Here is a 102,726-nt window from a genome sequence, read left to right on the forward strand (position 1 = left end):
GTGCCGCCCGCTCTGTCCCCCGGGCCCCTCCTCGGGCTGGGCCCAGGTCTGCCGCCCTGTCATTATCCTGGAGCTCTAATTAACTGCACACCTGTCACCACAAAACAGGGTCAGAGCAGGGACATTGGGGAATTCCCTCCAAACACTGAGCACCAGCCTTTTGCACCCAAGTGCATGGGGTAATGTATTACAGTAAGAGTCTTGTAACTTATCTCACTTGGTCCTATGCATAACACAATTTAAATTGTATATAATGATATCACACAAAGCCCAAAGTCCTAACATTCTCTCGGTTTTCAAAGCGCTGGGTACCTTTCAAAACTTTTTTGGGTTCGATCCTTGGGTCGGATGGAGACTTTCTGTGAGGAGTTTGCATGTTCTCCCCGTGTCTGCATAGGTTTCCACACGAGGCTCCCGTTTCCCCCCTCCATTAAGAACATGGACATGAGGCTAATGGTGTGTATGTGATTGGTGGAGGTCGTATGGACCAATGGCGCAGACTGGCAGCCTTGCTTTCGTTAGCCAATCCCAGCGCAGCTTACCACCACCGAGTGAGGAACAAATGTAGTTGTCCAATGTAAAGCACTTTGTCAGTGAAAGGAGCTAAACATATGAAGTCTTTAAAGGTCCTTTAAGGAAATTTCCACTAAATCAATCTGGCTTTTGCTCAGATACTTCGACTGTTCTTTGTTTACAGTACAATGCTTTTTGGGCAAATATTACTTTACTTCAGAATACAATACTTCATTTTAACATTTAGGTGCTTCATCTAGACAATTTACACATCTGCTCGAATGAACCCTCCGACCACCACCATCTACTCACTCACACATCCTTCATCCTAACCTATTGTACATGTTTTAGGCAAGGAAACTGTTATATCCCGAGGAAGCCTATACAGGCACAAGGAGAACCTACAAACTCCTCATTACCAAAACGTCCCGTCCAGCTCAGGGCTTGAACCGGAGACCGTCTGGCATTAGCAATAAAACTAAGTACAACTTATTCAAAGAGTATCTCGAGTAAACATTACTTACAACTCTCTGCGTCTGCGCAGGTGGCCTTTGATGTTGAAGGTGTGAGGTCAGCTGTGTTTTTTCTCAGTCCAGGTGTTGTCAGAGCTGTATGTTTGTGTACACTGAGCAGGTACAAGGTTAGAGAGTGTTTTGGGTGGATCAATGGGGATTTGCGGTGGTAGACACTTTAAAACATCTGCAACCAAAAAACATCCACCTATGAGACACAGCTCTTCACAAGTGTATGTAATTGATGGAGCATGTTTTTTGCTTTCAAATAACATAAAACATTTAGGTAAAGTCAACATTAAGTGCATTCACACACGGCGGACAGAATACACTCAGCTACTACAATATTCCCATAAGTACAGGCTCTTGTTTTCTCAATTTGCTGATGCTGTATCTATTTGCATTGCACTCAGAGTTTTAAATGAGAAGTGTGTTGGCTAAACAGGGAGAACAAGGTCCGCTGGTTGTCCGCCATGATTACACAGGCGGGTTAAAAGCCCGGAGTGACAGCCCTATTAGGCACTAATGGAGGCATAGACAGCTGGGACTCTAAAAGACACGCACACATTGTAAAAAGGACCACGCCCCTGAAGTGAGCCGGTCCCCTGAGCCTTAGCACCGCTGTCCCTGTAGTTAAAGATCTTTATGGGGGGAAAAGGGGGAGTGGTTGGGACAGGGGTGATTGGATGGGCTCCCTGGCTATCAGTCGTCCCAGGAGGTATTGGCAAAGGTCAAGGACTGCCATTCTTCATCCAGGACAATTACCCTTGCATTCTGAGCGGGACGTTTAGCATATCTGTTTATTCTTTATCTCTATCGAATCAATCCTCTCGATTGAAATGGAGAAGAGAGAGATGGTAGGGCTATACATCGCCAAATGATGGCTACAGCAATATAATAGGTGATACAATATCCATAATGCATGAAGCCACAAAATTTAGCAAAAAGAGATTTACACTTTTTCGCAATTATAGTGCGCAACAAAATGCAATGGTTATTTATGGCTGTGGAAAAGTTCATTTTAGTCATGATATTGCTAATTCAGTTCCATTTTATCTTTGTTTTTGGCCCTGCTTTTTTGTTTTCTGTTGACACAAATTGAAGAAAAAGATAGACGTTCTAATGGTTAAAGGGACCCCTACATGTTCCAGCAATGTCTGAATATGTAGAATGAGCCCAGACCACCACAACTGCCTCTGAAATCATGGACTGTCACTCAAAAAGTTGTTAATTCGGGTCCGAAGTGCTTAGTGTAGAAACTGCTGTTACGCGTAAGACCTGAGGTGGCAGTAGTGAGTATAAAAATGTGTTTGATTTCTGCCATTTGGAGCAAATAAACAGATTGCAAACTTTAAAAACTGCAATGAGGTCTAAAGATACAGAGGAGAATATACAACACCTATGAGCTGCAATATAAAAACTAAAACATACATATTTCATGGATAAACTGACCACTATATTGTCGCACATGGGCTTTCAAACCAAATTACAATTGAACCCAAACATCCATGAAAATTAACATTCCTCTTTCTGCAGCGATTTCCTCAAATAGTTCCCTTTATTTCTCGCTCAACCAGACAGACTTGCTCCCAGTCTGAGATTTGGCATTTCAATGGTGCAGTCCAGTGTAAAGTCCCTACAAGGGTTAGATAGCTTGAATACTGTCTGACCTTGTGGTGCTTTCTGGCATGTTAAATATGTAGCGGGACACCAGCTAAAATGTCCACATAAAAGGGGGGACTGTTCGCACCCCAGGCCAGGATATGAGCGGGACACTAAGGAGGACTGTATGTGTGTGTGAGTGTTTACTACGGGGCACAAAAGTGGGACGGGGGGGCAGTGTTATAGGCGTGGGTGATTTTGGCGATTAGTTCTAAGAGGGGCTACAATTAACCCTTAGCTTCGCCGCGACCCTCTCATTCCCATACTTAACCCCTCTGGAGGTCAGGGGTCAACAGCATCTAAGTGGCCTGTGGGTCGCTAACGGGGCAATTTGCAAATGATTCTGTAACAGTGAGAGGAAAACACAGGCTGCAATGGATACACTGAGATCCATAGAGGCTGTGTTATGCTTGGGCCTGTAGCAGAATAAAATCAATTGAATAAAATGTGGGGTCTTCCTCTGCGACCCTACCCAGAATGAGAGAGTCATTGCTACATAACGCACTCCCCCCCAACCCAACCCTGTTTCTTAAAATATTACAGATTATACAATGACTGCATGTGACTTTATTGACAAGGTAACGTCAGTGTTGATGATTAATTTCTTGTCAATAAACTGACTCTCTTGAGAGGCTTGGAGGCTTCTTGTTCCCGACAGTACTTAGTGTTCTTTCCACACATATTTTAGCCAACATGTTGGGTTTATTGTGATTCATTAGGCATAATTCAGAGTCCATGACCCTCACACCCATCTGCCATTCCTCAGAGTTGAGTATGAGTGGAGACCTGGGCTGGTCTGGTACTGCCCTCAGCAGAGCCGGAGTGATTCAAGTGGCCCCTTGGAGAGACCACGGGGGGTGCTTAGACCCCGGATTTATTTTAGGGAGAGATGTGTCAGAGAAAAGAGACAGCAGCAGATTATTCATGTGTGTTGATTGTCCACTCAGTGTGCTCTGCTTTTACAGTTTAATTCACTGGCTAGAACTTTCGCCTCAGAGCAAGGAAGTCCCAGGTTAGAAACCCTGGTGCAAGGTGGAGTTTACATGTTCTACTTTACATGTTCGTGTCTGGGCACTGTGTATGTTTTGGGCTGATGAGAGAAAGCTCTTGCTTCATCAACCCAAAACATGCACAGTACAGCAAGGAGCTCGTGACCAAGATCCAGCTCAAGATCAGGAGATGGGACTCTGAGTGCTGCTCCTGCTCCCGCTAGTTTGCCCTGAGGCACTGGCTCAAATTTAGAATTTCCAGTAATACTAATATTGAAAGAACAAAACTGGATAAACAGTCTGCCCTGAATAATTCAAGATACAAAATGTAAACACTTACACATAACAATCTACAGAAAAATATTCTTATCGACTATATTCTTGGAGTTATTAAGGCACAGCCAAAAACCAACAAAAACAATATTCCTACTCAACTGCTTTTAAAATATATCTATGGAAATGAAATAATCCAGCAATTATGGGATGTGGTATTGTATTGGGTTTGCACCCTGGACAATGCCTGACAAAAACGGCAACACCGGCTGTTACCCCTTCACCAGTTGTATTTCTACCTTAATTTTGGTAAATTGGTCACAAGCCAATGTTTACACGATGCGCTCTCAACTCTGTAATCACTGCACAGAGACGTAACCAGAGTTAGTGTTGCATTGTCTGCTAAAAGGGTTTTGCAGGCCACCTCAAAGTGAAACAATGCTCAAAGTCTCCCACTAAAGACAAGGGACTGCACTGTTTGAAAGTTTCTGTCAGCACCTTTTCTGAAATAAAACGAAAGGCTGCAACACGAGGCAAAAACAACAAAAACACAGCTGGACGAGTGGGAGCAAAGACACTGGAGACGTCAAAGCGAGCACAGGCCTCTACCAAGGCACTGGTCCAGTCTCGCAATGGTATCAATAGAACGGTATTGACTCCAGAACTTGACCTGGAAATCTTCTATTTCAGGGGGAAAAAAATAGAAATGTTTTGGATGAATGGTGTTGAGTTTAGTGAAAATGCTGCAGAATAAATGTAATCTCGGCTCATGCTTTCTCTCCAGATTTTTCAAAACTGTAAAAATATTCAAAACTGTACATTTCTTTTCGTTGACACCATTGAACCCGGTAGTCTAGTAATGCATGTGTGTCTTCACGTGTACGCGGTTGTGCTCTTTGTAATGAGCCTCTTCTAAAGCTGCACGTGCAGTAAATGAAAGGCCTGCCGGGTAAAGACTGCTCTTATGGGCGTGACATTCAAACAATAATCAGCTGTGGACTCGCTGATGCAGCCAAAAACAGGGATCATCTCTGTAATCACAACCTGCAGAGCAATAATTCAGGACAATACCAGGACCCGACTGTAAGAGGTATTTAAGGAGAGGCCACAGGCATCAAAAGAGATTCTCAGGAGCATGAAATAGAAAGCTTTTGGCACGATGTTTGAAACATGTTTTAAACCCTGATCCTGTTGACTAACTGCTACAGGATTAGCCTGACTGCTCTGATGACTCCTGTAAGGTGGACAATGTAACAAAGCCACAGACAGAGGCAAAATCCTCCCTTATCGGGACACAGATCCAGCACAATGTGTACAGCACTTCTTTATTCTTTGATGCTACACTCCACCTTCTGTATGGAAGATCATTTGTGTTATCAGGTTTAGAATTTTAAATACATACATTACACACAGCTGTATCACAGAGGCAGCAGCATGTCAATGATCCTGAACGTTTCGCTGAACCTAAGCGCTCAAAGGCGGTGTCATTGACTGGACATCCACAGTCTCGGTCCTCTCTCCTCGTCTGAAAGAGAGGTGGACAGCGGGAAAAGGGTGCAAACAATGTTGATGTTGCATGAATTTAGCAGACTTATCTACAGTATGTCAACGAAAAAAGCAAAGAACAAACCATGTGGAGCTTCTTCTTCTTCATATCGAGTAATTTTGTGATCTATTAGTATAATTTAAACCCATGATCATTTTGTATCACATTACGTGATGTCATTCTAGAAAGGTTTTGTATCATGTGAAAGTCCGTCCATCCATTTTCTTCCACTTTATCTGGGTCGGGGCCGGGATGCAGAGATGCCCAGACTTCCTGATCCACGCACACCTCCTCCAGCTGTTCTGGGGAGACCCAAGGCGAGACCAGGCCAGCTCAGAGACATAGTCCCTCCAGTGTGTCCGAGGCCTCCTCCCAATAGGAACCTCCCAAGGGGAGGCAAACAGGAGGCATCCAAAACAGATACCTGAGCCACCTCAGCTGGCTCCTTTCAACGTGAAGGAGCAGCGACTCTATACTGAGCTCCTCCCAGGTCTCGAAGGCCATCCTGCAAAGGAAACTAATTTTGGCCGCTTGTATCCCAGATCTCATGACTATAGGTGTGGGTGGGAATGTAGATCGATCGTTAAATCGAGAGCTTTGTCCCCTGACTCAGCGCCCTCTTCACCACAACAGTCTGATACAGCGACCACATCACTGCTGACACTGCACCGATCCATCAATCTATCGATCTCACGCTCCATCCGTCCCTCACTCGTGAACAGGACCCCGAGATACTCAAACTCCTCCACTTAAGGCAATGACTCCCCACCGACCATGTGAAAGTATGAAATGTATCTTATTATAATATCTTGTAAAAGTACGACAGCATCCCGTGACAAGGCTTTGTTAAAATGTGATTCAGCAAAAACAAAAATACAGCATGAGCTATTGATACGTCTGAGCTTCCTTACTGTCTTGTTTTTTTTATATTCAAGTAAAACGTTGCAGTGAATTGAGTTGCTTTGAAATTCTGTGGCCAGATGTGGAATCTCTCCCGCCTGCGACCCCAGCATCAGTAACAGTCCAGGAAACACTCGCTCTGACCACAGCCTGTTATGATATAAATTGGCACATAATCCCACGGAAAACAGTTTGTAGTAAGATATAAAGCTGTTATGCAAGGACTCAATTTTGAACAGTGGAAAAACAAAGGAAAAGGTCAGTGGTGGAGAGATGTGAAGCAAAGCCAAATCTCCCCCTGAAAAAAAAAATATCCTCAACTGAGTCCAGTTAATATCCGTGAAAGCGCAGTTGTCTCTGAACCAAGTCTGTTCCTCTGAAGTCCTACCATCTGCTCCGTGCAGTCAAACGTGTGTGGTCCTCCCAACTCAAACCAAAATGTGCACTTACCATCACAGCCATTATGCCAACGTTTTACCATGTCAGCCTCTGCACACGCCTCCGTAATCCAAGTGATTTAGTACCGTTTTTGAAATACTGGCCAGAGACACTGACTTCACTAAAGTTTACAAAAGTGCATGTTGTCCCCATGTCTATTAGCAAGGAATTCTTGACCAATATCCTGGCTCAGGGGGTACAGATTTTTGGCTAAAGTTAATATATACTTTATCGTTATCTTCTGTATTAAAACTACATGTCGACAGCGCTCCTTTCCTCGTCCTTTATATTTGTTAAGACAGTGAATAAAAGCAATATACAGTGTGCAAAGTCTTCCTGCAGTGTCTCTTTTATCCTGCTCTGAGAGCGGCCGGGCCCATCTCTGGTTTCATCGCTTTAAATTAAATCAAGAAAATCAACTCGCTCCTCATCGTTAACAAAGGGATTTCCAAAGTGCTCGCTTTGCCCTGTTTTCTTTAAAAGGTCTCGCTGTTCTGGGAAGGAAGCCTGGAGAAGTGGATTATCCAAAAGCCCTAAGGAAGGAAGAAACAGATATGTATTGGAAGAGGGGCACATACACGTAAAAAAGGCTGGATATGGAGGTGTTATAAGATCTCTGCGGAGAGAGTGCAAATCAGAGAGAAGCGGATTTAAATCTAAACCACATTTTCACCCTTTGGCCCGACATGTGGAACTTGTCCCGTGCCTGTTTTCTTTTCATCTGCCTCAAAATGGAGCTCAGGGACTTAAACCCACATCCAAGGAGGTCCCATCGCTGACCCAATTATCCACAATCTCATCCAAATCAGCGTGAATTTATTATTGTTATTAACACACCACGCCATATTGTTGCCGTTGGTTCATTTGCCTCATTCAAACGCCATTATGCCCTGTTCAAATGCATCAGTGCTACACCCTTCATCTATGGTTTCTGCGGGGCAACAGAGACATGTTAGGCCTCCTCCAGCTACAGTTAGATGTGATCATTGTGATGAATACAAAAGCCTGTTCATATATTCCTTGCCTAATCAAAAATAGTCTGCTATAGTTGATTTCCCCACAGATTTAGTCTCAAACTTTGCTGCAAGGGACGTGAAGCTGCACTACCCAAATGAACTTTTTCATATAGGGAGAATTTAACCAGGTGTGAGTAACCAGGATAAATTATTCTGATTCTGAAACATGTCTCATTACCTCTACATATCTCCCTTAAGTAACTCAAGGCTTGGACAGCAGTAAATTTATTTACACTTTCAAAAAAAAAAAAACCTCTTCCTCACCCTCCGCGGGCGGTCTCTTTCTCCTCCTGCTCGGGTCCTCTACCAGAGGCCTGGGAGCTTGAGGGTTCTGCGCAGTATCTTTGCTGTTCCTAGAACTGCACTTTTCTGGACCGAGATGTCTGATGTATTTCCTGGGATCTGCTGGAGCCACTCCTCCAGTTTGGGGGTCACTGCCCCGAGTGCCCCAACGACCACGGGCACCACTGATGCCTTCACCCTCCAGGTTTTCTCCAGCTCTTCTCTGAGCCCCTGGTATTTCTCTAGTTTCTCGTGTTCCTTTTTCCTGATGTTGAAGTCGCTTGGTATTGCTATGTCGATCACAACGGCTTTCCTCTGCTCTTTGTCCACCACCACAATGTCCGGTTGGTTCGCCATTACCATTTTGTCCGTCTGTATCTGGAAGTCCCACAGGATCTTGGCTCGGTCATTCTCGACCACCTTTGGAGGTGTTTCCCACTTAGACCTTGGGGTTTCCAGCCCATACTCTGCACAGATGTTCCTGTACACTATACCAGCCATATATATATATATATATATATATATATATATATATATATATATATATATATATATATATATATATATATATATATATATATATAAAAAAACACCTACAACATACAAGAAACTTAGGCAAGATTCACGATCTGGTCTTACCATACTCTCATACTCATTTCGTACGGAGGGTCTGGATCTTCACAACTGAGCTCCACTTTCAGGTGGGAGAACCCTTTTAAAGTTTGAAAGGCTTGGATCTGATTTTTGCTGGCGTTTGGTTGTGACGTATGTAATGCGCCCGAGTGAGTGAGTGAAGCAAGCTATCATAACTCTTGGGGGCAGCCAAGGCTTCAATTTCAATCCCTGGATATTTGGGAACCGAGCTAGAACGGACTGAAGAGTTCGTATCCTCTGCCATTGCCAAACTACAACCAGCAAATGCGGCGCAAATGCTTGACGTCACCTACAAAACCCGCCTCGCCCGCTCGCTGAAAGGTAGGTTGAAATTCACTTCTACGTTCAAAAATGTAATTGTATTTTATTTTTTAGAGCTGATTCAAAATGATTTAATTGCAATCCTGCATTGTAAAATGATGTCACTTTGAGTTGGAGGGGTAAGTGTACGAGTGGTAGGAGTATAGAGGAATGATCAAACCATTATCAGAACTGCATTGTCCATCGGAAAAAAAGTTATATGTGGTTTACAATAAAATATTTACATATAGTGCGCAAGGGCATATGTGTGAGACTGTATGTAGGTGCATCCGAGCCTGTGACTCAGTAGTTAATGCAAAGTGCCACAGCTGCCAGCTAAACTACATGCACTTTGCACAATAGGCTTTCTCGTTCCCCCCCGTAATTTCACACAGTCCCCCAGTGAGGTTAAGGTGTCAAACCAATGCTCACGAGAGATGCAGGCATGATGCTTGCTGCTAGTAGGGTCAAAAAAGAAATCACCCACTGCTGCTATGCACACAAAGGAGGAGATATTTTGCCCTTTGAGTTAATTATGAGTAGGCAGAAATGGACACAAATGTGAGTACGTTTATTGGCAGACTGCTTTCATTACAACATAGTTTACAATAGAGTGTAATGAAGCGGAAAATTGTCATAAACACTATGATTATAGCAAGGTGATGCCTTCAGGCAGGAGGTGGAACGGTTTTACCTTCATCTAAAACTGTAAGCTGAAATACAGTGCCTCTCGAAAGTATTAATACACCTTGAACTTTTGCACATTTTGTCATGTTTACAACCATAAACATAAAGATTTTATTTGGAATTTTTTACTGAAAGTTCACACACAAGTAACAGACAATGGTGAAGTGAAAGCAAAATGATAAATGATTCTGTCATTTAAAAAAAAAAAAAGAAAACCAAAAAGTTGGGCGTGCACATTCATACAGCATAAATTAATACTGTGTGAAACCCCCTTTTGCTGCAATAACAGCAGCAAGTCCTTTGGGGTTTGACTCTACAGGATTTGCATAAGCTAGAGACTGACATTTTAGCCCATTGTAGATTTAGCTTTGTGTTTAGATTTTCCTCCAAAATGTCCCTGTATTTGGCTCCATCCATCTTCCCAACTATTCTTACAATCTCCCCAGTCCCCGCTGAGGAAAAGCAGCCCCACAGCATGATGCCCCCCCCCACTGTAATTGACACTGGGGATGGTGCACTCAGGACGATGAGCAGTGTCAGGTTTGCTCCATACATAACATTTTGCATTTCGGCCAAAAAGTTAAATTTTTGTCTCATCTGACCAAAGCTCCTTCTTCCACATGGAGCTGTGTCCTCCATATGACTTCTAGCAAACTTCAAACAGGATTTCTTATGGCCTCCTTTCAATAATGGCTTTCTTCTTCCCTCGTCCATGAAGGCCAGATTTGTGTCGATACAACTTATAATTGTCCCGTACAGATTACCCCAGCTCAGCGGCAGGACTTCACAGCTCCTCCAGAGTTATCTTGGGGCACTTGGTTGCATTTCTTACCAGTGCTCTCCTTGTTGGGTCTGTTAGTTTAGGTGGACGGCCGTGTCTTGGTAAGTTCGCATTGGTGCTAGACTCTTTCCATTTCCGAATGATGGATTGAACAGTGCTCCGTGAGATATTCAAATCTTGGGACATCTTTGTATAACTTAACGCTGCTTTAAACCTCTCTGGTGCTCCTTGACCTTCATGATGTTGTTTAGTGACCAATACACTCCGACCATAGCTCTGAGGCCCTCACAGAACAGCTGAAATTATACTGAGAGTAGATTACACACAGGTGGCCTCTATTTAGTGGTTAGGGCAAGGTGTGAACATTCTGCAGTCATTAGGAATGTTATAAAGGCAATTTAATGCACTCAGAAAAATGCTGTATGAATACTTATGCATGCCCACTTTTCACTTTTCAATTAAAAAAAAAAAAAATAACAGAATCATGTATCCTTTTGCTTTCACTTCACAGTTGTCTGTTACTTGTGTGTGAACTTTCAGTAACCATAGACCATAGACAAGATAGACATGTCATTACATTTTGATAAACTGTACCCCCCAAGGTGAACCGGTGACAGTTGATACACATGTAGAGCAATCCAGGCTTCATTTATTGGATACACCACTACAAGTAACACAATCCTGACCAGAAACCTTTTGTCAATTTTCAAAACCGCACATCAACTTCCCGTTCTTCAACTTTTTGCCTCGCAAAATGTCAAATGCAAAAAGCGAACAGCTCTTCAGACCTAGTTTCACTTCTGCACAATCTGGCAGAGGTGTGTGTGTGTGTGTGTGTACGTTACAATAGCCTTTTGTGGTTTGGATTGGAGCACGGGCGGGGGGCTCCGTTCTCATGGGGGATATAACCACAGCTCATCTGAACTAAAGTACGGCGACGTGACTCACTGCTTTGACAGGTTTACCAGTGTGTAGGCAGAAGGCACCGCAGGCAGGGCGACCGTGAAATGGCTGGGAATCCCTCTCAAGGCCTGATCAGAAGTGAAGTGTGGAGACCCCGGGGAGACGGAGGCAGCGAGAAGGGGATGGGACTCCAACACAGCTGCAGCAGAGGTGGCCAGAAAGAGCACAGGGAAAGGTCAAAGGTGACAGTAAAGGTTTACACTTGTGATCTTGTAAAAACTACAGCAAAAATCCCTCACACTGACTGGTGGATGTGAAAAGCATGAACTGGGAAGGACAAAACGACTTCTCAGATTTCTGGTAAGCAGACCTGGTTATCATAACTAGTACTGGGAGTTTTATTGCTATCGACAGTTGCTTGAAAAACCACAATGACTGGAGTGTTTGGGGGTACTCCTGAAGATGCAAAACATTGTTTCAGTTTATACTTCCAAGTAGTACATATTCAACTTTCTTAAATTAGATGTATCAAGCATAATTGAGGTTTAAACACTGTCATTTTATAATGTCTATGTCACGAAAAGCAGTGAGAAGTAAAAGACTGGGTACGGCAGGATTGGAAATGCGATGGAGCGCCATCAGCAGGCAGTAGTGGGAATGACACAAGATAAAATAATGAAAACTTTCACTTTCAGCTCTAGATATGTTCCTGATCCTTTAAGATTATTTTCTGTCATAAATCCAATGCTGAGACATATGTAGGTGAAAGCAGAAAATGCAGTTGCTGATGTAAAGGTTGTGTAGGAAGTCTAATCAATGTTGCAGTTATGATGCAAATTATGAATACAAATGAATTCTATGAATGAGAATGAAAAATATGATGATATGATGTAACCTTACTGGTAAGTGAAGTCAGGTTGTGTATGTGTGTATGTGGCACTGACCACAGGCAACAAACAAATATAAATGAACCTGGAAAGTCCCCGTAACATGCACAGCATTAATAATAATAATAATAATTTCCTTCGGGACATTAATAAAGTTGAACCTTGAACCTTGAACCTTATGAAGGTGAACAACAAAGCTACTCTAGTTTAGTCTAGTTTATTGTATTTATTTGACAGGCACATGTACATGAGCATTATGAAAACATGCTTTGTACCAGACTTCCCATGTGAGACATACAATTACAAAACACTGTACAAAAAGCATTAAACAATGCAGTTCATAATGTTTACAGACAGTATTTACATTTTATTTAAATTTTTTAAAATACATCTTGGAATAAACACTGTTGGCCCAAAAATGGTGTATGTTTTAACCTTTTGGATTCAGAACTCAATAAGAAAGCTGCATATTATCAGCTAACAACATTGCAAGAAAGTTCAGTTCATTGATAGAGATAGAGTTTCAATATGAGGATTCAAACACCCAACTTTCAGGAATACGCTTAGCCCACTTGGCAACTCTTCCGCCATCTAGAAATGTTTACTGCATTTGTCTTCTGGGAAACTACAGTGAAGTATGCGTGGGCATCAATCTTTGGGCGCATATTGAAAAGAATAGTAGTAGCTTACGCCATAAATCTCTGTATAAACCTACACATAAGCCACAATGTTTTTAGCACATGTTGACGAGCGTTGCCTGTAGACTTTGCAGTGCAGGGTGACGGGCAGGTTGCTGGTGTTGGATGTCCCGATGGTATGACCCGCAGTGACTCTGAAATGAGGTGAAATGAGTTTGAGGCATTTGTGGGGGGAGACTACTGCAAAGGTGAGGGGGGTTGACCCGTGGCAGGGCTTTCAGTGCAAAGGTGTTTGGGCAGACCGGCACACAGACTGGTAGTTATCTGAAACCCAGTTTTTGCAAACAGACTTCCCCAGCCGGCACGTGAAACCAGTTTGGGTTTGTCAAGTCAGTCCATAACCACATAGATTCAAGAAATGCATATGCTATTAGTTGTACGACTGAGAGTGTATGTGAACAGCTAGGCCTATCTCGTCGTAGATTAGTCAATATTAATCCATTTCCCTCCATAGTCACACGCAGGGGTGCTCAGATACTTTTGCAAATGACTCAGGCATAGTTCTAGATCTAGATCCCATCAAATGTTTTGGTAACACTTTACAGAGATACAACCCATGTTTCAGCCACAAAAGTCAGGTTTGACCATAAACTGTTGCCCCAACTCCATGTTATCCAATCTTACCCGCCACAGCCTCTTACCCAAACACTCCTCAAAACATTCAAGTATCATGCCACTGTGTAAAAAAGTACCTAAACAGCAGTATCATTTTGAAGATGTACATTTTCTTTTGACCAATCTAAGGGCACAAATATTAAGGGAAATGCATCTTACAAACTCACCAATTGCACAGTGTTGTTGATCATTACTTTTGGCTGTGAGCGAATCCGAAACCCACTTCACCGTCTAAGCTGAAATACTTATGCCGCCTTCATGAGCTCTGGTAAAGATGATTCTTTCCAGTTGTGAAGTGGAAATTACGAGTGCATTGTGTTCGAGTGCTTTTGTGTCGTAGGAAAGTGAAACATTAAAAAACACGCACACGCACACGCACACACACGCACACGCACACAACACACACACACACACACACACACACACACACACACACACACACACACACACACACACACACACACACACACACACACACACACACACACACACCAATGCATAATAAACAAATAAATTCACGTGAGAAAGTTATCTATAAGCTGCTCTACTGCTTTGGATCTGCGTTGAATGAAGTTTTTTTTTTTTTTTTTACAAGACGATAAGCGTGGAAAAAGAGATGATATTAAAATTAAGCAGCAAAATACACAGTAACAATCAGCTATTACACATACAAATGTATCATTACTGCTCTCTGTTGTTTTGAAAGGTCAAAGGTGACCTCAAATCAGGAACTTGGGCATCAGAAGGAATAATGCCTTCATGTGGTTTCGTAATTATGGTAAGTACCACTTGCCGAGAAGAAAATTACACATGAACACCTCCTCATCCTGTATTTTCCACTGGGAAACTTGGAGATAATTTTGATGCCCGAGTTCCCGAGATGAGATAACCTTTGACCTTTCAACACAGCAGCGATAATACGTTTTTATGTGATTTAGCTGATTGTTATGAAGCTGACACTATGCATTTAGCTGTATAGCTGAGCAATTTTAATATGGTCTTTTTCTCCATACTAATCGTCTTGTGAAAAAAAGCCAATCTTTATAGGTGTGTGTGTGTGTGTTTTTTTTTTTTTATAAAAGCAGATACAAAGTAGCAGTAGTTCAGTGCTTTGTAGACGACTTCATGATAATTTATTTGTTTATAGTGTATTGTTTTTTTTTATATGTTTCATTTTGCTAAAACACAAACACTTCACAACTGGAAAAAGATCATTTTTACCAGAGCACATGAAGGCAGCATATCTCCCAGTGGAAAATACGAGATGAGGTGGCGTTCATGTGCAATTTTCTGCTCGGTGGTATTTATCATAATTACGAGAGCACATGAAGGCAGCACAAAATCAAACTCTGAAATCTATACACATGAAGATGGTCATATTTGTTGACAACTGACTAAAAAAGCTTTGTAATTAGGAATGTAAAATTGGCTATGTAATACACTGCCTGACCCAAAGGAAGAAGCTCGCACACTTGAATAATTTGTTGTTGCTTTAAAGTGGATGTCGCATTGTTTCAGTAAGCTTCAGCATTGTCAAAAGTTAAATCCAGGTGGCGACTTTTTTCTTTTGGCCAGGCAGTGCAGTTTGACAGCACAACTTTCCATGCAGCTAAAGCAGTTGCAAAGTGCATGTATCAAACCCCTTCCTGATAGAGCTTGCTCAGACGTCTGGGATTGCTGCTCTGATGGAAAACTCCTGAGGTCCATACTACCACCACAGTCAACCTTTCTTTCTGAATCGGGCCTCGCGCTCCTCCCTGACGCGCTCCACCTGACGACTTTTCCTAATCCCTCAGCCCCAGACCTATGCGCAAACACGGGCCGTAAAACTGGCAGGTGTATAGAGGCGAGCGTCTAGAGACCGGGGGGGGAAAAAAGTTTGGAGCGAGAAGAGAAAGAGAAGTTTAGTGCAGAAAATATAGCTGCTGTTGTGGCTTGGGAGGGAAAATGGAGTGAGAGAAACCCAGACACAAACATAAACACTGGTCCGGACTTCAATGGGTGCTCTCTGTGCTTCTCCCATTACCCCCATCCCAAACCAGGCCCCCCCCCCGCTCCATACCAGACACCCCCTCACAGCCTCTGCACAAACAAATACGGCGTGGAAAACATCAGGCATCCATACATCTTAGGCAAATGAAGGAAAATCTGCATGGTGGCTCACGGCCCGAGACAAACTGGATTAAGTGTATCTTCTAAATGCAATATTTCTAAGGTTTCCATATAAGTAGTGTAAATATACAAAGTTAAATATATGTGCGCGACATTGATGGCTGTTGTATTAAACTGAACGGTAAATCTGTGTTCGAGACATATGGACATGTTTTTATTTATTCAAACATGGCAATTTAGTTTTTCCAACATTAATTCATTGGTGAGCAGATATTTCAGAACCACCTCCTGTCCAGAACCACAATTTAGCATCTTTGAAGCTATTTACAATAATCGAGTCAACAAGGAAACAATTTCTTATAGCAGAACTAAAGAGGCCCTACTACGCTAACAGAAAAGACAAAGGGAGAGAGGGATATTGTACTTCCAATTATACAATGGAGATATTTTTTTCACTCAAACTTGGCTGTAAATACTGTTTAAAGTGACGTTAGCCCACAGTTAGCTTTGCCTGTTAGCCTGTTAGCTTCTTCTTTGTGATTCCATTAGTGTGTATTGGTGCTCCAGGTCGGAGAAGGGAAAGCTGCAATTGTGGTTTTCTGGCCAGAGACACCAGGGGAAGATGAAAGACCCCCCAATCACCCCATTAACACTTGTAGAACCCCCAGAGGAACTACAAAGAGGATTTACTAAGGTAAACAAGTTACTTAGTGCTGCTTTAATTAGTGGGTTAGTGGGTTGTGAGTCTGCCTAAAATCTCTGTAAATAATTTGTTTTGATTGTCAGCCTTTTGATCAAAGCATGAATCAACAGAACTCTCGAATATTATGATATTAATATTCTTATTTAGGTAGCAACTTGAAGGTGAGTCCTGAATCTACAGCTAGAAATTACGTACCGTTTTTAGGGTTGGAGACTGCTCCTGCTTTTGTGTTAGATTTGGAAGATACTGCATCATCTCACAACCATTCAGTATTCTAGTATTTACATGTGCATGTGTTTTGGAGCATGAGGAGGACTTTCAAGCAGAGCCAAGGGCAGTCTGAAGAAGTCACGCAGACTGCAGTCCAAAAGGCCAGTGACTTTCTCCTGACTCGTGTTGCTTCAAAATAGCCAAAACAGTCTGCCATTGCCTCTCTTCAGTGTCCAGACACATTCACATCATATCAGCAGTTAAAGTGAAGTGGCCACTCAGAAATGTCATCCAGTCTGCTCCCCAGACCGCCCTCTCCTCTCCCTCAGACTGTCTCTGTGTTTAAAGTCATATTCCTGAAATAGAAAGAAAAAAGAGACCGACACTCTCATCTTTCACTTTTAAAACCAAGAATAGATTTACAAATGTTCCCAGACTTGGCTATAAAAGATAGAAATTGACTGGGTTACGACTACATTTTAACAACTTCAGTCTAAATTCTCTTAAATTGGTGAAAACTAGGCCAATTTTTGAATATACTGGATTATGATAAAAACCTGCTGTGCCGATATCACCAAAGACGAACCAACAAGTGCTGAAATAGCTACTTTAGTTATAATTTGCATTTAATTTGACTAACCACTGAGAAGGTCAAAAGTCCTCAAATGGCATTCATGACAGGAACAAGTTATATGTGAGTGAAACCCATGAATGCAGTAATCCACCTATATTTCTCACGTATCACCGCTGCTTTTAACACAAACTGCTTCCTCCAATTGCCATTACTATTATTTCTACTCGCTTTTCAGTTTGAGATTTAATGGGCTCTGCAGCAAGTGCCTGACTCACAGTTTCATGACAAGGGGAAATTGTAAGTACATGAGAGAAATGGCTGCAGTAGCTTACAGCATGACAACACACAGGCTCTTAAGAGTAATGTTGGAGCCCACACAGTTCTCCTTGTAAGACACGACGAGAGCGGAGCCTGCGGTCCGTGGTCTCACTGTGATGACATCATCCATGGGTCGGGTCCAGAGAGAGTCAGACTTACAACTCTACACACCACAATTTACAATGGACACAATGTTTACACGCAGAGAATTGATTTTTAAACAATAATAAGAATTTAATTTAAGTTCTTTAGATCAGTTGAAGATTGACATTTATAATACTGTAAATGTCAATGCATTATAAATAAATAAATGAATATAGTCGTTAAGTAACTTGTTTACCTTAATAAATCGTAGCTCCTCTGGGGGTAGTACAAGTGTTAATGGGGGGTCTTTCATCTCCCCCTGGCTGGTGTCTCTGGCCAGAAAACCACACTTGCAACTTTCCATGCACCGGGTCGGAGGTGCAATACACACTAATAACAAAGAAGAAGCTAACAGGCCAAGTTTGAGTGAAAAAAAATTCCATTATGTAATTGGGTTGTGGCACAATGTACAATATCCCTTTGTCTTTTCTGTCAGCGTAGTATTTACTCTCACGGACGATTAATGTGAAAAAACTGCAACATGCTACAACACTTGCAGTGGCGCTTATGGCCTCAAGGGGCATGAGTTACTTAGTTTTCCTTTGAGAGACAAAAAGCCAGTCAATCTACTACCAAGCCAGACATTAGAGTTGTTATTACAGTTATTTAGAATATTAACATAATTGTAGCTGCAGTCAAGGCAGATTTAAATATTTTATTTCATAATTTTATTGTTAATTAAAAAAGACAAATAATTCATATAGGACAATACAGTTCATAATTCATATTTATATTTCATTGGTTTTTCATTTCTTGTAAAATAGGGGAGAATGTATTTTTTGGTTCCGCTTTAATTTGAGTTGCTACGGGGACAGCATAGGCGTGGCACAGAGCAACATGAGGCCACCGGCACCCACATGAAGCAGAGTCCGAGAGAGAAGCCAATTAAGATTTTAACTTTATTTCCTTGGAGTTTAAGTGGCCAATGAGGTATTTTATTTAAGCTTTGTGATATTGTGTGATTATCTGTGACATTATTTTAAGTTTTATTGTCTTTACTTTTTAGTTCTGACGGCATTGTACTGGCATTGTGACGGCATGTGAAGACATGATAGCCAAATAAATGTCTGTGGAAACCAAAGGATGACTTGAGCCTTGATTAACTCTGAGAGAATAACAATAATATTAGAGTCATGTTTAAATAAATATATGTATGAAAACAAACAAATTACAGGTAAAAAAAAAAAGAGAAAACAATACTCAAAAGGAAAAGGCCAGTTCAGAAACTACTGTCGCCAGTATTCAACACAATTTTCAACACAGGTCCTGTTTCAGACTTCCGACCTCTAGTATCTCACAGCATACAAAACATTCATCAATACAGACATCCATCTCAACCTTCAGCAGGCTCCGATCACCAAGACTCCCCCAATTACTTCTCATCCATATATGAACTCTGTGGCATACTGTACATATTTTCATAGGTACTTGAGTCATGCAATTAATCCCTTCACAACTAACTGATCAATATCCCATCTTCTTCTGTCTCTTACTTCTGCTCTTACCAGATGAATAGGGAAACAAAGCCTGTGATTGATACCTTTAACATACCGCGAGGGCCACGTGCATCTCTTGTACACTCTTGAGTCCATTAACTTTTTGGACTCAACTTATTTCTTCCCAGTTTGTATGACTCACAAGATATTTCAAATCCCCCATTTGTCAGTCACTTAAAACGCTTTTTTTGTGCCAATACTTTACCAAAACCCTATGTAATATCAGGAGGAGCAAAACATATCTGCTCTGTTGTTTTGCTCAGTGATGTAATGGCTTCACACACACACAAAATATTTAAAAATCCCTTAAATGGTAAAAAAAAATCATAATATCAGGCCAAAGTGTTGTTATGGGCCGTCGTCAGGACAAACTCTCGCCGGTTACTATAGACCTTCACGTGTTTCTGTTTTGCTGCCTGGGTGTTGGTTTACGCACGGGGCCAGAGTCCTCAAAAGCACCACGGAGTCTTAAAGCCAAGTCAATCCAGGGGGTTATGATGTGAATGCGGGCTCCCTCCAAATGTGTGCCGTCTGTGCCAGCTTTAAGTGCTGCCTCACAGTAACGTGCCCGCCATAATGAGCTGTAATCCCGGAGACGTGCAACAAAGCCAGAGCTGAAAATATATGGTACAGAAAAGCTGCGGGGTAATACAGGGGAGGCCAACAAGCTCTGTGTACCTGTTCTTTGTCATGTCCCAGGCTCTTCCTAAACTTATATATAGACACAACACATTACTTTACAGCACTGCGTGATGGGTGAATGGAAATTGCAGTGTAATAACATGGTAGTTATGGTAAGTACATGGAAACAGGACACACTCCTAATTTATTTAATGATAATACAATTAATCAAAAATAACCCAACATAAAGACTATAATTTACTAGGAAACATGACATTTTCTTCGTGATAACAGGGAAATGCTGCAAAAAGCGTTAGCTCTTGTTATCGTCAGCTACAATGCTGTTAAAGGGATATTTCAAGGTTTTTGACATAGGGTCATTTCCTGGTTATCCAGAGTGTTGTTGACTTCTGGGTTTTTATTTTTATTTATCTTTTATTCATGCAGTCAGTTATAAGTTATATTAGTAGAGTTTAGTGGCACTAGGCTAGTGCTAGGCTAGCGCATGTCTATGGTAACTGGTAGCCTGCATTGAAAACCTCTTCAAAATCATGGGGTAGTCCTCCAAACGCTGTCATAACTGATTTGTAGAAGCTCTTTTGTGAATTCCATGTGTAGTAACATCGGCCGCAGAAAAACAAACTACTGTAGATCCGGTAACCGAGCAGATCACTCCGCCACAGTGTAGCTTACAACCAGGAAGCTGATGCTGGTCAAATATAAGTTAAATTAATTGCAAAATGGTTATATTTCAAAAGGTATTCAGTCGACACAGACATTTATATCGGTAGTCTGGTGTTATAAGTGAGGTGCACTGTGCTTGGGTCAGACTGTTTTTAATGCAGGCTACTAGTTACCATAGACATGCACTAGCCTAGCACCATTTAACTCTTCAAATACAAGGACTGCATGAATTTAAAAAATATATATCTCCAGAAAGAAAGAAATGAGGCCCTATGTCAAAAATCCTGAAATATCCCTTTAAGGTGTTACTGTGTCGTAAAACAAAGTGCAACAGAAGTTCCATACAATGCTTGGAAATGAGCAATTATTCGTGAATTACTTTGAATATTTTAAGGTTGTTAACAAATGGGAATGTAATCTGGATTCAACATTACTTTTAAAAAAAAAATATATCCCTGGAAAAACATACAAACACTTAAATCTTTGGCAGTGTGGAAGTGGAGCAGATGATCTGAATCAGACCAAACATTTCTGTTCTATTTTTATCAAATATCAGTCACAATCTTTACCTTATTCAGGCACAAGTCCATTCAGTCCCAGTGTCTAGACATGTGTTATTGATTCGTCTGTGTTTTCTATGTTATTTTAAACTCTTGCAATCAAATCAATGTGCTTTCTTAGCTCATGCTTCAGTGCCACCAGTCACCCGCACTAATGCCCGGCTACTGTGACGTTGGACAGAAATGTGCTTGTATTATCCGGGTACATTTTGTGGAAAAGAGGAAAAGAAAAGAAAAACGTGTTTGCTGGCTGCTGTTCCTGCACACAGCGTATTTTATTTGTACGCATGTAATTTGCATAGAAAATATTGAAACACCTGAATGTGGGTTTTGGTTAGCACTCAAATCATTGTGCCGTGCCCGTGCTCGAGTGCCACCAGTCAGCACCGTTCACAACATTAATGCAGGTTGCTGTGACACGGGACAAGAGGGCCTTTCATTGCAGCAAAAACTTACAGCGCAGAGCAGAGCGTTCCTGTTCAACTTGGCAAGAACACGATCGCTGGCAACAGCAAATGACGTGTCCGGGTTTACTTTGTACTCGCTGCAGTCAGAGGGCAGTTTAATGGATGCGCACGTGTGGTACGGTGCTGTTGCCAGTTGGTCCATACCAGTGAGGTCGCCCCGGGCCAGCTGCTGTGGGCTCCGCTGTGACCTTAAGAGGGACGTCGACACAGGACAGACAGGAGGAAAACAAGACTTAACCTTTACAGTCCAGCAAAGGTCAATTCAATCTGAGGCTGGAGAGGAACATATTCCTCTATAGATGTCAAAGTCTGCAGGATTCGATTTTAGATTAGTGCCTCAAATTTGTTGTAGCAAACCATATGAAAAAAAAAAACTATAATTATTTATATGAAGCTAAAAATAATCCTTCAAAGACAGTTTAAAGAAGAACCTTTAACCCCTTAACCCCCACCTAAACTGAGCACATTTAGCATAGGAGGACTTGAGGAGGAAAATACAACATTTTTTTTTTTTTTTAAAGGAATAGGCCACCGTTTTTACATACTGAGATATGTTCTTACCTACACTTTAGTCGAGTTAATATATCCCCGTCTGGTCTTTGTCCGTGCGCTCTGTCACGCAAATGGAGCACATACGCAGCCTCTCCCACATGTCATATAGCTCCAAAAAAGCTCACGATAGAAGCTACCAAGCTCTTCCACGTGTTCCCTATTTAAATGCGAGGAGCAAAACGCAGTAACTCCTAAAGGTTATTGACGGAAGTGAGCGGGGGAAGTCTTTAGGAGTTACTGCGCGGACGTTTTGCTCCTCGTATCATTACGCCTCACAATATAGTCCCCCTTTTTATCTGCTTATAAAATCGACATGCTACATTTCTGTGTAAATATACTTCGCATGAAAACACTTCACGTAACTTTATTTAAATAGGGAACACGTGGAAGAGCTTGGTAGCTTCTATCGTGAGCTTTTTTGGAGCTATATGACATGTGGGAGAGGCTGCGTATGTGCTCCTTTTGCGTGACAGAGCGCACGGACAAAGACCAGACGGGGATATATTAACTCGACTAAAGTGAGGTAAGAACATATCTCAGTATGTAAAAACGGTGGCCTATTCCTTTAAGTAATAAAAAGTGATGAAAAGGCACAAAAAAAGAGCAACAAAACGTGCTGGAAAAGCAACAATAACACAATAGAAAACATGACTAGAAAGTGATGAAAAAATGACTAGAGAGCATCAAAAAGCAAGGAAAAAAAGTGATGAAGAAAATGACAAAAAGAACAAAAACAAAAACACGATGATAACAGAACAAAAAAGTCACGATCTGTTTTGTAGGCCTTTGCTTTCAAATGAGGTGTTACTCTGGCCTATAGGCTGTGACCTTTTAGATTTGGGTAAAGCCGAACTGGAGAAAACGCACTCGGTTAAGAGGTAAGAATAGTAGGTCTTACATCTGCTTAGACTCCAAATGAAAAACGTTAAGGGAGGGCAGGCAAATGTGGTAAAAGCATGCGCACCATTTTGAGGGGAAAAAGGGCCCTGTTTTCTGCTGTTGGCCACAATGCATTCAACTAATTACCTTCCATAACATTAGCTGTTTATTTTCATGACTATTTGTGTTACAGACCAAATGACTTAGGTGGGAAGCAGCCCAGTCAATGTATAGCTCCCTGATGCGTCCTATTTTTACATGCGGTTGTTTCGCTCCTAAAGCCCTTTAAAGCCCTCACACGGAGTGCAGAACTGTCCCACCACCGCACGCTGTTTGTTTAATATGGCATTTCACCCTGAGTACAGTATATCCACGTCCCGGCTTTATAAGGGCAATTCAAAGAGACTACACCCCTTCCCCCCCTCCATTCATTTCAATTACACTTATACACACTCTTGTCCCGCGCCAGCAGCTCTTGGCAAGACCCACAAAATACATCTGCTTCATCTTTTTGCGCCCAAGCAATTCTCTTCCCCTCACTCCCGCTCGCTCCACCTTTGAGTCTCGTCCAAAATGTCGCCACGCAGATGAATGCAGACGGGGCTGGCTCCGGGACGGGAATCCGGTCTGTCTGTCGGTGAAGGAGAGACCACAGAGAAGGGCTGAAAGAGCACATTGGGTGTTTTTTGGTAGAAGTGGGGCAGGTTTTTCAAACACTGCTAAATAGTGGCTTTGATGGTAATAAAAAAAAAGTGCTTATTTCAGAGGAAGCGAAAGAAGCAAAACATCCCCAATTCAACCAACCCAGTCCAGTCAATGATATTTGAAAATCTGTACTACTCGACAGGTATTATTGGTGAAACTAAAGTTACAGTGGGAGGAAAATGTATGTGAACGTTTTGGAATTTCTCACATTTCTGCCTAAATCGGTCATAAAATGTGGTCTGATCTTCATCAACATCCGAATAATGAATAAACATATACATTTTATCATATTTCTATTGGCCATTACGTGTAAACATTCACAGGCCAGCGTGGAATAAGTAAGTACACCACCGGAATCTCGCTGAACTGCAGCAGTTTTGTAAAGAGCAAAGGTCCAAGATTCATCCTGATCATTGTGAGCATCTAATCTGCAACTACTAATGTCTGGATGAAGTTATTGCTGCCATAAACAGTTAATAATACAAGGGTTCACTTACTTATTCCACGCTGTTGTGCATATACAATTCAACTTTGGGTTAATCAGTCTACAGTACACAGGTGCTCGTTGTATAATTAGAATATCATGAAAAAGCGCATTCACTTCTGTTATTCAACTTAAACTGTGAAACTACTATATGATAGACTCATTACATGCAAAGTGAGATATGTATAGCCTTTAAGTAAGTAATAAGTAAGTGATCCCCTGTATTAAATAGCTGTTTTTTGGCAGCAATAACTTCATCCAGACGTTTCCTGTAGTTGCAGATTAGACGCTCACAACGATCAGGGTGAATCTTGGATCATTGCTCTTTACAAAACTGCTGCAGTTCAGTGAGATTCATACGGTGTACTTACTTATTCCTCGCTGTCCTGCGAATGTTTACATGTTATGGTCATTAAAAATATGATCGAATGTAAATGTTTGGGTGGTATTAAGTAAGTGGATTTGATCTAGATTTATGAAAATGAATGAAAGTTGAATTGCACTAAAATATATGTAATTGAAAAAAAAAAACACACAAATGTTTTCTCTTTATACTCTTTATACGTACATTACTTCTACCGGCTTCATATTAAGCAAAGGTCGATTTGACATAAAACACACTTGATGTTTACAACAGAGAAACAGTATGTATATGACGCTCTAAAAATGCAGTAAAGTATAAGCATATTCCTCCCCGGGCCATTTATCACCCACTTGATCCTCATGAAGCCAGTTTGTCGCTGCTTTAAGTCCACAGATCATTTTTCACAGACACTCCTGAGCTACTTTTATACATTTACTTCCAAAATAAAGCCGATATTGATATTACTACTATATTAAACATGAAGCTGGCAGCAGAAGTGACAGCAGTTATTTCTGGATGTCACGAGTTTGTCTAACTTTGACAAACACGTCGTTAAAAGTAACTCAATCTGAAGCGTGTTGCTCTTGTGGGGCCGTGATGGGGCGAAACAGACAGTTTTACCGAGACTGCAGATGCCACATTTGGGGCCACAGGAATAACATTAGACACTTTTAATGATGGATCTGGATTTTGTGTTTTTTTTTTTTCAAATGCTCCGTTTTTAGACAGACAATAAAGCTTTGGTTATTCTTTGTATTCCATTGTGTTGCTGCTGGGAAAGGATTTTCATTTTAGTACTTTCTACGGTTAGTATCAAATGTTCCTTTTAGTAAAAATGAGTGGTGGGAAATTTTAATCGAGTTAATTATGGCCTTTGTAATTAATGAATCGCAAGTAACCGCATTTAAGCATCATTTATTTAAGGGTTATATTTATTTTTAGAGGTATATTTTCAAAGCTTCTTTGTATTTTCCTATTTTAACTTATTTGAAGTGGAGACGTGAGGCCTGTGTGATCATTTCAAACACTTCAAAGACAATAGCAGAGAGAGAATTATCTTTTTAGATAAGTTAGCGTTGGCTCAAGTGTGAATAAACAAGTTTGACAGTAAAATTGTTTTTGGCTTTACGCCGTGTTCGTCCCTAAGTAACGTCTTGTAGAAAAAAGGAAACTGAAAAAGTGTCTGAGCCGCTAAAGTAAAGTGGGATTTATTTCGATTCATATTTTTAATTGCAGTAAAGTTCAGGCAATTAATAAATCGGAATGAATCGGAAAAAAAAAAAAAGTCCCTCAGCCAGTCTCTCAGCCAACCAGAAGTTTTCCATTGTAGTTCCTTTGTTTTTCATCAAAGTTGGACTGGTAAACTCTAACAACCCAGTCCATTTGACAAGTTTTAAAACCTCTACTTTGTCACATTTTAAAAAATGCCTCCGTTTGACCTCAAGCACTCTACCATCGTTCCTTACATCATTCACACGAGTCAGATCAATTCAGATTTGCAAAAAAAAAAGTCATGCTTTATGGGATGGATAGCGTGAACTGCAGTAGTTTATCATTTAACCTCTTTGCATTTTTTGTTGCCTGTTTTGATGCTTTTTCATCACTTTTTTCTGTTTTTTGTCAATAACTTCATCCAGACGTTTCCTGTAATTGCAGACACAACGAGCAGGATGAATCTTGGACCATTCCTCTTACAAAACTGCTGCAGTTCAGTGAGATTCAGGCGGTGTACTTACTTATTCCTTGCTGTCATTAAAAATATAATAAATGTAAATGTTTGGGTGGTATTAAGTAAGTGGATTTGATCTCGATTAAGAATGAAAGTTTGAGTGCTCTAAAATATTTGGTCATTGAAAAAAAAATGCAGCCTATAGGCCAGTGTAACGCCTCATCTGAAAGCTAAGACCAACAAAACTGATCTAAGCTTTTCCCTTGTGTTGTCAGCACTTTTTTGGCATATGCTTTTTCATCACTTTTTTGTCATCTTTTTGGTTGCATTTTTGTCATCTGTTTTGATGCTTTTTTGGCGCGTTTTCATCCTCATTTACGTCTCGTTTTTGTCGCTGTTTTGACTTTTTTTTCAAGAAGCTTTTTAAATTTGCTTAAAGCCAAACTGAAGAAAACGTGCTCAGTTAAGGCACATTTAAAGAGGTTAAAAAAAGACCAATGAAGCCTGTCCCACAGTTTGAGAAACACTTTTTATTCTACCCCATAAAACAGAAGTGATGATGAAGCGAAAGCGAATGACGGACCAGACAGAGACTCAGTACTCAGTGAAGCGTATGGTGTGAAGAAACCTCTCTCTGCCACTGGGAACGCACCCACAACTTAATAAGCCTGTCCTATACAAGTAATGGGACTCCTGTTTAGTTCATTAGATGGTAAATATAGGCAGGCCAGACATACACAGTTGGAGATAACTGCTGCTTAATGACACTAAATCCATTTCTTAGATTACGGCTGGAGCCCGAGGGAACTGCAAACACTTCATTTTAAAAAGAGCACACACCATTATGAGCTAATTTCAGCAACAATTGTGGCTTATTGTACCACATCTTAATCCTTGTGAAAGGCCAAAAGAAAAGGGCACCGTGGCAGTTTAAAGATTATCATAAACAAACTAGGCTTAGCGCTAACTATGCTAATGCTTCTTCTGTATAATGTAACAATTATCTCCTATACGTAAAGCCACTTGTCTAATCCAAGCGTCAGTGAAAATATCATGCTAATTTCTTGTAGCTGTGTGTGTCTCCAGAAACTATTTTCACCAGCGCTGATCGTTGTTTTCGTCACACACTGAATAAATCCCCCTTCCCTCCTCCAGGGGACTTTCTTGTGGCTAAACCTCTTTGGTCTAAAATGGTAAGCCTCCCATTCAGACAACTGGAACTGATCTCACAAACAGCCACATCAAAATCTATTTACTTCACATGATTCTCATTTTGAAGCAAATCAGTCAGTGCCCCAACAATCAGTTTGTACGAAAAAGATGAAAATAGACGGGATTTGACCTAAATAGACATAGATTATAGAAACGCGATCAAACACAATAAAAACGACTGGAGATGCACAACGTATGAAGCAACTGACGGATTGAAATGGATGAGGATTTATTGCTACCCAACCAGGGGTACGGGGACAGCACTTACATAGCAGGGGGTCTTGGATTGATTTTAGATTTAAAAAGAAGAAAAGTAGGATTTGTATATTGCTTTTAAAGGAAGTCATGAACATAACACATTGTCTTTTTTTAGTTGACAGCTTTCGATATAAATGGTGACGTAGGGGGTCCTTAACCTCTTAACCCTCACCATAATCAAACACACTTTCTCCAGATTTTCGCACCATATGTTGATACTTTTTTCGGTGCTTTTTTGTTGTGTGTTCATCATTGTTTGCGTCTCCTTTTTGTTGCTTGTTTTGCACCTTTTGTTGTGTTTTTTGTTTTTCGTTTTTGTCTCTTTTTTTTGTTGCCTGTTCATCATTGTTTACGTCGTTGTTTTATGTTGCTTGTGTGGCGCTTTTTCTGCACTTTTTGGAGAAAAAGTGCTTGGTTCACCTCTGGCCCCTGCCTTAACCGAGCGCATTTTCTTCAGTTCGGCTTTACTCAAATCTAAAAGCTTCTTGTCTGGAGCCTACAGCCTATAGGCCAGAGTAACGCCTCATTTGAAAGCTAAGGCCTATAAAACTAACTTTTTTGTTGCAATTTTGAAGCGTTTTTGCAGGTTTTTTTGTCGCTCATTTGCCACTTTATAGTCACATTTTGGAAGTATCTTTTTTGTCTTGTTTTTGTCACTTTTTTCTTGTGATTTCATCTCTTGTTTGTGTGTTTTTTTTGGGGGTTTTTTGTCGTGTTTTTGCCATTTCTTTGGCACTTTTTTGTTGTGTTTTCATCCTCGTTTTTGTTGTTATTTTGACGCTTAAGCTTTAAGATTTGGCCAATGCCAAACTGGTTAAGGTGGGTGGTAAGGGGTTAAGAGGTTAAAGTATACATGAAAGCATACATGAAAGGTCCAAGGGGTACGCGAGGCAATAAAGGTCTGTAACCACTGGCCTACAGTGTTAACAATATGTGTTGCGGCTCTTGGGGTACACTGACAGAAGCGCTGCTGCACAAGCTACATAATATCATTCCCTCACGGTCTCCCATCCAGGTGCAAACCAGGCCAAACACGAACCCTGTGAACCTTTTAAGATCTGATGAGATGGAGAATTCATGATGCTTTCTTTCAGTCTTGCAACAAACTTTATACAAACAGATCAGGTTATAATTAAAAAGAGAGAGACAGGAACTTTAACTGCAAAACCATAAGCTTCTTAAAGCTACGGTACCTAATTTTTCCTGTTCAAACTTTTGCCCCAAACTAATTTCTAGCTCTCACAGTCCCTCCTGCATAACCAAATTGTTCAAGCAAATTAATTATATGCACATGCACAGCTTTGAGCGGTGGAAAAGTGAAGCGGGGGACGACCCCCATAATAAACTGCACTAATTTAGATTCATCTTTTATCTTCCATCACTCGATAAACATTTAGGTGAAGACTTAGCACCATGGTCTGTTTTTTGCTGTGTTTACAATGTACTCTTAGGTGACAAAAATACATTTACTCTACAAAAACAAAAAGTTAGATACTTCAGCTTTAATGTATTTGATCATTTTTCTTACAGCACATTACGTTATCACATGTGAGCGTGTGGTAATGAACTTGAGACACATCTCCGACATGGATTAGCTGTTGCATTTACAGTATGTGATAATCCTATGGACCATTTCCAGCCCTGTGCAGCTCACATTATAGGTCAAACATCTTTCCCTTGCACCACCTCTTCACCTCAGCATGTAAACGACATACCTGACTCTTTAAGCCTCTTTCTGTGTGTAATAATCCATGTTTTCGGCGCAGAGTCGCAGTGTGGATTTCTGACTTTGGGGCGAAATGCAGTAATGTGTTTAGTTTTAATAAAGCCGTGTTATTCTTGGGTCGCTTTGTCGAGGAGCAAATTGCTTTCTGACCACATCACACATGGAAAGTCCAGCTGTATCTGTCACAGCTGACCAGGTTTTCAAACATGCGGTCCCCGGTCCCCGCTCGCGGGCCCCCGTCGGAGAGTGTTAACACAGCTATGTTTTCATTGTAAAGCAAAACATGTCACTTCATTTGGACCAGTTCAGCCCTAATCACAGTGAACTGGCTGTGAGACTGTGGGCTCTATAGGCAGAAATCAGCTGGTGCAAATCCAACACTCACACATTAGAACGGCGCAGTGTAAGAAAGTATGTAATGTTAAGGGATTAGCCGGTGCGTACAGTAACAGAGGAAGGATTTTGGGTAGACTGACGTATTGTGGTTGGTGGAAAAGTGACCAAAAGCAGTAAATATCAAATGTCCTTGTTTGCTTATTGATTTGTCAGAAAGATCACACATGAATAATGATAGGAGTTGGCGATGTGAAGACAAGGAGCAACCTCCCTCTCTCTTGGTACAGCTGCATTTTTGTATTTTGTGAACTGGGTTTGTGGTTTCTGTGCTCCATGTTGTTTTACTGGATACTTTTGTACATCTTTGCCACGTTTTTGTGAGAAGCAGTGGATTTTTTTTTCACTGCAAAGAGTCCATAATGTTCCTGAAGAAAGCAGCTTTTTAAAAGTAAACAAACAGCTAGCGTATGAGCAAAAGACATTTGAGAGCCCCCACACCTGCAGTACAGTGGAGGCGTTAAAGAGGAGCTACAGGAAACAAAAAAGGTACAAACGAGGAGGTATCCGGGCAAGACACAGCTAAAACACACATGCCTTCTATTTCGACTAATGGCTAATGGAAGTTCTCTGGAGAATAAAACAGATTAACTGCTAGGCTCTTCCCAGAAGATGATGAAAGACTGTTGTGGAGCGGAGGGAGCTGCGCAGGAGGAAGGAGGAGGTGGAGGAGCTGATCAGTGCAGGGCACCACGCTCTGAAACAGAGGCTCAGGACAAATAAAACACTTACTTACTTATTCTGTTGTAAGATTGATGGGAAAATTCTTTCTTGGTATCCATGAGTGTTAAGTGATTGGAAAAATAAATATCATTGGCATTTAATGATGATCAAAACAATGATTGCTCAAAAGCCCGCTAAGAAGGCAGGAAAGTAAGTAAGTAAGTAAGTAAGTAAGTAAGTAAGTCAGTAAGTCAGTAAGTAAGTAAGTAAGTCAGTAAGTCAGTAAGTAAGTAAGTAAGTAAGTCAATAAGTCAGTAAGTCAGTAATTCAGTAAAAGTAAGTGCCAATGCTATAGCAACACAGTCAAAGATAACAAATCTATAACAATAAACCTTAAGTGGAATACACAGCGTGCTCTAGAATTGGCAGGGTTCGATATAAAAAGGTTGCTGAGGCGGTGCGCAGCTGTGCCTCTGTACAAGGTTACTCAATAAAGTTTACTGTGTCCATTTGATAAAACAATGCTCAAAAAGCTGCTCAGGAAAGCAGCAGAAGTTGAAGGGGCCTTTGTGGCCATTCAAACGTGTGGCTTTGGGCCCAGAACTGCAGCACATTTTCATAACAGGAAAGGTCAGTACTAAAGGTCACTGGAGACTCAACGCGATGCTATACCAGCTAAATGGACCCATTATAGCTGCACTTAGTCTTATAGGATGGTGTTACCCTCAGAATTAGATATCAAAGCTATAGCAGACTGCAGAAGCTATAGCACTGCACTGGGGGTTTCTCTTTTCAAAACTATTATGTCCAGAGTTATTTATAGTGCCTGGTGGCTGAGCTGGTAAAGCATGTAGAAGCTTGAGTCTGAAAACAAGCTTCTTCGGTGTAATGTTATGACTAAAAATAAACTTGACATTTGGCTGAGGTGCGTGTTGGTAGAGTGGTTAACTTATCACACCAAAGCCTTGGAATGGGAGGCCACTGTTTTGATCCCTGCACGTCATCCCGGGGTTACACTGGCTTCTCTCCCGCATCCTCCCGCTGTCGAAAAGACACGAAGCAAGTGGTGAACCTCAAATGCCCTATAGCGCAGGTTCTCAAACTACTCAAACCAAACACCAGCCAAGAAAAACTTACACCAGATGTAACCCGGTCCAAAACAGGACTCAACAAAGTCCAACATAACAGTCCAAAAGAAGACGAAAACACACATCTCAAAATCAGAGAAAGAGTAGAACTGCAGAATCACAATGGGCACCAGATACCAACACCTTAAAGGATTTTCAACGGCTATAAAATGACACAAATTTGGTAGTTGTCATATATTTCAACCTCTTAATCCCCACTGAAACTGAGCAGATTTTCTCCGGTTTGACTTCACCCAAAATCTGAAAGCTTTTGGAAAGAAGTGTCAAAATAGCGACTAAAGTTTAACTAAATGTGGATGAAAATGCAACAAAAGAGCGATGGAAACGTGAGGTGAAAAAAAGGAAAAAATGACAAAGAAGCGTTGAAAATGCAACAAAAGAGCGTGAGGAAAAAAACACTGAAGAAGTGGGGGGAAAAAGTGTTGAAATTGCAGCAAAAAAACAAAACAAAATAGTGACGAAAAGCATTGAAAAAGTGTAAAAAAAAGGAGCAAAAAAGGAATAAAAACAAATAAAAAGTGACTAAAAATCGGGAAAAAAATGCAACAAAAAACGTACAAATGAGCAACACAAAAAGCCACAAAGGAGTAACTGAAAACGGACAAAAATGTGTGACGAAAACAACAAAGAACAAAAAAAACTATGAAAAGAATCTCAAAAAACGTGACGACAATGCGGCAACAACGCAAGGACAAAGATTCGATTAGATGAGTTTTTGAGACATGACACTGGGCTATCGGCTAAAACCTCCCGTCTCAAAGCTTTTAGATTTGGGTAAAGCTGAACTGGAGAAAATGTACTCAGGTTTGACCTTTATTTAACCAGGAAAGTCCCACTGAGATTAAGGATCTCTTCTTCTGGGGAGTCCTGGCCCCACAGGGGAATCTATTGTACATGTTTTTAGTGGTAGTGGAAACCAGAGTAGGAAACTGACACAGACACGAAGATAACATGCCAACTCCACACAGACGTTTGGAGTCGTAATCGAACCCTGAAGCACAAGCGCTAACTGCTGTGCTGTTAAAGGAATAGACCACCGTTTTTACATACTGAGATATGTTCTTACCTTAGTTTAGACGAGTTCATTTGTACCTGTCTGGTCTTCACGTGCGCCCTCAGACACAAACGATGTTAGCATTTAGCCTCTCCTCCTCTCCTCTATAGCTCCAAACGTGGTGAAGATAGAAGCTACCAAGCTGTCAATGAACTCGTCTAAGCTAAGGTAAGAACATATCTCAGCATGTAAAACGGTGGCCTATCCCTTTAAGAGGTTTTAATGCTGGGCTCACAAACTAGACATACTGTATACATAAGGAAGGCCTGTATACTTCAAGCCTGCAACAGCTATTAGTTTTCTGTCACCCAAACACACGAGCCACCACACAGTTGTTCATATTTCAAACATTTCAGCAGAAAATGAGACATGTTTTAATATGTTAGGGGTGCCGTGCCAATTTCAAAAGAAAACGACATCAACAAGCCTTTTTGCCCACACTAATCTCTCCCCATTTTTAACAGGGGTTTTACACAACGGCTATAAACTTAATGCAAATATGTATGCTTATTTATACGTCTGCTTTGACTTGCAAACTGCTTGTCTAAACATAGTGAGAGTTTTCTTTACACTCCCGTGCACCTGTGGAGCCTATAGCCGGTGCAGTATTTTCCCATGGGGCCATCGCTCTCCCAGCTCCGATGCCGGAATAATATTGACACTAGAGCGGCAGAAAGACACAACACGGCTAATAGTTATAATTATCTGCCATAATGATCTGCAGTAATAACAGCGATAATTCCCATGTGTTTGTCGTCCCGTCTGAGGATCCTCCCTGGAAAGACGGGCCGGGCCAGACCTCACCTTCAGTGGGCGTGAGAGTCAGGTTGCACCCTTAGCTCTGAGGTAAACCCACAAAAAAAAAAAAAAGCATGGAAAATGTAAGCCTTTTCCGCACAATAAGCCCTCACAGCAGAAACCAAACACAAAACAGCAACGGTACAAAGTGTGCACAAGCGATTCCACAAAATATAGTTCAATGAGTTGGAGGCATTAATTTAAGCTGCAGTTATGCCAGTGCTGAGTGATTTCTCTGTCTCGCGCCGCAGACCGGAGTCCATTTAGCTAATTGAGAAAACAAACCAGCCCCGTGTCCCGCTCTGCGACTGTTTACTGCGGGACGCCGAGGGCAGAAAGTGTAGTGGAGAAGATGCAAATCCAGCTCAGGGTGACACTGGGGAAAGTGCAGTGAAAGACGAGAGAGTAAAGGACGAGATCTGACTCACTGTTAGCTGAATTAATGGGGGAGGAATCATAAAGAGAGAGATGTGAGTTTAAACATCTGCAGCTGGTCAGGTTTAGGTTATGACAATATATGACCAAACAATGTCACAGCCGTAATCAGATCTAAAGGTGGTCCAACAACATCTTATGAGAGCAATGAGGGGCACTGTAGTTCAGTGGCTCATCAAGCAGATAAAGGATTTGGCTGCCAGATGAGAAGACAAAAAGCACCACCATGTTTCAAAATTAACTTTAAGTGTAACAGGGGCATGACTGGACCAATCTAGGCTAGGAAAAAATCGAAGTATCACAAGCAGGTACCGATAAGAAATATAAAATCTTAATATTCAAGTTTTGATGCTTATATACACTCAATACATCTGTCAGATCATGCTGCAGTGACACTTACAGTAAAATTAGATATAAGCCCAAAACAGAAAAACATCTGGAGACTAAATAACTCCCTGCTCCAAGACAAACATTTTGTTAATCGACTACAGACTGTATTGGTGGATTATATAGAAATAAATAATATAAATGACATAAATCCAGTGTTATTATGGGAAGGCGCTAAAGCAGTTTTGAGGGGACATATAATTTCATTAGCATCAAGTAAAAACAGATTAAGAGAATATCAACGTAAAAGACTTACTGAAGAAATAAAACTATTAGAAGTTAAAGTTAGAGAGACAAATAGTGTTACAGACAACATTCAGCTGAAGAAGAAGAGATCTACTCTCAAAACGCTTTATAATCAAGAAGTGGAGAAAATGTTAAGATTTACAAAGCAAGAGAGTTATGATTGTGGGCCAAACTCTTTAAAGAGACTAGCTTACAAAGTGAAAAATCAAACAAAGAAAGCCTACATTACAAAAATCAATGATGGAAAAAATGAGACAAAAATTAAGCATGAGGAAATAGCAGAGGAATTTGCAAATTACTATGAATTACTATACAAGAAGGAAGAGGCACAAATTAAACAAATTCAAATGTATTTAAATAATATTAATTTACCAAAAATAACACCTGAACAAAAAATAATGTTGAAAAAACCCATTACATGTGTGGAAATACATGAACAAATAAAGAAACTAAAAACAGGAACCTCTCCGGGAGATGATGGCTATACAAATGAATTTTACAAAAAATTCTCAATCCAAATAACCCCATTACTTATGGGAGCATACAATCATGCGCTAAAAACAGGAATTTGGGGACAAACATGGCAATCAGCCTTAATAACTCTAATTTATAAAGAAGGGAAAGACGCAACGAAATGTGCCTCCTATCGGCCTATCTCCCTCTTAAATACAGATCATAAGATAGTTACAGGTATTATCGCCAATAGGTTGAAGAATTGTATTGTAAATATAATTGACCCAGATCAGTGTGGATTTATAACAGGGAGATTACTATCAGATAATATAAGACGAACAGTTAATGTAATAGATTACGCACAAAAAAATCAACTGGATTTGACATTATTGACAATAGATGCCGAGAAGGCCTTTGATTTAGTGAGTTGGCCTTTCTTGTTTGAAATGTTAGAGTATTATGATTTGGGGACGGAGTTCAAGTCATGGATACAAGCCCTTTACAGTAATCCGACCTCCAGAGTGAAAACAAATGGGACGCTATCCAGATGTTTCACAATCCAAAGGGGAATACGCCAGGGCGATCCTCTCTCATCGTTATTATTTGTAATGTATATAGAAGTGCTGGCAGCAGCAATTAGACAAAATGAAAGTGTAACGGGGATACAGATTGGGAATGAGGTACATAAATTAGCGTTATATGCTGACGATCTCATAATGTATCTCACGAAACCTGAAGATTCGCTTCCAAAATTAATGGACATGATTAAAGAATTTAGTACACAATCTGGATTTAAACTCAATGAAAGTAAATGTGAAGCGTTGACAATAGGTAATCCCATTTGTCAAACTCTGAAAGACAACTATAAATTCCACTGGGATGTTTCAAAACTGAAATATTTAGGGGTGTATATCGCCAATAATTTAGGGGACCTTTTTGAGTTGAATTATGGTATACTGGAAAAAAAGTTAAGAATGGATATGAATAGATGGAAATTGTTTTCACTGGGATTACTAAGCAGAATCGAAATTATTAAAATGATGGTCCTACCTCAGTACCTATTTTTATTTCAAGCAATTCCAATATCATTGTCGAAAACAAATTTTTACTCTTGGAATAGGATGATTGCAGACTTTATTTGGAACAACAGAAAACATAGAATTAAATTTAAACTCCTGTTAAAATCCAAAGAGGAGGGTGGACTAGGATTACCAAATTTACAAAATTATTTCTACGCAACCCAATTACTTATAATAATGAAATGGAGGAATGTAAAAAGTGAATCAAAATGGATTATTACCGAAAGGGCAATGGTAGATATACCTTTAGCAACACTCCCCTTTCTGGAAAAAAATCAATGGAAAAGATATCAAGGACAGAGCTTTTGTGTTTTAAATACATTAAAAATCTGGAAAGACATCTGTAGAGTAGCACAAATTGACAATGGATTGTCTCTGCTTAGAGAAATGAGAAATGATCCTGATTTTACTGCAAATAAGATGGACAGAATCCTTGAGGATTGGGCAGATAAAGGGCTGACAACATACACCCAGATGATAACAAAAAATACCATAGACTCTTTTGAAATGGTTGTATCTAAATTTAAAATTGACAAGAAGCATTTCTTTAAATATTTGCAAATAAGAAGCTACTTAATGAAACATTTGAAACACAACAAGAATAGATTAACAAAATATCTTGTCAATAAAAATAAAGGGAAATTATGTGAAATGTATAAACTATTACAAGAATATATGATAGTGGAAAATAAAACTAAGTGTAAATGGGAGAAAGAATTGAACACCACAATAGAACAAGAAGATTGGGATAAATCGGTAAAAGAAAACTTAGGAGTAACTCACTCAAAATTTTGGCGCGAATTTGCCTGGAAAGTGTGTGTGAGGTATTTTATCAGCCCAGCACAGAGCGGAAAATATCTACCCAAAGGAGAGACAAAATGCTGGAGAGGGTGTGGGGAACAAGAGGCACATCTTACTCATATGTTATTTACCTGTCCAGTAGTTTCACCTTTTTGGGAACAAGTAAAACATATGATAAAAAGACTACTGTGTATAAGAGGAAATTTGGAGACCAAAAATCTACTGGGGCTAGACATTATGGATAAAATCGGAAGATTAGACACCCCAGTTTTCAACATTATGAGAATAGTTGCTATTAAACAAATTACCAAAATATGGAAAGGAAATGTAACCCCAACCTTGCAATCTTGGAAAATAGCTCTCCAAAATGTATTGGAGATGGAGAAAGTGATGTACACCATTCGAGACAAAAATGAAATTTTCAAAAAATTATATAATCACACTCTTTGCATATTAAATAATATCGACGAATAGAAGAGAAATAAATAGTAAAAATAAAGGAAACGAAGAAACTTAGTGGATACTCGCTTATTCAATCTAATTTTTAATTTGTATTATTAGTTTTTCATCCTTGTTATTAATTATTTTTTTTTTTTTTTTTTTTTAATATATATATTTTTTTCTCATGGGGAAGGTGGTATGTCTGTACGTAGAGTTGTATATATATTTGTTGTAGCAGCATGAAAAGACATAAGTACATGGCAGGTGAAGGAATTTATATGGTAAGTATATACACTTGGTATGTATATGTGTACATGTATTGTATAAATGTAGACCGTCGGCTACCACTTTATATGTGTATGAATGTTTGCTGTTGCTTGACTATGTACACATAGGTAGTCCTACAAAAAGAGAGGGAAGAGAGAAAAGAAAAAGATATATGCATGTGTGTATGTTTGTGTGAGTGTTTATATATATATATGTGTACATGGGTGTGCGTATGTGCATATGTACATGTATACAATAAAAATTAGGCTGACAGTGATGTGGTGGTGTGACGGTGGTGACGGCTCACTGGCGTAGTCTGAGTGTATTGCGTGTGGGTGAGTGTGGGTGTGGGTGTGTGGGCGTATATGGGTACGCTTAAAGTACGGGTAAATTAAAAACAAATAAATAAAAACAAACTTTCAGCGTAGGGTAAGCGGGTGCGGGGTGGCTCTGGGAGACCACGCTTCTCTCAACAGTTACCCCCGGATACCTTGCTTTTTTAATGCACCATACAGCACAGGGCCCAGCACAAACATACATACACATCAGTACAGGGTGAGCAGGAGTGGCTGAATGTCAGGGGTGTAGCACCCCTGGACCTCTGCTAACGCCTGTTGTTTTAAACACACCACCTACCTTAGGGCATAACACGATCAAACATTAAGGAAGGGTAAGCGGGTGCCGGGCAGCTGGGAGAGGTCACACCTTTCGACAGCTGCCCGCTCAAACCTTGCTTTACTTTTAATGCAACACAAAGCATAGGGTCCATCACAAATGCCCCCACACTACTCTTCCCCTTTGTGTATACGCTGTGGGTGTACCTGTGTACGCCTTGTACGCGCATGTTTGTAGGTATATGTGAATGGTGGGTGTTCCGATGGCATCACCGGTGCCTCTGTCGACGCGGTTGTCACCACTACATCACTGTAACCCATGTAGAATTAACAAATAGTACTGATAATGAAAGAATTTCTTTGGATTTAAAAAGGGAAAGAAAAGGGAAGAGAGAGAAAGGGAAAAGGAAGGGAATGGCTGAGATGTATGTGGATAAGTATGTGGGGGTGTACGTGCGTATGTGTGCATGTGTGTACATGTGCACGGGTAGACTTATATATGTGTCTATATGTGCTTGTATGCCTTAGCTATTATTAATATTGGTACTATTATTGTTTTATGTTTATTTTTTTTATAATTATTATAATTGTTACCATTTATTTGCTGTTTCTGCACTGGGTGTAAAAAACAAAACAAAAAACATTTGTGTTAATTCTGACACGCTAACTGTGTAAATTGTAAAAATGAAACTTATGGCACAATAAAGTAATAAAAAAAAAAAAAAAAGTTTTGATGCTTGAGGAAATTTGGGGGGAAAAATGGAAAAAAAACAATTGGTGGAAAATATTTACAGAAATTTTGACATAATAATTTATGTCTTTTAAACAATAAAAGACATACAAGAATTCGGAACAATTCAGAACACACTTCAGACCTGAAGTAACGAGTTTTTGAGTGACACTGCAGGATTTTAGAGGCAGTTGTGGTGAACAGGTCTGGGCTCATTCTACACATTAGGACATTGCTGGAACACGTAGGGGGATGAAAATACTTCGTTTTACATTTTTAAACTCTGTATAGTCCCTTTAATGGAAGTTTCTTGGTTGTTTCACCTCAAACAACTGATACAAATGCTGAAGAAATTAAATGGAAGGAAACGGGATAAATCAACATTATTAATCTGTTTTCTGGTTCTGTATGACAAATATTTTAGTATCAAAAAAAGTATTGTTCAGGTATTGGTATCGAAAACCAAGTATCGTTGAAGTACCGGTATCGAAAAAATGTTTTACGGTATCAGCCCTATGTAGGACTTAACTTTAGCAGGACAAAACTAAGTCTTAAATTATTACTTAGGACACAGGTAACACAAGCAAAACTAGCTCTAAACAACAATCAAAGCTATAAAAAAGAGCTGCAATTGTAGGTATTATGTGCTAGGATTAGTAACAGTTCAGTGGTAAATCCAGTGCGGGTGAAGACTAAATCTATAGAGGTCAAAGAGTGGCTAATCCAGCATTTACAAAGTCTGCTTTCTGAGAAACAGTGAGCGCTTATTATGGGTTCACCTTTGTATGAGGACAGATGGAAACCCAGGTGTGGCAGGTGAGTTCAGGGCGGAGCAGTTGGCACAATTCTAACACAGACGCTGAAATTTGGGCGTTGAGCGCGTGCACTCACTGTTTCAAAATAGCACAACAAAAATAAACGGAAACTTGGAGAGGAGAGGAAACGCTTATTATTGCTTTATTGTGTTGAAATCATCATCCTGGCGACAAACTCTTCAGGCAACCTCCCAAGTCACATAGTTACCAAAGAGTCCATGAACATACACATCTCTCGACATTTTGGTCATTTTGTAGCTCTCTCTAACTCTATTATACTGCTTGTTTGAGGGAATGAAAAAAAAGCAGCTAATATTTGACCTTTTTTCAGGTCACCGAATCTGAATCATGAGACCAAGACAGACTGATTGTGAAAATACTGATCTCTATTTGTTTTTTTCTGACTTTACGAGCTCACGAGGCTGCAGTTCTCCGTCCCGATCAAACGTTATTTCGAAGAATCACTTTGAACCAAGAGTTGTATAATAACCGTCGTGTGAAAGAACGCCGCTCTGTCTGGAATACTTACAATGAAGAGAGCGAGGGAAGGTGCCGACATTGGCTTCTTTGCTTGCGTGGATGGCAGTGAGAGGAAAGGCACAATTTGGCCAGATCACCATGCGACTTTTTCCACTGGATCTACGTCTGCCAAATACATGGGCGCTTAACTGAATATATAAACCTTCAACAAATCATCCAGGACAGAGAGTTGGTCAGAGGAAGAAAGGGATGATGTGAGCATGTTACGGTAAAAGCGATCAGAATCACTGATGACTCACCTGCTGTAGTATGAGATCACCACTAAAGGCCTTTACATCCCACTGACACTGCACTATACTGTACAGAGCGCATTATCACTGGCATCGCCTTCAGCTGCAAGATCCATAAAACAGAGGATCCGGGAGTTCAACAACAGAAACATTTAACAACTAATCAGTATCTTACTATGAAATGCTTATGTAGAGAAGTTGAAGTTAAATTCGCCATGAGTGAATGTGGCCTCTCCTCAAATGAAACACTATAAATCTGTCTGTCTGGTTGGCCTCAGAGCGATGGGTCGTTGTGACCAAATGAAAAAGGGTCATGAGTCCAAAGAGTAGATGTTTAAAAAGGATTAGCCACCGCAAAGCTGCATTTAAAGGCAATACCCTGAATAATTTATACCACTATTGTCCACGGCTTTCAGTACAGCATGAGTTAGACCACAGAGCTGCTCGAATGACAAAAAGACACAAAAGAGGATGACCTTTAGGGAGACGTGTGTGGGGCTGCAGATGCTTTGAACTGCCCAGCCATCACAATACTTATGAATCTGCTTAAACCCTAGTTAAAAGATAAAAGTTTGTTAGTTTCTTGATATTTGGTCTCATTTTGGAGCCCATCAGGCATAGTGCTGATGAAGCTAAGTGGTTCAGAGACGGCTGTTTGGATTTCTGATGCTGTGACGCAGGAGTGGGTGGTCTGGACCAGCTAAAGCTACACGTAAAGTCGTAAACATATCAGCGTCGCAGCGTCTTCGTTGGACACAGCGGTGATTTGAATAACACGGGTCATAAAAGCTGTCGACTAATGGGACTCTGTTGTTGTAGTCAAGACCACACAAACCAAGACCAGTTCCTGACCGAGATCAAGGACCCGGCCGAGGCTCAGACCTGACTGAGAGACTTTAAAGGAACTGAAACTCAGCCATTTCTCCACAGTTTTCACCGTCTTTGTGAGCTGAATGTTCTTCAAATGCAAATGAACCAAATGTTAGACCTACTGAAGCAGCCGATATTGGTTCACCCATCACAGTTTAAGAACCGATAGGAAGTTGATCACAAAATATGACTAATTGTTCACTAAACCTATAACCAAACCTACATACTTATTTGACTCAGTAACAACACTTCGACAGGAAAACTGTTTAACACATCAAGTAAAGAGGTTTGTGGCAGGATGGGGTAAAACCTTTGCAAACTAATATTTGAAAAACTGCACACAAGAGGCAGGAGATTTATTATGACGACCAAGAAGAAACACCCACGATAGAAGCTACAAAAAGATTGTTCTGACCATTTTTAGTATTTGTTAAATATGATTGACATGAGACTTTTGTGGCTAAAAAAGACAGACCACAAACCACAGATCCCAGCATGCAGCTCACCCAGAACCAAAGCAAACACACAGAGGACGGCGAACCTCACACGCGCTCGTTCTCCCGGGAAACAAACCACGGATCGAGCATGGAAACGATGTCACGTCTTTACACGCCTCTGCAGGTTTCACCTCTCTGCACGACACGTGAACTGGACAGGGTCATAAAGTCCATCACTGATGTCTGCAAAGAGTGTGTTTAGTCACACTCCCACAATGCATCAGGTCATCAGTGATGCTGCAGCAGGAACTGAAATTGAGAAGGAAGCACTTCCACATTCAAGTGTTTCTGATGTTCGACTTGTTCTGCATGACCACATTTGTCACTTTTGTGGACCCCACAAAAACTAAAGATGATCTAAACATAGTGTTAAAACTTTGAAACAAATAAATGTGTTTAGGAAGAGACAATCGGAGGGTAGTATGGTATAGTTATAGAGTTTTAGGAAGAGTTCTTCGGGACAACAGGGCGAAAAGTCCAACACAGGCAGATTGAAAGTTTCTGGTTCAGTCAGTGAGTTCACTTTGAAATACCTTTGGGTTGAACAATAAACATTTAACAAATGAATTCATATCCTTTATTTTATCTTGCAAAACATTAAGAATACTATCAACAAATTCTTATTTACAATGTTGGCCAGAAAGTTCTTAGTGTGCGTTTAAAGGGAAGGGGATACAAAACAAATAGCTACAGTGTGTACAGAGAAATAACAATAACAATAATGACATTGGTATTTCAATCAGTCATACAAGTTCTGTTAATTATGAAATTAGGGGATGTATTATTCATCTACAGAACTCACACTGTTAACTTTTTATACCATTGATCATAATAATTTTAATCAAATTAGATAATACTCATATTTGACATAAATATAAACCATTAAAGGCTCAGTATCAGAGTAATGGTTTACAAAGATGGGAAGCAGTAATGCACTCCCATCACATTATCGCCCCATAAGCACTTCCCGCTCCCCGCTGCTGTATCATTGGTTTTAGGAAGTAGGGAGCAGCCACGGCAACAGCAACGTCATTTCTGGGAAGTGTTGTCAGGGGCGACGAGCTGCATTTCCAGTCAGTCATGTGACCGGCTCAGGGATCTCCCGATGGCCATGTGATTCTGCGCACGCTGCATCCCTCCTCCTTCTCTCTCCCTTTCAATAGCATCTGCTCACTCATAAATAGTAAGCCTGAGTTTTCACCACTGCCCACCTCTCCAGAAACCCCCCTGTATCTGGGGTAAAGTCTCTGCCCTACCGTGTACAAGGTTTACACCGACAGCTTATTTCCTATAATGTTCAGGGTGTTTGGGATCTTTTACTGCTTACACAGAATGATGGTCACAGATGTCGCCATGGGGGAGCGTCCCTACAGGCAACCCCACACTCTTGTCTCATAACCCACAGTCCAGCCCTCAGTCAGTCACATAACCAGGCTATAACTAGCTGTCAGAGCAGGTCAACTGGAAATAGACGGGATTCTCCACAGTGGGACGGACGGACCCCATACAGAGGGGGAGAGGAGTGGATCAAATATCCCGGAAAGCGGCAGCGTGACAAGGCAAATCTCCCTCTCGCTCAAACCTCAGTGTGACCTGGAGCTTACTGGAAACACCTCATATGTAAAAATCAATACATTTACTGTAAGATCAGCGAAGAAAGACAGGCATATGGTACAGGACTGATGAAGTGGTAATAAAAGTAGTCTGCTTATATGGTACACAACAAACCAACCCTAATATCTTATTGACTGACCAACTAGAGTGAACTCAAGTCAGCTACTAGCATAAAACTAATGTTGGGGTCAAATTCAATATAGGAATTATAGCAACACTATTAGGTTCAGCAACACTATGTGCCCAAAGAATGAGATCAGCTGGATTTCTTCTTCCCTGATGGCACGGGCATATTCCAAGATGACAATGCCAGGATTCATCGGGCAACATTGTGAAGCAGGGAGCATGAGACATTATTTTCACACATGGATTGGCCACCACATTGAGAATCTTTGGAATGTGCTGGAGAAGGCTTTGCACAGTGGTCACACTCTCCCATCATCATCAAGACAAGATTTTGAAGAAAACATATTGCAACACTGGATTTTTTTTACTTTGCAGAAGCTTAATGCCACAGTGAAAGGCGCTCCAACAAAATATTAGAGCGTGTGACCCAATGGCCGCCGGTTGCACTGCTTTAAGACCGCGATGCTAAGAGGCCGCCATTGCTGTAGTACCTCCGTATAAGGGCGGCAAAACAAGCTAGTTTTGCATTAGAAAGCCTGGTGCCTAATTTCTTAAAACTTTCTACAGCTAGATATTCCTCTTGTGAAAACGCTGGGTTAGTTACAATTAAAGGGACCAAGCGGGTTTTCGTAGGAAACATTTTAGGAATCTCGTATACTAATGAAGGCTGGACTTTGATGGACAGAACGTTAGCATGAGAGCTAATGGCGCGGGCGCAGCTACAGCCGAACTACGCGCCCCAACGAGGGCCGAGTCTGCAGTGAAGATTCCACTCTTATGCCCTTTTTAGGAACATGCTCCGTCAGAGCTGGGTAGGTGGAGTCTGCAAATCCGCCATGACTTCCCTTTTGAACATGGTCATTATGGTAAACGGGGAAGAGTGAGCAGAAGCTGTCTATTAATTCTACAGTCTATGGCGTGACCTTTGTTTTGTGTACATTTTCACACATATGGAAGAGCACTGTTCTGTCCCAGCGTTGTGGGTGCAAGTCTCTGCTCTGACAATCTGCTCAATGTCTCTCCCCGCGTTTCAGCCTCTTTCATCCTGGACTGATAAATGGAGCCTATGGGCCAAATTATATAAAAACACAAAACATAAAAATACATTTTAAAAAATGCTGTATAATTTAGGTGGAGTAGTTTGGTGCTCTGGGCGGAAACCAGAAAGAGAAAAACCCAGATAAAAATATTTATTTCAGGTGTTGATTTGTTTTGTTTTGTACTTTCCAAGCAGATGACATGACAATACAAATTATACCATTACCCTTAGCTCCCGTGTTTTCTGACTGAATCACTAATCAGCTCTGTCCCCTCTGATCATTTCAAGGAAAGATGTAGGTAATTTTTTAAGCGCCAAAAGCGGCAGCAGATCTCCACGTGTGACTTTCAGTTTGAAGTATCACATTACTCTGGTGGGTCAACTGCAGCCCATATGCTACAAATAGGACTTTCACTTTTGCTTTTCTTTTCATAACAGGCACCATAAAACAAATGTATAGATATATTTTACAAGAGCACAAGGCTGTGTGGAATGAATGTAATAGTGAATTTCAAAACATATTTTTCATTTCTACCGTATGTTTATACCACAACGCGCAATTGGCTTCCATATTGAACCATAACACCTGATTATAGTAACAAAGTTCATGTTTTGATTTGGGTCAATAGAGGGGATTTACCAAAAGTCTTGATTCATGATGACATAAACAGCAAGCATGTTAATTTCACACAGTGCATTCAATGATGTCCACATATGTCTGTGTTATATGCTATAGTGGGGAAACCCGAAGAAGAGAACAATGCAAAGGTGACAGAGAGTGAGAAGAAAACCCCTGTGTATGAGCTTCAATCAAGAGTGGGAAACCGTGTGAGGAACTGTCTTTGAGGAAGTCCTGACCTTTCCCCTGTCTTTGCGTGTCTCTCAGTCCTGTGATACATGTTACAAGATCCCAGCAAAGATTTAACTAAAGGAAAAGGGAAACTAAAAACAATGTAATGAAGAGAGAGAGAGAGTTGTGACAAGACACTTCACTCAACTGATTGACTTTGATTTGTCGCCTCATAAGAAGTTTCGATTGTATGCTGTCTTACCTTGTGCACACTAAATTCCCAGTACTTTTTGCTCCAATATTATGATTGTTGAGTCAACGTTTAGTGCTGAATTGTGTAGCTTTGTGAACTGTAACACAGCTGATCTTATCTGATATCACAGTGTTATTTGTGTGAACGTACTTTTATCCGCCTGTACTTCTGTATAAATCAAATATAGCCAGTGTGGAGTCAGTCAGTCTGTCTGTCAGAGGCTGTTTAGTCCTTCTTACTTCGTGTTTATGAAAACTCTCAGTCACTCAAAATTCCCTCTGTCTCTGTGTTAAGGACCAGCTGTACATATCAGGTCAGGGGTATGGGACACTTATAGCACTGTCAGTCACACACCAGTTTTGGCTGCTTTGGATTCCTCTAGACGCCAGATTAAAGCTCATTCTAATGCAAGTGTCGGATTTTATTTGGGTTGCTGTTAAACTATAGAACCTCGCAGGACATGCTCAGGAGTTAGGCGTTTCAACTAAGTGCACTTTCATTGTGGCTCTACATTTCAAAGCAAGCATTTGGTTTTAAAAGCACGATTGGTCTAAATAAAGCAATGCTACGACCAATTACTAACATGGATCCCAACACGTCTAGAAGACATCAACAGTTAACAGTAAAAAGTGTTTGATGTGTCCAAACTCATTACTAACACATTTATAACTCTTCAAAGGGAAGAGTTTAGAAGCACGTTTCACATTTTTCAATACTGTCACGCAAATGTAATGACAACGAGCCTGTAGATCACAATCAAAAATTGAAAAACAAAATATATCTTTTTCAAATTCTGCTTTTACAATATTTAAGGATAAAAATGATAATACTTCCCTCAAACCTGCCAACCTTGCAAAAAGAGTTTATTCGGTCAATGTTTCGGTCCTGAGACCTTCATCAGGCAAATTGCTCAAAAACTCATTTAATTACATAACAAACCATTAGGTGTATAGCCTTACGGGATCGACCTAAAGATCTTAAATCAAACTCTAGGACATGGCAGCCATCTTGTGATTGGTCGTTGAGGCTAATGCTAATGTAAAGTCATATGAAAAACACAATTTTCATTTGATAATAATGATAATGGCTTACACTTCTATTGCTGTGTTACCAAGTTACACTGTAGTCATTATTCAGTCACTCCATACTCAGTGGTGGTACTGTTGTAGCCACAGCTGCCCTGGGGTAGACTGACGGAAGCAAGGCAACCACTCTGCGCCATCGACCCTCCGACCACCACCAACCACTCACTCACTACATTCTGACCTATTGTGCATGTTGTAGTGATAGGGGAAACCAGAGGAGAACTGGAAAACTCCACACAGAAAGGTCCCGTCCGGCCGGGGATCGAACCCGGGACCTTCTAGCTGTGAAGCATGAGCGCCGCAGTGATAAAACATCATAATGTGAGATACGGTAATTGTTTATGATTTGTTGTGTCGTCCAATGTCCGCTGGCTGCTCTGCTTTTTGGCCACAACACTAGGGGCCGTCATTGCTCCGCCATTGCTGTAGTACCTCCAGATCGCCGCAGAGCTAGACATTCCTCCTGTGATAACTCTGGGTTAGTTACAATTAAGGGGACCAGGCTGGTTTTCGTAAGAAGAATTTTAGAAATCTCGTACTTAATGAGGATCGGACTGTTAGCATTGGAGCAGCGCGAGCTACACGTCACGCAAGGGCTGAGTCTGCAGTGAAGATCCCGCCCGTATGCCCTTTTTAGGAACATGCTTCGTCAGAGCTGGGGAGGGGGAGTCTGTAAATCCGCCATGATTTCGGCCATGAGCGTGGTCATTATGGAAACGGGGAGGAGTGAGGAGAAGCTGTCCGTTTATATATACAGTCTATGGTGTCGTCCGAGCACTTTTTCACCATTCGTTCTACAGTTAGTGTATTCAGTGTCTCAAGCTCACAAGCTACATATTGGTCAAATTCTGTCCATTTTCTTGTCTCAGCAGTTTGTGCTCACACAAACAAAATCATTGTTTGGGAAGGAGCCATTTCTATCTACCATTTTCTTACTTTGGTAGCTTAAGAATAGATAAACTTTTCTTAATGTTATGTAATACAATTATAAAAAGGTCAAATGTATGCACCTATATGATGTAAATATATACAGTCCTGTAATATAGTATTAAATAGTATGAAACAATGTAAATATACATGTTAAATTTAGGTTAAATGATGACAAAAAGTCTGTGCAACAATAAAAAAAAGTAAGCAAAACTTAATTTTCTTGCTACAGTAGAGACACAAGCAGTCATGAGGCCAATCACAATATGGCCGCCAGAGTTGCTGTTCGTTCCAATGTATTACTATGGCCATGTTCTATCTAGACTTCTATTAAAGATCTTTGTGTTGAACCAGTGCAGCTGTCTTTCTTTCATCTGCTCACCATCAGAAACAGAAGTATTCAGTTCATCGCAGTACGTGCAGAAACACAAAATGCAGATGTCTAACTGTTGACGAACTACACTCAATCACACCCAACCCCACTTCTGCTATCACACATTTACACCTTTTTTTTTTAACTAGAAATACTGTATGTACTTCCCTCCATCTATCTTCTAGTAAATTTAACCTTGCAAAACCTTCCGCACACCGTGACAACCGAAAGCTCAGAAACAGAGCGACCTCCGGGGACCTGCTCGGAGCTCTGAGGTCGAAGGTTAGCATGCTACCTCTGCTCTTCACAACCTAACACGTCGCCGACATGACAGGCCCGCGGAGGATGTGTACATACGCTGCAATCTGACACTTGGACAAATAAACCGCAGCATGCTCTGGTTCGGAGATATTTATTTAAACATTGTGCTGCAAAAAAAAAAAACGCATGTGAAAACAGTGTGCGCTTTTCACATTTACGTGTTGGGGGAAGCTGAGAGCGAGGATGTGAACGTGTGAAAAGATGGTCGTAGATTGTAAATAGTTTGTCACATGTGCGCTTTCTTTGAAATTCTCCAACAGATTTGTTTTTCTCACACAAAGACGCCGCGCACCATCGGGAGAACACAGATGAGCTTTTCTCATGGCTGGAGTCCTGAAGCCGGAGCGTAGAGGCTGCTGCAGGGAGAGCGCTGTGTGTCACACGCTATAGACACAGGCCGCTCTCTGTCGCTGTCAAAGAGCTCAGTATCTGTTACAGGGCCATTGTGAAGGCTCCGACTGCTGAAGGCGCCGTGTAAACTAGCACACAGACGCTGAAACACGCCAGCGATCCAACTGTCAGTCAAGCCTGTGTTTACCCTAGACTTTTAACATTGAACAAGTATCTGTCATATCGTCTGAATTCACATGCTTCGGCCACTCTAGTAAACAAGATTGTGACTGGGTAAATGAGAATCTTTACACATCAATCCTTCTGTACTGCTCTCAATAATAGAGGTCTGTAGAGGCAAACCGGCCCTATGCTGGTCGCCTCCTGGCTGCTGATTTTTTAGGGGTTCCCAACGCGTGTCTCCACAAAATCACTCCAATGTTGTGCTTTATTGGCCCCTATGACCAATTCCTTTATTTTTGTACACAACATAAGATGTCCACATGACACGGTAAGAAACAGTTTACCTCAAAACCAGCCGGACCTGGGTCACTGATTAGGCCCCTTTTGTAGGGAAATCTAACAGTCAATAAAGTTCACCAGCGCCCCCTACCGGCTGGGAGAAAGGTGCATTTTGGCTCCTACAAGGTCTCAATACTCTGCCTAGACCCCAGAGGGAATGAAATCTTAGAAGATCACTGCATGTTTTACCATGAATCCGAGCCAAAAGTGAGGAAAGAAAAGAAATATTGGCTGGCAGTGGCTCAGTGATAATGAGTGTGGAGCAATAATGGATGCAATTGTTTACTGGCTTTGAGCATCTAACACTGGAGGAGTCTGAAAAGAGCATTGTAAAGACAATGACTGACCCTGAGGTTGTGTCATTTTACCGCTGCTCTGATATTATCCTATTTTTATGTCCTAATAGCCAATTATCTTTATTACCATTTACCTATATGGGTCATTGTGTCAGAATCAAATACTGAATTATGTTTTCTTTCGTAAATAATGAATAGTTCACTCTTTACTCTCCCGACGTGCTCTTGTTCCCCGATGAACTGTCCATATAATGTGCGTCAGCTGTGGTCATGATCCGAGTCCAGCAGACGTTACTTCATATTCAAAAATACATGTCTGGACAGAGACAGACAGTGGTACAGGCCAGACTGAATTATTAAGACTGACAGATGTAATATTTTTATAGTGATGGTGCATAATGTTTAAAATTTGGTGGGAGACAAAAAAGTTTGGGGCCAAAAAAGAAGCACAGAAGAGACTGCTTGTTTAAAAAGCAATTTCCATATGGTGCAGTTATAAAGAAGAACAAACTCATTTGAAGTCATGGCCAAACAAACTGGGAGGAAAAATCCGATGGACTATGGTTGTGCTGACTCAAAGCCCAAATTAGTGTTCATGATTTTTACTTGCAATATTCTATAATAACAAGAAAGTCCAGTGATTGTTACAAATTCCCATATAGTGGCAGAACTAGAGTGAAGGATCATGAGAGACTCAAGTGTAACGTATTAGCTATGGAGTAAAGTAAATTTCCCATTCATTGTTTCCATTGGGACTTTAACCTCTAATGCGATACCTCTAGTTCGGCTTTACCCAAATCTAAACGCTTCTCAACTGGAGAGTCAGTGTAACGCCTCATTTAAAAGTTCCGCGTTGTAGTCACTCTTGACATTGGTTTTGATTGCTTTTTGTTGCTTTTCTGTTGCTTCTTTGTCACTTTTTGTCACTCTTTTGTTGCGTTTTTATCCTCGTTTTTATCGCTATTTAGACGCTTTTTTCAAGAAGCTTTTGGATTTTGGTAATACCAAACTGGAGAAAGTATGCTCAAGCTTAAGGCCTCTAGGGGCATTAGTTACTTAGTTCTGCTTTAAGAGGTAAAAAATCTATGTTTTTCTATCCTTGACAGAATTTGATGTATGTAACTTTGATTTTCTGGATTTTTACCACGTTGGCATCATCGGACACTCCTCCCTAAAATGACCTCATAACACTCCATAGCCAATTTCCTGATGAAGGTCTGGCTTCCAAAAAGTTGCACTTACAAATAAATTCTCACCATTTGCAGTTTGACAGTGGCTACCCAATAGTTTAAACTCTTTCCATTATTCCTTTGTTTCAAAACCCCAAAAAACGGATTCCACAAAAATGAATGGGAAATTTCTGGTAACCAGTGATGGCCAGACAGTCGAGCTTCCACCACTGCCCGTGTACATACAAGCAGTCGGACTGAAATCACACTGGACTGTGATTTTTTTCAGCATTATTACACTGTCTTCAAATAGCTATAAAAACATGTGAAAACTGTGTTCACAACTATGACTCATTTTGCACGACTCCTTTCTATTACATAACAAATCCAACATACAAAAGCCCTCTGTCTTATCAGTCACCTTTCCGAGCATGGTTGTCTTGTAAAAAGGAAACTGCTGCGGTCGGTCAGGCTGCCACTGACCTTCAAGTCCAGTCTTCAATTGGCACTAAGTCCATAATGAGGCGTTTCCTTCTCCTCCCATCACACCACAGGAAATGGAACTTTCTGAAAGGATCAAAACAAGCCCAGAGTTGTAAATGGTTTGAGTTTCCGACAAAGACAATGTGCCAGATTCCAGCGCCTTGAGGGACACCAACCAATCACAATGAGCCTACTGTCTGCAAGTGCTACTACATGTGCCTATTCGCCCACCACAGGCCTCTTGCTGAGCCCCACACAACCGGCCCTGTGTGTATTAATAGCTGGGAGATCCTGGGAAAGTTTGGAAGTGTCGAAGCGGCTCTTTTGCAGAGGAATCCGTTTCATACCTGGCTGTCAGGGCTTTGCGGCGGAGCATGCCTCTGCAGATCCACGACAGGAGACGATCAGGCCGACGGGCACAGGAGGAGGCAGAGCACTGTAAAAATACAGACAAGGAAACTCTACTCAAACGCTACATCAAACTAGCTTTAAGCAACATGTGGATGAGTTCAGAATAGCAGAAATACTTTTATTTCACTTATGCTATTAAGACTCAGCTTGTTACGTTTATTTAAATTTGGGAAACCTTTGTAAAAAACATCTAGTGCTTCCCTTATTTTTACCTTTCTTGGTAAAAATCTAGTTGCATTTTGCATTTCTACTTGTATTTGTCGAGAAATGTGTCCCCGTCATCTACATCCTTGCAGAGAGTCTATCCACACAGCCATTCCGCCATCTTGGATTTATTGTGCAAAAAATGTGTTGCAAACTATGATATACTGTATAAATATATTGGGTTTTGAACTAACTATTAGCTACACTGCTATTGCACTGCTATTATTGTACAGTGTAAGAAGGGTTCATGAGGGTAAAGTAAGATTTCAGGTTTGTTTAAAAGAGTGTGTGCATGTATGGGTGCGTGTGGAGTCAGGAGACCATTAGTGAGACATGTCCTGCTCTAATTGGTCCTTCCAGCAGCAGGTCTGACAGTTCTGTAATCTACAGCTCCTCTGCTCGCAGCCCGGTGGGTCTGTTTGCTCACGGCACTGATGGTATCTCCAAAAACTAAGGCGGATGCAAGGAAAACCCCTGTTCCTTCATGTATAAAACTATTGTGTGATTTATGATCAAATGTTGTAACAAAATAAATGTTTACAAAGGACTCCCTACTTTGGTCAGAGCAATATTTTAATAGTCTGCATGTCCAACCCGTGTCTGGGTAGGTTTCTACTCTGCACTCCCCCCGTCAACCCAAATCATGCACAATAAGTCAAAACCTTCAGCAAGATAATCCTAACTGTGGCTCATGATGTGGAGAAGGGTGTCTGTGCTGTGGTTGCCCACTGCTCCTGACAAGCTACAATGATCACATTACTTCTAATAGGATTTGAACTGGTCATACAACAATCATTTTTAGTGTTAGATTCCATGAGGAGCATCTGACTTCCAATCAGCAAATCAATGCATAAACAGACTTTTTCATTCACTATAACAATTTGATGTTGGCACTGATACGTTTTTGATGTGAGTAACACATAAGCATCACTCTAATCTATGATTCCAGAGGTTCCAAAAATGAATGTAAGAAAATGTAAGTTTCTCTTGTGTGTGAACGTGGAGGTCTTTGGTCAACCACCAAGCTTCCTCTGAAACATACTTGACATTTCTCTGCAGCCATAAAGGGCGTGAGCTGGGGGCCAATAAACGCTGGGATCGCTTAATCTAAACTTTCTGTTTTTCCTCTGTCACAATAAAGGCCATCCTGGTTCCCATCCAAAAGATGCACAAATCTTTGCAAAGCCCTGTGGCAGTTGAACGACCACCACTTTTATTACAATAGCGAAAAACATTCACCTTAGTTCATTTGTGCTGACAAGAAAGACGACTTTGTGCCAGTTTCCTGGAGATGGTGCTGGTCAGATAATTGAAAATGTTAACATAATTTTATCTACTACAGTTTGTACATCAGCTATGTTCTTGTCTGTAGTTTGCCACATTACGTTACATCAAAGCCTGGATAAAAGTCATTACTCTATGGCGCAGCAGGACTCTGCTCATGAAACACTGTTCCAAATGAGTGTTGTGGTTTCAGCAAGGTTTTATTAAAAATCTTTTGATTAAAAAGCTTTAATTATTTGCACTGTTCAAAATACTGAAGATGAAAACAGTTTCAAAGTGTATTCGGTTTCTAGACTTTTTTCAACCATCCCTCGTGTGTTTCCATTGCAATATTGTCAAAGTTGATGGAAACCAAGCTACCTGTTGCTATTTGACCTCCAACGCCAGTCACAGTTGAAGCTCTGAGTGGTATGAAAGCAAATATGGAAAACATGATGATGTCCAGATGCACAACTTCAACCTGTCACCAAGAAAAGGTCTAAAAATATTCAGCCCCAGCACCTATGTCCACAGGTTTTCATCGACCTACATGGTTGGTTTATGTATTTAATCTGCAGAAGTTTGTCCCACACAAGTGTTAATATGCCTGTAGAGAGCGGGGCGCATTTGACGAACATGCTGAGTGCAACACAAGTGTCTCTGTCACCACGGCAACATTCATTTAGGACAGGTTTCACCTCATCTCACTGAGGGACGCTTTGGACCTGGGATCACTTTCGGCACGTTGGCCCTCATGGTTCCGACTTCCCCTCACCCCAGACACTTCCCTGCAGTAAAAAATTTTACAATATGACCAAATTCACATATAATTTGAGAAGAGACAATCAATAGATGTACACATTACAGGAGAATAGAGGAGGGCACATGTGTGAATTTGGCTTAAGCAAACTGAATTGCACTATATAAATGGGCAATGTTGACTTGAAATGCAAGACTATACTTTCCTTTAGGAATTTTCACTCATCTGCATCTCCACATGTTCTGTATGATTATTAGGCTGATGGGGAAACAAACTCTATTATTACTGCAATGTATAAAAAGCAGGTAAGTCTGTGATAAGACACTTTTCGTCCATTAGCAGCTGTGCCTCTTCCAGTCGGGAAATTCCAAATCTTCAGCATAAAAGCCCCAATTCAGGGAATCAATACGTTCACGAAAAATCATATCTGTATCACCAAATGCACTCAACAAGATTCATAAATTAATAAACAATATAAAAACAGCTTTCAAAAGCAACTGCAGCTTGGAAAACCAATGTCCACAATGATCCTGTAGAATTGCTCTTGTTAATATTACACATATAAATCTAAATGGGAGTGAGTGGTGGTGGTCATGTGTTGGCGCAGATGTGTCAGTCTAGTCCAGGGCAGCTGTGTCCTTGGTGTAGCTTACCACAACTGAGTGAGCAGCAAATGCTAAAAAAAAAAAAAAAAAAATGTCCCCTGGAAAGTCCTTTGAGTCTGTTCCAGGTGAAGAAGCGCTGTGCAAATAAGTTTACTTTAACTTCCCCTACAGTGGTGATCATTTGTAGGGCAAAAGCTCAAAGCGTTACTCTTATGTTGCACTTTACCAGGCATAGGAGCTCTGCACTAAAGGAATGCTTTCATGTCTCTCCCAGGCTGCACAGATTGCCGTTATCTTCAGTCCTGGCTCAGTTATCTCGAGTGAACCACGGCGGCGTCTGCGCTCGGAGCATAAATGGATGGTGTGGTGCGGCTCTTTTCTGTTAAACATTAGGCCCAGGAATCCCCCCCCTCCCACCACCACCACCACCCCCCGCCTTGGCTTTGGGCTGCGACGTGTGTTAATGTTTACAGCCATCCAGAGATTTCCAAGAAGATAGCACCTGTTCTGTAGAACGACTGGGAAAATAGGAAATGGACATTCCTGCAGACCTTGAGCCTGGGAAGAATGAAGATGCACAATTCACAGAGGAATACGGTAATGTATGTGTTTTACAAGTGCTAAGCCGTAACTTAAAGCACATATGGGGCTTTCTGTATAAGTTTGTGTAAAAACAAAAAGATTTACTTTTAAGCGCAGTAAATCTAGTAGGTTATTTTATATATTGTACACAAGCAATAAGTCATTTTGTTTTTTGATCATGACTGGACTATAAGGGCTCCACAATATGAGAAAAAAATGCAATATTCAGGGACAGTATTGACTATTGCTGTAACAGTTCTTTCTTTTTTTTACAAAATCATTTTAACATTATATGAATTCAAATTTCAAAGCTTTTTTTTCAAAAATTAGTCAAAACACGACTTACAAAACTACAAATTCAGGACTAAAAGGAACAAAAATGAAAAGTCATGACTAAAACTGAATTTAACCTGGATAGACTCAAACAGACAAAGGCAACGATTAGAAAGATTAATTGACATTATATGTTTTTTGGCGATCAAAACCTGGCAGTAGATGTCAGATATATGAATTGAATTTAGTGTGGATAGGCAGGTTAGAGTTGGAGTGCCCGGACACTGGTGGTGGTGTGGGAGGCCTGAGAAGGATGCAGTAGGAAGAGCCATGGAAGAGGCGGAGACGGGGTGGAGGCGGGTCACAGCACAGCGGGGAAGCGAACGAACCATGAATGTCAGAGGCTTTAAAGCAGAACCGAGGGCAATGATTGGCTGCTACGAAGGCGTGGCTCTGTGCCGATAGGCTGAGAAGGAGAGGGTCACGGTCACAGTACGAAGTTTGTCTCCCGGGTTGAATTTACACCTAGGCTTCAGCTTTTGCACATTTTTAAATTACTATTATGTGTTGTTTTAGGCCAGAGTAGGCAAGTTAGATTGGTGGAGGAACAATGCAGTGAATTTGAACAAAATTTACAGTATTTTTCACAAATTTGACAGTACGTTAGCACATAATTTGGTTGTTCATTTGTGCAATACTATTCAAAATCTCAGGTCTCATTCAGATGAACGGTATGGTCCCCTAATTTTAGACTGGATAAAATGTACTATCTTAAAAACCACATGCTGGACAGAAAAAATGTGTTGACCTTTTTATTTAACCAACTTTGCATCATTAACCAAAATCTAAAAGGTGACAGCCTACAGGTCAGTGTAACGCCTCATTTGAAAGCTAAGACCGACAAAACTCATCTAAATGGACCTTTATCCTTGTGTTGTTGGCACATTGTCTTTTATTTCTCTTGTCCCTTTTTTTTTGCCATTTTTCTGTTGCTCTTTAGTTGCGTTTTGTCACATTTTTGTCACTTTTTCATCACTTTTTTGTCACATTTTTGTCGCTCTTTTGTTGCATTTTCATGGTCCTTTTCATCTTATTTTTGTCGCTATTTTGACACATTTTTCAAGAAGCTTTTACATGTGGGTAAAGCCCAACTGGAGAAAATGTGCTCCGTTCAGGTAGGGGTTAAGCGGTTAAGAATCTATTTATTTGGAGGGTCCTGGCCTCACAGAGGAACCCATTGTACATCTTTTTTGTGGTAGAGGAAAGCGAAGTACCCGCAGGAAACCTACGCAGACACGGGGAAAACAAGCAAAATCCACACAGAAAGACCCCGTCCAGGTGGAATCAAAGATATGAAATATAACAACTATTGCAAATCTCAACAGATCAGTAACATATGAATGAACGATGAGCAAAAACAAATCATGTTGAACACAGAGTTGTCAGCAATAACTCAATGCTCCTCTCTCTCTCACACACAAGCGTCTCTCCAGTTTTCTTGAATTGGAAAGAAGATTGTGTGCCTCTAGCGCTGATAGACGCTCAAGAAAACAGTCCAATCAGAAGAAAAAATGTCCTCGACACACTGCACCTGCAAGTAACAACAGGCCTGAACTCCTGACCCTCACAGTAGTGTTTGCATACAGTATGTAAATATTGTCAATATGAATGTTTGGAAAGCCACAACAAGAGAGTGAATAATGTTTCCAGGGAGCGCCGAGAGCAAACGCCTGTCAGCTGTGCACGTGTAAGAAACGCTGCGTGTGCTGAAAGTGCTGGAACTTGCAACCTTGTTTACACGTAACATCTAGATCCTCACAATATGCAAATTCAATACAATTCAATTCAACACAAATAGACAGGAAGACTTTTGGTCTGGACAACCTTGCTGGAGAATTTAACCTCTTGTGTAGGGTTTAGATTGATGGGGAAACCAGAGTATATCGTAGCAACATTAATATTACAGCCACCCATTACACTGTTGCCATAGTTACAGCCAATACACCATGCGTAAGCTTCCTTAAAAGACAACTTTGTTAATTCCAGTGAACAAAATACTAATACATTTTTATAGAGGAGTAACAGTTCCGACTCCGCAAACCAGCTCACTATGTTACATCAGAGCGTTTTAGTGAAAATCAACTTCCCGATCTCTGACTTTTTATACCCTAAATGTGAACTTGAAGGGGGAGAGTGGGAGATCTGACGGAGCAATGTTTACCAAAGTTCAAACTGTCGACTTTCCCATGGCGCTCTCAAAATATTGTTTTCCAATCTCCTACAGTTAGAGTTTGTGTGTGAGACAAACCGTCTGTTTCGGCTCGAGACTCCATGCGCCGCTCTGACTGTTTTATTTTGACTGTGTCCCAGCAACCAAGCTGTTTCTGCTTACCTCGCCCTCCCCCCGCCCATGGCCCCAAGCGCTCCGGGCTGCTCCTCCACGTGTGCCTGTATTTGTGTATGTGTGTAAAACTCACATCTGCTTTACATTGGGGAGGCGCTCGCTGAGCTGCTGATTCTGTTACAGCAAAGAAGATGAAGAATTAGAGGTAAAGAGTGAAATTGGCTAAAAAGGGCTGCATTTATTTAAAAACATCTGGAGGATAATGATGTATTGGTCCCATAGATGACAGAAGGAATCCATTTCCAATGCTGTGCAAAAGTTAATGAGAGGAGAAAGGTGATGCACCTTCTCTGCTCACATTAAACAATAGTAAATTAATAATAATTAAAAAATATATATATTCAACACAAAAAGTACCTTCATAGGATTCCAAAGTGTTAAAAGTCTAAAACCCATTATTTTTTATTATTTTTATTGTAGTGGAATACAATTTTAAACCAATCATAAAGCCTTTTTATCTATTGTGAGCGAGCAGTTGTGATAATGTTAAAGGAACAGGCCAAGGTTTTTCCATACTGAGATATGTTCTTACCTGAGCTTAGACGAGTTGATACGTACCTGTCTGGTCCTTGTGCGTGCCTTCAGTCACGCAAAATGATCAAAGATGTTGTTAGCATTTGGCCTCTCCCAATGTATTCCTATAGCTCCAAAGGGGGGTGAAGTTGGAAGCGACCACGCTCTTCCACGGGCACACACAGAGACCAGACAGGTACGTATCAACTCGTCTAACCTCAGGTAAGAACATATCTCAGAATGGAAAAACAGTGGCCTGTTCCTTTAAGGTTAGTGTGTACTTTATTGATCCCTGAAGGGAAATTTGTTCTCTGCATTTGACCCATCCTCAGTGCCGCTGGGGGGACTCATCTCCTGGGTGGGGGATTAACCTATTGTACATGTTTTTAGTGGTAGGGGAAACCGGAGTACTCGGAGGAAACCTACAAAGACACAGGGAGAACATGCAAACTCCACACAGAAAGACCCCACCATGTTTACTTTTGACAGGACAATATTGCCCTGAAAGTGCCTTTAAATTCATCCCTGTGAAGAATTTTGATGTTACTAATGTGTTGGACAATTAGGACCACAACTAACAGTTTAAACATTTGACTTTCATTGCTGCTCATTACTTTACTGACACAGCCAATAACAATTAAATAAAACACTGTCTTGATGGGTTCATAACTGAATGGCCTAACCTAGAGGTAATAGGCATTGCAAACACACCTAACATTTTTCAAAATAAAATCTTTTAGCATTTTTACTATATCATGTATTTGCGTCTTGTTTGTTTTGAGACTTGGCTGAATTGATTCCTGCAATGAGCTAAAATGACTTGATCCAATTAGTAGCAACTGCTGCACCAAAAGTCAAAAGCCTGGATAAATATCATTACTGAATGATATTTTCAGATTTTCTATTGATAAAAAATAGCCTGTAAAAATAGCAAAATTGGACTGCTTTTTGTGTATGGGGTCAGACATCTAGTAGCCTCTCAACATCCTCTTTTAATATATTAGTGATGGACATAATAGTTGTGGACTGTAGAAGCTAGAACATAGACACTTTCAGATGACTTTTTCTTACCACGATCGCCTGCATTTTAAGTGTTTAATTTGACCATTTTGTTAATTTTTATCCATTTTGTGACATTTTGAGCTGGTACAGGGTTAGGCTTAAATGGGGCGGGGCTGGCACCCTCTCCTCTGTTGGACCGGACCAACAATTTGTGCAGTAGGTGAGGCTCCAAAAGGACACTGCGTGAATGGAAGACAGCATTGAGACGTCTCCCTTGTGCCAGTGAGAGGTCAGTGAGTTTCTCTGGCTAGCATCTCCCTACAAGTCCATCATATTTTACTCAACTCCTCACGATAGGCCATTCTCGTGCCTATGCCAGCTAATTACCGAGCTTCACTTCTGGGTTATTTATTGCCGGCGAGAGGGTGAGAAATAAAAATGAAAGCGCTTATACATGAGAAACGGCTGCTGTCAGTTCTCCATCGCAGTGAAACATTTGGCAAAGGCAACGCAAACTATCAAATGCTTTGGAGAGGAGCGACTGAGCTTGGCGTGGTCCCAGCATATCAAGCAGAAGAGAGGGTTGAACCTTTTCGCGAGGCGAGACGCACTGCCAAAAGACCATTGTGTGCTCATAAAAACGATTATACAACAGCTGTAGTGAGTTTGTATGTTATTTTATATGTGTGTTTTGGTATGGGGTTGTTTGAAACCCGAGACACTTTTCAATCAAAGGAAGAAAAAAAATACAAAAACTGAGAACGCGCCAAGACAGCACTTTAGGCTTCAGATACGGATGATGAGAATAGCGCCGTAATCACGACTGAATGCCCTTGGACCGTGAAGCTTCAGGACCAAAACAAAGAGCGGCCATGTTTTCTCTCTCACTGGTGCTGAGTCATTTCAAGCCCATACACTGCAGATGTGAGAAAACGCGTCAAAAAACGGAAGGCGGATTCAACGAGATGGCTTATCAAACGCGATTTATTCAGACGTGCTAACTGTGAACGGAAAACGTCACATCGCAGACACTTGACAAAGACGTCAAAGTGACTGATATAGTATACAGTATAGGCAACAGCAAAACACTGCAAAACATACCATTTCCCAATTTCCACCCGAACATTTTGAAGACTAAACCTGTGTTAAATCAACAGTAAGTCTAAACGAGTAACGGCCCCAGTTTGGATCATCCAACCAGGACTAAACCAAGACATTATATTATGGCTAATGGCTAAAGGAAGTGTCTAGAAACCAAACAGGAAAAAAGTGGGTGAAAGTTCAAAGTGAGGTTTAAATCAGCAGAAAAGAAATGATAAAAATCCCAAATAAAACGTGTGATTTGTTCAAAGCGGCTGCACGGACTGACACTGTTCCTTAGACAAAGAGATTCCTGGGATTCCTGTGCGCTCGTCTCCCTTTACTCTCTGGCCCTGACTTTATGGAGCTGCACTTGGGTCATCCATAACATTTCTGGAAAGTCTTGCCTGCATTCCCCATCTGCGCCGCCATCAAACCGTCTTCTCCCACACGTACGAGTTTACCCATAACTCACGTTAATAGATATAACATCCTCCGAGCTTTATTGTAACGAATTGTAATATAGAAAGTTTTTAACATGGCAGATTTTTTTGGGGAGGGGACTTTTACAACCTAGTAAAGAGACACAAGGGTTGGGGGGTTACATTCCAGGTGGGCCAAGTGTTGATATGGTCTAGTTCAAGGCAAAAATCTGCTCCATGTCCCTTTTTGACCCCTCTGTGCACACACAATGGACAAGGCCTGTGGGCAGTAATATCAGAGACAGTTGGTGTTTTTGTAGCACTTCGTTCGAGCCCTATCGTGTTACCGCGACAACATCCAATCACCTGCCAGCTCGGGACCTCTGACCCTCCGCAGAGAGGAGAGAGAGATGCGAGTGCATACCAGCGCCGCGCCGGATCGGGTGGTCCCCAAACTTAAAAGAGCCTCAAGAACCTAAGAGTTGGCTTTGCTTTGAGGTGGACAGGGTTACATTTGTATCATTGTATTATTGAAGTAATTGCAAGTTGTACACATTTTATTTTATATAGAATCATGGTCTACACCTAGCGGTCGCAAGACTATTTAAAAAAAATATCCCCCACCCCTAACCCTAATACAGGGACACAGGAAAACCTCTGGAAAAACAATGGAGAAGCCGCTAGCTGTTCATCGATACACTGCATTAGTCGTCTTACACGGATGACTATCTTTTCATTACATCTGTAGACAGACTAACCTCCCTCTGGGACGTCCCACCACTGCTCCCTCCCCCCACGCTCCTCTCCTCTCTCAGCGATCTCAAACGCGGCACACGTCCCCTGCTCATCTATCATCCCTCCTTCTTTCAGATACGCGGAGCCTCACTAAATCACTGCTGCCCCGTCCAGGCGTGCCCTGCTTCAAGGACTTTACAAGCTCCACACAAAACCTCGTCCAAAAGTCACTACATCTAAACTTTATGTCGTGATCTTGTTAGCCTAGACTGTAACTTACAAGATTGTTTTATAATGGCTTGTTTTCATTCAAAGTTATTCAGCTAAATCAGATATTTTTTAGAACAAATTGAAGATTGAAAACTGAGCAAGAATGAAACCACAGACCTTTGGGTTAATGAGTGACTGATCTACTACCGCACAGAAAAGCATTCAATATTTGCCTCACCCATGCCCAGTCACTGTAGAAACACAAGTTCTACAAGTAAACATTAATATGTAAATAGGTGCTTTCTGCTGGGAACTAAACACGGATTGACTTAAAACCTCTCTGTGACTAAGCACTTCTTCTCTAACCCACAAAACGCCGTGAATAATGGCAGTGTGTTCAGTGTTTTTAATTGAGCACACGGCACAATGCAGTTTACAAGCACTGCTGCAGCCTGTGTAAAATTCTTCCAATAAGTAGTTAAGAGTTGTGCCATTTCCGGTCCTTATATGGGCCAAGAGTATAGTCTACATTTGCCAACAGCTCCATTGTAAACTCAAGGAGGAGGAAAGCCACCATTGAATGTTTCCAGTCACTCAGCAGAAAGTGGAGAGAGTAGGCCGCAGATACTTGATGATCACGAGGAAAACACAGACAAACACTATTATTAGTCATCATCGGACAGAGATTAAGTGGTTCAGAGTCTCGACATTAGCTGTGCACACAAGTTGTGCTGAACTTGACTCCATTCTTTGTACTACTTTGTTTTGAAATCTACTATGGTCTATGTTCACTGCCTGATGAAAAAAAAAAGGGTCACACGCTCTAATATTTTACTGGACCTCTTCGGATAGGCCTCTTCTTTCTTCAGGGTTCTATAGTAAATGTCCAATGGGAGGACTTCATCCATCAAGTAAAGCTCCTCTGGTGTTTTGACTGTTTGTGGTGCATGCCTTAGGGGGAGAGTTCACGGTGGTGGTCTGAAGTCAGTCTAAAGCCACAGCTGTCAGTCTGTCTGCATTTGGCTCCATGTCCCGGCTCTGCTCTATGTCACAGGGCTAACGGGGCTAACGCGAAGCTAACGGGATAAGAGTAGGATTAGGCACCTGGACTGGGAGCCAAGCGGGCTAAACGTGACCTCCTCCATTTTACTAAACAGTAGGTTTCATTCAATTTAAAAACCAAGACTAAACCTGAACTTTTGAACTTTTTAAAGTTTAAAAAACATGTGTACATTTATTGCAAAGACATGTTTCATGTTTGCACCATGCCACCAAAGAAATGTCCAGGACTGTGGACCGTTTAAGCAAGAACTAAGTAACTTGTTTACCTTAATAAATCATTTTCGTAGTCCCTCTGGGGGTAATACAAATGTTAATGGGATCTGGCCAGAAAACCACAATTGCAACTTCGATGCCTCCGGGTCGGAGGCACTATACACACTAATGGAATCACAAAGAAGAAGTAAACAGGCTAACAGGCACCACTTAAACAGTTCGAGTTAGAAAAAGTTATCTCCGTAATTGGATGTACAATGTCCCTCTCACGGACAGTTAATGAGTAAAAAAACGCAACATGCTACGACACCTGCAGTGGCGCTTATGGCCTCTAGGGGCATGAGTTACTTAGTTCCTCTTTAACGCACAATGACAATAAAAACTACTTTGCCATAACTTTAGGGAGTGTAACTCTCACATTTTGACCTTGTCCATTTTCGAATGTTATGGACGTTGCATCACCTCATGTTACGATTATGTGGTGATTGTACAGATATAAAGAGACAATCTTAAAGCTAATATATATATATATATATATATAAGTATATGTAAGTATATGTAAAGGCATTTAAGTGGCACATTAAGTGAACTTAAAACCCTAATTACTGCCCTCCTCTGACCTGGACAGAGAGGCTGTCAGTGTGATAAATATGATCTGAAATGCCCCGTCAGTCAGTGGGATATTAAACAGAAGCGCTGAGGCATGTTGATAGCAATTCTCAAACGGGACAGCAGTGACAGCTGAGGGTACAGGCCGGGCAGAAGGGGAGGGTATTGGAATCCCCTCATTGGCAGCGGGGTGCGAACTCATCCCGCTGACACTCACAGCTCAGTGCCACAGTCTGGACCCGCGGTCAAGTTCAGCACCCTCTAGTTCATTTGTCACTCAGCGGCTCGGTCTGTTTACTGCCCTGCGTAAGACAAACATGTTTGCATAATACAGACCCTGACCCACAGTTTCCCATTTCAACTCTTTCCATATTAGAGCCTGTCATGCAGCTCTGGACTCAAGCCGTCGTGATGATAATGAGTGGTTGACGTTGCCGTAGTCTAGTTAGGGAAATATTCAACTTAAATGTACCTGTGTGCATATTACAGTCATTGTTGGTTGTCAGAGTAACCAGTAGTGTTGTGGCTGTATGAAAGGAGCATGTGACTGCATGGAGTGGGACTGGGCCGTTTAAGAGCAGGTATTGTGTTTTTTGTAGGTATTTGGTAATAATGTCAAACACATCTTTATCACAATCTTACACTTGGTTAGAAAATGCAATATTGATCTAAAACAGAAACAAAAACTATTCAGTAGTTTCACTTCCTGATCCTCCTGGTGAGCAGCCATAAGCCCCTCCCACCCGCCTCCTTTGAGGTGCAGAAAAGTGAAAAAATACACCGCTTGGCTCATGTGGCTGGCGTGAAGCTATGGCACGTGTTTTCACTTCACGATGAGAGTATTAAGCTTAGCATGAGACTGAGAGGTGAAGAACGCATTTCTTGGATATATAGGACCTCAGGGGGAGCTTTTTGGGAGCTGTCGCCGTGATGCTAAGATTAGTCACTGGTGAATGTGTGGGTGGCTCAAAACACAACTCCACGTATGCTTTTGATGAGAGAACAACATTGTAACAACGTAAAAAGCTCTTAAAAGTTGCATAAAACCTCCGCTTTACATGTATTAATGTGGTGTTGAAAAAAGGCTATGGTGCTACTGATGGGTTGACTCATTTGTGCGTATTTTACCGTTCAGTGACCCAGTGGCTGTATGTAAGATGCTTCAGTATCAATTTTCTTTCAGGTTTTTTAGGACTCCTCCTTTGTGGAATGAAATGTACAGTGGGGAAAAAAAAGTATTTGGTCAGTTTCCCATAGACTTTCTATTGGAGTTTGGCTAAATACTTTTTTTCCCCACTGTATATGTAACCATGGATACGGTTCAATCAGCAGGGAAACCCCCCAAAAACGATTGATCCCGGAGCTATGTTAACTACCCAAGCATCCGCTGGGTCACAGAAAGGCCAAATATGCAAACTAACTTTTTCTTTTTTTTTTACATAAAAAGTAGCATAGTGCACCTTAAACATTTATTCTCCACAATAATAAATAATGAATCCAAATACATAAAACTTTCTTTATAATCCACTCTTATCCTGACCACCTGATGATGTCATGAGGTGCTGCTTCTCTTTTTTTTTTAGTCCAGACAGTTACACTGGACTTCTTTTGGGCATTTCAGAGCTCAAAATGCCCCCGCTACCGATCATTTCTTGCAAACAGCTATGGCTTTAATTGTTTTAGCTTAATTCATAAACAGCTTCAGTTCACTGGTGTTTTGTTTACTCATACATAAATCATTTTACACATTCACTAGTTATGAAATACCAACGTTAAGGTGTAGAGGAGAAGTTTAAAAAGACTGAGTAAAGTATAATACGGTTAAAACCCAAGGTAAAGCAACACTGCCTTTGTTCCCACAGGTTTGGATTGTCAGATAGTAGAACAGAATGGCCCCACTTTATCAGATCATCTGGTTTCTCAAAAGTGCAAGACGCAACAGCCCATGATAAACAATAGAAGTGTAAAAACAAACCTTCTGATAGCGTGAGATACTGAGGACAATAATGCATCTTGTCAGTAATGTTTCGTAATAAGCTGCTATTGTAAAACGAGTGGGCACATCTGATTGTTGATAATTCTTTGTAGAAAGATACATAATGTTATCTCCCCGGGGCGGTTATCAGCATGTTTATGTACTGCTTTGCACTCACTGTCTTTCCTGCCAAAGTCGAGCCAAGCCACAACAGGTAGAAAGACGCGCAGAAAGAATTATTTATGTTTCTGTGGAGGATTGAGTCGAGTTGCTCAACTTTAATAGCTGATTCTTTTCACGGTTGTGTGCCCGTGAGAACTCACTTAAGGCAGAAATTCCACGTCTCGAATGGACGTAAAACAGGACTCGATAAACTTGGCGTGACTTGCGTTTACGACAGCGAAGGGGAACAAAATGCAAAGAGCGAGGCAAGGCGCAACAAATAGCAAGTATGCATGCTATGAGAGATTTCAAAACAAGTGACACGCAAAACAATCCGAAACACTTCCTATAAAGAGGCACACGACCATTCGCACGATCGCTAACAAGCAGGAAACTGAAAAGATGTGCAAGTACTGAAACTATGAAGTGAATGCATTTGGTTTCCTGTGGTCATGCAGTGCAAGGTCTCAACAGAGATAGCATGAGAGGGTTGTTTCAGGTAGAGCATGTGAGATGAAACTTACAATCTAAATCCCCTTAAATTAGTAACGCTCAGACTTTTTCGATTGCACACATTGGTTTGGTCTTAATTTGGATCTGTGTTAGGCCCTGGAAGAGGTTTAGCCCTGGTTAGACCTGGCTTAGACTTGTCTTACATCTTGTAGTTTTGTTCTCATTAGTGCTTTGGATTGAAAAGTTCATGAATCACCAATATGCTACATGTTGTTGTTTTTTTGAGGAAAGGGGAGACGCCTCTTTAAATGTTTGTAAATGTGTATCTTGCGACATGAAACATCTGGACTTCACTTGGCTCTCACGTCTGGCTCCTTTGGGGAGGGAGTGTGAGCAGGCCCGGCCCAAATAGGAGAGAAGAAAACGTGGATAAATAGATAAGAGGGACTTTAGCAGAGGAACACTGATTTACAAGTAATCCCCCTGAAATGAGATTAATGCTATTTTAAGTCAATGCTAAAAGGCTGCAGAAATCATCTCTCTTCACTTCCTTGATCCTGCGGGTTTTGCAGGTTCAATAGCAGAGTTCAGCAGCACATTTAAAGGCCGGGCAAAACAAAAGCAATGAGGAGCAGATGTTCTCAGCACAAGTCCATACAGATAGGAGAGGTAATTACCTCTTCACTTTAGTCAATACATGTAAATTATAGCGACTCTCAAGAGACATTATTATATAGGGTAATTATGTAGTAGGGATGTTGAGAGAAGACAGTACAATGGCATCGGGGCCTGTAAGGTTATTGCTCCAACGGATTTGAGCAAAAACTCCAAAGAAAACAAGACATGCCTAAAGAAGAACAGAGAGTAAAGAGGCATCATTCAATAAACAGACCACAAAACGGTTGTAAAACAGCATTACAATAAATGCCATTTTATTGTAATTTCCAGAACATTTTAGATAATCCGTACTTTTCATCAAATGATGAAATGTAAAGTCTGGTAAGAACTGTTTGAAGTTTTTGGATAAAACACACAATTTAATAATATTGTGTAATAATACACAGGAAATACACAGGAAAGCTATTTTGGCAAAGTCTGGCAATCGACAAGTGTAAGTTTGATTAAAGGACTAGGGTTAGCTGCATTTAGTATTCAAGTTAGTGCATTATCGATACTACAGAGTACTACAGACTACTCTGTATTTCACCTTTCAGTGACCCACGGATTGGTTGTTAGCCTTTACGTACTTAGACAAGGCAACTTTATTTGTTGAGCACAATTCATACACAAGGCAATTCAAAGTGCTTCACAGTTGCATAAAAGTACAAGAAAGCAGATCAAATCAATCCATAAAACATCATCCTCACGGCCTGTAGGACGCTCCAGGATCAGTTGTTTTTTAGGTTTTCACTGCTAATAGGTGGCGTTCACGATTTAGAATGAGAAGATGGCAGGGCCAATACAACTCTATGGGAGAAATGCAGTTTTTGTAAGAAATCTCCAAAACGAAAAATGACAAATGTTTTTCCTCATCAGTGTTTGATCGTGATTGGATTCACAAACCTGTGATATTATTTTTATGTGTGAAAGTCCTTTCTATTGGACAACATCACACTCATGTTTTCGCACATTAAGCTAACCACCCATATGGCGGCTGGGTCACACGCCACACTTTTTTTTACATAAAAATTTGCATAGGGCATCTTTAATGTCCACTGAAAATGTGTAATAATTTACTATAAACTGGCTAATTATGTAGCTTAAACCTCTATGTTTTCTGAGTTTCTCATATTAGTTTTCACGATAAACTGAATCTTGACTGGGAAACATGAATTACAAATCTTAAAACGTTAAAACAAAAAATTACAAATCATTCGTAGATTTTTCTGCAAACAAGAGCAAAAAGTAATTTAAAACTTAATTTACTACTTATTAAAATTTTGCAATTCATGCCACATCTGAAAATCCATGTTAAAGCTGGGGCAAAGGTGATAGAGTTCTACCAAGGGTGTAGCTTTCACAACATCAAGAAATCCAAGCTGACTTCTTAATGGGCTGATTTGTGGTAGCTACTTTCTTTCAGTGGTTTACAGTGAACTTCCTGAAATCCCAGGATATGTGTGTTTGAGATCAGATCCAGGAGCAGCCGAGGAAGCAGCTGCCCTCGGCCCTGTGCGAGTGTGTTTATGTGACTGTGTAGACGTGTACATGTGTGATTGTGTGTGGCCCGAGAGCTATGGGCGCTGCAGATAACCCTTGACTTCTCCGACAGGAAACCGGGACAGAGCCTGCAGGAAGTTGCTCTCGGGACGGCCCATAGAAAACCTGCGAACGTTTGGTGGCAGTGAAAATAAATACAGCTTTCAGGTGCGACACACAATGACTGGAGTGTTCTATGTATCAGGGCCTTTCCTCCCAACACACGCAGACCGCTCAACAAGCCTGTACACAGAGCCTTTTAGTGTTTGTCAATAGGGCGAAATACTTTGAGTAACTACAGACATTCACGGCCGAGAAGTACAAATTATGAATAAACTCAAGAGTGCGAATGACAACCAACACAACTCTATGTCTGTATGTCAGAAAATATAAAAACGGCAAATGATTGTGTAGCATGATAGGCAGTAGCACATAGACAGCACAGGAAAGAAGAACTCAACAGTTGGTATCTTTGAATAACATTTAAGCTGAGGGCCGTGTAGCAGATTTTGTCATTTAATTATGGCGTTGAAGAATATGGGTTGTTATTGCAATGGTGACAATATCTGTGTGGCACCAAACCACAAAACATCGGAAAGGTCTTACACGTTTTATACAACAGCAGTCTCTGTGTCTCTAATTTTGTGCAATTTTAGCCTTTGTTTTACATTTAATAGAATGTCCTGTGTTGTAGAGGGTGAGTGAAACATTGCAAAAGTATTGTTGCTGTGATATTCAAGACAGTTATTGACGAAGTAAGTAAATAAGTAAGTAAGTGCTTCATTTGTCATTGTACAAGCGTACAACAAAATTGTGTTCAGGTGAAGTGAGCTGCGCCGTCACCTTGGGCCAACCTGACCAGCGTGTTTTTGGAGGTCGGGGAAACCGTAGCACCTGGAAGAAACCTAGCTGGTTGCCTTTAGTGCTCCTCTGAAACAGTGCAACGCCTCCTGGGTTTGTCCCTGTTACAGAGCGTGGTGTCCTGGACTGGTCCTCCAGCTCCTCCTTCCTCTTCCTCCTTTAACCGGAACAGAAGGCATGTGTGGCTTAGCTGTGAGTCTTGTCCAGATACCTCCTCGTTTGTCCCTTTTTTGTTGCAGATGTGGGGGGCTCTTGGTGCCTCTTTTGTGTTTCAGGAGAAGAAATGTGTCTCAAATGTCTTCAGCTCTTAAAGGGACTATACAGATTTTCCTCCCCCTACATGTTTCAACAATGTCCTAATGTGTAGAATGAGCTCAGACCTGTTCACCACAACTGCCTCTAAAATCCTGCACTGTCACTCAAAAAGGTGTTTATTCGGGTCCGAATTGCCTTCATGCACGAGCTTAATGTAGAAGGTGCAGTGACACGTATGACCTGAGGTGGCAGTAGTGAATATAAAATGCATCTAGCCTCTTTAAGCTAGCTGTTTGTTTGTTTAATGGACTCTCTGCAGAAAAGAAAATCTGCTGAACCTCAGTAAAACACGGCAGACGTACACAAGTATCCAGTAAAACAACGTGGAACAAAGAAACCACTGCAGTTCGCAGATAAAGGTAAAAAATACAGCTGTATCAAGAGAGAGGGAGGTTGCTGCTTGTTTACACACATTTTCTTTCTCATATAGTGCAGTCCTAAAATAACAGTCTATGTAGAATAAAATGAGCCATGTCAATTAATTCATTTTAATCCAGTCCAAATCATAATCCAAACAAAACTCATCAAAAAACAGCCAATTATGCCATCTACAAATGTTTCCAAACCATAAAAATGATTGGAATGTTACGTATCCAAGCACAACCATATCGAATTGCGCAGTGATATAATCATAGGTACTCCTCTCCCAAGATCCTGGCACAAAGTCTGGAGCAGCATGCATCGCTCCCGACAGGCTGCCCCAGTGACACTGAAGCACCAGTCAAATTCATTGGACACATTTAACTATGGGGACAATAAAGTACATCTTCAACTTCATTACCATGTTGAGAAGGAAATATCCCGGAAAAACAGCCGCCAAAATAATCTGTTGCTCTTTAATTCGTGCTTTAATATGTGCTGAGCGGCTTTTGCAACAGCCTGACAAACAAGCTCATCAATCAGTCAGTCAACAGGCCATCAAACCCTTCGCTCTCCGTGTTCCCAACACAGTCCTCAATAAAACCTACACCTGGGGCGAGAGGAGCGGAGCTGGCACCGCGCCGGCTTTTCACACACTTGTTCACAGGAAAACCACTGACTGCTTTCATTGTACGGCCTTCCTGCTCTGCCCATATTATGCAAAATTGGCTTTTTTTGAGCTTCTACTCACGACACAGTGTTGCTCCCTCATGAGAAACTTCTAGTGTTTGGTTCATGGGTGTTTTCTTAAGAGTTCCAAACGCCTCCTTTCCCACCTGCTGATGTCACGAGGTCGTGCTCACCTGCGATTTCACCAAACTCACTTGGATAATGTCAGAGCTCAAATTGCCTCAACTACAAACTTTGTCTTGACAGTTGCCTTTTCCTAGACTTCTACATGTCAAAGATTAGCAGGAAAGAATGAGTCAAGTTCAAACATCAGGGATTGTGCAGCTTGAGGTCCTGCTTTCACTTCTTTGCTAGTGAGACGCCATCTTCTTCTTAATTGGAACCACAAACGCCCCGTCCAATACACTTTGGATCACTGAGGTCGTGTCCTTTCGAAAACCGGAAAAAATAAGATACTCTAAACAAGGTAATCTTGCAAAATTTCACAATAAATGGCCAACTAAGCCCAATTCCAACACACTCAAGTTTATCTTATTATTTTTTTTATTTTATTATTATTATTATTATTATTATTCAAGGTAAATGTTATACTAGTGCAATATATATTAAGTTCATTATATTATGATGAATGAATAATTTTTATTTTATTATTTTCTCAATTACATACCAATTGTATTTACTTTTATTGCACTTTAAAAAAATCTTTTTATATTGGAATTATTTGTGGTTTAATTTATATTTTTTAAATTAAAATATATTTTAAAAAATATATTTTTTTTTATTTTATTTTTGTACATATAAAACAATTCTAATTTGTATACAAATACTTTTGTTGTTGTTATCCAAGTGCCTTGATTGTTTTGTTTTATGCATACCAATTAATATATGAAACAGAAAACATCAGGGATTATTAATATTTTTCAAAATATGTCTAGGTTCTCTATCGTTAAGGACGAGGCTTCTTCTCGCTCTCGTAGCCCGAAGTGAGAGACACCAGTTCTTGAATCTCGATTAGGATGATTTAGAAGTTGGAAAGTGGTGCACTACTGAGGTTTGTATCATGGAAGAGCACGAGCAGGTTCACTGTAATACAATACTGGGGCTTAAAATGTAGAGTAAGGCTGTGAGATGCGGTGTATTGTCCAAACAGGTTAGCCTCCTGGCAGCAGCGCATTCCTAACAAGGTTTATGTACTCAACGTGAAATATCTGAATGCCATTGGAAACATGCTACAAACACCAATCAATCAAACTTTACAACTGAAGAACTGGATTGGAGCGATTGGAAAAAGTGTTTTCCACTGTTCCATAAAACTGTGTCAGTCATGGGTTATTTATTTTTGTATGGTTTTGTTATCATACATCTATCTAAGCTTAAACGGCTGTTGCATTAAACAGACAAATGATGAACTTGTTTTTAGAGGCTGTTGTCCAAAAGTAACGGCATCTGTGAAAGGGTCCAAAGCTGGACAAAAGAACTGGAACGAATGAACTATGTGCTTTCAGTATTGACTCGAAATACTGTGAGATAGCATGTATAAAGTAGTACTTCAAAGAAAAATACTTCCACTCCACAAACGAATAAGCCAGAGAATGAGCATAAGTATTAGCAAAACTGTAACAGGCAAAATTAGTGCACAATGAACCACACAGCATTTGGAGATAGCAGGCTGGAACTTGCATCGCTTTAATTGCAAAGTGATGCATGTAAATCATCTTTCTCAAAAGCCGTTTGCTGTGAATGCATTCCCATTCTGATTTTTTTTTAAAAGGTCTCAGGCTCTAACACTTTTGTTAGACCCCCTTCAGCTTTGAGTCACTGTGGCATTGTTTCAATAATATTTCACCAAGATCTTGCATTGATGATGGGAGAGTGTGACCATTTCATTGTGCAAAGCCTTCTCCAGCACATAAGATCTGGACTCTGTGGCCAATCCATGTGTGAAAATGTTGTCTCATGCTCCTTCTTTCACAATGTGAGCCCAACGAATCCTGGCATTGTCATCTTGGCTATCAGGGAAGAACAAATCCATTGATGGGATAACCTGTTCATTCAAGATGTTCGGGTCGTCAGGTCTCATTCTTTGGGCACATAGTGTTGCTAAACCTAGACCTGACCGACTGCAGCGACCCCAGATCTTAAAATACAGGTGCTGATTTTTTTTTTTGGTGTGTGTCAGGCAGTGCATTCTGCTGAACTAAACAGATGTGTATCTCAAAACTCAAAAAAGTATGTCAGCGGCACAAATATGCTCCATTATGAGCTACATAATGAAGAAAAGCAGCAGCATCTCCATGGAAACGAGCTGGTGATGCAAAGTTGCGAGTCAGATCTGAATAGAGAGTCTGCCCCATTTTAGAAACCGTATGCAAGCCCAGGTTTTATGTGAACAGCACGTTTTCAGGCGTATTTGTGTGACCGTATTCTGGTAAAAAGAGTGAGGGCTGGTTCCATGTCTGAGGCGGCTTTAGTTTCACTTCTCTCAGCAAACCACAGAGTTCATCTGCTCTGCTCAGACCTACACGAACTCACCGAAACACGTCACAAGCAACTCGTGGAATCCTCCTCGCCTGCTCCACGTCACGCGCCCACATCGCCCCCCACCCCCCCCACACACACACCACCACATGCCGACATAACAGGGACAACAGCCCAGTCTGAGATACGCCATAGAAACTGTGACGCCTCCACCTCCAAGTGTCTCCATCTCTGCAGCCCACTGTGCTCTTTAGAAAGGCCAGAAAGGACAACTCAGACCGATATGACCCCAAAAAAATCTGCGAGAAGAATTTAAATGTGGCTTTCAATAGATCAGAAGCACTCGGTAATATCTTAGAAAGAGTTTTTTAACGGGGAATTATCATAGTTGTTCAGTCATTGTGTTACAACTACTATATAATGACTGCTACTGCAACTGCGACTGCTAAAAACAAACTTTAAATACCAAGTCAAGTACAGAAGGTATTTTGGAAAAACTTGGTACTAAGATAATATAGTTAGTATATCAGACTGGGGGGGATTCCTGGACAGCTGTGTTTGCATTAGCGCCTGTCAAAGTCTCACACAGACCAACAGAGACGTGCACAATGGCTAATTACTGCCATTTTAGTCACGCATTTGTGGTTATTACCCCGAAATGACTTCCTCCGCTGTCTGTCTGAATGCGGCTAATAATCCTGAAGTGTCATTTAGATTGTGGGGTTTGACATTGATTTATTTGTTTAATGTGCGGTAATTTCCCCCCATGACATGACGGTTCGCAAAAGACTGAGTTCATGTTAATTGTACAAATAATGCCAAATGCTGAAAGGTCAAAGAATGTGGAGTAACCGTAACCTTGTGTGACAGTTAAAGGTGAAGTGAACGAAAGGGTTTGACAGCACTTTGTGACATTTGAATCTACACCAGTCAGGCACAACTTTATGACCAGTGACAGATGCTCGAACAACACCGATTATCTCTTGAGAAGAAAGAGGTGACTCTTTTCTGCAGTGGTCAGTCAGAAGTATCAAAAATGTTACTATTCCAGCTCTTCTCCAGCACAGTGAAAGTCCAAGCCTGTATTACAACAACCATGGCTCGCTAGAGTAAATGTGCCATGTTTTAGGGCAAGGGTAGGCAACGTCAGGCCCGGGGGCCAAATCCGGCCCGCCAGCACACAACCTCTGGCCCCCGAGATTATTTTGCGACATATTATTGTGGAAATAAGAGATAAATATGCGAGAAATTGTGTTTTTTTCAGAGCACCCCACTTAGTCATAGTTAAAGGAATAGGCCACCGTTTTTACATACTGAGATATGTTCTTACCTTAGCCGAGTTAATATATACCCATCTGGTCTTTGTCCGTGCGCTCTGTCACGCAAACGGAGCACATACGCAGCCTCTCCCACATGTCATATAGCTCCAAAAAAGCTCACGATAGAAGCTACCAAGCTCTTCCACGTGTTCCCTATTTAAATAAAGTTACGTGAAGTGTTTTCATGCGAAGTATATTTACACAGAAATGTAACATGTCGATTTTATAAGCAGATAAAAAGGGGAACTATATTGTGAGGCGCAATGATACGAGGAGCAAAACGTCCGCGCAGTAACTCCTAAAGGTTATTGACGGAAGTGAGCGGGGGGGAAGTCTTTATATATATATATTTATATACATGTGGGAGAGGCTGCGTATGTGCTCCGTTTGCGTGACAGAGCGCACGGACAAAGACCAGACGGGTATATATTAACTCGGCTAAGGTTAGGTAAGAACATATCTCAGTATGTAAAAACGGTGGCCTATTCCTTTAATGTAAAGCAAGAATTCTCAACTTGTGGGTCGGGACCAGAAAGTGGGTTACGGCACCAAAATCAAAAAATCTAATAAAATCAAAATTTTCCATCTGAAACTGCATGGAAGCACTACCGGACACTGTTAAAATGAATGTTATTGGACTGTTCTTTATTTTTGTTTTATTTGAGACGATATATGACAATTGACAGTTTTATTTGGTTCGCTGCTTGTCACCTTAGGGTAGTGGTGGGTCCTGAAGCTGTGCCACTTGAGATTGAGAACCACTGATGTCAAAGCATTCACAGAAAAAAAAAAAGTTATAATGGTGAGGTTTGGCCCTTGGTGCTTTGGCAATGATTAAAATCGGCCCTCCACGACGCAAACTTGCCTACCCCTGTTTTAGGGGTTTTCTGCTGTGACATTTTAGCACTGTTAGTTACCTCTGCCTTTTCAGAAAGCGACAGGACGAGCAAATCCGCGCTGATCCACCGAGGCTTGTGTTACCTGGGACGGCTGCTGACCTGGATTCGAAGAGACAGAAACACAAAGAGAGAAATAGAGCTCAGTGCATTCATTATTCAAACACTGCTGTAGCGACTGGTGACACTGTTAAGAAACACAGGAGAACGCAGTGAACGGGGCTGGGTAAAGGGTGACCTCAAATAAACCCGGGACTGTGCTCTGACATGCCTCTCTGCACTTTAACCAAGTGTTTACAAGATTAAAGCCGATAACCTTAATCTGTCCATAAAATCTATTGTTATCATAAGTGCTAATTGTAAATGGCTACACGACTATGGTACAAACTATGTTGTTTTTCATAATGAGTTTTCTAAAATGTTAAAATATGTTAATGTGATGGTCAGATTACTTAATTTATGAGAAAACATGAAGGTGGTCAAAGGGAAGAGTCATATCAGGAAAACTGTGGGTACGGTCACACAACAGACAAGCTCTTAAGAACGAGACTAAAATTGACTCAATGTGACACATAATTACTGACTTATTTTAAGTAAGTAGAGATGTTAGTGCAGATAACAGTTCATGATTTCTAAAGAAGTGGTGAAGCGCCTTGACATTTTATGATTCAACTGAGAAATGTAGATCTTAATTTGAAACCACAAAAACAACATTTACAATCAAGTATTTATTGTAAATGACAAGCACAACCTTTTGAGGAGCTATCTTTCAAATACATGATTGAAAAAAATACATGTCTGTGGGGCAGACCACCAAACTTTCACCAGCACTCAGACGAATGGCAGCTCCAGTCTGACACTCCCACGGCTCTGTGTTTTATCATTCATGCCCGCTGTAAAGAACACCCAGAACAAGCTACAGGTCACACAAATCTGAGACAGACAGGGCATTAAATCACACTGTACAACTTAGTTACATGAGAGTTACGTACAAGCGCGACAGTTTCGGCTGAAAGTTTTCTCAATCCTTTCGGACAAACCAGTCTGACTACACACATTTAGACACACAGAGCGCCCGGGAGGAAAGAGGTGATTTGAAAAGACTTCTCACGGCCGCTGTGCCCCGATCTGCCCTGAGTAAATACTGATTAATGATTGGCTGAGCGCCGGAAGTGCATTCCACACAGCAGCCCACTGATCACAGTCCTCAGAAACAGGACTTCCCAAACCTCTGTAACTGGGAAACCACATTTCTCATGCCAGAATAAGCACGACGCCGACTGAGCTTGTTAATAGGTCAGTCTGCTTCATGGCCACTTGCGAGCCACCCGGTTATATTATTCAACTATCCATCCATTTGTTAGCATGCCGTCAGCTAAGAATGAAAGCTTGTTATTTCCATTTAAGACAGGAAAGTCCCACTACTGCATTGCAAACTAACACAGTGCTTGGTGATTGAGCGTCCTTAATGCACCACCTGAACCGAGCACACTTTCGACAGTTTGGCTTTACCCAAATCTAAAAGCTTCTTGAAAAAAAAGCATTGAAAGTGACAAAAATGTGTCAAAAAGCGAGAAAAGAAAAAGCAACAAAAAAATCAAATAAAGGGACGAAAACGCAATGAAAAAGCAACAAAAAAAATAAAAAAAAGTGACCAAAAATTCTCAAAAAGTGACAGAAAATGCAATGAAAAAAAAGCAACAAAAAAGTCAAAACAGTGATGAAAACACAATGAAAAAGCAACAAAAAAATCCACAAAGTGACAAATAATCCTCAAAAAGTGACATAAATGTGACAAAACAGCAACAAAAACGAGATGAAAAAGCAACAAAAAAATCTGCAAAAAATATTGAAAAATGTGACAAAAAACGAAAACACGGTGGGAAAAAAACGCTTAAAAATGTGGGGAAAATGTGACAAAAAAGTTACAATCCCTTTTGTAGGTCTTAGCTTTCAAATGAGGCACTGTTGCTCTCCAGTTGAGAAGCTTAAGAATTGGAAGCCAAACTGGAGAAAATGCACTCGGTTCAGGCAGGGCGGTAAGAGGTAGCAGCAAAGACAATTCATAAGTAACTATCGAATAGCTGTAGTGTACTTGGTATTTCATATGGTATTTCAAGTCAATAAAGTAAATGTTTAAATTAAAAATACCAATAGTAGGGCTTTCCCTTGGTGGCCAAAACAATATCAACAGCAAGTAAAGGTGGGTGAAATTACACTTATTCAACTATATGCACTTGAGTAATATCAATACTCATTTCAATAGAAGTAAATCTGTAAGTGGATAAAACTTCATACTGAGACTTTTGCACCAACGCCAGTGTTTGAAATAGTGACTTTCTAAGAGAGTTAAGTCCATTGATTTGACTTTGCGGCACAGATCTGGCTATCTCCTTCAGCTCATATTTGATTTTGTATACAGTGGCTGTCTGCGTGAACATTCATCCTTGAGCTGCACATTCCCAGGCTCCAAAGTTTCCGATTACACATCCAAGGAATTGATTTTCTCTCAGTATTTCTGCAGTAACCTGATAAGTAATAACTTCGATTGGCTCAGAACCACTTATTATTACCACTGAAGTGAAAGTACTATAATTATGGGTTCACTGTAGGTTAGTTTTGAAGAAAAATATCAAACTTTCTATTGGCACAAAATAACCAATATTTTTGTGACTGTCTTGTGACTGAAGTGCTGCATCAATGACCTTTAAGCTAATGTGATGATCACCAAGAAAGTTTAGTAAGTTTATTATTTTAGCCTCTAAACCAGCGATTACTGTTTGCATATTCTCTAGTTCGGCTTTTCCCAAATCTAAAAGCTTCTCAACTGGAGCTCACAGCTTGCAGGCCAGTGTAACGCCTCATTTGAAAGCTAAGAACAAAACTGACCGTGGCTTTTTTGTTGTGTTTTCGTCTCTTTTTTGTCACATTTTTGACTTGTTCCCGTAGATTTTTGGCCTTGTTTTTGTTGGGTTTTTTTTGTCTTTTTTTGGTCTTGTTTTTGTTATTGTTGCTGCTTTCCCCTTGGTTTTTAAAGCTTTTTTTGTCATGTTTTCGCCACATTTTTGTCACTTTCTAGTCATGTTTTCGTCACTTTTTTATTGTGTTATTGTTGCTTTTCCAGCATGTTATTGTTGTTCTTTTTTTTGCCTTTTCATCACCTTCTCATCGGGTTTTTGTCGCTTGTTTATTGTGTTTTTGTCGCTCTGTTATTACTTTTTTGTCACTCAAGAAGCTTTTAGATTTGGGCAAAGCCAAACTGGATGATGCTCAGTTCAGGTGGGAGTTAAGAGGTTAACTAAGTTTTGGCTTTTCAAGTTCCACCACGACAAGATCAAGACAAATGTAATGATGTTTATGACGCTACATATCTAGTTATACAGCTTCTACTGTATAACTCAGCCCAGCTCTTCAGGTCCTGCCCTCAGCCATCTGTGTAAACAAAACACGACTAGCTTGGAAGATGTTAATCAATCTTTGGCCCTAAATGAAATTCTCTCCTGGTTGTACATTAGTGCTGGGTGTGTTGCTGCTGCTACACAGAGCCACTTGTCCAGAGTGCTGTTTTCAAAGTTCATTTTTCCACTGGACAATGGCTCCATTTATCTGTGAGAGGCAGACAGTGAAGTGTGGCAGAAATAACAGGGGAAAGAAATAAAGCCTGAGGAGGGGGTATAAAACGACATGACACTAGGTCTTTCCAAAACAGCAGATCTAGGAATGTGTGTCGAAGGTGCCACATAGCTCCAAATATTTGTTGACCGGTCGACACAGCAACGGGACATCCAGCCCATGCATTAGTTAATCCATTACAGGGCGCTCGCAAATTCACCCCGAGCAAAATACCAAGGACAGAGGAGAGCCAGAAGAGTGATGCACCCAAACTTTTATCAAAGTCATTTTCGTTTATTTCTCTGTTTTTATTTGACTTTTATTTTATGAGGACTTTTTCAGTCCTGGCCCCAGAGGAGATCCTACTTATTTTTCGTGGTAGGGGAAAGTGGAGCACCCAGAGGAGACCTACTGTACGCGTCACGGGGAGAACATGCGAACTCCACACAGAGAGGCCCCTCACAGAAAGGGTTGATAAGTTCAAAACAATGACACTGGAAAGTTGGAAAGTCAAGTCATATGGCTCAACCACCAAGGTGTTCCATGTTAAAAGTTTATATGACGTATGTAGGCACGTGGAAGAGTTCTAATCTAACAGTAAATACTGCGATTTTAATTTGGTTTTCAATCAATAAACCAAGATCCGGGGGCTTAAACATTTGTGCAAAAACTGAACTGCTAAATAAATATAAGTAATAAAAAAAAAAGGTCTATGAGAACTATGAGGTTAGGACAGCACCCTTGAACCATTCAGTGGTACTCCGTGTATCCCTACCTCAAGGGTGTTGCAGTTTATTTAGAAAGAAATCACTTAAAAGGGCTATTAATAAAAAGATAATGTTGCGCCCAAATAAACCTAACATTCTCCCAAAACTAGGAATGCACCGATCCGATACTGGTGCCGGATATCGGGGCCGATACTGAAAAAAATACGATATTGGGTATCAGCAACAAATATCTGAAACCGAACCGATACCAGTTTTGGCTCTCAACGCCTTAAAAACGCAACTTTTACCACCTAAATCTCAGTGAACATGCTGTATATCATTGTAAATCTAATAACCTGGAGAATTCAATCATTCAGTTAGTTTTAACCTCCGCAAACATTTGATTGATTGCCACGGTTAGCAATATCATGCTAAATCTAGCGGTAGAATGCTAATGCTAACAAAAAACTGGGTTCCCGGGTGCAATAATTTTTTCGTTGGTGGTCAATCAAGGCTGGGAAAGAAACTATAAAAGAAATACATAAAGTAGCCTGATAAGCCTGATTAAGAAACTGATCTAACATATTTGTAGTGATCAGCTCACTTTATGTGAGTTGTTTATATTAATGTATGAGGATATTTCGTGTTGAAAACAGTGTATCAATAGATATAATTGATAATTGATTGTAACATCATGACAATAAAATACTTACACTGGAGAAAAGACTCAATTAAATTTTTCACTCAGAGAAAGCCATTTTTAAGAAAGTATTTTTGTATCGGTAATTATTGGATATCGGCAGATACTCAAACCCCAGTATCGGTATCGGCAACAAAAAAGGATCAGTGCATCTCTTCCTAAAACTATAAATTTCACTGCAAAATAAAGCTTTTCCTATCAAAATAATGTTCAGTTTCCCGTCTTTATCCACCAATCTGAAATAGTTCCAAGTACCCCCTGCTTGGTCCTCGAGTACCCCCAGGGTCCCACACATGACACAGTGCAACCTTTATAACACAAACAATAACATGGCTTGATCTTCTAGTCCCACTATACAGCCGTGTAACTAAACATGTACGGTAGAAACTGGTGTTGGCGCCTTGCCCGAGAACACTTGTCTCTATTGTGCACACGCCGCTCTACACCCGGCTCCATGTGAGTTTCATTGTTGACTCTGCGTTGTGAAACTGCGCTGCACGTGCCAAACGACGCACGCGCACCTGCTCACGAGTGTAGACAGACACAATGACGGACAAGCTGCAGGTAGAGAGAGAGCACTTACAGAGGGTGAGTGCTGAGAAACTCACAGCTGTCACACAGTTATGTACGAGCCTCACCCAACCACGGTCCAAACAAACATGTCAATGCTGGGGAAGACTTGAGGCGTTTCTCAAATTCTAATTCATGGTGTATGCCAATAAAAAGGGAAAGGAAGAGAAAATATGGTTCTGTGGGTGTGGACAAATTCGGGAAAGTTCAGTGAAGGGTCAATCAATTTAGATCCAGACCACGGGTTTTAGATCAAGGAGTGTTGTAAGGGATCCTGCACTATTTCAAAAGATGGACTGAAGTAATTACCTCAAATGACATACCAGTGAACTACGTATTTGGCATCATATTTGAACCCCCGCCTTTTTTACCCAAATCTAAAAGCTTTTCAACTGGAGTTCCTACAGCCTATAAGCCAGTGTAACGCCTCATTTGAAAGCTAAGACCTGCAAAACTCATCTAAGCTTCTTCCTATAGTTGTTTTTGTCACATTTTTTTGTCACGTTTTCATAATTGTCGTATTTGAGTAACACGTTAACAAAATGGCTGTGATTGGATTCAATTTTATGTATTTTGTAGTTATAATTTAAGTTCTTCCCAAGGCTTTTTCACAGGACGGTACATTTTTCACATATGGGACACACCTCTATTTGACTACTGTGTATAGTGCTATGCAATCCTTTGTAATCTGCCAACCATCACGGCAGAAACCAGAACACCACTCTGTATTGATCAGTGATCCAGTTTCACGGCCGTCTCAGAGGAGGCTGCTGCAGCTGGAGGTGAGGGCGATCTCTGTGTATAAGCGTGTGTGTGTGTGTATGTGTGACAAAAACGAGCTGTGAAGATTTTATTTCTCGATATCTCCTGCTACATTAGCTCAGATCAGATTCACTACAAGTATCATATGATAAAAATCAGGCTAGCAAAGCCCTGAGTCAGGCTTTAAATGTAAAATATCACTTGAACGCATATCAACAAGCCAAAGTATATCAATGCATAATACCACTGAACAAAATATGCTCTGTTAATACCACAAAGTAGCTAAGGGCTTGCTCATATTCAAAAAGTATTCATTCAATTTCTAATCTTTTCTTCACTGCCTGGCCAGAAAGGAAGTCGCCACCTGCATTTAGGGGTCTGGATCTTAACCCCATTGAAAATATTTGGGATACGTTTGCTTGAGAATGTCTATTTTATGCCTTATTTTAAAATATATATACTTTTTGCCCTCCCCTTACTATAGTCTAGGTTATTTTATATATTTTTTTTTTTCATTTTTTTTTTTACAGTATATACTTTTTATACTTTTTGCCCCCTTCAAGGTTCTTATAGTCATTGTAGATCAGGATACCTCTATTTGCTATCTAACTGTTTCACATTTCCTGTCTATCCTGCACACCCTGAGGTTTCTTGAGAGCTGAATGTATAAAGTACATTTCTCCTTGTGAGATCAATAAAAACTTCTTACCTATCCTACCTATCTAAAACCTATCCTATCTTATTGCAGAAGCTTATTGAAATAATGCCACAGTGAATGCCCACCGTAATCAAAGCAAATGTTGCTACAAAATTTGTCTATAGTGGCAAATAATAAACGTTTGCTGCTGCAGATCTCATTAGTATTACTTAATATTTCAATTCAAAATAACATGGGAAAAAAAGGAAAAACAATCATTCCCCCCCAAAAAAAGTGTTTGTGTGACATTGGAGGTAAATGTCTCTCCCTGTTACCCACCTCCCTCCTCCTTTCCTCTTTATTGGTTCTGAAAACTTGAGCTAAAAGTACCAGCTAACCCAAACACGCGCTGACAGCCGGTCGGTCTCATGGACAATGGGAACACAGAGATGTATGGCTCAGCGCGGCGCACACATACGTAACTCGGTGGGTCAGTTTCTCCAGCTTGAGCGCCACTAAATGGGGTGGAACAGGTTAGCTATAGTCCACCTGTGCAAACACGCGCCGCACTCACACATTTGGGCTCACTGTGGTCCAGCTGGTCTCAAGACGGGTGGGTTTTAATGGCTATCGATCACTCTCGCCTGACGACACACAGAGCGCCCTGTTACAGTGGCAGCTGAGGGCGCACACAAGTCCCATACACAGAGCGGGCAGGAAAATATCACCCAAACTGGTTCAAAAGAGTTCTATATGAAATCTTATTAAGAGTTTTTTTAGTTTAAACCTCTTAACCCTCACCTGAACCGAGCTCATTTTCTCTAGTTCAGTTTTACCCAAATCTAGAAGCGTCAAAATAGCAACAAAAACAAGACGAAAACAAAGATGAAAATGTGAAAAAGGGATGACAACGTGAGGATAAAGATCCGATTAGATGAGTTTTGTAGGTCTTAGCTTTCAAATGAGGCGTTACACTGTCCTATAGGCTGTGACCTTTTAGATTTGGGTAAAAGTGTACTGGAGTTCATTATTTATCTCACCCAAGAAGAAGAAGATTTTTATTCATATAGTGCCTTTCACAGACATTTGTAGCTTCAGTTTCCCTTGAAAGAGAATGACAGAAGCGCTGTCACGACAGCACACGTCTGCGCCAATGGTCCCTCTGACTAGGGCTGTCACAATAATTACTATATTGACTTATCGTTCTGTAAATAACAGATAAACTATATATTTTAGGCTTGAGATTTATTGTGTATACATTTATTAGCATTTCCCCCTTGTATTTCTTCTTTCCTTTCTAACTGAAGCAAATTGAGTTACATTATATTTCATGTTTGTTGCAGCTTGTGTGGTATTTTAGGATGTGATTATGCACTTTTAGAACAAACATTTACTGTCAGTTGACAGTATAGAGTATCGCCAGAGTCAATAATATAGTTTTATCGCGATACTTTACTGCCTCAGTATATCGAACTTCAAATTTGTTATCGTGACAGGCCTACCTCTGACCACCATGATACATTCACTCACACACATCATTCATCCTGGCCTATTGTACATGTTTTTAGCGGTAGCGGAAACCAGAGTGCCCAGAGGAAACCTACGCAGACACGGGGAAAACATGTAAACTCCACACAGAAAGGCCCCGTCCAGGTGGGAATCGAACCCTGGACCTTCTAACTGTGAAGCGAGAGCGCTAACCACTGCGCTAGCCTTCTGCCCTCAATGATGGCAGGCCGTTAGTGTCATGATTTGACTTTTGTTCCTCTGTTTTGGTATGTTTTGTATTTGGTCTTGTCCTGTTTTATTTTGACATGTGTTCTGTCCTTGTGATTTTGCTTTACTTCCCTCGTTACCTGCCTGCCCCGCCCTGATGTGTTTCACCTGTGCCCCGTTTCCTCTTGTATTTATACCCCTGTGTTTCCCTTGTCCTTTGTCGCGTCATTGTCTATGGCAGCCCCGGTCTGTTTTAGTTTTGTCTCTGGATTTTGTTATTTTGGTTTTCGTTCATTAAACATCGCAAGTTTTGTTGCAGTCCTGCATTTTGGGTTTTTATTTTCTTCGTTCCACCACACACCATGACAGTTAGCTAATGTTGAAAGCTCGTATTCACTGTATAATTTATGTCATCTCAACTGAAGCCTGCAGAGGGCGCTCCAAGCTAATTCAAAATCCTGACCGATCAGTCTCACTCCTTAGTCTCTTACTCTAAAATACCAATGTTGAGGCACCTATAAGAATGTTTTCGAGCCTTAACTATGCATGACACGTCCTCTTCAATACTTTCATCAGTTGCCATTACCCCATTTTCTTTTTTTATCTCCCAAAACACAAACAGATTAGGACAGCAACAGGTCCAGCCCAGAAAGTTAGAACACCCAAAATTACACATTCTATGCCAAGAGTATGAACATAATATTTTGTTCTCCGTGTAAAGCCACATTTTTCATACATTAGGGCTGGCAGACCCTACTCAAAAATGCATTTATGTTCTGCCTCTTCAAACTGAGGTTGTTTTACTTCATATAATGAGAGCCAGACGCACTCTCGCAAATTCAATTAGTTTGGGACAACAAATACAACGCCCTGCTACAAACAAGTCCCTGTCTATGCATCACTTTTACTGGTCTGAGCTTTAACTGTGTCTTAGAAAAGAAGTTGCATTCACTTGAGATCACAACATTATAAAGCACCTATAGTTTAAAATTGTGGTGGTGTAAAATCAGCTGATATTTTTGAAATCACTGATCCTAGAAAACGGTTAAAACGGTTCTCACACCATCACTTGTCCTGGTTTGCTTGTGTTGTGGACATTTCGCCTCTCACCTCAAGAAGCTTCGTCAGCAACTACCAATCTTTTAGCAGAAAGGCGTATTTATGTAGATCTTTTAAGGAGGGGTTAACCTTGTAATTGGTTTCACTCCGTATAGTGGATGAAGCCGATAACAATGTAAACCCCTCCTACAATAACAAGACAAGTCGAACCTGGTACAAAGAGACACTATGTTGCTGACAAATCCTCAAGTAAAATGTCACTAACACTATATCACCCTTGTACAGATGACAGTCCTTTACAATCATTTAAGACACAAGCTTAATATGACAATTTTGTTGACTAAATCCCCAACATGGTTTTCATTTGGATTTTGTTTCTTTCAATAACAGAATTATGTTGTATGTGCCCGTCCGTGCTCTCCATCTGAAAGTAAATTCTAGTCATGAAAGCAACCTGAAGAAAACAAGCAATAGAAGCTGCAGTGTGCCACCTTCACCCAATGATGTCATTGCCCAGTGAGTTACGGTGTGCTGAAAGGGTCAAAACAAGGCAGAGGCAATCGATATTCCATACAATTTGTAACTAATATATCTCAGATGTGATTACTCTGGTAGTTGGTGACGATTAATTGTTGAGGCTGTAATAAAGTCGTGCGAGACCAAGGGTGCCAGAGTGGCTGTTGGGAATCGCAGTTCATTTTATGGGCAAATTAATTAAAACAGAGGCTGAAAAAACTGTCAGGGACAAGCTTCAAGCAGTCATTGTGAAGGACGGAACAATGAGACATCACTCAGAGAGACGCTGTATGCCGCGCAATAATCCAGCGCAATGAACGGTGGCTCTGTACTGCGCCATAAATCAGAACAGAAGATGGAGACTGTCATTTACCACACTCTTTGCTTTTACATTAGGAAATTGCAGACACCAGTTCATAGTCTATTAGAGAATCTACGAATGGGTTTTTCTCCGGTGGTAAAGTATAGCAGCCATTTTGTTTAGTTTGGTCTTGCCACACAGGAATAACAGAATAAAACATAAGCATTTGTTTCACTATGGGTGTTGTCAATGGTGAAAAATACCTCAAAAAAACATGTGTCTTTACAGTGAGCAGGTACCACTGCCATAAGATTTGTCCCAATCACCTGTGGATCCTGCCTCTCAAGATGCAGCGGCAATCCAGCTTGTAGCACAAGGTTAGTTGCTCTTGTGATGCAGCCTGGACTTTTCTACAATGTTGTTTTAAAGGAACAGGGCACTGTTACTACATACTGAAATATGTTTTTACCTGAGCTTAGACGTGTTGATGTGTACCTGTCTGGTGTTTTTGTGTGAGCTCAGTCACGCAAAACGACCAAAGATGTTGTTAGCATTTGGCCTCTCCCAATATATTCCTATAGCTCCAAACGGGGCTGAGGTTGGAAGCGACCAAGCTCTTCCACAGGCACGCACAAAGACCGGACAGGTACGTATCAACTCGTCTAAGCTCAGGTAAGAACATATCACAGTATGGAAAAACGGTGGCCTGTTCCTTTAAATGATCGAATACTATATTACTATATCTAGAGGTTGTTGGGCAAAAGAAACATGCTCGACCAAGGAATAACACACAGGAAACACTCAGAGTTTCCCTGCATAGGAACCGCTTAGTTGTGGGTGGAGGAAATGTCCAGGGAAGGGGGAAATCTTGGTGTCTGACTGCAGCCTCATGACCCAACCCTGGAGTAAAAAGAAGGATGTGTAGGCCAAAAAAGGAAAGGAAAGAAACATATGATCACTATATCTTGCCACATCTTGTGGACAAGGAGCTGGGAAAAGGGCATCTCAGTGTTCAAAGAGCTTATGTTACAAGTTTATCATATATTATACAACTGTTCAGGGAGGAAAAAACACTGGTCCTTACAGCAGAAAGTTTAAGCCTATTCATGGCATGAACTGTCTTGTACAAACTATTATTTTTAGTGCCTCGCAGCTGTCCCTGTGTATTGTCTGCTGTTTTACTCCTTACGTCTGGCTCTAACACAGAGAGAGAAAGAAGCACCGATTTCAGTAAGTGACTAAAACAATACATCGCTCCAGTTTCCTTCGAAGGGGAAATCCTGAGGCCTGGACAGTCACTGATAGGCCAGAGATGAGAGCGAGGACAGATAAGAGAGAGGGAGCTGAGTGGGAGTGCATTAGGGATTGAAACACTTTTGCCAGAAGTGAAAGTAAAAGATTGTTGGTTTTCTTTTGGTCAGGGGGTTCGGGGAAAAGCACGAGTTCTGTAAAAAATGCTCTTCACTCTGTAATGAATGTCGTATTATAGTAGTTCCTGTACTTCCAGTGCCTGTCCATCTCTGGACTGCTCTGCAAAATCTTACAGAAATCAAAGCAAAATAAAGTGTCTTTCATGATTTGTCATGGTTATGTGGTAACCGGAAAGCAAATTTATAAATAAAAGTTGTTTAATGTATACTAAAATACAGTATGTTCGAGCGAAACTCTCCATACATCTCTGAAACACTGGCCAAACACACAAAAGTTCTGGCAGGAACTACACTGTGGTTACCATGTTTTAGCTACACACATGGAAACCAGGAGAGAAAAGCAAAGCCAGAAGCCTCATATTGAAACATTTCAGAGTGTGGTATAAAAACCGTCAAAACAAGGTAATACAAGTAAATTAATTGCATATTTGTCATAGATTTTGAAGTCCTCAAGGGCTCTCTAGACTCTTTAGATAATTATCCAAACCATTTCCATCCATAAGAAGAGGGCTAAGACTGTTAACTATCAATCAAAAGACGATAAAACCTCTTCTCTTCTTACAGGTTTCGTGTCTGTGAATTCTAGATAATGATTCTTCAATAACGAATGGACAAATGGTGAAAGTTTTACCTAAAAACCAATGCATATGGTGCTTGTATTCTCCTATAAAAAATCCTACGGCAAAGGAACAGTACCCAAAGCACATGAAAGGATATTAAGTCCATAGGTGTCATCAATCTATGAAGAAACGCAGAATTACAGTTGTAATAATTGAAACACATCAAATTGACATATGGCGGTTTTGTCCTAACGCTCTCCTCATAACGACGCTTTCAAACAAGTAGTTAAATCAAAGTGTCCAAGATCAGCCAAGTCAAGCTATTATATCGCATTACATCCCACTCTATTGATCTTCTCCATCTGACACATACAACAGTGCATAAAGCTAACATTAGCCGCCATAAAAAGTCAGACAGTGTTGGTGTTTTACGATCCGGTTCAGCCTCCTCAGGTGCCTTTCTTGAACGGGCCAGCGTCAAGGGACTGATTTACTCATCGCACAGGGGGGACATTTTTAGACGTAGCGCAGCGGGAGATACCGGGCCGTAAAGCTGAGGGGGCAAAAAGTGACCCAGACGGTGGCAGTGTTCATAACTGGAGAGGGAGACGTAAGACACACCCGTTAACCTCCCGCCATTAGCGCAGCAGTGATTTCTGACCACGGGGCAGGGGATAGTGGACTGCACTACAGTGATTACAAAACCTGACACGAGACAAGAAGTTCATACGTTTACTGGGAGAGCAGGAATCCTATGTCATTTTGGCGGGCTGCTACGTGATGCTCATTTTAGAACTCATGTAAACAAAGAGACTCTACTTATTTCTTTATTTTAATTGACTTTAATAGGGCGTTATGTGCCACATTTAACGTCCATGATTGACCATATAAATCTTAGACGTTTTTTTTAAACTTTATTTATTTTTTATTTGACCTTTGGAAAGTCCCATTGAGATGAAGAGTCTCTTTTTCAGGGGAGTCCTGGTCCCTGAAGGGAACCTATTGTCCATGTTTTTAGTAGTAGGGGAAACCGGAGTACCTGGAGAAAAACCTGCTCAGCCACGGGGAGAACATGCAAACTTCACACAGTAATGCCCTGTCCAGGTGGGAATCGAACCCGTGACCTTCTTGTGAGGCACAAGCAGTGTTGGGGGGAATACTTTGAAATTGTATTTAGTTACCAAATACTGAATACTTGCCGTAAAATACATTTTGTATCGCATTCCGTTACTTTGTCTTATCAGAGTACAGTATTCTGAATACTTTGAATACTTTTAGAATACTTTCACGTTGATTGTCATTATATTTATGTATAAATATGGCGTATCATTACAAAATGAAGAATACAATTGTTGTACACCTGTTATAAACTCACCATTACTTAGGAACTCAAAAACTCTCTTGGCAAATGGAGCAGCAGAGCAGCATCATGTGACCCACATAGTGTTTGTATGAACTGTGGCATAACACGTTTAAATCTTTATTTTTGAAGGAAAACAGGCCAACATTATACTTTTTTAATAATGCTGTGCAACATATAGCTAAAATGTAATGATTGAGTACTGGGATGTATTCCCTTGATATTTGGAAAGTAACTGTATTCTAAATAACCTACTCTGAAATGTAACTTACCAGAATACAGTTACTCAAAATGAGTATTCTAAATACGTATTCTAAATACATGTATTTATTTACTCCCCAACACTGGGCACAAGCACTGTCCACTGGAGCACCATGCCACCCAATTATGCTCTTAAAGGTCTATACCTATTTCCAGTATAGAATTGCATTACAATAGACCTTTGTATACAAAACGAATCAAAATAGTCGCTTATCTTACTTTATTCAGAAATAAAGGCACCATGAGGAGGGGGGGCCAAGCTAAAGGCGCGCCCATGAGTACTTTAATAATAATGAAGGCACTAAATAATGTGTTTTGTGTACAGTAACATTGTATTAGTTTCTCTTTGATTAGGGATTTGCACTTTCTTTTTGTTTATTAAAGGCTCTGATTTTAAAGCATATACTTTTCCTCCCACAAAATGTCTTTGTCTTTGCAACAAATATAATTCCGAGTCCCTACATGCCCCCAGTTTGTTTGCATGTTTCAAAGATGTGGGGCACAACTTCAAGCTGCTTTAGGCTGATTGTCCTGTAGAAAAGTGAATAAAGTGCGCTATTGACAGAAAGCAGATGTTTGGAGCCCAGCTGTTCATCTGCGTGGCTGTGAGGAACAGAGAGACCCCGCTGGAGCGCTCCTCACGCTGGCTGTCCCGCCACTGTCAGTAAAGCGCGTAACCAGAGATTCAAAAACAATACGTCATCCCACAATGCACCGCGCCACGCTCTCCTTACAGCATTACCTCAGCCCACAATGCACCGCGAGACTCAGAATCTTCTGGGTGGTCGTCAAGGCAACGCGCCTTATCTGACGTTTCGGGCCCGCCCCTCGTCCCGCCCCTCAGCCAATGGGAGCGCAGCGTCATGACATCATGGCTATTTTTAGAGAGGCAGCGGCAGCAGATAAGGTAAGCTCCACGCTGTGCGCTCCCAGTGTATACAGAGACAGCACCACGGGCAGACCGGTGCTTGTGAGAACTTAGAATTGAGAACTACTTGGGATACTTGCGTTTTGATCTCATAACAACTAACGCCGCTTGCTGAAAGAAGTAAGTTAGACTTTCTGTATCGGAAAAAGCGCGCATTGAAAGTTTGGAAGTTTCACCAACTAACAGGACGCGGGGAAACCTCATCTGAAAACTAAGAAGAACCCACAAGTTCTTCCTCAGACTTTTATAGACACTTACTTTTTGTTTTTTCTATGTATAACAAGATGGAAACTACTTTTTATGACGACTCACTCAACGCTTTCTCCCAGCTCGACAGCGCGAGCTACGGATACAACAACCCCAAAGCTCTGAAACACAACATGACACTGAACCTGTCCGACCCGACTGGCACCTCTCTGAAGCCGCACCTCCGGGCCAAAGCCGGCGACGTCCTCACCTCTCCGGACGTGGGTCTACTCAAGCTGGCCTCCCCTGAGCTGGAGCGGCTAATCATCCAGTCCAGCAACGGACTCATCACTACCACGCCGACCCCAACGCAGTTCATCTGTCCCAAAAATGTGACTGACGAGCAGGAGGGCTTCGCCGAGGGGTTTGTGCGCGCCCTGGCCGAGCTGCACCACCAGCACATGCCCGCTCCCACCAGTGTAACCTCCGCTCAGGCCACGGTCAGCACAGCTCTGCCGCCAGTGGCCTCTGTGGCCGGCGCCTCATACAACAACAACTCCGCCATGCGCTCAGACTCTCCCGTCTACGAGGACTTGAACACGTTCAACCCGGCCATTAGCACCGTTTCAGCGCCGAACTACACCACTTCAGCACCGACCATCTCTTTTTCCGCTGCTCCGCCTCAGCTGCCCATTTACGGACAGCCCTCCTCCGGACAGCTGCCCCGGCTCAGTGCGCTCAAAGAGGAGCCCCAGACGGTGCCCGAGATGCCCGGAGAGACTCCTCCTCTCTCCCCGATTGACATGGAGAGTCAAGAGCGCATCAAGGCCGAGAGAAAGCGCATGAGAAACCGTATCGCTGCATCTAAGTGCCGGAAGAGGAAGCTGGAGAGGATTTCACGGCTGGAAGACAAAGTGAAGACACTCAAGTCCCAGAACTCGGAGCTGGCGTCCACGGCCAACATGCTCCGGGAGCAAGTGGCGCAGCTCAAGCAGAAAGTGATGAACCACGTGAACAGCGGCTGCCAGCTCATGTTGACGCAGCAGCTCCAGACCTTCTGAGCCCTGGACACTGGTGGACACTGTAGTTGATCCAAGAGCTTCCTGAGAAAGTGAGAGCCGTATCTCCAGACGGGACGATATGACGTGACACTGGCAGGACCGGGGCTCGCACTTAAGTTCAGTGAGTGCACACGCACTCTGGGAGTGCGTCCCAGAGAGGGGCCCGGGACAGTGACAGTAACCATGCACCAGAGGGGCATGGGACGAGCAGGATAGCTTTCTGTTTCTGTTCCGCGCTACACTGGACAGAGATTTTCTTTATTTGACCCAGACCTGCATGGACCTGGTCTTGACCATCATGGACTTCAGTATTAGAGGGTTTAAGGTTCCTCAAAGAGACTGTTGCTGTTCAGCCATATTGGCCTCAGCCCAAGTATGGGTGTGATGTCTCATTACACAGCTGAAAAGTTGCATTAAAGCTGCCTGACTTCTGATTTACAGTACAATGTACTTTTTCTTAATTGTAAGAAATTAATTTAGAAACTTTCAAGATTTACTTGTTTTTTCTAAACTTCTTTAATGGGGTTTCACTCATTGTTATGTATATAAGATCAACTTGGAGTACTTATGTTTACCATTTGTAACAAAAATTGTATAATTTTTTATGTTCTTCTGAGCACTTCAGAAACTTATTGATATTTATGAAAATAAAAGAGAAAATGAAGCAACTTGCTTATGTGTTCTTGTGTGACAAAAAGTGGGTGTGCCTTGTCAAAACCTCATACAATAAAACATGTTGCAACGTGTTGCAAGAGCTGCGTTCCCAGAGCCTCAAGGTAAATTCCATTAGTGTTTCCATCGATCCAGGTTAAATATTCAGCTGCAGGCAAAGCTCTGGGGAGGCGTCTGTCAATTACAGAAAGGCAAGAGATCACAACTTTGCTCCTAGTAACAACTAAGTGCTTTGTTTTAACATAAACTTCAGACGATGAGAAGCTCAACATCAGTATAACAAAAAAATAATAATTAGTCTACAGAGAAATAAGCACAGGGAAGAATTGTACTGTGAGTAGTCTGCATTATATCCCTCTACCTGGTTAAATAAAATACAGTATTGAAATAGTGCTCTAAGCAGGTTTAGTGTATGTGTATAATGCAACAGTGCAGAGGCAACACATTACAATACAATACAGCAAACATATGAATGCTTCACTTCACTTTATTTCATGTCCCCGATGGGGAAATTAGTTTTGCAGCACAAGATACATAAAAATAGATACATAAAAACAGACAAGAACAATAAAAATGCATTCATTCACCAGTTCAACAAGACGCCGAAGTGCAAAACCTTACAAAAACTTGGCAATTTTTGTACAACAACAGAACAAGAGAATACAACAACTTTTTTTCCCTCACACTGAATTTGGTGCCTGTATACTCCTTTTATATTCAGCGTTTAGAGTGGAGATGGCTACAGGTATGAAGGAATATTTGTATCTGTTTTTCCCCACCAATGGAGCCCTATAAGCCTCAAGGGCAAGTACACAAAAACTCAAAAATATATAAACAACCCTTATGTTTGTTGGCAAAAAAGTTGTCTATAATTACAAGCTTAACACTTAACACAAATAGTTGAATTATAATTGATATCAATTAACTAATCAAATGCTTCTATTGTGTGTTTTTTTTAACCTCCTTTAGTGTATTGAAAACTCAGACATTTGTGGGAGGAACACTTCACATTTCATGAACTTGAAGGCTAGTCTTTCTGTGAAAGTGACTCAAAAATGTGACCATGCAAGCTGTGATCAATAAATCAGGCATCTCAATCATGTCCTTATGTATGACAGGTTAAAAAATAGAGAATGTCTTGTGTGCCGTGTAGTCAATTCAACACTAGAGGGAGACAAAGACCGCGCTCAAATCTAACGATAACCACGTAACGTCCTGCAACTGTCTTGATATTTTAGTAAATTATTTGTAAGAGGCCGGACAATTGTGCAACTGTTTGCAATAGGAACTTCTAACTCTGATAAACTATAAACACTATACACATTGTTAAATTCCACTTGCTCTCTTTTTCCAGCGTGGACTATAATGATTGTTGCAAAAAAAAAAAAAAGATACGGTGTTATGTTACTAAATGATATATGTCAATAAATACCGTAAATAAACAGACTTTCATTACACAATATTTTGAAATCGGTCTGTTAAAATACTTTTAACAGCCCAAAAAGAGATAAAGTACAGTATGAAGCAGTATAATACATCTGCTGAAATCTAAAATCTGCATTATTAGAGCAGTACCTGATCAGGATGGTCTGGAGGATTCCCTAAGTTATGGGACAGCGTGACATCATTCCGGAAAACTGAGCCCTCCTTTGCCAAATAAGGAGAGGTAACACTCGGAAGAGCCACGTCATGCGGAAGGGGGCGTGTCTTACGGGAAGTGAGGCGACGCTGCAACAAAGCGCAAATCCTGCATAAGTTATTGAAGGAATCTCAACTATTCCTCAGGGACAAAGGACTGCACACAGATATAAAGCGTTGCCAAATTGAAAAGAACCAAAAAGGCCCAAATGGGGGAAAAGGCAACATATCAAATGCAAAGATACACTTCCATCTATCTTCTATTCTTATTATCACTATATATATATATATATATATATATATATATATATATATATATATATTTTTACACGATTACACATCTAATTTTACAAATGAGAATTTAGTTTTGTATATTGTTCATATACAATTTCATATAATTGTAGACCTGTTCAATAAACTAATACGGCATAGACTGTGTAAGCTAGAAATACATTGTAATATTAAATGTTTTCAAGATTCAAACATCTACACAAAATCTTTCACTTGTGTCAAAATTAAAACTTATTTCACATACTTAGGCTCACTAACAATAATCTTGAATCGTGAAATGTTAAAGTTATCTCATGCAGCACTTACAGATTTACCATAGAACAGCAAAAGTAATGGCATGCTAGAGTCTACCTTAATCTGCCATATACCGTTCAGCAGTGGTGCTCATCCTTTTATTCTCTGTGACCCCGATTTACCCGTGGACACATTGGTGGCCGCTAAAGATAGTGAGATCATCAATGAGGCAATTGCTCGGATTCAGGTGACATCACAGAGTTCTAAAGGCCTATAATATTATAGAGGTAACATCATTTTGTTTTTGAGGACATTTTTGGTCTTGTACAGAGAGATCACGGACCCAGTGACTGATATTAATCACTTTTGTTGTTCATACATTTTCTTTTTAGATACGACTTGTGACAGTGTATGCTGTTAATATATTGTTTATTTTCCGCTGTGGTCTCGCCCTTAGTTTCTGATGTAGGCCTAGCTCTGATATTATAATAGATAAGTCAAAAGGAAACCCAGAGATCATGCATGCAAGGAGTGTTCAAGGTCTTATGCAAGATCTTGTTAAATTGCAGAAAGCGTTTTGTTGTTTGGACACTGTATGTCCAAACAACTAATTGTTACAATTCAAACTGCAATTTCTATTTCAATTGGTTTGTCCTTGCAGCTGATCACACAAATGAAACTTACAAATACTGTTGTATATTAACTGTGTTATCTGTAAGAGACCTAAACGCTGTCATCTTCTCAGCCGTGAGACAGACACAGCCCTCTCTATTCTATTCTATTCTATTCTATTCTATTCTATTCTATTCTATTCTATTCTATTCTATTCTATTCTATTCTATTCTATTCCATTCCATTCAGACATATAAAGGACATTGAACGACCATCCCTTTATTTTTTTAAATTGTTGTAAAATACAATTCTGAAGGGTAGAATCGATAGTACAGTGGCTACCACCAGGGACGGGGTCTTTCTGTGTGGAGTTTGCATGTTCTCCCCATGTCTGCGGAGGTTTCCTCCGGGTACTCCGGTTTCCCCTACCACAAAAACATGTACAATAGGTGAATCCTCCAGCCAGGTGCTTCTGATCACCAGCCTGGCTCCACATCATGGAGATGGGTCCCTGAGTGCCGGCCCACGCTGGCAGCTCACTGCTCCTACAGGTCGCCCCAGCGGCATTGAGGATGGGTCAAATGCAGAGAATGAATTTCCCGATTTATGGTTAGGGCTAGGGTTATGTACCTCCAAACTACTAATACATCTTATTCTATTGTGTATGAAACCCATCAATACAAGTTATTACACATTGTTACAGAGCACATTACATTGTACTGTAAAAGGGAGTGGGACACTTTCACGTAGTGTAATACTGTATGTAGAAACAAAGCATTTTTTGTTAAGATGGCTTCAAGAAAACACAAATTGCCAATTGTCTCGGTATCTGAGAGCAGGTGCTGATAACAGCGCTCCAGCAGGGTGTACTCCCATCATTTCTCATACACTCCTTTTGACCACATGATGAGCTAATGATAAGCATCCCCCCTTGAAGCATAGCTCTTCCTACTCTGTACAAGATAGTAAGTCCACTTTGTAACACACATTTCACACGACTGCAATGCATTACTTGTTGACACTTCTTATTCAAGAATTACCAAAACTCGTACTCCTACCCAAACTCGTGTCACCGCCAATCTTTTCAGGTATTTTCACGGTAAGAGTGGAGCGGGACCGTTACGGGACCTTAACAGCTTCCAGGATTCTATGGGTCACCCAGGACCATCTGTACAAGCGACAGAAAGAGCTTGTCTAATCTAGATGGTTTGTCTCGGGCAGAAGACAACTCTATTAACATTATTGGTCTATATCAAATTATCCACTAAAAGCTGAGGTTAAATTGTTAGTTGATTGAGGTGTCAACACATGTATGAAGCACATATACACACACAGGGAAATAATATAAGTGCCCACCTTTGATTAAAACAAATAATAGATAATTACCACCATAAATTTTTAACAAAACCCTGTCTAAGTGCAGGTCGGGTCAAAACCCAGTTAAAATTAGCTAGGTAATGTAACAGAATAGATCAGCCTCAAGATGACGCCACTGTCTCACATAAAGCAAGCTCGGCGCTCATGAGCAAGATGCTTATTAGACCTATAAGAGAAACACCAGGAAGCCTGGCGAATGGAGTGAGTGAGAGAGTGGTTGGTGGTGGTCGGATGGGCCGATGGCGCAGACTGGTTGTCAGTCCGTCAGTCTACAGTCTACCCCAGGGCAGTTGTAGCTACAATAGTATCTTACCACCACCAAGTATGGAGTGAATGAATAATGCAATGTAAAGCGTCTTTGAGTGTCCAGAAAAGTGCTATATAAAATGCATTATTATTATCATTATTATTACCATCCACTTCCAACCAGCCTACCCATTTCCATACACTTCAAACCCCGGCCACCCGCTTTCCCATACCCACACACTTTCCACCCGCCTGCCCACTTTCCCATACCCACAAACTTCCACTCGCACTCAACCCTACACACCCACCAACCAACCCAGTCTCCTAAAAATGTTATAATTCTAATAATAAAAGGTCACTTCAACCTAACTCTCATACTACACATCATATACTGTACAATGTTCAAAACACATAAAGTAAGCATTTCTTTGCCAGAGCTCAGTTTATAACAGGTTTTGATTGTCCAATAGTGACACGAGGTGTTTCGTGAAGTAGCTGATTGTAGGCATCTCTCCTATGCTCGTCGGTATGGTATTACATATCATAGTGATTTTGTGTGTAACATAAAGGGATAAGAAAAGAGGGAAATATAAAGAGAAATGAGAAATAAAATGCTCCATTTCAGTTATCGAAAAAACAGTGACATCGTCATATACGTCCGGTGGGTTTCAGTGAAAAATCACACAGGCCTTGGCATGGACTGGTAATACGCGTAACCACCCGCCCTTGGCAACTAACAGCGTCTTACCACCTCTCTAGGCATGCTCATCCCCACAACCCCTCTCCCTTGCCCCTACCCAGCCTCGGACTTTGGTTGGAGGAAAAAGGCCATTGCACCCAACTCCACCATTGGTCATGGGTGTTTCTCCACCCCACGTACTTCCCACTTAAATGCGCCAAGTCTGGAGTCGCAAGATCTCAAGGTGTGCTCCTACTCAGCGCAAAACATTCCACTATAGTCTGCGTTTAGAAACACAAGATGGGGCCATAGACACCGAGGTGCTGATGATCTCTCTGGTGGCTGCTTTAGCCACAATGGCAAAGCAAGCATTGGGAAAAGGGAAAACCACTGAAGAAGGACGTTTACCATTATTAAGCAGACCACTTATTTCAAGCAATAAGGGAAAGAAAAAGGATCTCTCTGATGAAAAGCGTGAAAGCGTTGAAAACCTTTGATATTTCATGAAAGATCAAGCGTTATTATCGTATTGTTAAGAGATTTGTGGTTGATTCAGAGCATACACGGGATTGTACAGATTAAGGCACAATGAGGACAGTTTCTGCCAGACAAATACATCAGATTAATAGAACAGCTGCTACAAAGCAGCAAACAGGTATTCGAAGCTGCTGGTGCCTCTGGAGTCTCCCGAACATCAAGGTGTAAGACAGTTGTACATAAACCGCTGTGGCCTGCACCATTGTTGTAGGGCAGACACCGCGTGTCCACTTCAGGTCCAGTAATGATTATACTGACTGATTACAGACACTAGATTTATTGCGTATGGCTCGTACAGTCGGGTCATCAGTCAGCCAACTGTGCCACAAGAAAGCCAGAACTGGCTCAGCCACGACTGCTACCTGGGTTCGTAATGGCATCATATAATAATCTGATACTTTTTTATTGAAATAACGTGATCCATATATTGTTCGAACATGAAATTATCTTGAAATAACGTGATACCAGCGGAAAAATAACACATACGCAAGTGAAGCGTCTCCTTTTTGGTAAAGTGCAGAGACTGCTTCAAGAAAACACAAACTTTGTCTTGGTTGTATCCAAGAGCAGGTGCCAATAAGAGTCAGGGCACAGCCCTCCAGCAGAATATACTCCCATCACTTCTCATACACTCCTTTGTGAGCACATGAGCTAATGATAATCATCCCCCCTGTATAAGACAGTAAGTCCTCTTTGTAACACACATTTCACTTCTAAAGCAGCGCGGCCATAACTGTAATGTATTACTTGTTGACACTTCTTATTTAATAAATACCAAAAACTGAGAACTCATGTCACTGCCCATCTTTTCAGGTGTTTTCACGGTAAGAGTGGAGCGGGACATTACGGGACCTTAACAAATGGTGGAGTAAAATAAAGTGGTATCAAGGATTTGTTTTTATTATTTGTTCAGTTACATTTTTGGAACAATGCAAGAGTCTGGTGGCTCCAGTTGCCATAGACGGTTGAAGCGTTTCACTAAGCAATAAGCAAAACAAACATACAGTAGAAGTAGAGTTGGTTCATCACAGAAGAGAGTTGCAGAAGTCTAATGAATTCAAAATGATCACCGTGTTTCAAGATTTTAAAAAAGCTGCATATCATGTGGCCAATCCTTATGCCGTCGATGTTCTCCGGACGAAGAAGAAAGATCTGGTTTATGGGATTGTGCACACAGCCGAGCTCCTGGATCGACTTGTAACAGAGGACGTCATGACGACAAAGAGGAAAGCTATTATTTTAGCAATGAGGACTCGGCATGAACAAAACACCAGGATCCTGGAAGTGGTTGAAGCAAACGGTGAACGGGCCTGTCGCAGGTTTATCCACCCGTGTCTCATGAAGGCACAACCTGAGCTCTATTACCAGATCTGTGCGCATGTAATGGCTTTGAATGAGCACATTAGAGACACAAGGAGGCAGCTGATCGGATATCTACTCGAACAAGACCAGGATATTATGCACGAAGTTATCAAGAGACAGTCCAATCAAAGAACCAATGTTGTGCTTGTTTTGAAAGAGGACAGCTTTAAGAAAGACATTTCAGTGGCGCAACTGGAACCAGCAGGAAAAAAAGCAGAAAAATCCTTTGATACTGATGTTGGGAAAACGGCAGAGCGAGACGAAAAGGTCGCCCACAATTTAGACAACAAGACACAATGCAATGCAGAGGCATCGATCCAACAACATACTCCAAGAATGGAGAATGCCAGGAGTGTTGAGGCAATGGAGCAGCAGACGTCAAAACAGGAAACTTTAGAAAATATAGATAACACAGAGGATGCCATGGCTCTGCACCGGGCAGCCCTGGAAGATGACTGGAAGAAGGTGGAGTGTTTGCTGCAAAATGGGGCACAAACTGAAGCAAGAGATGAGCAAAACAGAACAGCACTGTTTTATGCTGTTGCAAAAGGTCATGAAAAGACCATCAAAGCTCTTCTGGAAGCGGGCGCAAAAGTAGATAAGGAGATCATCAATGAAGCAATTAAGCTAAACCAGAAATCTGTCTTCAAGATGCTTTTTGGTGAGTGGGTCATTTTTGCACTGTTCGTTTTTATTAAAGAGGAAGCTATATATAAAAGGGCGGTACCTATGTTTTGTTATTGAAGTATTTTTCCTTTCTGTTTAGCCTATTTTCCACTGTGGTTTCGCACTTAGTTTTCTGATGTAGGCCTATCTCTGATATTATAATAGATAAGCTAAAAGGAAGCACAGAGACCACGCATGTAAGGGGTGTTGTGCAAGAGCTTGTTCAATTGCAAGACAGCATTTTGTTGTTTGGACATTGTATGTCCAAACAACTAATTGTGACAATTCAAACTTTTTTCTAAATTGTATGATTAACTGTATTCATTATTAAAATGTCTTTGTTGTTATCAGACAATGCCCGAGCAGCAGTGAGTGAAGAGGAACTAAACATTGCCATCTTCTCAGCCGTGAGACAGAACAAAGACACAGCCCTCTCAGCGCTGATCGACAGAGGAGCAAATAGTGTAAACATCTGTGACAAACAAGGCTACACTCCCCTTCTGCTGTCTGCAGAGATGGGGCACGCAGAGGTCTTCAGGTTAATGTGCACCCACAATCTCATTCACACTTGTAACATGGAAAAAGGTGGGTAGGCAGCAGTGGCTGAGTTGTAGGATGATTGCCTCTAAATCTGAAAGTTGCCATTCAATACTAGCTTTGACCATGCCTCATTGTGTCATTGGTTAAGATGCTTTATCCTCCTTGCCAGTGGGTGAATGTGGTTTGTGTGTGAGTAGCTGGTGATAGTTAGTCAGTTAGTCTACCCCAATGCAGCAATGGCTAAAGTGGAACCAAAACCAATTGTGGCAAGTAAATTAAAAGAACATTATATTTCTTACCTGGACAGCAAGCGTGTAGGAAGAAATCATTCAAAACCTGTCTGACAATTTCTAAAGAAATAAAGGCTGGTTTTGATTTTTAAGTGTCCAAAAAACATCATAGATTTTCATTATATTAAGGCTGCATTTTATAGGCATATAACCCTAGGAATATAGTTTAGTTTAGTTTATTTGAGCAGTATACATTCTGCTCAAAAAGAGTGTGCTGAAGCAAGAAGCTTATGAACGCCGACCCCCAAATTCAGTGCAATAAACATGAACAAAACAAAACAAGCAAAACATGGATTATATGTGCACTATTTGATCACATTAGAAAGACCAATTACAAGATGGCATTTACACCAAGTAAGATTTACATCACTGAAACTCATGTACTGTATATATTCCCGAAAAGGAGTAATGCTAGTTACGAAACAACAATGATAAAGGTACATAATGAAACCGTGATCAGTCATATGCACGACATCTGCAGGATGCCCACATACATACACACACAACATACAAATGTGTGTACCCTTTTATGAAATTACTTAATTTTATGGCAAATTACATTGTCAGTTAGACAATTGCATTGGAAGCTAAAAGTGACTTTTTTCACTTGTTTTCTCTCTTTCAGAGTGATAATAGAAAATCAAGTCAATCTGAATACTGCACTGTCCAACCGATCCTCAGTCTTGCACCTGGCTGTACAGGGTGGCAGTGTGTCCATAGTGGAGCAGCTTTTGGAGAAGGGACTGAACCCTAACATTACTGGCCATAAAGCGCAGACTCCTTTGCATGTGGCAGCAGCATTAAATAAGCTAGATATTGTTAAATGTTTACTCAAAGCTGGAGTTCAGGTAATTCACATGTACTAGTCAAATACCTCTTCTGTACTTTTAATCAATAGGCTTCTTTTATCATTTTAGGTGAATGCAACAGCGCAGGATGGAGTCACTCCATTGCATGTAGCCAGTCAAAATGGCAATGAAGAAATAGTGGCTTGTCTTATAAAGAACAAGGCTAAAATCGAGGCTGTAGACAAGCTCGGGAGAACCGCTCTGCACTGGGTGGCTGTAGCTCCAAAAGAAAGCACAACAGTCAACGAGTTGCTATCAGCCAAAGTCAATGTAAATGCTCTCGATAATGAGAAGAGAAGTGCCTTACATCTTGCAGCCATGGAGGGGAAACTCAGAACTGTGGCATCACTGTTGTCCCACAAGGGCAAGGCAGGAGCTAAAGACAAAAACGGCTCCACTCCAATGCACCATGCAGCTGCCGGAGGACATGTTGGCATAGTTTCAGCTCTTCTACAAGCACAGAAAAAGAAGGGTTTAGAAGAAAGAAACACATGGAAGAAGACAGCGCTTCATGTTGCAGCTGAGAAAGGCCACAGCGATGTGGTTACTCTGCTACTCGAGACTGGTGCAAAGATTAACTCCAAGGACCAGAATAAAGACACTCCACTGCACAGTGCGGTGCGTGGTGGACATCAGGAGGTAGTGAGGAGACTGGTCGAATGGGGTCAGGGCAGCAGCCAGAAGAAGAGGGCAGATCTCCAGGCAACAAACAGTGTGGGGAAAACAGCACTGCAACTGGCTCAGAATGGAGACACACCAGAGCATGAGAACATAGCAACTTTACTGAAGAGGAAGATGTTACTAGTCAAGTAGGCAAGGTTTAGGTAAAAGGAGATTTCTAAAAAAGCGGAGGCTATTTTTGTGACCGGGTTTTCCTCTTATCATCAGCCTTCATTTACTAAATTTATCTTTAACATCAACATGCAAGAACTGAAGACCTTTCACACACTGTGGCCACTGTCATGAGGGGGGTGGACATAAAGAGTGTCTTGTTGTTGTTTGCTGCTCAAAGTTTTGTGAACTTTTAAACTCTATTTGTTGTTGTGTAAGAGCTGTAAACCTTGGCGTCGGCACCATTCAGCTGCCCAGCTCAACTTTTTGGTTTGTTTTCCATTAGTGTTGTTCACTC

The 102,726-nt window shown here is 41.0% G+C and overlaps 2 protein-coding genes and 1 long non-coding RNA gene across 3 annotated transcripts; 2 read left to right on the forward strand and 1 right to left on the reverse strand.

The window, feature by feature from the left end:
• Positions 1–51,171: 51,171 nt before the first annotated feature.
• Positions 51,172–75,341, reverse strand: LOC306977195. Its single transcript, XR_013793812.1, has 3 exons — positions 75,261–75,341; positions 51,531–51,619; positions 51,172–51,267 (listed from the first exon to the last, which is right to left on the reverse strand). It is a non-coding gene; the product is annotated as an uncharacterized lncRNA (long non-coding RNA).
• A 15,012-nt stretch (positions 75,342–90,353) lies between these two features.
• jun (Jun proto-oncogene, AP-1 transcription factor subunit) lies at positions 90,354–92,187 on the forward strand. Its single transcript, XM_079574561.1, has one exon. The coding sequence runs from the start codon at positions 90,631–90,633 to the stop codon at positions 91,603–91,605; it is 975 nt and encodes a 324-aa protein (XP_079430687.1). The 5' UTR covers positions 90,354–90,630; the 3' UTR covers positions 91,606–92,187.
• Positions 92,188–98,953: 6,766 nt separating this feature from the next.
• Positions 98,954–102,410, forward strand: caiap (CARD- and ANK-containing Inflammasome Adaptor Protein; the record flags this gene model as incomplete). Its single annotated transcript, XM_079575677.1, has 3 exons — positions 98,954–99,914; positions 100,271–100,383; positions 101,667–102,410. 3 exons carry the CDS (start codon positions 98,954–98,956, stop codon positions 102,408–102,410), a joined length of 1,818 nt encoding a protein of 605 aa, XP_079431803.1.
• Between the last annotated feature and the right edge of the window lie 316 nt (positions 102,411–102,726).

This window comes from Gobius niger (genome assembly GCF_951799975.1).
Source record: "Gobius niger genome assembly, chromosome: 17".
NCBI lineage: Eukaryota > Metazoa > Chordata > Actinopteri > Gobiiformes > Gobiidae > Gobius > Gobius niger.

Bases quoted from the DNA above. Each gene is read 5' to 3' on its own strand.
- jun (XM_079574561.1), top strand. From the start codon at position 90,631: ATGTATAACAAGATGGAAACTACTTTTTATGACGACTCACTCAACGCT.